The following is a 144,179-nucleotide window of genomic DNA, read 5'->3' as shown; positions in this document are numbered from 1 at the left end:
CATTCGAATTCATCATCTGAATAGCTTTTTAGCTTATAATTTCAAGATCTTAGATTTACTCGTATATATTACCGCCAGTAAAGAGCTGCCGTTATACCCTCGGTATATACGGGTAGTCACGGTCCTTGGAACTATAAGGTAAATACCATCATATCTAGGCCTCAAGCAAGTCAAGGATTCCATATAGTTGCAGTACTTCCATCTGAAGACCCAAATATCAATTTATGAATTTCAGTCTAAATAACAATTTATATGAATTTTATCACACAATTACAATCTTTTACTGCTTCTTCATAAATTTTTGACATTTTTGGCTTCTTGGTTGATCCACATTAGCCAAATTTGCTCTGATACCAGTTGTGAGATCCCTATCCCCACCGCGCAACGAATTCGGGGTGCTAGCAGTGGAAGTAGCACTTCTTACACGTGGGGCCGGGTCCCACACTCGGAGCCTCACCCATTGATATCCGGACAAAGGACTAATCCATCGGTTCATCCAAAACCGACAAACCCGAAAAAACTTCCCTTGCCTGGAAAGCACGGGTGGATCCTCCAGGATAACTTTTCTCTAATGTAGTCAAAAGCCTTATCTAACAGAACTGATCTGACCGAACCCGTAAGTCCCATAGTCAGATCAGGGAAAAGATTGCACTTGGATCATAGAGACCAATGCTTTTTTCCTCATTGAGAGGCACAGCCGTTGATTCTTTTCCATAGAACAAATTTTGTCCGGGATTTACTTCATCTATCGTACCATAACAGATCAGGGAAAATATTGCACTTAGATCATAGAGACCAACGCTTTCCTCATTAAGAGGCACAGCCGTTGATTCTTTTCCATAGAACAAATTTTGTCCGGGATTTACTTCATTTATCGTACCATAACAGAATTGAGTCTCAATTTAGGGATCCATTAGTCCAGCCTAACCCCATCCAGTCCCATGGATTAGCCAACCGCCCAACCACTGTAGTGATGGGATCCAATTAGGAATTTGGTTAGGTTTTGTCCCGAGTACCAGGGAAAAGAGTTCCCAGGCCCTCTAACCGGATATTCATGCAAACTTAAAACTAGTCACACCACTTACAAACCCAATATGAAATTGCCTTTTTAACAGAATCAGCTATCTTTAAAAATAATCATTTAATGAAACCATTGAGTCACTGATCCTAATCCTCAAAATCTCCGGTTAAATCCTTATTTCGAATCATTCCTTCATCAGTGTACCTATGGCATCATTGGCAACCAAAACGCTCACCACTTATCCACTCAGGGGCCTTTTCGATTGTTCCTAGCTCATAATAACCGGCAATATATTCACATATCAAAATGGAAACTCCGTTGAAGATCAGCAAGATCAACCAACGGATGCATATAAAAGAGCCATGGACTCATCCATTGAGGACTAGCAAGGTCAATCAACCAGATCCATGCTCGAATTCAGAAAACAACTCTTACTCCTTGCTCCAATATCTTCCACGACACACGTGTGGGTATGGTCGGCGACCCAGAGCCCGAGCACCGTATGGTCAGCACCCTTTAGGATCCTTCGCAGGTGATCTAGCGCTTCACTCATAGGCCTGCCGCTTCCTTGGTCCCTCATCCACCATACTGGAAGCTCACCATTTTAATCGAACTGAGGCTGGTCAAGACCTCAGTCGACCTTGCTACGCGAGACGTCCTCCATTGACTCTCCGTCAGTTATTGCAACTTTATCAGATTAGGTCTCCACCACGACCTCATTCACAAGATGGTCAAAATGCTTCTCCAACATTTTTGACATAAAACAGTCATTTAAAAAGAGTTTAGAAATACAGTTTCTATAACGAACTCTCGTCTTTCCACATTGCTCCACATCAACCCACATTATTTAATTCCACAACCATTTCACAAGTATTCCTATTCTCATCCAATCACATCATTTTCATCTCATCCAATCACATCATTTTCATCTCATCACATCTTTCCTCAATTTATCCTCATCACATCTCATCCACTCCCATCTACCTATATCCGCATTATTTAATTCCACAACCATTTCACAAGTATTCCTATTCTCATCCAATCACATCATTTTCATCTCATCCAATCACATCATTTTCATCTCATCACATCTTTCCTCAATTTATCCTCATCAGATCTCATCCAATCACATCATTTTCATCTCATCACATCTTTCCTCAATTTATCCTCATCACATCTCATCCACTCCCATCTACCTATATCCACATCTCATCACATCACATTCATTCACATCTCATCCATTCAAACCGCATCACATTCATTCACATCTCATCCATTCAAACCGCATCACATTCACTCACAACTCATCCATTCATTTTACGTCACATCTCATTCATTCACATCTATCCCCCATCACATCACATTCATTCATATCCATCACATTCATTCTTATCACCATTATATCACATCACTTCTATCCACATCATATCTCATTCATACACATCTCATCTCATTCATCCACATCCATCCAATCGTTCACATGTATGACTACTCCTATCTATCCATATATTCATATCTATCACTTCACATCCACATATATTCATGTCACATCACATCACATTCTTTCACATACACATCTATATCCGTTCTTTCACATACATCCACATCCATTCTTTCACATACATCCACATCCATTCTTTCATATACTCATTCACATCCATTCTTCACATACACATTCACATCCATTCTTCTCATACACATCCTTATCCATTCTTTCACATACTCATTCACATCCATTCCTCACATACACATTCACATCCATTCTTCTCATACACATCCTTATCCTATCTTTCACATACTCATTCACATCCATTCCTCACATACACATTCACATTCATTATCATCACATACATTCACTCACATCCCATATCATTTACATTCAGATTCACTCACATCCCATATCATTCATTTACATTCAGATTCACTCACATCCCATATCATTTACATTCAGATTCACATAACATCACATCTCATCCATTCACTCACATTTATCTGATTCACATCACATTCTCATCACTTCTATTCATATCACATCCATCCATCCATTCATTCCCATCTATCTGATTCACATCACATCTCATCACATCTATCCACATCACATTCTCATCACTTCTATTCATATCACATCCATCCATCCATTCATTCACATCTATCTGATTCTCATCACATCTCATCACATCTATTCTCATCACATTCATTTTAAACATAGAATTTAAGAGAATTCTAATTTTTGATATAAAGATTCTTTACGCATCTATTTGTGCATAAAATCAACTTCAGTGGTAGGAATAACACTTTTAACAAAATCCTTTTATGCATCTATTTATGCATAAATTCAATTTTAGGAAAAATAACACTTTTAAAATAAAAACAAATCCTTTATGCATCTTTCTATGCATAAAATCAATTTTAATGAAATTAACACTTTCGGAATAAAAATAAATTTCCTTATGCATCTTTCTATGCATAAAATCAAAATTAATGAGAATAACTCTTTTAAAATAAAAATAAATTCCCTTATGCATCTTTCTATGCATAAAATCAAAATTAACGAGAATAACTCTTTTGAAATAAAAATAAATTTCCTTATGCATCTTTCTATGCATAAAATCAAAATTAACGAGAATAACTCTTTTGAAATAAAAATAAATTCCTTTATGCATCTTTCTATGCATAAAATCAAATTTAATGAGAATAACTCTTTTGAAATAAAAATAAATTCCTTTATGCATCTTTCTATGCATAAAATCAAATTTAATGAGAATAACTCTTTTGAAATGGAAATAAATTCCCTTATGCATCTTTCTATGCATAAAATCAAAATTAATGAGAATAACTCTTTTGAAATAAAAATAAATTCCCTTATGCATCTTTCTATGCATAAAATCAAAATTAATGAGAATAACTCTTTTAAAATTAAAATAAATTCCTTTATGCATCTTTCTATGCATAAAATCAAAATTAATGAGAATAACTCTTTTGAAATTAAAATAAATTTCCTTATGCATCTTTCTATGCATAAAATCAAAATTAATGAGAATAACTCTTTTGAAATTAAAATAAATTCCTTTATGCATCTTTCTATGCATAAAATCAAAATTAATGAGGATTAGTCTTTTGAAATAAAAATAAATTCCTTTATGCATCTTTCTATGCATAAACTCAAAACTAATGAGAATAACTCTTTTGAAATAATAATAAATTCCTTTATGCATCTTTCTATGCATAAAATCAAAATTAATGAGAATAACTCTTTTGAAATTCCCTTATGCATCTTTCTATGCATAAATTCAATTTTAATGGGAATAACACTTTTAAAATAAAAATAAATTCCTTTATGCATCTTTCTATGCATAAAATCATCTGTTTTTTAATGTAATTAGAATCTCATGATACAGTTATTCAATATCATAAATATATTTCCTTTGACCTCATAAATAATATTAATCTCATGTAAGTGGTGGTGATAGTATAAGGTATACAATTCCATATGGTCCAAAGGAAGGCATTTTTATAGTCAACGTATAGATACAAAGAGAAACACCCAAGATTGTGAGGTTATGACAACTTTGAGAGCAAGAAAGTGGAGAAATGTTTGACTATTGTGGCATGATTCAAAACATCTTAAAGGTTTGATTCAGGGCATTCCAAATTTTTTTATTGGATGTAAAGTGGTTTAAGGATGTGGTGTGTGGAGGTACTCAAGCAACTGTGAAAAGGCATCCAAATGGATTTATGGTGATCGATTCCATAAAATTTTAGCAAACAGAGAGGAACACATTTGGGCCACCTCACTATTGTGAACAAGTAAATTCTAAATATAAGCTTTTACTATATGATCCTTATGCATGTATAATTTACACTCAATGTGTTTCTTCTTACAAGGTTATGTTTCACACAGATATAAATGACAAGAAATGGTGGTATGTCATACAAGTCGCTCCTTATTCAAAGAGTATTTCTCAAGATAGATATGTTAAAGACCTCATGGGGACGAAGTGGTAGTCAATATTGAACAAGCGGAGGGTCAAGTACAAGATGAAGAATGTAAGATACCACCAACTAATCAAGATGAAGGTGTCCCTATCCAAGATAATGAGGAAGGAATTGAATCCTAGCATAATGATGAATGATGTTGAGTCCTATCCCACTACTAGTGGGATAGATCTTTTTATTAATCTTACAATGGGACATATGGATCTTGAGATAGACCAATTAGCATGTATGGATTTGATGGAAGATGCGATAGATTTTGGGAAAAGCTCATCCTAATTTATTAACAATTTGCTAGTCTTGATTTAGTCATGATATTTGATTGTATTACAATCTTCTTCTTTTGTGATGTTGGGATCACATTTTGTGCTTCTTTTTTTGTGATATTGGGATCACATTTTGTGCTTCTTCTTTTGTGATATTGGGATATTTTGCGCTTCCTATAATGCTCTCTAGAATTTCTAGTTTTTTTTCCAATACATGGTTATACATGAGGTTATACATGCGGCTATAGCCGTGTAGTAGCTATGGTGGCTATAACCACATGCATAGCTGCATACTGAAATTATGTACACCCTACGCACCTACCTAGGTCCCCTCTCTCTACTCTCTCTTCTCTTCATGTGGCTATTCTCCCCATCTCTTATAGTGCTTCTTACTAAAAGATCCTTGTGGCTCTCAAAAAATATACTCCTTACTATCTGCACTACTTAGAGCACCAACAAAATCATGTGCTCAATTATTGAGAACAATATGGTTAAAACGAGTGAAAAAGATTAGGAGCAAAAGCTATCCCTAGCATTATGGGATTACTTCATTGCACACCCTTCCAAGCTTGCGTTGGGGCTTGACGCTTTAAACATTAATCAAACATTTGGTCCTAAGCCTCCAAATTGCAACAAGAGAAGACTTGAAAGGAATTATTCTTATAGAAATATTAATTACCTTGAAAAAACTAAACAAATAATTACTCTATGCGACTTATGGAATGACATTGGAAATATGCAAGTAGTGATTTAACAATCAACTTTAACAATAAAGGCATACATGTTGGAGACATGGTACTTATATACACTATCAAAAATAGAAAATGTAAACTCAAAGCATAGATGGATAGTGCGAATAATCCATCAATTTGAAAAAGAGGACCACAAACATAGAGCTTTGAACTGGGTCATTGTGCTTGAGCAGGGGGACTTGGGAATAGATGGATAGTGTGATTACTCCATCGATTTGAAAAAGAGGACCAAAAACATTGAGCTTTGAACTAGGTCGTTATTATTGTGCCCTTGATACATGAGAAAATCTCAAATTCCTTAAAATCCTTATTTGTAGCATCAAATGTGGATTCTAACTCCATTCAGGAAACCTCTAAACTTAAATAGACCTTAGCCCTCATTAAGTCGGCTGTCCCCCTACTAACTCTCAATCTTATCCTTGCCTCACCCCAACAAAGAAGAAGAAGAAGCTCATGATATCAACAAATCCAGTCTCACCAACTACAAGCTGAACACAAAAGTGGGTATGTAAAAGTGTTATTACAACCCAAGGAGAATATGATTTGTTCACTAAGGAGAAGTTACTAATAAAGCCATCATTATAAATCCAATATTAACAAAGTTAGAAGACTCATTTGTAATTTTTTCTAAGGCCTATTATGTAAAAGTAATAGGAACCTTGCTAGATATCCAAGGAGCTTCTAAAAGCGTAAGATTTTTAATGATGGTAATCCATGGATATGGATTCCTAAGAAAAAGAATTATGCACCACCTTGAAATGTGAAAATATCAAAGTTTATACTGATGCGTATTCTCCCACTTATAATGGCATTGGGAAAAGTAATCTCAATGCTAAACATGGGGGTACATCTTTTGAAAAACACCCCCAAAGTTTTAGGTTTTGTACATGTCAAAGCTGTGAACATGTATCTCTTTTTTCTTCACATCTTTAATATTTTTTCTCCTAAGATCTAGGAGATTTATGTTGTGTTATTCTCTTAGGTTTGTCTTTCTTTTGTGTTTTTGTTTTTGATACTGCAAGAAAATAAGCAAGCTATCAAACAAGGTAAGTAAATATCAAAGTATTTCTTAGAATATGAATTTTTATGTTGTTTTATTCAAATTAATGATTCTTTTGTGTATTTTTTTAATAGATAAAACACATATTTAAGCATGTCATTGAGTAAGGTAAGTAAATATTAAAGTTCCTCTCTCTCCTTTAGTTCTTTTATTTTTATTAAATTTTTATCTTTTCTTTTTCTAGATAAGAAAGGAAGATGATGATGTTTATGAAAACCTTATTTCTCATCTTCTTCTTTGTTAAACCGCTGCTAGAGATGTCCACAATGTCAATGCCAGCAACCTTACCATCTTCAACAATTTTGGCTGAAGTGATTAAAAATTCCATTGGGTCCTTATTGAGGAAAATTCCTATGGAAGATAGAAAATCTACCCCAAGCATCATAATGTGTGTTGTTGTAAAAAATCGAAACCCATGACTCTTCCATACCCCAATGATCATAATGTGTGTTGTTAAAAATCAAAACCCACGGAGACAAACCTAGGTTGAAGATGAAAACATAAAGCAAGAAGACCTTTTCCTTTCATTTCAATGTGCAAGGAGGGAGAGAATGAGATTTGCACATGGTTTTGTAATCAGGGGCATAATACAAAATGATTGGTGACTTGTTTATCCTCTCTAGCATTGAGTTCCTACGCATTCGTTTAGCTTGGGATGAGGGAGGTACTGGGTTCGAATCCCACCTCCCACACATCTATACACATGATGTCTAGACATGTGTCTGTACATATGTTCATAACATTTTGCATGGACCAATGTTTGGACATGGCATTGGGACTTAGAAAAATTTCTAAGTCCCAAAGCCAAATGACCGACTACTGGGGTCAATGGGGTGCCACGTATACTAGCACCCCGAAATCTACCTAGAGCCCCTATGCAAAAATGTAAATATAGGAATGAAAGCTCCCAATTACAAAGATGAGCATTTCTCCCATAAATGTGAATTGCTTCAAAGATATGATTGTTCATAAGTTTTAGGGTTTCAAAAATTGATCAATCCAACAACATGCTAAAACCAACTCATTTGAGGGCCCTATTTTAAGCCGTTAGTTAGAAAATCCCGGTAGAATAGAGCGGCTCTATTAAGAGCGAGTAAGAAGCGGGCAAGCCAATCTTGGGCTCGAAATTGGTGAAGTAAAAAGCAATCCACATGCAAGATTGAGTTTATCCGTATGGCTGCCTGCTGCTAGCTTAATTACAGAAGGATGGAGACTTCCGCGTACAACAATACTCAAAGTAGTAACTGCCAGAAGATGAAGTCGCTGTGGAAGGACCTGTGTGGGAGCCGCTACCTGCTGCGGCTGACGGGCGCGGCGGGGCTGGGCGGTCTGCTGTTCGGCTACGACACGGGTGTGATCTCGGGAGCCCTCTTGTACATCCGCCATGACTTCAAGTCTGTAAACGACAGCACAGTGCTACAGGAAACGATCGTGAGCATGGCTGTGGCAGGCGCAATCTTGGGGGCGGCGTCGGGAGGTTGGTCAAGCGACAGGTTCGGGCGGAAGCGGGCGATCATAGGAGCGGACGTGCTTTTTGTAGTGGGCGCCCTTGTCATGGCCGGGGCCTTCGCCCCGTGGATGCTCATCGTGGGCAGAGTTCTTGTGGGTCTGGGCGTCGGGGCGGCGTCGATAGCGTCCCCGCTTTATATAGCGGAGGCGTCGCCGGCGAAGTACAGGGGGGCGTTGGTGAGCACCAATGTTTTGTTCATCACTAGCGGCCAGTTTTTCTCTTACGCCATTAACGCAGGCCTCACCAAAGTGCCCGGGACTTGGCGCTGGATGCTTGGAGTGGCGGGCCTACCAGCAGTGCTGCAATTTTTTCTCATGGTAATCCTCCTGCCGGAGTCTCCCCGCTGGCTTTACCGCAAAAACAACACGGACGAGGCCTACTCCATCTTACAGCGCATCTACCCCGAAGATCAGCTCAAGAACGAGATGGATGAGCTTAAGCGCTCCGTCGAATCGGAGTCGAAGTTATCTGCCGCCGGCGACAGCACGTGTGTCCGCGCCGCTAAAGTCTGCGGGGACCTACTGAAGACCAAAGAGCTACGTCTCGCGCTGGTGGCGGGAGTGGGCCTCCAAGTGTGCCAGCAGTTCGCCGGAATCAACACCGTTATGTACTACAGCCCCTCCATCGTGCAGATGGCCGGCTTCTCCTCTGACAGCACGGCCGTTCTCCTGTCCATGGTGGTGGCGGCTATGAACGCGCTGGGCAGCTTGGCAGGCATGTACTTGATTGAGCGGCTGGGCAGGCGGCTGTTGGCCATATCCAGCCTGCTTGGGGTGATGGCGTCGCTTTGCTTACTGGCGTGCGCCTTCTTCTTCCACGTGGGCTGGGCGGCTGTGATGGGGCTGGGCCTCTATATCATCTGCTTCTCTCCTGGAATGGGACCCGTCCCTTGGGCGGTGAACTCGGAGATCTACCCGTTGAAATACAGGGGGCTGTGCGGAGGCATCGCAGCCACGGCCTGCTGGGTCTCCAACCTCGTCGTCTCTATGAGCTTCCTCTCCCTCACCAAAGCCCTCGGCCCTGCCTTCACCTTCCTCATGTTCATGGGCATCTCCGCCTTGGCCTTGCTTTTCGTCTGCTTCTTCGTCCCCGAGACCAAGGGCCTTTCCTTCGAGGACGTCGAGAACCTGTGGAAAAAGCGAGCTGGCAACAAGGAAGGCGGGCTCTCCAAAGCTACAGACCTGCCCATTTCCCTTTGAACGTCTCACACACACACGTCTTTTCCGTAATTAATTAATTACGGAGTTTAAATATACACACGCACACATCCTCTTTTACGTAATTAATTAATTACGGAGTTTAAATATACACACGCTGGCATTTAAAATATTTATTATTAAAAAAAACAGGCCAGGTTCTTAGCCAAAAAAAACTCCACCCTTACTTTGATACTCATGGTAGCTACACACACCCCCCTTCCATATTGTAATATTGTTTTGACATTCAATAGTAAGTGTTCTTCCATCTGTGACGTGTCACCTTAGTCTCCTTGTTGAACTCTCTTAATCAGCTTTATTCTTGCCCAAAAGGCTGAGAGCACTGTTCACAAAAAACCTTGAGATTTGATGTTAAGTGAATGGGAATGCTAGTTATAGAGAAGTTTACTTTATTGACCGATAAGAAAAAAAAAGGAAATATTTTTTTTCATTTGATGTTGGAAGGGTATAAAAGTTTTTTGAATTGTATGCATAATATTTGGTATTCTTTTATGTGAGGTCGAAGACAAAAAGTAAAGAGGTAGGAGAATCACTCCTATGTGCACCTATGAGCAATATATGCCCAACATCTAAAAACTTTATGGCCTAGCCACTTGGTAATAAGTGAAGAGTTGAACAAGTATCTCTACACTATTATTCTCACTATTCTTGCCCTTGCCACCACATCACCACCACTATAGGATGCTTATATTCCGACAATAATTTTTGACGCCTCCGCGTCGTCGAAATTCTCATCTTAATGAAAGTTAAAATAATTGTCTAAATAGACGTCTAAAAAAGGTCGAAAATCGGGTCTATAATATCGTCGGAATAAAGGTCGAAAATAGTGTCAAAAAATAAATTTTCCTAATTTTTTCTCGACTAGTCTTTTTTTATCCAAATCATATATATATATATTCTCACTTTTGGTATACATAAATACGTATAAGCATATATGAAACCAACAAAAAGAGGAAAGTTGGATATGTCATGAGAATATTTGTATACAAAATCATAGTTGATCATTATCAACTCTCTCATCTTCAAAAAGATCATTGGCCCCGAGAAGATCCATTTCATCTTCGAATCGTGTAGGACCAAAAGATGCATCTATGTCGGCCTCTAAATCTTCAAGCTCTTACCCTAGTTCCTCATTTGTTTCTGGTTCTTCGTCAATATCACCACCAACGGTGTTTGAGGCATCTCTTGTGTCTAATTGTTCGATCTCTATACCTTCGTCTAGCCCTTGCTCTTGCTGTACTTCGATATGCAAAGTAACATGCACTTGTGCAGGCCACTTCCATCTTCTACTATTTCCATGTCTTCATATATTTGCTTACTATGTGGTGACACTTGGATTACAAACCACCATCGATGATCCCTTAAAGCTCACTTTCTCACAATGCTCCGGTAGTACCGTAATGTGCCCTTTTGGTTTGTCCATATCTTTGTGGAGTCCACTTGAACTAATTCAGATTTGTCTCTTCGTAAGGTTGCATGTGCTCCTATTGTGGCTAGTTAACATCAAAGATAAACATATGAAACTTTCTAAAGCCAACCTTCATGATATCTTGCATGTGCTCCTATTGTGACTACCTTGAACCACTTATCATCACAAAGATAAATATATGAAACTTTCTAAATGTAAGATTCCTCCCTCCAGTTTTTGAGATGTGCAGATATAAGAACCTTCCCTTCTGATCTTATAATTATTCCCCTTTCTGAAATGAAAGAAAGATCCTGTTTTACCCTGTTTTGACCTAGAGAGAGAAAATATATAGAGGGAGGTAATTCAAAATTGAGATATTTTTGGATATAAAAGTCCTCCTAGTGTCTAAAATGGTTTCCCATGAAACAGAAATTCAAAAAGAACTTTCCAATGTGCAATTGGAATTAATTGAAAATAGGTATAAAGGACCTTAGCCTAAGGGTCCAGATTTTTAAAAATATTTAGATTATAGTCCAATTAAGGTTTCTATGGGCCAATAGGATCAATCCAAGTGTAGGGAGGAGATAAATTGAAGAATAAAAGAAAAACCCCCAAAAATGAGTAAATGCTCACATAAGATGAAGAGTGGGGACTAAGGACCAAAGAAAACAATTAAAAAATTAAATTTTGACACCTCAGTGTGGGGATCTCCCCTCATGAAGTAGACACCTTTTTCTTATCATTGCCCCCAATTTTTAATCAATAAAATGAGATATTTTCATCTCTCCTCTCTCCTATTTCAAAACTAGATCCAAAAAGTAAGCTCAACTGGCCCAAAAATGGTCAAAAATTGACCAAACTGATCTAGAAAATTCTAGAATCAATTTGCTTGGTTAGAGGCTCACTTTCTCCTATAAATAAAAGCCTCCCCCTTTGTAAAAGCTTAATGGTGTTTATGCACTGTCACTTTGCTCCTTTCCTGAGCCATCTACATTGAATTTTTTAATAATTCAATTGTTTTTGGTCTAATCCTCTCCAAAGTCAATTGGTGGCCACTCTTCCTTCAAACAAGAGTAGAACCCTCAATCCCTCAAGCCAAAGGAGAGCTTACAAGATCCATGTAAGCTAAATTTCTTACTTATTTTAATGAAGAATCTATGATTTTCTTAATTTTTATGTTTTGCAGATGTTGAATTAAATTCAAATGCTATGCCTTTGATAAAAAGGCCACCCCCTTCTCCTCATTACATTCCAACCCTTCTCGATCCTAGAAAGATTAACTAAAGGATTAATTAAACTCTTCTTATTGTTTACTCTCTTGAATTTAGAAATTATGTAGATTAGAGTTCTATAAATCTAATTTGGGTTAATTTAAGTTAAATAAAGAATGATAAAAATGAGAAATGGTCAGCCATACAAAGGAGGTTATGGTAAAATTTTTCAGAATTTTATGGAAAAGAAAGTTTGTTTTTATGTTATTCCAAAAAAGTAATTCCCACCATTTTTGCATCTAAAAGAAATATTCTAATTACTCCATGTACATATTCACCTATGAATATGCGTGGATATCACTGATATCAATTATTAAAATTGATTTCTATGCATAGAAAGATGCATAAAGGAATTTTTTTTATTACAAAGTGTTATTCTCATTAAAATTGATTTCTATGCATAGAAAGATGCATAAAGGAATTTTTTAATTACAAAAAGTGTTATTCTTATTAAAATTGATTCTATGCATAAAGGATTTTTTTAATTACAAAAGTGTTATTCTCATTAAAATTGATTTTTATGCATAGAAAGATGCATAAAAGATTTTTTTTATTAAAAAAGTAATATTCTCATTAAATTTGATTTTTATGCATAGAAAGTTGCATAAAGGAATTTTTTTATTACAAAAGTGCTATTCTCATTAAAATTGATTTTTATGCATAAAAAGATGCATAAAGGAAATTTTTTTATTACAAAAGTGTTATTCTCATTAAATTTGATTTTTATGCATAGAAAGATGCATAAAGGAATTTTTTTTAATTACAAAAGTGTTATTCTCATTAAAATTGATTTTTATGCATAGAAAGATGCATAAAGGAATTTGTTTTATTACAAAAGTATTATTCTCATTAAAATTGATTTTTATGCATAGAAAGATGCATAAAGAAATTTTTTTTATTACAAAAGTGTTATTCTTATTAAATTTGATTTTTATGCATAGAAAGATGCATAAAGGAATTTAATTATAAAAGCGTTATTTTTATAAAAATTAATTTTTATGCATAAATAGATGCATAAAGAAATTCTTTTTATTTTAAAAGTGTTATTCTTATGAAATTTGATTTTATGCATAAATAGATGCATAAAGAATTTTTATATCAAAATTAGAATTCTCTTAAATTCTATGTTGAAATTCTATGAGTATTTGATAAATGAATAATTAAATACTCTAAGAGAGAAATTTCTATCATTTTATATTCACACAGATTGTAAAAAGAGAATTTAGGAAATCTATCGAGATCGAAATATTAAGATAAATGATTAATCTATTCCTCATTGGAATTCGTAACTAATTTAGAAATCAGTTAAGTGAATATTCAAAGGAAAAAATTCAGTAAAATAGAACTGAATTATCAAACCTTTTCGAGAAAGATAAATCAGGAAAAATCTTATCCAACTCGAACCTTGAATCAGACCATGACCAAGACCAAACTCTTTCGTCAGTTTCGAGGAAAGAAGGTGTGACCAGTATAGAAAAATACACTCAAAACTCCCGCCAAATCTGAAACTACGTTTGAGACCCTTCGAATTGATATGTGGATCAAGGTTATAGAATTCGAGGAATTCTGGTATGAAATTCAGAATTTCGATCAAGAAGTTGTCATTTCGATTGGGCAAAGTCAACAAGGAGTCAAGATTGCCTCAATACCCCTAAGAAGAAAATAACGTGCATGACCGAGATACCCCACGAGCCATAGCAACTGGTTCCAAGGCTGGCACTCTATTATACATGATTTCAGACACTATTCGCCTACTTGAAAAGTCCCACTTAAATTTGCCTTCGGTGCTTTGTTTGCTTGCGCTTCCAAGGTTCCTCTGAAGTCGGTACTCAACTTTACCTTTGGGGGGTTTCCGGGCTCCGGGCCTTGTCCAAAGCCCATATCGATAATCGACTGTACGAAAAAAGACTATTTTAGCCATTCCAGTACTTTTGGCAGGATGACGCTGCGATGGTATTCGTGTCCCAGGTGGCCGACCAAAAGATATACCAAAGAGAATCTAAAGTATCTATTTATCAATAAGGGTACCAAAATGGGTATAGTGCTTTTGGTAAAATGTACACCCATATTTAGATTTCAAATAGTTCATTTGAGGATACTGATTCAAGAAATACTCCTTGTATTCAAAAGAAAATCAAACTGAAAACTTGCATAGAAATGAGATGTGATGTGAATAGATGTGATGAGATGCGATGTGAATCAGATAGATGTGAATGAATGAATGGATGTGGATGTGTATGTGTATGTGAAGAATGGATGTGAATGTGTATGTGAAGAATGGATGTGGATATGTATGTGAAAGAATCAATGTGGATGTGTATGTGAAAGAATGGATGTGGATGTGTATGTGAAAGAATGGATGTGGATATGTATGTAAAAAGAATGGATGTGGATGTATGTGAAAGAATGGATGTAGATGTGTATGTGAAAGAATGTGATGTGATCTAAAGAGATGTGATGTGACATGAATATATGTGGATGTGAAGTGATAGATATGAATGTATGAATAAATGTGGGTAGTCGTACATGTGAACGATTAGATAGATGTGGATGAATGAGATGAGATGTGTATGAATGAGATGTGTATGAATGAGATATGAATGAATGGATAGATGTGGGTAGTTGTACATGTGAACGATTAGATGGATGTGGATGAATGAGATGAGATGTGTATGAATGAGATATGATGTGGATAGATATGATGTGATGTTATGTGGATAGAATGTATGTGATGGGATAGTGATGAGAATGAATGTGATGGATATGAATGAATGTGATGTGATGTGAATGAATGTGATGTGATGTGAATCGGGATGTGAATAAATGGATGTGATGTAAATGAATATGATGGGCGTGAATAGATGTGATGTGATGTGAATCGAGATGTGAATGAATGAGATGTGATGTCATGTGAATCGGGATGTGAGTGAATGAGATGTGATGTCATGTGAATCGGGATGTGAGTGAATGAGATGGGATGTAAATTGGGATAGATGTGATATGTTATGTGAATGAATATGATGTGATGAGATGTGGATATGGGTAGATGCGAGTGGATGAGATCTGATGCGGATAAATGAGAAAAGATGTGATGAGAATGGGAATATATATGAAATAAATGAGGATTGATGTGGAACAATGTGGAAAGACGAGAGTTCGTTATAGAAACTGTATTTATGACCTGTTTTTAAATGATTGTTTTATGTCAAAAATGCTGGGGAAGCATTTTGACCATCTTGTGAATGAGGTCGTGGAGACCTATCTGATAAAGTTGCAACAGCTGACGGAGAGTCAACGGAGGACATTTCGCGTAGCAAGGTCGGTCGAGGTCTTGACTAAATGGTGAGCTTCTGCTAGTATGGTGGATGAGAGACTAAGGAAGTGGCCTATGAGTGAAGTGCTAGGTGACCTACGAAGGATCCTAGAGAGTGGAGACCATACGATACTCGGGCTTTGGGTTGCCAAAAGATATCCACACATGCATCGGGGAAGATATTTGGATCAAGGAATAAGAGTTGTTTTCGAATTCGGGCATGGATCTGGTTGATTGACCTTGCTAATCCTCAACGGATGAATCCATGGCTCTTTTATATGGATCTATTGGTTGATCTTGCTGATTTTCGACGGAGATTCCATTTTGATTTTTATAAGTGAATATACTGCCGGGTACTATGAGCTAGGAACTATCGAAAAGGCCCCTGAGTGGATAGGTGGTGAGCGTTTTGGTTGCCAATGATGCCATAGGTACACCGATGAAGGAAAATTTGGAAATTAGGATTCAACCAGATATTTTGGAGGATTCAACCGGATATTTTGGAGGATTATGATCAGTGATACTATAGTTTCATGAAATGATTGTTTTAAAGACAGCTGAATCTGTGAAAAAGGCAATTTCATATTGGGTGTGTAAGTGGTGTGACTAGTTTCATGAATATCCGGATAGGGGGCCTGGGAACTCTTTTCCCTGGTACCCAGGATAAAACCTAACCAAATTCTTAAATGGATCCTATCACTACAGTGGTTGGGCGATTAGCTAACCCACAGGACTAGGGATGGGGTTAGGCTGGACTGATGGATCCCTAAAATGAGACTCAATTCTGTTATGGTACAATAGATGAAGTAAATCTCGGATAAAAATTGTTCTAAGGAAAAGAATCAATGGCTGTGCTTCTCAATGAGGAAAAAAGTGTTGGTCTCTATGATCTAAGTGCAAGTCTTTTCCTTGATCTGACTATGATACTTATGGGTTTGGTCAGATCAGTTCAGTTAGTTAAGGCTCTTGACTATGTTAGAGTAAAAATATCTTGGAGGAATCTCACGTGCTTTCTAGGCAAGGGAAGTTTTCTGGGTACGACTTTGGAAGAACCGAGGGATTAGTCTCTTGTCCGGATATCTGTGGGCACGGCCTCGAGTGAGGGACCCTGCCCCGCACAAGAAGTGCTACTTTCGCTGCTAGCACCCCTGAATTCGTTGCGTGGAGGGGACATGGATCTTTCACTAAAGCCAACCTTAATGATATCTTGCATGGTTCCAAAGTAATCAACATCCGTATTTAGATCACTTGCACTAGCTCTGCTTTCTTGCATGAAATTTGCTTTAGCACCACAATTGAACGTTGTTCTCTTCTTATTAATCTGTTCCACTTGAAAATGGCATCCATGTGACCACAATGCTGTAGCTTTTTGGTACTAGAAAAAAATAACACATTGTCCATTAGTTTATGGAGAAGTTGTAAACAATATTTGGAGAACATGTGGACATATCAAGGCTTATAATGAATGACATCACATACATGGTAGTCACAACCATATGCAAGCTCCTCTTCCTCATCCGTACTGAACATCACGATGTTTTTCTTCTTGTAAGGTTTGTTAGAGCCATCTACTTAACAAAAATTCTGGAAGTATAGCAAGTGATGGAGGGTATGGTTGGTGAGTCGTAGTCCGACTCCTTTGAAAAGCTCCACGAGATTGATTCCTTTCATTCTTGGCCTCTCCATTTTTGCATACTCCCTGAGTTTAAGATGCAAAATTCATCGATCTTGTCTCGTAAGGCCACATCCATTGTTCTCTCAATCCCTTGTCTTGCGACTCTTCTCCAACTACCCTATCATCCTCCTCTGTTAGTCATAGTTTAGGCATTTTAGGGTCTAAGGTACTAAGAAACTCTGTGATGTACACTAGGGACTCCTACACAAGGCATCCCATTGCCATACTTCCCTTTGGGTGAGCTCTTTGACAAAAACACCCTGTTAAAGAGTGAAGGAATTCAAATTTTAGTGTAGAGGGGATAGTGCTACAGGGAGGTCATAGTATATGTTGAAAACATATCTCTCTTTCTCTCTATCATTGTTTAAAAATAGAACACTCCATCATTATATGTAAGGTGCATCTATTTAGGGATATAATAAGTGAGCACACCTCACCAAACATCTCCATCAATGGGAAAAAAAAACAATAGCCATTTCTATTTTTGGAAAAAAAAAACTCTTAACAAAAATTCTACATACATACACACACGTACCCCCACACACAAACAAATGCACACACTCTCGTGCGTGAGTGCACGCACACACACACACAGTCGCATGCACTCATGTACACTTACATACACATACACAAAAAGACACACATATATTCATACACTTCCATACACACATGCACACACACATGACTGCGCATGCACACAAAGTCACAAACACTCACGTGTGCACACATAGCCACACAAAACCAATCAACCACATGCACATGTGTGCACACATACCCACACATGTGCACATGATGCACATACACACACTTGCATGCTTGCACACACATAGACACGTAGATGCACACACTCGCATCGTGCGCATACACACACTCGTGTTCACTTACACACACTCGTGTTCACGTACACACACTCGTGCGCGTTTACACACACACATGCACACTCACATACACATACATGCATAGACACATGAAATCATACACACACATAGTCGTACACTTGCATATGCACATGCACACACACACATGACTATGCATGCACACAAAGTCACACACACTCACATGCATGCACATAGAATTGTACACACACACACACATGCATGCACATAGAATTGTACACTCACATGCATGCACATAGAATTGTACACACACACACACACACACACACACACACACTTGCACACACATGCATCACACACACACACACATACGTACACATATAAATACACGTGCATACACACATTCGAGTGTACATGTATACATACACATATAAATACACATAAATACACATATAAATAGACGTGCATATACACGTTTGAGTGTACATGCATCACACACACACACACACATACGTACACATATAAATACACGTGCATACACACATTCGAGTGTACATGTATACATACACATATAAATACACATAAATACACATATAAATACACGTGCATATACACGTTTGAGTGTACAGTTACCACTCTCACCTACAATTGGCCATGCACTCCAATGTTTTGTAAGTCATCCCTTACACCCTTGGTATCTCTTTTACAAATTAAATGGTCCCAAATATTTATTGCCACATTCTTAAAGATATGCATGGTATCTAAGAGATGATTGATCTTCAACTCACACCAATATGGAAGTCAAAAGAAGATTGTCTTGACATCTCATCGGGTGGTGGATTTGGGGTGCTTCTCCATGCCTCAAACCAATATCTACCTCTCATCACAAGTGGTGAGACATCATGTGGCACATACTTGGGATGTGGAGGGAGAAATTGATGATGTTTATCATACACTACCTTCTTTATTAGTGTAGAGGGTCTTTCCAAAACAGGTGATGGTCCACAAATCGGACATGCATCACTGTCTGGAGTTTGCTAGACCTATTTTAAAATTGAGATGATTGAGAGGTAAAGTAAAACAAGTTTAAAGTTTAAAGTTTAAAGTTATAAAGTTCAAGTATGTACCTAAGCACTCCAAGAACCTGGTATAGTCATGCATCATACAAAGCAAAACTCCTTTCACCTCCATATCACGCCTATTTATTGACCCTGTGACATCATGCACTTTGATAACTCGCTATAGTGTATCAAGGTCCTCAATCAAAGGCTCGAGATACACATCCATATTCACCACCTTATACTTGCTTGGGATAAGGAGGGTAAGCATGATATGACCTTTGTTGATTGCCACCCATGGAGGAAGGTTATAATTCACCAATACAATAGGCCAAGTAGACCATGATGTGGACTTGAAGCCAAATGGTTAACACCATCCATGCCCAAGCTAAGACGTATATGACGGGGCTCATCTTTAAACTCTGGCCATTGATGCTCCACATGTTGCCATGCCAATGGAATTAGCTTGTGATCCTCATGATGCCATCAGTTGTGATGATGAGTTGCGATGTCCTGAGTTCTGCAATCCCCTAACATTTAAACATGTGTTGGATGTGAGGAATGATAGCAAAGAGTCTCAACACCTTTCGGGGAATTTTGTCTCCTTTGCAAATCATCTCTATAGTGGATCTCTCCACATTGTAGAAATTGTGTTGCATCTTTATGAATCCCTCTAAATAGCATGCAGTCATTGGGACATGTGTGTATTTTTGTATAATCCATGCCTAGCATATAGAGAGAAATTTATGAGACCCATCTCGTGAGTCCGACAATAGATTTTGAGGGGGAAGAATATTCCTGAGAAGCCTACAACATAACATAAGAAACCATATGTCAAAATGTCTACAAGGAGAGTATATAAAATGAGAGACATTTTTTATTTAGGAGAATATGTTATGATACTTGCATCACTCCATCCATAAGTTGTTTTTAAGTTTAATAGCTATAAGTTTTCTAGTATTGTAGATTATGAATATCCCTCATACAAAGGGGTGCTTGAATCTCTCCGCAAGGTTTTCTCCTCTTGTGACATTGGAGCTTGCTCTCTATCATCTATGACATCCCATTCAAAGAAGTCATTCACCATGCCTTCCATGATGAGATCCTCTTCATCATCATGTGGCAATGGTGGAGTCTAAGACCAAGGGCCTCTAGCTCATGCAACGTCCTAGAAGAGAATAGGGCAGCTCTCCACCCAACTGTTGGATATAGACCCTAGCCGGCTAACAATAGCCCTGGCTATCCACACTAGTCCAGACTCCCCTGAACCGCCCAACTCCCCCTAGCCCTACCCTTGTCCTAAAATTACTCCCCCCTTTTGGAAAAGTTTTCATTCTCAACAAAAACAAAGGTAGGATAACGAGTCTTGATAGTACTAATGTCCTCCCAAGTTGAACCTTCTTCTGGTCTATCCTTCCACTTAACTAGACATTATTGTCTAATTCTATGACGATTTTGCTTCTCTTGAAAATCCAAGATGCACTGTGGCTCATGTGGAAAAACCAAAGGTTCACCCAATTTTTCATTGCGAAAACAACTGGGCAAAGATGCCAATGTGGTGGATACATGTGTTCTTTTGATAGAATGAATTTCCTAAATTTCTAGAATTTTAAGGAATTTTTTTCTAATTTTAAAAAAAAATTGAGCATTTTTATGGTTAAAAATGTATTTTTTATACATTTTACGGGTTTTTCCACGGGCATGCGCTCAAATTTTTGTCGATTTTCTGCTGAAATGCAGTAGGGGGCAGCATGTTGATGCATTGAATGCTCTCCCATGTGCGTAGGACCCTCTTCGCCTCTCAATTCTAATTTTTCCTTCTTTTTTCCTCTCCCGCCGAGTGAACTCCTCTTAAAATGGATTTTTTAATTAAACATTAAACATTAATCATAATTAATATTAATTATGATTAAGTAAAATTTTAATTAAAGCTTAATCCTCCTCTCTGTTAAAACAGAGAAGGAGAGGGTGGAAAATGAGAGAAGGAATGAAAAAGAAGGAGAGGAGAGAGGGGTGAGGAGAGAGGACTCTCCTCTCTCCAGCTTCAATCGCAAACGCGCAAGGGGGGGTTCGCTCTGTAGGCGGGCGGAAAAAAATGCCACCCCCCTAAAAAAATTCAATTTATAAGCTTAAAAAGCTTATTAAGATTTTTTGGTTTTTTTAAGGGTTTTTTTTTTAATTTAAAAAAAACTTTTCTAAGCTCTTCACAAAAAAGCTTGAAAAAAAAGAGAAAAAGAGATTGGATTATCTGAAAACAAATTCTCTGAAAATTTCTCTTGGAGCGTTTTGGCTTTTCATCTCCCGAGAAACCTTTTGGCTTTTCGAATTCCGGAAAATCTTTTAATCTTTCGGATTTCGAAAACTTTTCACCTTTCACATTCCGATTTTTAAAAAATCTATTAAAATTGTAAATTTTCATTGGATTTGAGAATTGTCGAGCGGAATTAGAAATTTCGTAAACGATGGGATTCTTAGAAGAAATTAGGAATATTCTAGAAATTATTTTTAGAAATCCTAAAAATTGGTATTTTTTTAATATCAATGGTATTTTGGCAAATCTATTTGCTAAAAATTTTCTGGAAAAATATAGGTTTGGAATGTCATAAGATAGGTTTGGTGGAATTAAAAATTATTGTATTTTGAGGGCTTATTAAATTAGGGAAAATTAGGAAAAAAATCATGATAATTCTTTTTCTCGAGAATTTAATATTTTTGAGAATTATTTAATGTTGAAGTACATTTTCTCGTGCTGACATTAGATAGATGCGAGTTATTTGCATATTATTAATACGATTATACCTCGTATTAGTAGATATTTCTGTTTAGATTAATTCTGAATGATATTTTCATGATTTTTTACCATTGTTTAGCCATTCTTTTTGGACATGTTCCTTACTTTCTTCAATGATGGTGGCTAGAATTTACATTCAAAGTGTGTTTTACCTCTGACACTTGTACATGATAATTTATTTTGCACTTGTTTATGTGTGGTCTATGCTTAATTTCTTAAGCCTAAGACAAATTCTATCATGGGGGTCAGTTGATCTGTTTGTTTTGGTGGATTTTATTAGATGTTTTCCAAGTTTTATTTGGACTCATCAGGTTCTCCTAGATCACGTGTCTAGGGGTTTTTTTAATTAAGTGCTACACGCATGTCTAGGGGTTTTTTTAATTAAGTGCTACACGCATGTATTTCACTTGCTTACTTTGGAGTTTTGTTTGAACGAGACTACGTTCATATACTCCGGATTGATGAGTTGGCCACCAATTTTAATGCTTCTTTTGGCATGATTAATGACCATTAAATGGCATGCATTGATTTTTATGATCAACTATGGTTTTCATGGATTTGAGGAGCTTCTATGCTTTTATCCATGGTTTTATAAGGATCTTTTGATCTTTTGGATAATATCATGTGCTTTGAAGGTAGCATTTGCCTTTGTTTTTTACACGTAATTTTGGACTATGTTCCTTTTACTTTTGTACATATTCCAACTCGGTTACCTAGTTGCTTATGTATCTAGGTGAGTTATTTTTTTACCCTAACTTTATTGTGTTTTGGGTAGTTATCATTAGAAAGGCGTCAATAATTCAAAATTTGTTTCTAATGATGTACTCGATAAGGGTTATTCCTTGATGTGGTCTCAAGAATATAGAGACAGGTTTTAGTATGTGAAAGTCTGGGATAAGGCCATCTTATTCATTTTATATAGGATTTTATTCATATTTCCTAGATGGCATACTAGGGAGTTTCAAATTGGTAAGGTATGTATGGGTGGTATCATGGTGGTATGGGACGCTAGAGATCCCTCACATATATTATCTTATGGGATAATTTGAGCTCAAGATTGTTGCTTTGCTTACATCACTTAGCATGTTGACCTCAACATTCAAAAATCTCATTTTATGAATTCATTTAAAGTTCTTGTGTGGGCATTCTCTAGATAAACTTCTTTTATCTAGAGCCTACATGTATTGATGAGTGTAATCTCGTTGGCATTTTCACTTGTTGAAATCTCTTTCTTTAGAGTTCAACGAGTTTATCTTGTTGTGTTCGGATTAAGTAAATTTGGATTCTTTCTTTTTATGGCATTTCTTTCTCTAGTTCCATACTTTAGGTGATTTATACAGTCCACCTAATGGTTTACGGATGTACATATGTGACTCATTGGAACGTTGATGACTCTCTATGTTGAATGGGTAATTCGGTACGTCGATAATACCATGTGCAGATGTGGGTACATCGGGCCGCCGATGGATACCTGGTTCCTGCTGTTATAATGCCATGTTTTTCTATTTTATTCCGAATGGTTCACAACAATGAGGAAGTATGAATTCCTCTTATCATCCACAATCTGATGGGCAAACAGAGCATATGAATCAGATTGTAGAGGATATGCTTCATGCATATGTCTCTGGAAAAGTATCAAATTGGGAAAAGTATCTTCCAATGATGGAATTTGCCTATAATAGTTTTAAACATACGGCTATTGGTTTTAGTCCTTTCATGCTTATATATGGGTATCAACCCAAGGCACCTATTGATGTTGGTCTTAAGGACATCGAGCTTAATGCATTGAGTGATTTCTTGCGTGATATGCAGGAAATGCTTATCGAAGCTCGGGATTCTATTAGGAGTGCTCAGGATAGGGCACGGTTCTATGCTGATAGAGGACGCTCAATTTGGTCTTTTGAACCAGGAGCGTTGGTTTATTTAAAAGTTTCTAAAGATTTTTAGACTTTGTCAAAAGGAAAATGCTCAACTTTATCTCCTAGATATTGTGATCCATTTCGATTTATACATCAGATTGGCACAGTTGTGTGTATGAACTTAAACTACCTCCACATGTTAGAGTTCATCCAGCCTTTCATATCAATAGATTGAAAGGGAAACTGGGAGGTGAGGATAACATAGTTACTCCTCAAGAACTCGTTGAAGTCGAAGAATTATCCTATGTTCCACATGAACCTGATAAGGTACTTGATAAGGTACCTGATAAGGTACTTGAATTCAGGTAAAGGAAACTTTGTAGACTAATCCCTGAGGTTAAAATTAGGTAGAAGGATAGGGAAATAGAGGATTCGACTTGGAAGTAGGTTGATATTGTTAAGTGCAGTTCTCCTTCTTTTCATTGCAAGAGTGCAATGTTTTGAGAAAGGGGAAGTATGTTATATGCACATTATGTGTGCATATACTAGGAGGCTAACCCACATTAGGCTTGTGAGCATGGGAGCATGGGAGCATGGGAACAAGCTCTAGTGGAGCATGGGAGCATGGGAGCATGGGAGCATACATGGGAACAAGCTCTAGTATGGGTTAGGACTAACCTTAAGGGTTAAGGTTAGGGTCACGCATCCAAGGGTCCCACATGGGAAATGGAGAGTCAAGAGTCACTTGAGGGCCCTCTTATATAATAGGGGCATGGGACACACTCAAGGGAGGCCAAGGCTATGTTATCTTGAGGCTTAGGCTATGGTCTCTTGATGTTAGCTTGAGGCTAGGTTATGTTATGCTCTCTTGTGTAGAGGATCATAACTACTCACCTACCATTTCACACTATAGCTACATGCTATTGGATTGGAGTTATACCTCTTGATGGTATGGTACATCAAGGTAAAGGTATGATGTATTTCATTATAATTCATGTGTGCATCCCTTGGGCTCGGTGGATGAGTTTATGCCTGACTTATGCATGTTTATGCATAACAATTATCTAGAGAGATCTTAGGGTTTTAGCACTCAGCCCCTCAGGGAGTACAAAACCCTCCAGAACCCTAGCCTAAAGACCAATCGGTTCCTATCTCCCCATCAAAATTGTCAAAAGTTACCAGCCTCAAAACAGAGATGGGGCGCACCCGCACCTTTGCCATGGCATCCCAGTTCAAGAGGAAGTTGATCTTAGCCTCCAAGAACTCCAAAGAGAAGAAGAAATGCGTCCTACTATAGTTGGCCTCCACTCAGGCCCGAAGAACCCTCCACCCATCCCAGTTTCCCCAACGCAATCTGTGGTAGCCTCCAACACCGCAAGATCCCAAAACCAACCGCTGCCCATCGGTGTCCCCACAGCCTACCAGTACGCTAAGTACCTCGCCCACCACTGGTTCCAAGGAGAAGACCCTTTTTTCACCCACCAAGCAGCTGCCTAGATGCTCTACCTACAAGACATCGTCAACCACCTCTAGCAAGAGAACAACGCCCTTCAAGATTGGATGGCCAATACAGAGCGGGAGCTCACTGTGGCCAAAGAGGCCAAAGCTTGAGCCACCTCCTAGTTTATGGGTTTTATCGAGTCCCTCAAAGCACAAACCCTCCACGAGAAAACCCGGATCACCTTCCTCAATGCCCAGCTCAAGTCCCACACCAACCCTTCCCTCGACACCATCTAGATCAACAACGGTGTTCTGGCTGACCTCTCTGCAATAAGAAGAGCTCAGCCATCTATGGGACCAGCTCATGGAAGAGCTCCGCCTCATCCTCATCGACCAGTGCAAGCAATCGACCATCTAGCCCGCCAAAAGACGATGCTCACTCTCGGATGATGAAGGCGATGCATAATCCGATGCACCAAGTTGAACGCCCACCCCTCCCCACTCTGTCACTCCCTGTGCGCCATGACCACTCCGACCCACCAACCCCACCCCCAAAAGCCTCCACCTCTAGTGCCCATGATGACCTCCTTATCAAGATGGATCAGCTGCACAAGGTTACTTGTTGATACAAAGCATAGAACGCCAAGATCTTAGGCGCAAGAAGCCGATCCAAGACCCGAGTCAAAGCCCGGAGGCACCAATCGACATGGAGAACCTATAACTGGCCATGGTACCCTACTCGGGGGGAACCACGTCTAAAGAAGATTCGACCATGGCTCTCCTGAAGGATCATGCAGTGGCCCTCCAAAAGAATTATGATGAGATGCATGATCGGATGACCGCCATGAAGATGTCCTACAAAGAACAGCAGCACCGACACAAGATCGATAAGGACGGCATGCTTGCCCAGATCAAAGAACTCCAAGCCAAAGTCAATGGAAAGAGGCCAGTCACTTGAAGGTGGAAGAACAAGCTCACCATCACCAACATCGAGGAAACCAAGAATGACACCCTCTACACCAAGAACTCCAAGCCAAAGTCAATGGAAAGAGGCCAGTCACTTGAAGGTGGAAGAACAAGCTCACCATCACCAACATCGAGGAAACCAAGAATGACACCCTCTGCACCAAACTCACCTTCGCTATAGAACTGAGATCACGAACCTACAAAATGTGAGATGATCCGAATCCAAGGCAACCTCACCCAAACCATCTGCCAGGGCTGTCATCACTACCTACAAATCCTTGCCGTTCGCCGATATCATCGCCACCAACCTACCCAAACCTCGCGCCTAGAGGAGGATGGATGCCTTTTTGAGGCAGCATCATGGCCTCAACCCCCAACCTGAACAACCCCAACAGTGACGATGATGAGCTCGGAGGAGGGGAAGACTAAATCTACCAAACCCAAAAGATCGATAAGTGATGGTGGGCACCTCGGCCAGCTCGATGCAATGGAAGTCATTGGCCTTGCCGTCGCCGATATCATCGCCACCAACCTACCCAAACCCCGCGCCTAGAGGAGGATGGATGCCTTTTTGAGGCAGCATCATGGCCTCAACCCCCAACCTGAACAACCCCAACAGTGACGATGATGAGCTCGGAGGAGGGGAAGGCTAAATCTACCAAACCCAAAAGATCGATAAGTGATGGTGGGCACCTCGGCCAGCTCGATGCAATGGAAGTCATTGGCCATGCTAGTGTTGGTGTTCCATAGCTTGAACTTAAGGAAGTCGTCCTTCATCTCGAGATCCGATCTTCCACATCACCCGGATGTGTCCACCAGTGGATGTAGAAGTTTGGCACTAACATTGCAGAGTGAGATCATCTTGCCCTTTATGATCAGAACTCCCCTAGGCAGAGAATAGATGCTAAGGAGCATCTAACATGGTACCCATCTCTAGGTAATGGACTTCAACAACATGCTAACCAGCATCTAACATGGTACCCATCTTTGGGTAATGGATTTTAACAATATACTAAGGAGCATCTAACATCACAAGCCTTAAAGATTCAGGTCTCGAGTCATCGGATTCAGAATCTAACCCACCGAGCGTGCCAAGTGTTGGTTGTTGGCCGCCGAACAACCGTAGCCAGAGTGTCGCCCAGCTGTCGAAATGTCACCCAACTGTTAATAAGTAGAAGCGGTGCTGCCAAATGTAAGAAACGGCTCCTATTATCATTAGCTAATAGGTCTTTACTAAATCCATCGTGCTTAGAACACGATGATATCTCTATACTACACTAGGACTGCGAAAGAGAAATATAAAAGGATATAAGCCAAACATTGTAAGGGTTGTTGTTGTTGTTATTGTTGATAAGGCTTTGGAAGATTATTATCTCTGTATATTTCCATCTCTTTGCCATAAATGGAGATCACTTTCTTTTGTATCATTCTCTGTGTATCTCCCGAGTCAATCCATTTGTTTGTTTTATCATCTTGTCTTTTATCATTATATCGACAATTCTATATGTTCAATCTTTCGGTATTTCTGTTACACAACGATCTGGATCATCCGCATGAGCTAAGTAGTCTTAGTAGTCGATTTCCTTTTGCACAGTCGTTTATAGCTAATCGACTATGATTATTTGTCTTGTGCCTGATCCGTATGGTGTATATTGTGTGCATAACCAAAGCCCCACTCAGCAGGTTCTCGAGATAGCGGTCAGAGTTCGTAAGAATAGTGGTCCAGAGAACTAGCTAGGAGGTGAGTTCCCTAGGGTCTCTATCTTTCTCCTCTATAAGAGACTTGGTTTGGATTAGAACTACTAGACTATAGCTACTTGACAGAGCTGGATGCTAGTTCCTGGTGAATGAAGAAGCTTTGAAAGGTGGTCATCGAGGTCTATCAATGAAGGACCCTCAAATATTATGTGTTTTCTTCTTTTTTCTTAAAACCCCAAGTCTTAGGGATGTTAAGACTGTTTGATTTTGTTTCAGTGAAGAATATAGTAAGTTGAGCTTGAGTCCTTTGTGATTTGATGAGCTTATGTGCTATGGTGCCTTACTTGTGTTGTTCTGATTGAGATGATGGAGGAGGAACCCCTGTGAAGACAAATCTATTGTCTTCTGTGTCAGAATTCTAAGTCAGTCAATGTCAATTGAGAGGCCAGAGTCAAACTAAGTCAGATGAGAATCAGATCTTGTCAGCTGTGTGTGTAAAGTGTGTGTAAAGGGTGAGTACTGGTCTATTGAGAGGAGCCTATTTGAAGTTTGGTATGATAGTTTGGGCTATCAACTATCAGCAGTCAAAAGGACTAGTGGGCTGAAAGTGTTTCTGTGGTAGCTATGAGTCAGCAGTTTGCTAAGTGTTTGTTGTACTGTATCTTGGTGAGTTCTGAGATGTTTGAGAATTTAGTAGGGATTGTGAAGTAGAATGGTTGAAGGCTTTTCCTTTGTTTCTTGAAGACCATGCATGTAGGTGGTATGAGGATTTGCACGATGATGTGAGAGAGACAATTGGGTATTGGTGGAAGCAGAGTTTCTCCAAAGGTTTGCAAAGAAATTGACTCCAAATGAATCCTAGAGGAAGCAGAGTTTCTCCAAAGGTTTGCAAAGAAATTGACTCCAAATGAATCCTAGAGGAAGGTAGTTGTGGGTATGCATGATGATGAATGTGTGGCTGATTTCTAGTAGAGGTTTGAAAGAGCGTGGCATTCAAGGGAGAGCAATTATGCATTCTAGAGAGATGTCTTTGCCTGAGTTGTATGGTGCTTATATGAGGTTGTTCAAGTTGTAAACTTTGATAAGTTTGTTAAGCCCAATCTTGAGGAAGAAGTTGGAGTATAAGGGACCTAAGAGCTTGAGAGGAGCTCTTGAGATCGTTTGTAGGAAGGAGAGGAACATGAAGTTTTATGCAGGTTTGAGTCGCTACCAGCTATACAGGGAATTGAGTTTGTAGATGCAGCTTATGATAGAATACTGGAAGACAAAAGGTTTGTAGGTATAGGAAGAAGAGGGAACGTCAGACTCGATGGTGGAGGATCATGTTGAGTTTCATGTTTCTGTGAGCGTGGATACAGAGTCAAGTGAACTAGAGTTTGATGATGATGAAGAGATTGCTGCTAGCACTATACTAGAGTGAGGAGACAAGAATGTTTGAAGTTGAAAACGATGAGAATGATGTGAATATGGTTGACAGATGTTGTCGGGATTTTTTCTCTTTGTGTGATGTTGATGGTTTGCTCAGTTTGGGAGATGATTTTTTTGAGACAGAGAAGATGGAATATGTTTTTTCTGAGCATGATCATGAATGTGGTGAAATAGTTGACTCATGCGGATCATATTTGGTGTGTAAGGATGATGCTAGAACTGTAGTGGTTTGTTCAAGCTTGCAGTTGTGCCCCATGTTGAGTTAACAGGTGTTGTTGCTACTACAGGGGAACATAAAGGATTGGTTTTTGTTTGATAATGGCAATGCTTACAATTGTGTTAGTGGTGTGGGTACCTACTATGAGGATTTAAAGGTACAAAAAGAGCTGGAGATTGGCCATGATGAAGAGGAAGGTTTGGGTTTTTTTTTTTTCACAGAGGTGTGCCTTAGTTTAGGAAGATGATCCCATCTAATCCTGGAGGATGGGCTACAACACAGTTTCTTTATGCTTGGTTGGCAATTGTCTTTATGGTGGCATTTTGGCATGTGGTCTTGGAAAAGTGGAGATGTATGTTGGCAAGAAGGAGAGTTGTAGCAAAAAAAGTATGAAAACATGAATGTTTTCATCCAGGGGGGTTGGGCTATATGTGAGGGGAATCCCAAGCCTGACCAAAGCACAATGTGTTAAGGTGAATATAATGTACGTAAGATGGTGTGATGTGAATCATAAGTAGCAAAAATGGCATGGCAGCCGAGAGAAAAGCATAGGTGCACAAATAAGAATAGAAATAGCATGGAAGATCTAAAGAATCAAGCGTGCTACATTCTGAAGGAAGTTGAGGTGGCGAGTGTTCAAGGATGAGAATTTTGTTTTGGAGTAGGGGACTCTCCAAGTTGTGGTGGCTAGAGATCACCCAAGAGAGAGGAGAGCACCGACTACAATTGAGTGGTCTCTTGTAGGTCTATTTTCATCGTGGAGTGCGCAGGCTAGAGTTCCTGCAGCTTTTTCCAGTTTGTAGTGAAGAATAGTGCAGTGTGAGCAATTTGATTCAGATCAGAGCTGAGGAAGAGTTGTGGTCCAGAGAACTAGATAGGAGGTGAGTTCCCTAGGGTCTCTATGTTTCTCCTCTATTGGAAACTTGGTCTTGATTAGAACTTCTGGACTGTAGTTACTTGACGGCTGGATGTTGGTTCCTGGTGAATGAAGCAGCTTTGCATAGTGTTGCATGTCATTGCATGCCTTTATTATCCAATTGCATGCCTTTATTATCCAATTGCATGTCAATGCATGTATGTGCCATTACAATACATTACAATTGCATGTCAATTTCATGTCAATGCATGTATGTGCCATTACAATACATTACGTTGCATGGCATGAATTGCATTTAGATGTTATTACATATGCATGTCATTGCATGGTACTCCATGCCATTGGCATAGTGTTGCATGTCATTGCATACCTTTGCATGTGATTTCATATCATTTGAAGCCTTTGCATGTGACGACGGCATATCACTGCATGTGAGTACAATTAATAAGGTGAATAATTTCAAGAATTATACATACAAGATAATTTCATTCTAGGCAAGATATCTACTATACCTTGCGTAAGAAGTAATGAAGAATGTAAATTTATTAAGGTCAATAATTTTTTAATTATGATTAAGATCATGGCCTAATTATTTGAGAGGAAGAGGGAGTGTGAGAGAGAGAGGGAGTGAGAGATATAAGAACATGATGACATTACATCCCTAGGATAAAAAATACCACTTTCAATTATAGATAAAACCAAGTTCATTCACATACACCTTCCAAATACAACTCTTCTATCATAATTGTTATTCAAAACATACAATAAACCAAGAATTTGACATAATTAATCAAAACAACAACAAATCTAAAATTTGCCAAGGCAATTAATACAAAAGACAAGGCGATCTATAATTGAGACCACTTTATTCCAAAAAAGGTTATTACATGGGCTACTACAATCTATCATTGTTTAAAATTGAAAACATACCATAACTACCTAAGGATCCTACACCCATACACTTTTTGGGCTACTCTATTCTTTAACTCCTCCCGTAGTAGAGGCTTCTCCGTCTCTTCGGTAATATATCCAAAACCTCGCCAAGTGCCGATAGCACTTCCAATCTTGATGCTCCACATAAACAAATCTCCAAAATCAATGGGCTTATCTGCTAGCATCTTCATCCAAAGATTGCAAGCCTCTCCGTAATTCTGAGATATTCTGTTGCATCTTTGCTTTGTTGCATAAATCTTTGCAAACCCTTTCTAGGGTTTCCAAAGTATAGCTAGGGCCAGTAGAAGAAGCCATTAGAGATGAACAAAGGTTAGTTGATGGTGGTGAGAATTGTAAGGAAGAGAACGATAGTGAGGGAGAGAAATTCAATGAGGGGGGACATTTTATTATTGCAACATAAAGGATCTTTTCAAAACTACAGTACAATGTCATCAACAGTACTAGATCCTTTTCACATTTTTCTCCTGCTCTGCTGTGCTGCTGACTGCTGCTGAACATTCTCATTAAGTCCTCCTTTTTTACAGTGGGTTGATGTATAGACATATTATGGCTCCATCTAACCCAAAGATACGAAAATATACAAAATAAAGGTGCTTGCATGTACTATATGGTCACCCAGCATCTACCCTGATTTGAAAATTGGGACATGTGCATGATGGATTCTTTTCCATAGTCACCCGGTATTTTTCATTGCGTACTAGTGATTCCTTAATCTCAATTACAAACACTTCCATCTACCGACCTTGATGACTAAATTCTCAAAGACCGTAGCTATACTGGAAATTGCTAAATCTATTCTCTTGGCTGCCATATCTGATATGCCACTTCTATACCTTGTTGACCGTTGGCCTATATAATTTGCTTCCTTCCACAATCAAATTGTACCTCCTCCCACTGCCAAACAACCAGGGGTCTAGGAGGTGATTGATAGATGGTGTTACATACTTTCCAAGTATGATCCACGATGTTGTTACAAAACCGCATCATGAACTAACGTCTTTGCCCCCTAGACCATTCTCTCATACCATAGAAAGAAGGAGCTGGAACACCTTGCCCTCAGTTCTTAATGCTCTTTTTGCACTTGCCATCTTGGCCACCTAACCATCCTTGGCAAGTTACCTTGATGTGTAGAGATGTTCGACGTATAGCCCACATTGAATCATGTATGTTACTCTCCACAATTTCATGCACCTCTGCATCAGTTGTCTCTAACTCTACATTATGTTGAGCTAAAGGAAAAGTGGGTGGAAAGCTTAATATCCTATCTTGTTTCTTGCATGGCTGGTTTTCTGTGACATACTCTAAACGATGTGATGAGTTATCTTCCTCAAGATTTATAACTGTGGGTTTTTAATGCCGGCTTACAGTAATGTTATCACCAAAAACGTTTGGTTGCATGTGCATTGGTGTGCCACTAACTACTTCCCCCACCAATCTTCTAGTGCTTTGATGGACTTGGAGCTTTTGATGTTTTGGCCTTCCCCATTAACTTTGTTATTGTAGAGCCTGCTCGATGATATTTACCTTTGCATGAAAGCATACTTCTTTGTGGATTGCAAGAGGACATTAGCGAGGTCTGAAATAGCTGTATCATATAAAGAGATGGCTCCCTTAAAACCCTCTCCTACTAACCAGCATGTTTCATTTCTACTAGATTAGTAGTCGACATGTGCAGCGCACAAGCATCGTCAACATCCTACAACTGGAGATTAAGTTAATTACAAGCTCCAATCGCATTCTATAACCCGATAGTTAAGTTGACAATTCATATTCAAAATATAAGCTATTCTTTTCAAAAACCAAGAAAATAATACTTACCCCTACAAGATGTTTCATCCAATGGGGATATCTAGTATGCCACCAACCAAGCCAACAATCCATGGCTGGTAAGTTTGCATCAGTGACTTTACCAATCATCCACCACGATCTAATGTGTTTGTATTTTAAAAGTTCCTCTTCCTCACTCAATGCACAACGCCACTAACGACATAGTCATTTGTGCTCTTCTTGAAAATTCCTAACTATATATTGTACTGTATGGATGTTCAAGCTTTGTTCCCAATGAAAAAGGCACGAACCACGAACGCTCATGACCTTCCAATATATTCTCTAATCCATTATTATAGAATGTCCTACCTACCCTCTAGTTGGCTCTAGCCTCTAAACTTCAAAAGCATATTGTCTCTTCAATTCTAGAATACTTGATTATGCTCCTTCCTTGCACCTGAACCGTTGATCATAGAAGCACGCACATCCTCCTGAATCTACAACAGAATTGGACAACTTAACAAACTATGTAAACATTTATTCACAAGAATTACCAAACAATTAAAATCAGTATGGAAAGAACATTACCTTTCATAGGGGATGCATGTGTTCCAATAGTAGTGACAACTCCATGTTACTAATATTCGATTCATTCTTTGTATGCTTCTTGTGACAACTGCATCCAATACGAGTTGTTTTCCACCTCTGAAATCGCCTCTTGCACAAGTTCTCTTGTCTTTTGCAATCCCTACCTTGATGTGGCCCTTTGCACCTCATGCAAATGTTCCCCTTGATGTATCATCAATCTTGACATATGAGGATCAGCAAGGCATACAATAGTACACCATAGCACCACACATTCTTCTCCATACAGGTTTGTTCTTGCAGTAGAAATAAACTAATGATCCATATCCATTCGTTTGTTAAGCCCACAAAGGGAAGTTTCTGTGTGAGCTTGCCTATTATGTGAAAAATTATAAAGTTTCAAATACTCTTATAAATTAAAGTTTACTGAAATTAAGCCAAGACAATAAGCTTACCAATCCATGATGTTGTATTTGGTGTGCCATTCATAGTTCTGCTTCCACACAAGGCATAAGTGCACTCAAATAAGCCTCCACAAGAACTCTTTCGTATAACTCCAAGAAACTTCACATGACTCTCTGCAAGTTTCACCCAAAAATGGCCATCATGTGCTTGCTCCGTTCCTTGCATTGGAGAGGCTGAAGGATCACGTACATTCGGCAACTCAAAAGCCACATTACCATTATGGATTTGAGGAATCTCTTCTACTTTCTTAATATGCGTGCTTGCTAATAACAATCTACAAAGAACACCATCATGAGATTCCTCAGACAATAAGTATTTGACCACAATCTTATGAAGTGGTGTACCTATGGGAGAATCTCCTATTGTAAGGTGGGGTACTTGCTGTAGTGTTGCTTGACTCTCATATTATTGGAATAACAAGGTATTCTATTGTTATATCTTTATCAAAGATATAACATGGTTCCTCTCCAGTAGGTCTAGCTGACTAGATAGGTATAAGATGATCTACACCATTATCTTGTGGTTTGATTGCAAAAAATTTCAATCCAAAGTGAGGACTTAATATTCTATCAAAATCATCAGCTTTATTAATATAAAAATGACTCTATACAGTTCTAACAATAGGATCGCTCTCCAAACCCCCCACAAAAATGTGACAAGAAGTGCTCTCCATGGCAAGAAAAGCTCTCAGAAAACCAGCTCATAAACACACAATCTCTCAGAAAACCATCTCACAAACACACAACAAACTAATGACAATGAATTCAAAATCTAAACACGAATTCTATACTTATTCAAAAAATATATATACTCATTTTTTAAAAATGATCATTACAAATAATGTCATTAATACACAAAATCTAAAATTCATTCTCAATAATTATAGGATATAATAACTATTCGTTAACTAACTCTCATTTAATGATTATTCCATAACTTTATATCTCTGTTGTGATCCCAATATAAGCTATAATCTTTCTGCCATCTCTTTTTATGATTTCATCCTTTTTTATTTCAAGTAAAGAGTACATCCTTGTATTGTATAGTTCTTAAGCAGCTGATTTTAACCCCAAGTAAAGAGTACATCCTTGTATTGTATAGTTCTTAAGCAACTGATTTTAACCCCAAGTAAAGAGTACATCCTTGTATTGTATAGTTCTTAAGCAACTGATTTTAACCCCAAGTAAAGAGTACATCCTTGTATTGTATAGTTCTTAAGCAACTGATTTTAACCGCAAGTAAAGAGTACATCCTTGTATTGTATAGTTCTTAAGCAACTGATTTTAACCGCAAGTAAAGATGTGCTTGAAAAGAGTGGGTAGTTTTAGGCATTGCTTGGTAAGAGTGGGTGGTTTTAGGCACAACTTCCTAGCATAAGAGAATGCATATACAATGTGATATAAGAACAATGTCCTTCCATCCCCCCATAGAGTCAATGTTGGACAATAGCATCATACGTGTGATTGATAAATTAATTAATCGTGAGAGAGAGAGAAGTATTAGTTGGTGGGAGGGTCGCCCCCTTAGTGGGTCATGGTTCACAGTGAGGGGTCGCCCTTAGTTGGTGGGGAGGCACGTCACCCTTAGTTGGCTAACCCCCCCACTCACTAAGGTTCGGTCGCCCTTAGTTGGCTAACCCCCCCACTCACTAAGGTTCGGTCGCCCTTAGTTGGTTGGGGGGGGATGGAGGGAGGGATGGATCGCCCTTAGTTCGTTGGGGGGGGATGGAGGGATGGATCGCCCTTAGTTGGTGACCCCCCCACCCACTTAAGGGTGATGGTGGTCGCCCTTAAGTGTCTGGGGCCCCCCCTAAACCCACTTAAAGGTGACCCTCGTGCCCTTAGCTGGGTGGCGGGCGGGGTCACCCACAAAGGGTGACCACTCCCTAAACCCACTTAACAGCGAACGTCGCCCTTAAGTGGGGGGGTCTCCCACTAAGGGCAACTCCCCCCTAAACCCACTTAAGGGCAAACGTCGCCCTTAAGTGGGTAGGGGGGGCCACTTAAGGGCGATCACCCTGTCCCCCACCCACTTAAGGGTGATGGTCGCCCTTAAGTGGATGGTCGCCCTTAAGTGGATGGGAGGGGGGGGTCGCCAACTAAGGGTGATCCCCCCTGCACCCACTTAAGGGTGAAGTGTGTGTGCATTGCAAGCACTGAAATCCACTCCTTTGCCAACTATTCCCTTGTGCTGACTTGTGCCTAACCCCTCTATACAAAGAGTGCATTTTAGGTACAAGAAGCTGGCAAGAAAATTTTATACAAATGATTATGTCGCAGATAGATGCAGGTTCATTTGCTCCATATCCTCATCCCATAATCCTGTTAGAGAAGTGACTCAAGATGATGTTATTGCATGGAATGACATCTAGCGAGACAATTGAAAAACGAGGAGTTCAAGAATATGATCAAAGGCATAGAGTAGGAATTCATGAGTAACAAGATGTTATATGTGTGGGATGGCAATCATCGAGTTGTGGCATGGATGGAGGAGATTAATAAATGCGTGTCTACTTAAATTGCCTACTTTTTTGAATGCGGTCTTTTATTTTATAAAATAGTTTTGGGACTTAGATTTGCACTATCTAACTGTAGCATTCAAGAATGTCACATCAAGAAATCCTTGTGTTGACACTGTCCTTATTGAATTCAATGAGGATAGCAAGGGGGAGGTTCTCACAGTGATAGCTTGCTTAAATAGGTAAGAGAATATATGTTTTAAGACTCTTTGAATTAGGAATATTTGACGTACTATGTTTCAATCTTTCATCATAACCTTAAATTTTTTTGCCATAGGATGAATGAAGTGGGCTATGTTTCTTCTTCCCTTGTGGACAAAGTGTGCCTCATTAGGGTGCTTGGGCTGGCAAAAAAAGAAACAATTATGAAGCACGCTAGAGAGATGAATAAGGCATGAATAGACAAGCATGTCTCGACACAGAAAAAAAAGGGCCGCCTATCTTGGTATAACTCCGAGCTTTCAAAACTTTCCCAAATAGTATTCCAGGTAAACCTTCAATCTTTAGACACTTACAATATATGATTAACATTTTCATATCATCCACTAATGTTGTAATTCGTGAATAATAGGATGAGTACCTCGCAGCCACCCGAGATATTGACCCCCTACTAGTAGATAGTTTGCCTACACAAGAGTTTGAAGAGAAATGGAGAACGGCATTTTATAAAGATGAAAGAAAGTGGAGGCATGTTACAAGGCGGCTAGCAGTGATTTGCAAACCCTGCACAAGGGGAAGGTTTCTTTGAGAACGGCATTTTATAAAGATGAAAGAAATGGAGAACGGCATTTTATAAAGATGAAAGAAATGGAGAACGGCATTTTATAAAGATGAAAGAAAGTGGAGGCATGTTACAAGGCGGCTAGCAGTGATTGCAAACCCTGCACAAGGGGAAGGTTTCTTTGAGTAAGAAATCCTGCACTATTTCCTCTATCTATTTCGTAGGCAACAACATTTTATGGTTTTAATGTTGTGGTTTAATTTTGGTGTTGTGTTGCAAACGACTAGTGCAAGTTAATTGGGACAAGAAACTAAATTGTTTGATAGAGGATAGGCTATATAGCTTGGTAGCTAGCTCATTGTTTGATAGGGGATAGGCTATACAGCTTGGCAGCTAGCTCATTGCCAAATGACCACAAAGCATAGATTTTGGATATTTTGATTGATGGCGATTTGCAGAGGCTGAAGGATTCACAAATCCCTAAAAGTATGTAATAATTACTTTCCCTATCTTCTTGATATTTACAAAGTACTCTATTTTGTTTAAATAAAAATTTCAATGGCAACGCACCAAATGCAAGTTTATTCAGGGATTGGCTATGAAGAGAAGTCATATGGTATGAGATTGGGGCGCAAGGTGTAGCCGTCCTTGTAGAATATCAAAAAAAGGTATAAGGTAAATTTTTCAAATACATTCCTGAATGACCCCACCAATCTTAAGAGACTGTATTTTGGGAAGCTGTTCAAGGAAATGGTGGAATCCCTAAAGAAACAAGGTGTGCTAGCTTGAAACCCTGCTGTCATCAAGGCTACCAAGCGTGCTATGTTCAGGTGCATAACATTCTACAAAGCATACTTACTACTTGTTTGTACTCTTATATTTGTAAACTAAACGGATATAATAATGTGTAGATAGATTTGTGAGTTCCATGTAGAAAGATCTATTGTTGCAGATGTGCATGTAATCTTAAAAGAATAGCACAATCCAAAACATGAGAGCACTATGTATACATAGCAGCAACTTTGAGACCTTTGGGATGCATGGATATACAAGAGATGCCCATTGTTCCTTGACTTTCCAACAAGTAGAAAATTTCCCAAGAGCGAGAAGGAGATGTATACTCAGGTTTGTAAAGCAAAGTAATCAACCATGGTATTAACTATACAATTATATATTTCACTTTATTTTAAATATTATTTCTTATATCTTTTCGAATCGTGAATTCTATTGTGAAGCCTAAAAGTCTACATGACAAATCACATGTTCAAGGTAAGGGAAAAGGTCTTTGAAAGATGAAGGGGATGATGAAGATGAAGAGGATGATGATGATGAAGAGGATGATGATGATGATGATGAAGGAAAAAAAGTGTCAAAAAAGGATGCAACAAAGGGAAAGGGAAAAGGAAAGTCACTACAGGAAGAGGACGACTCTAATACCTCTCCATGAGAATATAATGAAAGCGATTCTGATGATAGCACTCGCAAGATCGAGGCAACCCCAAAAGTTGAAGAAGTTAGTCATACAGCAACACATGCAAGGCACTCTTTTACTTGTGTTCATTGGTATTATTGTTACAGTGCTTGGATACTAACATAGATTAAGTTATGGATTCAGATAAGCTTGGCAAGAGGTGAAGCGCCAAATGCACCATTGTGACTAATTAATCCATCTAGCTTGGGTGACCTGACTCCAATCCCAATAAATTTGCCACGTATGATTTTACTCATTGTTGATAATGATAATGTAAAGTATTTGTGTGGTGCATACACTTACAAAATATACGCTTTATAGGAGTGTCATCGTACCACGACAGTAGTCCTCGGCGCTCCCATCAAATATCAAAGTGCTAGTTCCTCTACCGTTATAGAAGCCTCCACATTAACAGGTGTAATAATCAATTGTGATCACATGTGAAAAGATTGTAAAGATGTGTCTTTTATATCTTGTAATAACAATTAATATATAACTCTACTTAACATGGTGTGGGCAGGACATCATTCTACAAAGATGATGGCATGTGTTGGGGATCCTTTGAAGATAGGCCGTGCACTTCTAAATAGCAGTGTCCACTAGAGCTAGAACATGTCTTTGATATGTTGCTGAAGGCCAACGTGGGAGACAAGACCTTTACTGTTAAAGGTGTTAATACAAGCACATCGTGTGATTGTATTGTAGTGAGGTTTCTCACAGGAGATTCTGTTTATGGCTACCCCGATGACATTGTCCCACCATGGAATCTCTGTACATGTGAGTGATGAGATGATTTTTACCTTCATTAAGGCCTTATGTGTTGTTGTGCATGTATATCATGCTTACGTTTTTTGTGTATGTCATTCTGATGTTATGTAGATGGAGAGGAGCATGCATTGCTTTAGATTTGTGAGACCATCCTAGACGACAATGGCTCTATTATTGGCATCGGTACTATGTATCAAGTGGCAACCATTATAGCTCATAAGACGAGCGCTCTGGCTTCTCCTTAGACACCCTAGTGAATGTGCGATGTACAATGCAGACTGGAAGGGCCTTTGGACAAGAGGTAAGCAACACTAACGATAGAGTTTACCATTTGAGCAATCATTTTTTGCTACAAAAAATCATCTCATACTCTTGTGCAGATACCCTCGTCGACGCTGTTACCTTCATAAGCATAGTTGGACAAAACCATACACAACCTTTGTCACCTGATTATATCATTAATCCTTGCAATATGATGCACTGGGACAGGTGGGACAAACACCCAGATGTGACAACATGACGAGGTATGGAGTTAACTCTTCATGTGCTCCAAAATAAGGGCCTTACATTGTTTGGTGGAATTAAGAGAGATTTTCTTTGCAGGTGGATTTCAGCGTGGATATGAATTTTGGGATAGCTTGTTGAGGCGTCATGTAAAGCAAGGGTAAGTGTTAGTAGAGCTTTGTACTAGATGTGGAGATTGTGCTATGGTAGCACATAAATTAGGCATGAACATTGTTTGTATTGATCCCGAAGAGGATGTAGTGAAGGGTGTCTTGATGAAGATTTCATTGTAGTATAGTAAACATATTTATTTGTGAATATTCAAATGATGGGTCATGATCTTATTCGTAGCAATTGTTTATGATTATGTCATGATCTTATTTTTCATATTAGAAAAGAAAGAAAGACGGCAAGAGCAACGCATGTTGGGGTTTTGCAATAAGACATCATTCCCCTCTGGAACGATGTTTATATACATGTCATACAAACTAATAAAGAATCAACATTTTTGGTATTGTGTGGATGAATAAGGTAGTGAAGCATTTGTAGACTCAAGAATCTGTACGCAAAACATGAGTTAAGTAAGCTTTGTTGAGAAATGAGAAAGAAATATAGAGAGAGTGAGCAAAGAGAAGGGCAGAAAGAGTGTGAGAGAGAAAGAGAGAGAGGGAGCGAGAGCAAAGAGAAGGGAAGAGAGAGAGGGAGGATAAAGAGAGTGAGCAAAGAAAGGGACTGAAAGAGTGAGAGAGAAGAGTAGAGAGAGAGAGAGAGAGAGAGAGAGAGAGAGAGAGAGAGAAGATAGAGAGAGTGAGCAAAAAAAAGAGAGAGAGAGAGAGAGAGAGAGAGAGAGAGAGAGAAGGGAGGCGAGAGTGAGCAAAGAGAAGGATTGAAGAGTTAGCAAAGAGAAGGGTAGAGAGAGAGAGGGAGGCGAGAGTGAGCAAAGAGAAGGATTGAAGAGTTAGCAAAGAGAAGGATTGAAGAGTTAGCAAAGAGAAGGATAGAGAGAGAGAGGGGTAGAGAGAGAGAAGGAGAGCCAAGAGAAGAATAGAGTGAGAGTTAGCAAAGAGAATGAGAGAGAGAGAGAGAGAGAGAGAGAGAGAGAGAGAGAGAGAGAGCCAAAATAAGGATAGAGAGAGAGGGGTAGAGAGAGAGAAGGAGAGCCAAGAGAAGAATAGAGTGAGAGTTAGCAAAGAGAATGAGAGAGAGAGAGAGAGAGAGAGAGAGAGAGCCAAAATAAGGATAGAGAGAGAGGGGAGGATAGAGAGAGAGAGTAAAGAGAAGGATAGAGAGAGTGAGCAACGAGATGGATAGAGAGAGAGATGAGGATATAGAGAGTGAGAGAGGGAAGGAGGATAGGAGGTAAGAGAAGGATAGAGAGGGAGAGAGAGAGCTACAAAAGAGAGAAGGATAGAGAGAGTTAACAAAGAGAACGATAGAGAGAGAGAGAAACAAAAGAAGGATAGAGAGAGAGGGGGAGGATATATATATATAGAGAGAGAGAGAGAGAGAGAGAGTAAAGAGAAGGATAGAGAGAGTGAGCAAAGAGATAGATAGAGAGAGAGAGAGAGAGAGAGAGAGAGAGAGGGGGGGGGGGGGGGAAGGGGCATAAGAGGTAAGAGAAGGATAGAGAGGGAGAGGAGGATATAGAGAGCGAGAGAGGGAAGTAGGATAGGAGGATCGGAGGTAAGAGAAGGATAGAAAGGGAGGGTGGGAGAGTGAAAGGGAGGGAGGGAGAGTGAAAGGGAGGGTGAAAGGGAGAGTGAAAGGGAGGGAGGGAGAGAAATGGACGGTGGTAATCGAAGAGAGAGAGTGTGTTAACAAAGAGAGACAAGGATAGAGAGAGTGAGAGAGGGAGGTGGGAGAGGGAAAGGGAAAGGGAAGAGGGAGGTGGGAGAGGGAAAGGGAAAGGGAAAGGGAGGGAAGAGAGAGAGGGGGAGGGAAGAGGGTGGGAGAAGGAGAGAGAGGGTGGTGTGGGCTGTTGGGCGGTGGTGGGACAAGGAGAGAGAGAGAGAGAGAGAGAGAGAGAGAGAAGAGGGTGGAGAGGAGAGAGAGGGAGCGTGGGAGGGAGAGAGAGAGAGAGAGAGAGAGAGAGAGAGAGAGGGTGGGTGGGAGAAGGGGAGAGAGAGAGAGAGAGAGAGAGAGAGGGTGGGTGGGAGAAGGAGAGAGGAGGATATAGAGATGGATATAGCCCACACCACACTCTCTCTCCTAGAGAGATTGAGAGAAAGGGAGGGTGGGAGAGAGAGAGGGTGGGTGGGAGAAGGAGAGAGGAGGATATAGAGATGGATATAGCCCACACCACACTCTCCCTCCTAGAGAGATTGAGAGAGGGAGGGTGGGAGAGGGAAAGGGAGAGAAGAGAGAGGGGGAGAGAAGAGGGTGGTGCGGGCTGGGTTGGGCTGGGTGGTGGCTGGAGATGGTGGTGGTAATAGTTAGAGAGAGATTGTTCAAGTAGAGAGAGAGGGTAGCCTCCAAAGCTCCCTCCACCAAGCTCCCTCGTTGACCATCCCCCCCAAGTCTCAGGATGTTGAGAATGTCTGGTTTTGTTTCAGTGAAGACTATAATGTGTTGAGCTTGAGTTCTTTGTGATTTGATGAGTTTCTATGATGGAGGAGGAACCCCTGTGAGGACAAATCTATTGTCTTCTGTGTCATAATTCTGAGTTAGTCAGTGTCAGTTTAGAGGCCAGAGTCAAATTGAGTCAGATAAGCTTCAGATCTTGTCAGCTGTGTGTGTAGAGGGTGAGTACTGGTCTATCTGGGTTAAGAGAAGCCTATTTGAAGTTTGGTCTGACAGTTTGGCCTATCAACTGTCAACAGTCGAAAGGACTAGTGGGTTGAAAGTGTTTCTGTGGTGGTAACTGTGTGAGTCAGCAGTTAGCTGAGTGTTTGTTGTATTATATCTTGGTGAGTTGTGAGGTTTTTGAGGGTTTAGAGGTGTCAGAGGACATTGGGATGAAGGGTGCTAAGTCGGATGCAAGCTAGGTCAGATTTGAGTCAGAGAAGTGTCAGCAGAGGGCTAGTCCTAAGAGGTTATGAGGGTCAGAACTTAAGGTCAGATGATGTAGGAGGAAGGTTGGAGAGCCTAGAGGATAATTACTTGACTGGGGATCAAGGTTAGCATTCTGAGACAGAATTTAAATGTGGGTCGGTTGGGTTGTATCAAGGTCAGAAGGTCAACAAGGAGTTAGTAGAGGGAAGAACTAACGTGCTCAGTGGAGCTCTGGAGTAAGGCTTTGAAGTTTGTTGACAATGAAGGACAATCTGTGAGTCAGGCGGATAGATTTCTGAGTGGGGAGAGTAGTCTACTTCCGAATCATGTTACAAAGCAGAATTAGCCAGTTATGAGTCAGCTGGAGGGGATTTTGGTAAGCTAGATGTCAGTTGAGGTGAAGAGAGGTTCTCAAGAGGAAGATCAGAGTTGCTGGAGGTGAGAGCTAACCTGAGAGGAAAGCGGGACGAGGCAGCTAGGCTAGAAAGAGAGGTTGAGAGGGTGTTGAAGTGTCCCCTTGAGTCAGTCGAAGGGCTGAGGATAGTTGCCAGGTTTATTGGAGCCCTTGAAGCTAGTATTTGAGTGTCCCCTAGTTCTGATCCCACTATGTCTTCTTCTTGTGTGCTTGCTGGTGGTGTATAGAGGTCATCACCCAACTACCAAACAATGTGTAGGAACGTTTATTCATTCTACGATACTGCAAGCAGGTCCATGATTTTTATATCTATATTCTATAATATTATCTATTAGGCACGTGGCAAGATAGGGGGAGTGTGCAACCACGTGTAAACCAAGGAGGAGTGTGCAGCCACGTGTAAACCAAGGAGTGATTGTTTTGTTTTTGTACTATAGTAGCTCACAGATTGAGGACTCATATATTTATTAAAGGGTGCGGTACCATGTATCACATGTGTGTATAAAATATGATGATAGATGAAACGGGAAAGATCTTGGCTTATTGCTTGATCTTTTCCAAACTTTTTCCTCAATCCGTAAGAAGCAATCGTTTTGCAATTCTTTGATGCGATTGGCTTACATTTGCCCATATAATCGCGATTAATTTGTGCATAAGGGTTTCTATCATATCACTATGTAAGTATGTAAGTATCTTCTCTCTTTGAGTCTTACGTGTGCTCCGATCTTAGCATCGCTGGGGTACATAGGATTACGTGGAGAGAATCAAGTTGCTTTGGCATGTGCATCTTCAGGAATAGTTGCATTGTTACTTTCAAATGGACGCACTGCACACTCATGTTTCAAAATCCCATTGGTTCTGAATGCTTTTAGCACATGTAGTATTAAAGCTAACAGCCCATTGGTTGAGATGTTGAAGCTTGCAACATTGATCATTTGGGATGAGGCTCTAATGATACATAGGTATGCATATGAAGCATTGGAAAGAATATTAAAAGTTATCATGCAAAGTGATATAGTGTTTGGTGGCAAAATTATGCTCTTTAGTGGTGACTTTAGGCAAATATTACTTTTTGTTGAAAAGGGACCACATGAGGATATTGTTGATGTAACGTTGTGTCGGTCATATATTTGGAGATATGTGAATGTTTTAAAGCTCACCCAAAACATGCGGGTCATTCAGAGTGGTTATGATGTGTTAGATATCCGTAACGCCGCTACGGGCGTTACCACGAGAGGGGACGGCCTGGACTTTACCCATAGTATTCAATTTAGCATTAAGATATTTAAACAGTCCACTAGAGAGCTCCGTCTCTGTCAGGACATCAGCAGGGTCCAGTAGGTCATAGTCATCGTCGTCATAATCCAAGAGGTCCTCCTCGGTCCCCTCGGCGACGTCAGTGTTCACGGCCTCTGGCTCACCACCCAGCCATAGAGGAAGAATGAGGATTGCCCCTCATCCCCCAGGCTATATAGTGTGTGGCCTGCCGTCCACACTAGCCTGGCCGCCCATGACTCCGCATGGGTGTCCTCTCCCGCTGAACCCCGGATATGGCCATCCGGTCTGCCGTCGGTCACACAGGCATTACAGCCTACGTGACATTACCCCCCCCTTAAGAAGAGTTTTCGTCCTCGAAAACAAACTGGGAAAACCTTTTGGAAATTGCACTACGGCGTTCCCAGGTAGCTACCTCCTCATCCCTATCTGTCCATTTAACAAGTACCTCCTGGTACACTTTATGTCGGGTTTGTCTATCACGATACTGTAGAATCTTTTCAGGTTCATGTGGTATCTTTGGTGGTTCTATCAAGTCCACCAAAATCTCTGGAGAAACTGCGTTCTCTAACCCGCGAACTGATTTCTTCAGTTTACTAACATGGAAGATAGGATGGACTTGAGAACTCTCCGGTAACTCAAGTTTATATGCTACGTCCCCAATCTTCTTAAGGATTTTAAAAGGACCACAATATCTCGGAGAAAGTTTATCACACTTTCCCGTTTTCATGGTTTCTGACTGCGCAGGAACCTTGAGGAATACAAAGTCACCTTCTGCAAAGGTCACCTTTCTTCGTCCTTTATCCGCATAAGTTTTAGCGCGATCCTGAGCGCTACGAATGCTCTCACGTGCGGCTCTGAGCATATCATTCATATCTTCAAGGAAATCCTTGACAGATTGAATCTTCTCCTTTTCTAGGCCTACAGCCATTGGAGATCTCGGCTGGAATCCATACATTAACATGAATGGTGTAAATCCAGTTGCTGAGTGTTTGGAGCTGTTTATAGGCAAACTCCAGTAAGGGTAAGTACTCTTCCCAATTAGATTGCTTCTTACTAACATAAGAACGCAACATATCCTCTAGAATTTGGTTAACTCTTTCAGTTTGACCATCAGACTCCGGATGATCTGCCGTACTCATACTCAGAGTAGTATCCAGCTTTTTGAAGACTTCCCTCCAAAAATGACTGTTGAACTTTCTATCTCTATCCGACACTATATCTGTGGGCAGGCCATATAGCTTGTAGAGATATTCAATAAAGAGTTTTGCCAACTCTGGCGTTTTAACAGTTTTCTTCGTAGCAATAAACTTTGCCATTTTAGTTAACCTTTCCACTACCACCCACACCGAGTCATTCCCTCGACTCGTCTTGGGTAAACCAGTAATGAAATCCATGGAAATGCTTTCCCATTTCCCTTGAGGAATCTCCAGCGGATGGAGTAGTCCTCCAACCTTAAGACGTTCATGTTTATTGACCTGGCACTTATTGCATTTCAGCACATAAGTCTGGACGTCCTTAAACAAACTAGGCCAATAAAACTGTCTTTTTACTAGTGCATAGGTCTTCTGAATCCCAGGATGACCCGCACTTGGTCTATCATGACTTTCTTTAAGAATTTGGGCCCGAAAGTCACCAATAGTTGGTACACATATTCTACCCTTGTAGAGTAAGTACCCGTCTCGTCAATGGAGTAATTAGCATATTTCTACCCTTGTAGAGTAAGTACCCGACGTCAATGGAGTAATTAGCATATTTCTCCCCCCGACGAAGTTTATCACTCCCCTTTGAAGCCGTGGCAGTCAAAGGTGATGAAGGGCCTACTTCAAAACTCTCCGGTTCCAAACTATACCCAGAAGACACGGCTAGTCTCTCCGGACTAACTCTCGCTTCCCTTCCCGTTGCACCTTTGGCCAGTCTCTCCGGACTAGCAATACGTGCCAACGAGAGAGGTGGTCGCGTCTGTGAAGAAGTGCGTACGCGTACAGTGCGCCAGACCTCTGTAAAAGATGGATCGTGCTCACATAAACCACGTAGGGACTCCAAGAAATCATTCTTGAAGTGTGAAACTAAGTTCATTAATTTGTGGCATGCGACTAAGTGCATCTGCCACCACGTTATACTTACCTTTCTGGTAACGTATCTGAAGGTCAAACTCCTGTAGAATCTCCGCCCACCGAGCTTTTCTACCCTTCAGTTCATTTTGACTTGAAAGCCATTTCAGACTTTCATGGTCCGTCCGGACCTCAAAAGTGGCACCATATAAATAGTGTCTCCACTTTTTCAGTGCATGAACTATCGCTAGTAACTCTCGCTCGTAAGCCGAGTAGTTACGCTGCGCACGATCTAACTTTTTACTTTCAAATGCAATTGGGCGTCCCCTTTGCATAAGTACGGCCCCAATGGCCTCATTACTAGCGTCTGTTTCCAAAACAAACGGCTCATTTGGATCGACAATTGTCAAAACAGGTGCAGCTGCTACGGTCACCTTGATCTTATCAAAGCTTTTCTGTTGGGCGTCCCCCCAACTAATGTTCTTTGTTTTTTGACCGTAACTGGTCCGTCAACGGGACTGCGATCTTCGCGTAGTCCTTCACATATTGTCGGTAGAACCCCGACATGCCAAGAAAAATCTGCAGTTCCTCGAGATTCTTCGGCGCTGGCCATTTAAGAATAGCCTCTACTTTTTCTGGCTCCATCCGCGTACCATCGGCGGATATAATATGGCCAAGGTAGTGAATTTCTGTTTCAAAAAATTCACATTTGCTTTTCTTTGCAAATAATTTGTGCTCTTGCAACAACTTGAACACTAGACGCAAATGCTCTATGTGTTCTTTCTGTGTCTTACTGTACACAAGAATATCATCTAGGGAAACTACTACGAATTTTCCCAGATATGGACGTAAAATACTGTCCATCAGTGTCATAAACGTTGCTGGAGCATTGGTTAGCCCAAATGGCATAACCAAAAACTCAAAATGCCCGAAACGGGTCCTAAATGCTGTCTTCGCAACATCTTGTTTAATTCTAACCTGATGATACCCAGATCTCAGGTCTATTTTTGTGAAGTATCTCGATCCATAGAGTTGATCAAACAACTCATCCATGCGTGGCATCGGATACTTGTTCTTAATCGTTATCTGATTAAGAGCCCTATAGTCTATGCACATCCGCATAGATCCGTCTTTCTTCTTTACCAGAAGAATAGGCAATGCCCACGGACTTGAACTAGGCCGAATAAAGCCTTTGTTCAAATATTCCGTTAATTGTTTTTCCACCTCCTGTGCCTCGGAGTGGCTTAATCTATAAGCAGGTTTGCTTATAGGTTTTGATCCTGGCATAACTTCGATGCCATGGTCTACTTCCCTAGATGGTGGTAAACCATTTGGTAAATCATCAGGAAAAACATCCTGAAATTCCTCTAATAAATTCGTTAAAGTATCTACGTACTTTTTTTTTAAGTGTCTCATTCACCTTGGATTTTTTCTTGTTTGAATCACATGCATGCCAAACAGGGTTTTCAAACAGTGTGTCTCGTCCAAGGTTATTTTGTTTTTCTTGTTTGTCTACGCAAACATCATTTATCGTTTCATCTACGGAAACAGAATTCAAAAGAGGGTAACAAGCATATACCTCTGCTATCTGGTCTCTGCGGACCGCTGTACACAACTCCATGGAGGAAATAAGTGGTGTGGCAGGGACAGTACGGTCGCCCTGCAGGGTGATGACTCTACCTCCATGCTCGAAACATAGCGTATTATGTAAGTAATTCCGAGCTAGTCCCAATTTCTTGACTAACGAGTAGTTCAAGAAGTTGTGACTAGCTCCATCATCAATAAAAACTGTGACTCTACGGCCACCTATGGTGCCATACATGCGCACCATGTCATGCGGACCTACAGTAGGCTGCCACATCGCTGGTGTCACTGAACAAGCGTGATGCTCATCACAATGACACACTGTCACCTCTCTGAACTCTGCGGAACTGAGAGGGAGTCTCTGCACTGTATGCAACTGCCTAGAAGATTTACCATCTTTTTTGGGCTCGTTGCCACTCGTGCTTGCTTTAGGATTTGGACACTCAGCCTTCGTGTGTCCTACTTCATTGCAATTAAAGCAGCGATTTTCCTTTCGCGCTTTAATATATTGCTCTTTCTTTTGGTTTTCGGGGTCTCTTTTTTTTCTGGATGGTCGCGGTTTTTTAGACCAATGACCACCCTGTCCTTCTTGGTCCGTCCTATCCCCTTGTTTGTCACTGCGGAACCCTTTTCTTTTGAGGCTTGACCTCCTCTTTTCACTACCCTCGGCCCTGCTAGAACCACCCCGCGCACTACGGCGCTTGATGTCATCGAATATCTGTGCATATTGAATTGCCTCTGCTAAGTCCTTAGGCTGTAGGGGTTCTACGTACTCAAGGTAATCATCTTTGAGGCCTCTTTTAAAGCCTCGCAATGTCTAGAATGCATCGATTCCTTTTAACTTGAGTACTATCTCCCTGTAGTTTGAGATGTACTGAGTTAGGGATTTGTTCTCCATCGAGCACTTGTCCCATAACTCCCAGCTTCTCTCTGCCTCATTAACAGGCAAAAATTCTTTTCGAAACATTGTTTCAAATTCCGTCCAAGTGGCAGGGCGAGTTGTCAGACTCATCCACCACTTGTACGCTTTGTCGGTTAAAGAGAGGCTAGCCTCTACGGGCTGTATATACGGCTAGGCTGCTGTCGCAGCGCGTGCAAATCTGACCACTTCGCTAGAAACATATTGACTGAGTCCTTGTTTCTCTCCTTTTCCTCGCCACCAAAACTAGGCGGCTTTAAGTCTTTTAACAACGAAGAAGCTGTCGCTACGGACGGCCCCGCAGCAGGCGCATCGGCCTGTACTCCTACAACCACTGGCGAGGCTACGCTCACCCGTGCCGCAGGAGCTCGGCTACCACGAGGAGTCGGAGTATTAGCCGAGGCGGCTGTCAGTGCATCTAACCGTGTGGAGATGCCCTGTAGCATCGTGACTAAATCAGCCTGGACTTTACCCATAGTATTCAATTTAGCATTAAGATATTTAAACAGTCCACTAGAGAGCTCCGTCTCTGTCAGGACATCAGCAGGGTCCAGTAGGTCATAGTCATCGTCGTCATAATCCAAGAGGTCCTCCTCGGTCCCCTCGGCGACGTCAGTGTTCATGTCCTCTGGCTCATCGGCCAGAAAGGGGTCATCAGCCAATGTGGCCGTTGCGGGCTCGCTGGGTCCTAAGGCAGGGTCAATAGACGAGGAGGGCGCTGGCGGATCACAAGTGATCGATAAGCGCGCTCCGGACCGAACAACGGTCGGGCGTGTACGGCCTGACAATTCGGTCGGGGTCAAACCCGCGGCGACCGAGGACAAGAGACTGGAAAAACCTAGAGAAGTAGAAGGCGGTGGGGAGACACACTACGCCTAGCAAACATTTTTAATTCTTGCAAAAAATAATGCGAGAACTCGGAAATTACTAAAAAAAAACGCTAATAAAAATGAGCAATGGTGGAGAGAGAATAATAGTCACCCCCCTTTACGGTCGCTTGTCGATTTGTTGCGTTGCGAGCCTCTACAAGGACGCTTCCGGGATGCTCCGATCCACGAGAAAATGCCTGCAACTCATAACAAAAATTAACTCCGGAAACACTTATCCCTTGCCGGGATTATTTCTTGCGGGAATGATTCTCCTCCCCAGCCGAGAGAGAGGGTTCCTTGAATTTTTCATTTTTAATTTTTTCAAATTGAATAATGAAAAAAAATATATATATATCAAAAAAGAAATGGTTTTTTCTTTTTTTTTTCTTTTCCTTTTTTTTTGGGGGGTTGTCTCTGGCCGCTGGTGGGCGTCTGGCGTGTGCTGGGGCATTGTGGCTCTGGCCGCCCCCGCCGTTGGGCCGCCCGCCGCCGCCGCTGGCCGCCCATGTCTGGCCCGGCTGGCTGGCCGCCTGGCTGGCTGGCTTGGCTGGCTGACCGCCGCCGCCGCCGGCCGCCGGCCGCCGTCGCCGGCCCCACCGGCTCCCTTTTGACGCGTTTCTTCGCTCACTCAACGCGGTGTATAGCAGGCGCGCGCTACTATGGTTTTGATTCTCCACGCAGCACAACGGTGTGTGTAGGGGCTACTGTTCGCTTCCCCCCGCACACCGCATTCACGCATCTCGTGGGGCTGGCCGAGCTGGTCTTTGCCGCCCCACCCCCACACACACAGGCCACACACTGAGTTTCAGCTACCTGTTGTTTGCAGCCTAAGCTACTCTGTTTCGCCGCCTCACACACGGAGTTGCAGCTTCGGCTGGATATGTGTTTCGCCGCCCCATCACACACAGGGCTGGTCGTGGGGGTGGTCTGCGCCCCCCCACTTCAACACAGAGTTAACTATCTCATTCTATTTTGTGGGGTTGGTCTGCGCCCCCCCCCACCCACCTCCACACAGGCTTTTTGTTTTGAAAATCTTCAACGCAGAATATTGCGAAGCGATTCAACGCAGAAAAACACAAGAAAAATGAAAACAAAACAAATTTTGCTTACCTCGATGCTGTGTGTGACGGTCGAGGAGAGAGAATGAGAGAGAGAGAAAGAGTTCTTCCCTTCAAAAGTCTTGGCCCTCCTTCCTCCACACATTCCCTTGTGGAGATAAGGGTGAGGAGATTGTGGATGAAAACCACCGAGTGGGCTCCGGTCCCCCAATTCGCGCGCGCGGACTCTCACGATCCCTTCGAACTATGCTCTGATACCAGTGTTAGATATCCGTAACGCCGCTACGGGCATTACCACGAGAGGGGACGGCCTCTGGCTCACCACCCAGCCATAGAGGAAGAATGAGGATTGCCCCTCATCCCCCAGGCTATATAGTGTGTGGCCTGCCGTCCACACTAGCCTGGCCGCCCATGACTCCGCATGGGCGTCCTCTCCCGGATATGGCCATCCGGTTTGCCGTCGGTCACAGGCATTACAGCCTACGTGACATGATGTCAATTGGACTTTACAAATCAGGATGGCTCGATAGACCATCCAAACAATCAAGGAGGTAGAGTGGCAATTCCACCACCACAAATGTTGATCCATGGGAACTCCTTGTTGTGTTTGGTAGAATGGGTATACATACTCTTCAAAGTGTAGAGGTGGATGAGCTTAATGAACTAGCCTTCACTGCATTACCTGGTCTTGAAAGAGAATACCTCAGTGCAAATTCGGTTTCTTCTGAGAGTGACAGAATATTGTATGCAGTTGAGTACTTGAATAGTTTGAACCTCGATGGTGGTTACCCTCCTCACCGCTTGCTTTTAAAGATGAATGCTCCTATCATGCTCCTTTGCAATTTGGATCCCCAGCTGGGAATTTATAATGGTCTAGACTGATATGTAAGCAATTTCACTCAAAGGCGATAGAAGTAGAAATTATTACAGATACAAACATTGAAGACAGGGTCTTCATTCTTCAGAGGATAATATTCATTCCATCAATGCTTTAATTGCCTTTTGACATGAGAGGGAGACAATTTTCTACTTTTGGTATGCCAATAAATAAGTCCCAAAAGAACAAACATTGAGTGTGTTGGGACTTTATTTAGCCACACAAGTATTCACACATGGACAATTGTATGTTGCTATGTCATGTGTTAGATCATCAGATGTAGTGAAAGTGTATGTAAAAGATACGGTGGACCATGAAAGTAGCAATGAAAGTACAAATAAAGTCTACACAACTAATGTTGTCTACAAAGAGGTATTGCAAATGCCATCTAGAAGAATGTAAATGTAATTTATGCCCATAAGGTTAAGGTATAGAATGAGCTATTGATACAGGAACTTACAAATGCTAGAGACTACACTCATAGATATCTTTGTATCAATCAAGCAAGCATTTGGAAGGAGAATGTTCGCAAAGATGTGACATGTGTAATCTATGTTGTCTTTTAGTAAGTGTGCATGCTTTCAAGTTGATTAATGTTTCTTTTAGAATAAGATTTTTTTTGGTGATGCAAAGACATGCAGTTAAATAGGAGTTGGATGGCAAAATTCATTCAATTTATCTCCCTCCCATTGCCGTCGTTAATATTAAATTGATATATTTAAATATACTGACATTGTGTAGAATAAATGGTTGACATTGAGGTAAAGCCACCATGTAGATTCACAAGTATGGAGTGCCCCATCGATTGCTCAAGGAGTGGTTCAATTTTTTTGAGATGGTATAGGGGCATGGTGAGTTCTTCTTTGTTTTTATAACATTTGGATAAGCAAATGTTTTGCTTTTGACTTGCTTTCCTTTACAGTGGCATTATTAATTTTTCTTGCTTAGTTCGAAATACTTAACGTCCATAGAGAGAGAGAGAGAGAGAGAGAGAGAGAGAGAGAGAGAGAGCTCATAATTTTGCGTAAAAGATTAGTGAAGTGTAGTATTGTATTTGATATCACTGGTAATATTGCATAGGATGGATGTGGCAAGGAGATCATTTTCATTTATTTATGGCGATGGACAAGATATTTATTGAAGGTGTTAGTCTCGGCGTTTGCTATAATATAGTCATTATTGTTTACCATAATCTATTTAATTTTCACGGCTCAATTGTAGACCCTCTGTCTTGGGAAGGACAAGTAACATCATCTCTAATGATCGAACTATTAGAGCATACAGGTGTACTACGGTATAAAAACTTGGTTTTTTTTTGTAGCTTTTTGCGTTTAATTGTTAATATAAATTGTTATTGATACAATTTTTTAAAACAGGGAATATCTTATCGCTAGGTTTGTATGGTCTAGATGCTTATAACGAAAGCTTTGGGCTCCTTGGAATTTACAATCTAAGATTGCGAAAGATTACGGATTAGCTTCATTTACATGCAATGTTTGTAGACTATGAAAAGCTTAATAAGGTAGATTTTCGGTGCATAGGCGTTGGACATTACATAATTTTCCAATTTGTTGTTTACAAGCCTGTTCAAACGCCATTCGTCTCAAATGTTGATCCACCGAATGAGTTTTGTGAGGTTCTATCTTTCAGCTTGTTATTCTTTAAAATTATATCTTGCAAAAAGCTAATTTTATTGTCTTATATATATATTTTGGACAGATGGCGGGGAGTATAGGTTTCCAAGGAGAAATAATCCAGTCGCTTGCTCACATGTGTTTGGTTGTCACCACTACACTAGGCTAGAATGCTTATACCAAGTATGGTGCTGCTTAAAAGCAAGTATGTTCATATATATGTAGGTTGTCAAGTTGCTTAAAAGCAAGTATGTTCATATATATGTAGGTTGTCAAGTTGAGGACCATGAGACTCAAAGTCCACTTCAAAAATATAAGGCCTTTTTCTCCTCTTCCAATAAAGTATGAGAATACGCTTCACTAAGAGAGAGGGGGCACGTGGCAAGATAAGAGGAGAGTGCAGCCACGTGTAAACCAAGGAGCGATCGTTTTGTTTTTGTACTCAGTAACTCGCAGGTTGAGGTTCACGTGTATATAAAATGTGATGATAAATGAAACGGGAAAGAGCTTGGCTTCTTGCTTGATCTTTTCCAAAACCCTTGAGAAGCAATCGTTTTGCAATTCTTTAATGCGATTGGCTTACATTTGCCCATATAATCGCGACTAGTCTTCGCAGAAGGGTTTCTGTCATATCAGTATGCCACTCTCTTCTCTCTCTGAGTCTTACGTGTGCTCCGATCTCAGCATCGCTGGGATACATAGGTTGAAAGATGGATCGCAGATATGGTTAAGTTCAGGGTTAGGGTCTCCTAGCAAGAAGCTTGGCTTGCAGACGTGGCGAGTGTTAGGGCTAGGGCTAGGATTGGGGGTAGCGTTTCCAGATAGAAGAGCCCCTCGCCTGCAGCCTTTGGCTGCCCTGAATGCAGCAGAGTTCAGAAAGCTGCAAGCAGCAGAAAGAAAAGACAAGAAGGACGAGGAAGATGAAGATCTTTGCCCTGTTGAGTGTGTCAAGGAGTTCAGAACCAATGCCGAGCTTGCCGGCATCCTCGAGACCGCCAAGGAGAGCAATGCACTTGTTGTGGTAGACTTCTACAGAACGGCCTGCGGTAGCTGTAAATACATAGAGCAGGGCTTCATCAAGCTGTGCAAAGGAGCTGGTGATGATGATGCTGGGGTGGTTTTCCTTAAGCATAATGTGAGTCTCCATCATGTTCCTCAAAATGATAAGCAATTATAGCAGGTTTACATCTGTGTGGTGATGTATTAAGATGACAATGTCAATTGTGTTTTCCTGTGCCTGTATCTGCATGAAGATGGTATTGTTTGGGGTGTTGTCAATCTCATGCGCAAATTTTGCTTGTACATGTCATCTGCACTGGTTCTGATAAGTTTAGGATTGTTTTGGATAAGGGCCGAGTCCTCTACAAAACTCTACTTCTAACCAGAATCCTAGCATGACACATGCCTCTTAAGTGTTGATGCTGATGCTTGTGACATCCCTTTTTGATAATCTTGAATCAATGGGGAGAAAAGCATCCTGGAAGCACGGCCTGGATCTGGATCAGTTGGGATCAATGCTATTGTAACAGGTGGAGGATTCGGATCTGGGTTGGGTTCTACAATTCTTCTGCTTTTTTTTAATTCAAAATTTTTTCCTCTCGTTGCTCCCAAACAAAAGTGAAACTGATCAAAGATAACACAAGAAGACTTGGCAAAGAGTTGTCTGAAATGAACTAACACGAGAAGATGCGCTGAGGGAAGGCTTTGAAGCTTGGTTCTTTGCTTACCACAAACTTTTTGCTGTGCATGGGGATGAAGGTCTATGCTACCTGCATAGGTGTCCCTGGCCAATGTTTGACAATCTGAAAACAATGTTATGTCTTCCTGTGTGCCCACAACTGCTGGAAGGTCCTCCTCAATATCACACAGGTGTCAAGTCTTCTGTAGATATACTTATTGCACTGAAGGTTGTCCTTTCAACACTTGATCTGGAACCTCAGATACTGTTAGCATGACTGGGCTGATAGCCAGCTCATCTACTAGTGTGGTCTGTCAGAGTCTAAGGTCTGCTGGATCTTTGTTGCAGGTCAGGCTATGAATGTTTGCTGATGATGTGGGGAAATTGTGGGCCGCTTGGACAGGTGGACATGCTATGTGGGCAAGATGAGTTGGACCAGCCCACGACCAACATGAAGCTGCCGACCAGCATCTGACCTACATACGTGAAGGGTCGTAAATCGCATACTCCAGTTTGCCAGCAGTGATTACTCCATGGCGCTCGGAGCAGTCTCCAAGCATCCAACCAATTCAGTAGGTGGCTTCTATGCCGCAATCAATGGCATTGTGAAGCAGTTTCCACATGTGGTAATGCCACACAGCCCTTTGATGCCTTTGCTCGGAGGACTCTTTGCCACCCCTGGTCCTCGCATTAGAGACCAAGAGACAGTGCTGTGCATTGATGGCCAGTAGTGGTGTGTGCCTTGCGTCATTATTTCCAAGAGTATTTATTTGGCTCAGAATCCCATGATGAGTGGATTCAGAATGTAGCTCCTATGTCTGACAGGTAGTGCTTCCATATGCCCAAGACTCTCAAGCCTCCTACCTTCTTTGGCAAACTTGATGGCGATGCCTTCTTTGGCGAACACTATCATGGAGATAGTGAGTGGCTAAGACGAGTACAGACCATAGTAATGTTTTGTTGTTTCAAAACCTACGAAACATTTCTAAAAAACCTCGAAATCTCTTAGCTAGAGAAGTTTTGGGGAAAAAAAACTTTTTACGTATTTTTTCAACTTTTTTGTTTTGTTTTTTTTCCTTGAGTTGATCCTTTTGTAGTAGCAACTTGAGTGCCCATGGGCTCTGTCCTTCTCCTCTTCTTCCTTTCCTTCCTTCCCCTCTTCTTCTCCTTCCTACCTTCTTCCACTTCCTCTTCTTCTTTTTCTTAGTCTTGTCTTCCTCCTCTTCTTCTTTTCTTTTCGCCTCTCTTTTGCCATCTCTTTTTCTTCCTAATCCCAATTCCTATCTTCTTCGTCTCCTTAATCCCATAATTACAATCCCACATTCTACAATGCCTATCCGTAACACTTGGAATGTGTGGGATGACACCATATTCTAGTGGTTTCTAAGATATATATATGTGTGTGTGTGTGTTTGTTTGTGTGTTTTTTTACATATGGTGTTTTTAGTGAGGGTCGAAACCTTCTGAAAAAAAAACATTCGAAACTTTGAAACTCTTGTTAGCACATTCATCCCCAGTTTCTGCCCATGTTTGGTGTCCCTTTTGGTCTCTTTTTCATGGCCCTTGATTGTGGGTCGGCCACCCCCTTTTTATATATTTTTCTGGGATTTTTCCTAGCCTAGATGCATTTTCCCCAGTCGGCCAGCTATATCATGTCCAGTCGGCCAGTATTAGCATGTCCAGTCGGCCAGCCCTTCTTACCTATAAATAGGTGGACTAGCCTCTCACTTTTCCATCTTGCCTAGTCTTTCCTTTGCTCCCTCACTTATGAGACACTTTTTGTCTCTTGCTTGGGACTGTATCACTTCAGTATATTCAGCATAGTTGCTCCATATCTCTCTCTCTCTTGCACTCTCTACTCAGCACACTCTAGTGTTTATTTGCTTCCGCTCTGTGTACTCATTCATGGTATCATCGCTCCCGGTTCAGCGATTCCCTCTGCTGCCCCAGATTTTCCCTATCTACAGTCCCTTCACCTCTGCGTTTTTCTCAGATTTGCAGCCCTCTGGATGCTGCATTTTTTGGACAGTTGCTGCTGATTGCTTATTGAAGCCGTGCCATTGGCTACTCAAGAGTGGATGTAGCCTTCAAAAGAGGCTACCATGTTCTCTCCCACCATTTTTGAGAGAGGAATCATGCAATGGGAGTTGAAAATTGTCCTTGGTGGATAGATTATCCCATTGACATGATCCCCAAACAAGAGCATGAGTTGAATGACATTGAGTACTTATAATGTTTTGGGTTTTTTGGACTATAGCCTTTATGTGTTCTTAATGCTTTCAATTAGTATTTATGAATGACATGATATGTGGAACTAGGGTTTCTTACCCTTGGGTTCACTTTGGCTTCATCGCTTACAGCCTGAAGGTAATTTATCATCAACGTTTTTTTCCCTCTTGGAGTTTGGAGCTAGGCGGCCTGTTTTTTTTAGGACAACAGCCCCTCTTTGGCTGCGTTTTCCTCTCCAGTGGAAATTCCCTTTTGCAGAGGGGGTATTGTGGTGGTTCTGGCTTTGGTGGCAACCTTGGGTACTTGTGGTGGACACTCCTTTCGAGATTGTGCATATTTCTGAGATTGAGCTCAAGCTTTTGTGATGGCTGCCCCGACTACACTTCACATGTTCTCTGAGTCTGCAAAGTTGGATGGTTCCAACTACACTTTGTGGAAGGTGAAGGTGAAATCAGCCTTGCGTGGCGTGGATATCTGGGATTGGCTTGTTACACCTGCCAATGCCACCCCTCCCACCCTTGGTGTGACTCAGGCACATTGATATTTGGCAGGCGAATGATCATCGTATTTTCTCCTTTTTGATGTTGAACTGTCAGGATTCTGTTCTCTCTCATTTGCGTACAGCAGATGCTGCACATGAAGTTTGGAAGGCATTTGCAGATCTCTATGAGATTAAGTCTCCGGGTCGGATTTTGGCGTTGGGAAAGCAGCTTATGAACTTATTAGTTTCTGCCTTTCCATCTTTATCTGCTTTCATCTCGAAGATGAAAGACCTCCGGGACGAGCTTGCTGTTTGTGGCAAGGATATCTCTACAGAGGATATGGCTATTCGACTTCTCTCCAAGCTTCTAGAGAGGATTGATGCTTATTTTCAATCTCTAGCGGACTGGCACCTCTAGAGTTTCTGATGGAGCTTTGGCTACACGAGATAAAGGGAAGAATCAACAGAAGAAAGGGAAAGGGGGTTCTGACAAGAACTCCAAGGATAACGACAAGGATAAAGACAAGCAAATCTTCTAAAAACAAGGACATTGAGTGTCATTGTGGCAAGAAGGGTCATAAATCACCCCAATGTCACAAGAAGAAGCGGGATGAAGAAGCAAAGAACTCTTCCTCTAGAGAGGTGTCTCAGACCAAGAAGGATGATGGTATTCTTCTATTAGCAAGTACTCGTCGTATACTTGCTCTTGTGACTTCTCAGTCGCGGTCGTGGATTGTGGATAGCGGTCCTATGCTCACATGACACCCCATCAAGATTGGTTCGAGGACTTCACTGCCAGGTCAGGCGAGATCGCTTTGGTTGATTCGTCTTCCGTGCCAGTGCATGGACATGGCACCATCCCTATCTTCCGTTCTTTCGAGGACAAGAGGTACTTCTATGACGTTCTGTACATTCCAGATTTGGCATTTAACCTTTTGTTAGTGAGTGCTCTTACAGCTCACGGTGCGGAGGTGATCTTCTCTCGTTATGAGATTACCATTCGTGATAAGGAGACTGGTAGCATCTTGGGTCAGGGAGTCCAAGATAGTGGTCTGTACAAGTTGATCGCTTTGCTTTCTTCTGGTTCTTCTGCTCTTTGGCATGCTCGGTTTGGCCATTTGAGCTATCAGCTTCTATAGTGAGCTTCGAAGGATGGGTTGGTTGAGGGTTTACCGATCATCAAGGCTCCATCTTCTGGTTGTTTCTCTTGTTTTCAAGGGAAGCAACACCGAGCCGCCTTTCCGAAGGAGGCGACACACAGATCTTCGACATCACTTGCTCTTGTTCATGCAGACTTATGTGGTCCAATGAGTACCGTGTCTTTGAGTAAGGCATTGTACATGCTCGTGATGGTGGATGACTTCTCCAGATATACTTGAGTCTTCTTTCTGAAGTCCAAGGATGAGGCTTTTCTGTAATGTGCGGAAGCTTCGGAGAAGGATCGGTACTTCAAAACTCAGAAAACGCACTCTTTTCGCGACGGAATTAACGCACAAAACTGAAAGACGATGTGCAGAAAATAGAGAGAGAAGGGAGAGATGGAGAAGGACACAGTATTGGGTCCCAATTACCCTCTGTAGGGCCCCCACCACGGATGGTGTATTTGCTTTATTAGAATGATGTAAATCTGAAACAAATACAAAGTACTTGACCTTTTCTTGGCTGGAAAACCTGCCCTTGACCTTCAGTCCTTCACCCCTTTGCTTTAGCAATGTTCTTGGCTGTCCTGGCCCTTGGTTGCTTGGAGCTCTTGGTGAATTATGAGATGGATTCAATGAGATCTTGGCTGGGCCTTTTATACCCCTCCCTTCATGCAGTCGGCTGGCTTCAGGACAGCCTCACGACTAGGTATTATTAATAAAGTGTTTTCACACTTGTTTAATTGCTGTCCAGCCTGCGCACATATTCTGGGCAGCACCCTGGCTACTGGGCATGCTGCGCAGAGGTGTGGGACAGCTCCCTACACCTGGCCGACTAGGTGGGTAGGGTACTAGACCTGGTCGGCTACCTGTCCAGCAATAGTACAGCTGGCCGACAGCCCCTCCAGCCCATGCCTTGGCTGGTGGGCAAATCTTGGGCCCTCCTGGCCCCTTGGGGGTGGTTCTACACCTCCCCCATGCCCAGACTAAGAATGCAAAATGCAAATCCTTGCACTGGGGTAGCCCTATGGGCTGGCCCCATCTCTACATGCAAACCTACATGCCTACAGCAGAGTCACATGGGGACGGGGGACGGGGACGGGGACGGGGACGGGGAAGTGCCGTCCCGGGGACGGGGTCGGGAACGGCAAAAAAAAACCTCTTTTTTAAAAGCAATTTAGGAGTTGTATGCATGACATACATATAGAGACACACTTTGAACAAAATTTTACACCGAATAGACAAAAAAACAAGAGTCATTTTGAGCAAAATGCGCTAATAAAACATCGATGGCACACTGATTATGTGATTGATAGTCTGATAGATACAAAGAGATAAGTACATGCCTCATGGGCAGTGAGGGTTACAAAAAAGAGTGGGTACAAAATAGGGATACTAGATAGATCACAATAGATCATGGCCATTGCCAGTGGGCACAAAAAAGGTGAGATGGCTCAAGGCTCAAGAGTCAAGCCTCAAGCTCCTGAAGTGCTAGCCTGACGGGAGGCTTGGAAGTCGAAGTCGTCGATGCCATTTGACGCCTCCTCCTCCCCCTCAGGCTGTGGCTCCTCCTCTACCTCCTCAAGATGCTCCTGAGCTGCAGGATCCTGCTGTGCCATCTCCCATTCGGTGAAGGGATCCGCCTTCCCTGTTGCTGTCGCACATAGCATGCGCAAGTTAGCGCTCACAAAAACCAAATCACTTGCCCTTTGCACTTCAAGGCGGTTCCTCTTCTTAGAGGCAATGTGACTGTAAACGCTCCAAAGTTGCTCCAAGCAACTAGAGCTCACAGCCTGGCTAAGGATGCGAATAGCCAAGCGCTGCAACTCCGGCCCATCTGATCCGTAATCCTCCCACCAAAGAGGAGACCCAATCTTGAGGCGGTCAAGCTGTGCATCTAAACATCCAAAAGATCCCTGCCGCGTCCTGTACTGAGATAGCTGGTCTCTGATCTTCCGCCTGATGGTAGGGTCGGGCTCTAAGCGCTCCAAAATGATCCGCCATCCCCTGCTTACTTCCTTGTCGGCCTCTTGCTTTCTGCCCTGGAACTCTGGATCAACCACAAAGGCAGCCGCATGAAGAGGGGAGTAGTAGGAGTTCCACCTGGACTCACATAATGAGTGGATCTCCTCAAACTCGGCCCTGTCTGGCACAAGCTGCTGGAGTGACTCGATCATGCGATCCATGGCCTCATAGACCTTGCCGATACATGGTTCACGGCCGTCAATGACTCGTAGAAGGTGAACAATAGGCTTGACCAAGGCATCAAGTGTCTTCACCTTCTCCCACCAAGCGGCATCATCGGCGCGATCTCGGCATGTTCTCCCTGTTGCCGATTTTGACTGCGGCATGGCTGAAAATTCATCACTAAGGAAAAGCCCTCTTAGGGCTCCGCCACATGTAGACAAGCGGCCTAGCATGAGGAAGTTGTATGCAAACCTTGTCTCAGAATACTTGAGGAGGGAAAGAGTGCTCCTTTTAGAGAACTCATGTCGCAGCCTTTGGTGGTTGAGGACAAAGGATACAAGCTGGTTAGCCTCCTCAATGGTGGGTGCAATCCATGGCAAGGCACCTATGTCTTTGAGGAGGTTGTTGAGACAATGGGCCATGCAAAAAGAAACTGTGATGGATGGATACATTGACTCAATAATGCTCCCGGCTGCCCTATTTGACGCCTCTCCATCCGCCACCATGCCGACCACAAGCTCCGGCCCAATGACCTCGATCGTGGACGCCCATTCCGCGGCAAGCACATCCACGGCCTTCCCAGTGCCACTCGCATCATGTGACTCGATGAAGTACACTTTGCCCCTTGAGTAGGCCACCACTCCATGGATGGAGCGCTTGCGCGTGTCACTCCATCCGTCTACAATGAGAGAGACTCCGTTAGTCTCCCATGTTGCCTTTGTATCCGCCGCCGCCTGCTCAACGGCCAACTTCTCCCTATCAAGCAAAGTGGTGCGAATCTTTTCCGATGAAGGTGGCACATAAGAGGGGCCATATTCCCCGATCTTTGTGGCCATCTCACGGAAGTAAGGAGACCTATTTCAAGTAAGGAAAACCATGTAAATGCTTTGAAGCATGAGACATTAAAAAAAAAAAGAGTGAAGAGAATTGAGTCTCGACTCTCACCGTGCCGCTTGAAACGCAATGTGGTCGTGGTAGAAGAACCTAGCCACCGACCTATCCACCTCATCCTTCAATTTTGGGTTCCAATTCTCGTTAAGAGTGGATTGACGGCGGATGGGAATGGAGGCACCCGATGTGGATGGAGTGGACTTGAATGGTTGAGAGCTTGAAGCAAGATTTGGGTTCCTCTCCACCTCCATTCGCGTCGGTTGCTCTCGTGCTCTCACCACATCATGAGGATCAACGGCAACATGTCGCCCTCTCTTTGCCGCCTCGGCCACCTCATAAACCTTGAGCTTCTCAAGAAGCTCCGCTCGCTTCTCAGGAGTAACACGTGCGCAAAATTGCACTTGATGACCGGCCTCGTGCAAAAAGTGAGCTCGCACTTTGTTGGCGCCGCCACTTCTCTTGTAGGAACAAAGCTTGCAATTCCATGCCCTTGAACCACCGCCCACTCCACGACTAGCGTAGTGGACCTCATCCCACCATGACCATGTGTGCACCGCCGGCCTCCTTCGTGAAGAGCCCGCAACGGAAGATGTGGCGGTGGCGCCTTCACCTTGAGATGCCATGAATGATGAATAGTGTGAGAGAGAGGGAAGAAGGGTGCAAGAGAGAGAGAGAGAGAGAGAGAGAGAGATGGCTTGGAAGTTGGAGAGAGAGAGAGATGGCTTGGAGAGAGAGAGAGAGAGAGAGAGATGGCTTGGAAGTTGGAACTTGGCACAACTTGGCACAACTTGGAGAGAGATGGATTTGGAAGCTTGAGCAATGAGGCTTGAGAAACGAGTGTGGGTGCAATAGAGACTGTGCCTTTTTTTATAGCTGGAATTCTGCCCGTTTCCGCCCGTTTCCGCCCGTTTCTGGCCGTTTTTCTGCCCGTTTCTGGCCGTTGGAGACGTCCCCTCACCGCGTCCCCTTCCCATCCCGCGTTTCGGGAACGCGTCCCCGGGACGCCTGCAGGCGTCCCCGTGTTGCACGGCGTCCCCCGCACGTCCCACGCGTCCCCGGCCGTCCCCGTCTCCGCGTCCCCGCGTCCCGCGTCCCTACGGCCCGTCCCCGCGTCCCCGTGTGACTCTGGCCTACAGATGTCTGGCATCCAGTTGCAAACCAGATACACAGCACATCTGACATCATTCTAGAGGGAGACTCACAGCGCGGACTGGCACTGCTTCTTGTGCAGGACTTTGCACACCTGACCTCGGACGACTGAGATGGATCCCTGGCTGACTCGTCCCGGACTGGGCTCACATGGGACCAGTTCACCATCCCAGGTCCTGCACCTACTGTACAGAAATGTCTACGTGGCATCCAAGTGCGGGATGCACATGACATCCCCTTCTGCTTAACTTGACGGAAGCTGCATAGCCTCCAAATAATCTGTCAATAAAGCCGGATAGTCTTCGAAAAATTCTTTGTCGAGCCATACCGCTTCATGATTTCCTCGGTCCTGAAACTTCGTGAGGAACTGTCGTAGTCTTCGGCCTGAGCCATGCTTGAAACGGTGCAGAAGGATCTGTTCTGGAACCATTACTTCTGCTTCGTCAATGATGTCTGGTTCCGCTTCGTCTTTGGCCTCTGAAGGGGGTGGACCTGCATATGGCTTTAACCAACTGACATGAAATACATCGTGCATAGTCCAACTCGGAGGTAGCTTTAATTGCATAGACACCTCATTAATCTTTTTCCGGATGGGGAATGGTCCGAAGCTCCTGAAAGACAACTTTGGGCATGCTTGCCCACCTGCTTTAATCTTTGCTTCATAATCCGAAGATATACCCAATCTCCTTCCGAAAACTTCATGTCCCTTCGGTCTTTATTGGCCTGTCGAGTGTAGGCCTCTTGCGCTTTAGCCAATCTGTCTTTGACGGACTCTAGTATCTCCTGGTAAGACTCCGTCACTCTGTTCGCCTTCGGTATTGAAGACGAAGTCCTGGTTAACAACGACTGGAAAGGCCTTCCAAACGCTGCCTCATATGGAGTCCTGCCAATAGCTGAAGAAAAGAGTCATTCAAAACAGCTTGAACTAAAGGCAAAAACGATTCCCACTTACCTTGCTGATCGTGGACATAACACTTCAGCACATCAAAGGCCAACTGGTTGTATATCTCTGTCTGGCCATCTGTCTGTGGGTGGAATGCACTGGAAAAATTCAACTTAGTACCAAAATTATCAAACAATGCCCTCCAAAAATGACTGGTAAACTTGGCATCTCGGTCTGACACTATGGTTCTAGGAATCCCACCAATCGGGTACCAATGCCGAATGAATAGCTGGGCAACATCCTCGGCGGTCACATTGGCCCTGCAAGGAATAAGCATCACAAATTTGCTGAACCTGTCAACAATAGTCAAACACTGTGTATTACGCTTACTCGGACTGGGAGGCAGATTTGTGACAAAGTCCATCGAAATGTCTTGGAAAGGACCCTCAGGAATTGGCAAAGGCTGTAACAACCCTATCTTCTTTCCACGAGGAGCTTTCACCTTTTGACAAATGTCACAGCGTTGTACATATGTAAACACATCACGCCTCATCTTTGGCCAATAGTATTGCCGTTCTAATTTCTCCAGAGTCGAATTCATGCCCCTATGACCACCTGTAAATGGCGTCATGGGCATCATGGAGAAGAGCTGCCTGGAATGATTTCATGACACACAGTCGGCCTTTGTAGTAAAGCCAACCATCGCGTATCAGAAAATGGCATGGTCCTGTGGCATCCAATGCCTGTTCCCACTGCGTACCAAATTCCTCGGAATCCGCGTACGTGTGCTTCATGTCTTCTAGTCCAGTACCAACCAGGTCAAGTCTAGTGGTCTGAATCGTAGATACTTGTCCTTTCCTGCTCAAAGCATCGGCCACTGGATTGGCCTTTCCTGGAAGGTACTCAATCATACCACCGAACTGCTGGAATATCTGACTCCAGCGGTGTTGTCGATCACTCCACTGTGCACTTGGCATCGTCTGAATCCAGCGCAATGCCTGATGGTCAGTGCGAACCTCGAAGTCACGGCCATACAGGAAATGTTTCCAATGTTTCAAGGCTTGTATAACTGCTAGGAGTTCACGATCATAGACTGAGTAGTTCTTTTCGGCGGGCAGTAACTTACGAGACATGTAAGCTACTGGATGACCATTCTGTTGCAATACACCTCCAATTGCGATATTACTCGCATCGGTGATCACTTGAAACGGTTCGTCCCACGAGGCAAGGGCTAGACAAGGTGCTGCTGACAAAGCCACCTTGAGGTTCTGGAATGCCTCCAACGCTTGTGGAGTCATTCGAATCTTTTGCCTCCTTGTTTTCACTCCCTTTAGCAGATCGGTGAGGTCTGCCGAGAGATCAGAAAACTTGTCAATGTGGGTGGAATATGCCTGGCATATACCCACAAATGATCTAATGTCATAAGCAGTCTGAGGTACTTCCCAGTTAACAATCTCGGCCACTTTAGCCGGATCAAGTCGAATGCCTTCGGCACTGATTATATATCCCAAGTAATGTACCTGGAACAGATAAAATTCTGACTTCTTTTCATTGATATAGAGCTCGTTGCTTTCCAGCAACTTAAGGACTTTCTCCACATCAATGTCATGCTGCTCAACTGTAGCTGAAAATATGAGTATGTCGTCCAGAAATATGAACACACACACTCCAATCAACTCCCGGAAAATACGCATCATCATGCGGTTAAATGTAGCTGGGGCGTTCGTCAAACCAAATGGCATGACCACAAATTCATAGTGGGCCCGTTCTGTACGGAAAGCTGTCTTGGGGATGTCCCCCTCAACAATCCGAACCTGGTGGTACCCACTCTTTAAATCCAATTTAGAGAACACCTTAGCTCCATTCAGCCTCTCGAGAATATAGTCAATTCGAGGCATCGAGAATTGGCTCTTGATAGTCAGCTTGTTGAGTGCACGATAATCGACACACAACCGAGAAGACCCATCTTTCTTCTTGACAAATAAGATCGGTGCTGCAAATGGCGACACGCTAGGGCGGATGAAGCCAGCTTGCAACAATTCTTGGAGTTGGCGGTCCAACTCCGATTCCATTGCCTTAGAAAGGCGATACGGAAACTTGCTCGGGGGTTTCGAGCCTGGGAGGAGGTCAATCTTGTGATCCTCCGGTCTGGACGGGGGAAGCTGGGGAGGGAGACTGTCCCGAAGAAAAATCTTCTGGAACTTTTCATGGAGAACCGAGTACTTCTCGGAAGCACTGGCCACCGTCTGGGCTGTCTGGACGTAAATCATCGCACACTGTGCGCCTTTCCTGACTGCTCGCTTAGCCTGCAAGTGGCTTATGAGCGGAAAGTTTGGAATACCTGGCTCACACTTAATGGTCACAGGGGTGTTTGACACATTCCGATCGATCTGGAACGTGTGCTTGTCCCACTTGACATCAGGAAGAAACTTGTGAAACCACTGGATACCCAAAATTATGTCTGCTCCTACAAGAGGGGCAACCATAAAGTCACGCACAAACTCTATGCCCTGAATGACTAACTTAGCACCTAGAGCTTCATACTTGACGCTCGTTGTCATACCTGTGCTAAAACCCTCAACTTGTTTGTCCACCGGAGTTAGCTCGAAACGGGCACGCCTAGCGGCCTCTTCCGTGATCACATCCTCCGTGCTGCCGTTGTCAAACAAGACAACGACTCTCTGGCCACCTATGTAGCCAAAGGACTTGAGCAATTCGTTGCGCTCATACTCCTGGTCATGGGCGCCCTTCTGCTTATCTTCGAGCTCCCGGCTAATAATTGCTCCAACTGAAGCACCGGGGGTGGAAAAACTAGGGGTAGCCGCTGGGGTCTGTGTGGGAGCTGTGCTCACCACGGAAGCTGTGGAGGCGGCGGCGGCCTTTGGAGGTTTCTTCGGACAATCCTGAGAAGTATGTCCTTTTGTGTGACAAAAGTAACATCTACCCTCCTTCCTGTATTGAGCAAGCTCCTCAGTACTCAACTTGCCACCTGTCTTGCCTGCCTCCGCTTTCTGGTCTGGAGTAAGCTTAGACGCATTGTTCGAGTTCTTGGAGCCAGAGGCTCCCGGGCTCCGTCCTCGGGAAGACCCCGTCTGGTTCTGGCTTTTGCCCCCCGAGGCGTTAGCCTTGGGAGAAGCCGGCTGGGAAGTCTTGGGCTTGCCACCATTGTGTTTCATTTCTGCACTCTGCGCAAGCGAGAGTGCGTCCTCAAAGGTGGCTGGCCTAAACATACGCACCTCCCATTGGATTTGCGTGTCCAGGCCATACAGAAACTACCCTTTCTTGTCCGCATCAGATAAGCCTAATTGTAGACACAAGGTCGAAATTCTATTGGCAAACTGAAGGACTGGTTGCGCATTCTGACGCGCACCCCTGAACTCGTCTTCGAGTCGCTCAAGGTAGTGGGGCGGTAAAAACCGCTGCTTAAGGTCATGGACGAACTCGTCCCACCCATAAGCTGCCATACCTGATCTGGTGTGGGCATGAGCCCACTGAGTCCACCAAGGAATGGCCTCACCTTCCAAATACCAACTGGCTAAGATCACTTTGTCAATATCTGATTTCCTAACTGCGGCAAAGTAAGCTTCAAATTGATGTAACCATGAATACAGAGTAGTGGGATCGAGTTTACCATTATACTTACTGAAATTCATTTTCTCGGGAAAATGATTCGAGGGCGCCGCCGGTGTCAATCTGGCGTCCAAGGCTCTGAGGTAACGCTCGTGTTCCACTCGTCGCATGGCGTCGTCTTCGCGTTGTCGAATCTCCAATGCGCGCAACTGCATCTCAAGCAAGGAGCTTGGCTGCGGCTGTGACCCCTCGAGAGGGTCCCTGTGACGAGGATCTGGTATCTGGGGTACGGAAGGAGAGGGAGGAGGAGATGGAAAACGCGACGCTGGAGAGCGAGAACGCTCCTCCAGAGCCAAAATCCGCGCCTTCTGCTCATCCAACTTGGTTGTCTGGTCTGCGATTGCTCGCATCATCTGCTGGAACATGTCTTGTACACTCAAGCCGGGTGCCCCTAGCTGGGTGCCTGGTGCACTCTGGTCCCATGGTTCTGGTTCTCTCTCGTCGCCGAAGTTCGCCATAGCGGGAAAATGCAGTTCCTTTCCGGAACGCAATCTGACCATCCACTATCTGTGTGGGAGACTTCCAGAGGCTTCCGGAGGCTAAAAACCAACCGTCCTTCGAGGGACAGGAGTCACTCCGAAAGGGGTGGTCCACCGGCGTCTAAAAACCAACCACACGAGCGAAAAAATTTTCTGGTTTTCTTTGCTGAATCTTTGTCCTTGAAGTGAGCTCTGATACCACTGTAATGTGTGGAAGCTTCGGAGAAGGATCGGTACTTCAAAACTCAGAAAACAGCACTCTTTTCGCGACGGAATTAACGCACAAAACTGAAAGACGATGTGCAGAAAATAGAGAGAGAAGGGAGAGATGGAGAAGGACACAGTGTTGGGTCCCAATTACCCTCTGTAGGGCCCCCACCACGGATGGTGTATTTGCTTTATTAGAATGATGTAAATCTGAAACAAATACAAAGTACTTGACCTTTTCTTGGCTGGAAAACCTGCCCTTGACCTTCAGTCCTTCACCCCTTTGCTTTAGCAATGTTCTTGGCTGTCCTGGCCCTTGGTTGCTTGGAGCTCTTGGTGAATTATGAGATGGATTCAATGAGATCTTGGCTGGGCCTTTTATACCCCTCCCTTCATGCAGTCGGCTGGCTTCAGGACAGCATCACGACTAGGTATTATTAATAAAGTGTTTTCACACTTGTTTAATTGCTGTCCAGCCTGCGCACATATTCTGGGCAGCACCCTGGCTGCTGGGCATGCTGCGCAGAGGTGTGGGACAGCTCCCTACACCTGGCCGACTAGGTGGGTAGGGTACTAGACCTGGTCGGCTACCTGTCTAGCAGTAGTACAGCTGGCCGACAGCCCCTCCAGCCCATGCCTTGGCTGGTGGGCAAATCTTGGGCCCTCCTGGCCCCTTGGGGGTGGTTCTACACCTCCCCCATGCCCAGACTAAGAATGCAAAATGCAAATCCTTGCATTGGGGTAGCCCTATGGGCTGGCCCCATCTCTACATGCAAACCTACATGCCTACAGATGTCTGGCATCCAGTTGCAAACCAGATACACAGCACATCTGACATCATTCCAGAGGGAGACTCACAGCGCGGACTGGCACTGCTTCTTGTGCAGGACTTTGCACACCTGACCTCGGACGACTGAGATGGATCCCTGGCTGACTCGTCCCGGACTGGGCTCACATGGGACCAGTTCACCATCCCAGGTCCTGCACCTACTGTACAGAAATGTCTACGTGGCATCCAAGTGCGGGATGCACGTGACATTTTCAGCACTTCTGTGATTGGAGAGTTGAGGTGGAAAAAGAGACCGGTTCCTTGGTCAAGGCTCGCAAGACCGACAGAGGGGGTGAGTTTATATCCCAGGAGTTTCAGCAATATTGTAGGACCCATGGCATTCGGAGACAGCTTACTACAACATATACTCCATAGAGTGGAGTTGCAGAGAGGAAGAATAGGATCATTATGGAGATGGCCTGTGCTATGCTTGAGCATTCTTCATTACCTCGACGTTTCTGGGCTGAGGTGGCATCTACTGTTGTCTACATTTAGAACAGGTCTCCTACTGCTGCTCTTCCAGATTAAACTCTATATGAGGCTTTCCATGGTGAGAAGCCCTCTGTTGTTCATTTCCGGATATTTGGTAATCTGTGCCTAGATGGTACTATTAGACAGTTCGTGATTCTGGGTTACGTGAGCTTCCTTCTCCTCCTCCGCCTGGTTCTCTCAGGCGATCTTCCAGAGTTTCAGGGAAATAAATTCATGAGGGCAGCATGTTTGTTAACTATGCTCTTATGTCCTCTATCATTCATGGTCCTTCTGATCCCACTTCTGTGGACGAGTCTCTTTCATACGAGCCTTGGCGTCGTGCTATGCAGGCAGAGGTAGATGCTATTGAATGGAATGGCACTTGGATTTTGGTGCCTAGGCCACTGCAACATAAGGTGATTGGTGTGCGTTGGATCTTCAAATCGAAGTTCCGAGCTGATGGCAGCTTGGACAAGCACAAGGCGAGGTTGGTTGCCAAGGGTTATGCTCAGCGCCCTGGATTCGACTTTGATGAGACCTTCGCTCTGATGGCCTTCGATGAGACCTTCAGTACACATATATCATAGAAGTCCCATAAACAGATGTACTGTCAGCCATCAGTACCTTCGGGTGAGACAAAAGCTGCACCAAGCGACCTCTAGATGTCATCTGAGCCTGTCTGTATCAAGGGAGTGGAGGTGGTACCCCCCTCTTGAGCATCAGGCAATGCTCCAAACCCATGCTCTGCTGAACCTAAATGAGCCGTAACAAGAGTCGGCTCCAACTCAAAGGCATCGAGATAAAGCTGCAAAACCTGAGGTGAATCTGTTAAGTCACCTTCCTCCATCCACTTCGCATCCATCGGTGAATAGTTCTTGAACTTCACAAGATAGCGACGGGAAACTTTACCTCGTACCTTTCTTTCCTTATGTGCCAGTATCTGCTCTGGAATAAGAACCTCATCAAGTTCCTCAACTTCCGGTTGAGCCTCATCCAATACATCCTCAGGCACATCCCCAAGGAAAGGTCTAAGTAGACTCACATGAAATGCATTGTGAATCCTCCAGTGATCTGGTAGCTTCAAGCGATAGGCCACCTCACCAATCTTTTCCAATACCTGAAAAGGTCCATAATAGCGCATGCTCAACTTAGGGAATAAGCGCTCTTTATCCTTCATCTTCTTGAGCCTAGCTTTTTCAAATCGCAAAAGAACCCAATCACCCAATGCAAACTCTAATGCACGTCTGTGACGGTCTGCTGCTTTCTTTTGCTTTTGCTGAGTTTTCTGGAGTGCCAACTTAACTCTCCGATAAGCTTCATCCATATTCTCTACATACTGAGTAGCCTCAAAGATCTTATCCTTTGTATGCAAAATAGGTGGTACCTTCTTCCCTCCTTCCATAATCTCAAAAGGCGCCTTGCTCGTCGAGGTATGAACAATGTTGTTATATGCAAACTCCACCAAAGGTAGATACTTTTTCCATTGTTGCTTGTGCTCTGACACATAACACTTAAGAAGATCTAACACTGTAGAATTAGCCTCTTCCGATTGACCATTTGTTTGTGGATGAAATGAAGATGAAAACTTGTGAGTTGTACCCATGTTGTCAAACAACTCTCTCCAGAATAAACTCGTCATCCGTGGATCACGATCACTAATGATAGACGAAGGCAAGCCATGATACTTGAAGATATTCGCCATGAACAACTTCACCATATGATCAACTTTGATCGTCTTACGCACGGGAATGAAATGAGCTTGCTTACTGAACCTGCATATGATAGTCCAAATGCCATCATTCCCCGTTTGTGTCCGTGGAAGATCAAATATAAAATCCATGGCAATGCTCTCCCATGGTCTATCTGGAATAGATAAAGGCTGAAGTAACCCTGGTGTCTTTTGACGGTCAAACTTCACCTTCTGACTTATGATGCATTGCCTAATAAAAACATCAACATCTCTTCTCAAGGTTGGCCAATAAAAGAAAGTCTTAACTGCTTTTACCGTGGCTTCAATACCTCTATGACCTGCATACGGTGGAGCATGACTTTCAATTATAACCTTGAGTCGTAATTGCCTGGTAACACACAATCTACCATGCATCAACAAAAACCCATCTCTGAGAGTAGAATGATCATGCCGCTGACCCTCAGACATCTGATCATACAACCTTCCAAAGTCCTCGTCATGGGCATACTGCTCTTTCATCTCATCAAGCTCATGATGATAAGCAAGTGAAACTAGACAAAAAGTTGGCCCATCGCATATGCTTCTTAGAAAGCTTAGTTTGTGTGAGGAAATAACGCAAGGTCTGATGATCTGTCTGCACAGTGAAATCAGCCCCAAGCAAATAGTATTTCCATGTAGAAAGAGCATGAATTACAGCCAACATCTCTTTCTCATAAACCTGTAAATGCTTCTCAGCATTCCGCAATATTCGACTCTCATAGGCTATCACATGTCCTTCCTGCATGAGAACTGTCCTAATGCTGTTTCCACATGCATCACACTGGACAACAAAAGCCTTTCGGAGGTCCGGTAATACCAATACTGGATCCGAAGTAAGCTTTTTAAAGGCTGTAATTGCCTGATCAGCCCATCTAAACGGAGTTGCCTTTGTTGTTAACGCATGAAGGGCGAAGCAATTTCAGCAAAATACCATATGTACCGCCTGTAATAGGAACACAATCCCAAAAAGCTGCGTACGTCATGCACGGTTCTCAAATTTGGCCAATTAAGAATTGCTTCCACCTTCGATGGATCCATACGGACTCCATGCTTAGACACAATATGTCCCAAGAAGTCTATCTCTTGCAAGAAGAACTCACTCTTCTTGCCATTAATGACCAGCCTATGCTTCCGGAGTTCGTCAAACACAATGGCCAAATGCCTTCTATGCTCCTCCTCAGTGTGTGAATGCACAATCATATGATACATTATCAAAGAATGTGCCCACAAAGGCTCTATGAGGCTGGAAAATCCTGTCCATCATTCTGTTAAATGTGGCAGGTGCATTTGTCAAACCAAAGGGCATAACCAAGAACTCATATAACCCAAAAGTGGTTCGAAATGCTGTCTTATGCACATTCTCGGGTCTAATACGTATCTGATGATACTCGCTTTTCAAGTCAATCCGACTAAAGACTGTGGAGCCTTGTAAGCGGTCCAAAATGTCATCGATCCTCGGAATAGGGAATCGATTCTTGATGGTATTTGTTCAGCGCCCTGTAATCAATACACGCGCGCCAAGAACCATCTTTCTTTTGCACTAAGAGTACAGGTGAGCAAAAGGCTGATGAGCTAGGCTGTATCAGCCCTTTATTCAACAGCTCCTGTACCTGACTTATAATTTCTTCTTGTTGGGTTGTACTAACACGGTACGGCGGTCTATTTGGTGAAGTACTACCCGGAATTAGATCAATGGCATGATCTTCTGGCCTTTCCGGAGGAAGTTCTCCTGGCAATGACTCGGAAAAACAATCTTGGAACTCACATAAGAAATCAGTCATGTCCTTATCTAACGTAGACAAATTAGATTTAGACTCATCATCTTTTGCATCCTTTACAAAAATCAAGTACGCGGAAAGATGCTTTTTCATTATTACTTATGAAATTGCCAAAGCTGATACAATAGGAATAGATTCCCCTTTAAGCTTTACATCCAAAACATGTTCTTTCCCTCTATGAGTCAAAGTAATCTTCCTATTGTATGTATCCACCACCGCATGTACTCTATGGCACCATGGCATTCCCAACAAAACATCACATCTATCAAGAGGCATGATGAAAAACTCCTCGCTGTCCACATAACTCTGCACATGAAGCTTGAGCTTCCCAATATTAGGAGTGACGGGTTTTGCATACCCAGGACAAGCCATGTTAGCCTCATACAAAGGCCCCATCTCCTCTGCACGGATCCCCAATCGGCCAGCCAAATCCGGTGAAATAAAGTTGGCTCTAGCACCTGTGTCAAAGAAAATCAAGGCATTTTGATCTCTCACTTTGCCCCATGCCCTGCACAACTCAGTCTCTTCACCACCTGGCTGTTCCCCAACAAGATCAGGAACTAACCTTGCAGAAGGTTTTGGTTTCTTTGACTTGGGCTCCCCTTTAGTGTCAGAGTCCTTTTGGGACTTACGCTTGGGACAATTAAAAGACATATGTCCCTCCTCTGTACAGTAAAAACATTTCCGAGCATCCATCAAAGCCTGTCTCTCTCTCCTTAGGAGTTCTCTTGGGCATTGGTAACTTCTTATACCGCTTCTTTGTAGACCCTTTTGCATCACGCGAAGCATGCCCTGACTTTTCAGATTTCTTGCTTGAGCTTTTACTTCCTTTAAATCCAGATGAGACCCCAGTGAGTAACGCATTTGCTGTCATAGCATTCTCTATCATCTGTGACATATTTGTTACTCGAGTCTTTATGCAATAGTCACGCACTTCCTTGGGCAGCCCACAACAATACTTCTCCACCTGCTCAGACAAAGGCACTGCACGATAAGAAGTAACTGGGAGTAAAGCTTCCCAAAACTTCTTATTATAATCTTCAAGATTTTCACACTTTGATGCATCCAACTTGTGCCATGTTGTCATTACATCCACCTCGAAAGTAGATGTGAGCCATACGGAAGAGAACACCTGTTTAAACTGTACCCAAGTAGATGGTGCTATGCCTTGTAAAAGAAGAGTGGACCACCATTGCAATGCATTGCCGTTGAGAAAAGTCGCAGCTTTTCTCACCTTAGAGGATTCTGTGTAATTACCACCAGAAAAAGCAGCATCAAACTGTTGTAAAAAGGTAGCAGCTCCCCCTTCCTTATAATCCTTCGCCTTACCCATAGGTGTTAGATTATCGTAAGGAAGTGGCTTCACAAGATTGCTACCCCCAGCATTCATGCCCATCATAGGGTCAACATTACCAATTCCCACACTTGGCATGCCATACATTCCAGCCGTGTTTCCAAACATACCATTATGCATACCGGGCTGCATGTCCCCATACATATTTCCTTGCATTCCAGGTTGCATACCCCCAAACATGTTTCCTTGCATTCCGGACTGCATACCACCATACATATTCCCTTGCATACCAGGCTGAAAACTAGCTCCAAAATTCCATGGAATATCCATGCCTCCCTGAGGATAGCCCCCAGTCATGGATTGGAACACAGAGCCACCACCAAAATAGCCTAGATGCATAGACTGTTGTGGAATAGATGGCTGTCCGAAAAAGAAACTCTGTGAGTTGGCACCAAAAGCATGTTGCATGTTCGGAAACTGTCCAAAAGATGGATCCTGTGGGAAGGCACCACTATTGCCCTGAGGTGCACTTTCTTCTTCTTTTCAGGCTCAGAACGGGATCTCATAAATTCAACAAACTTCTCACTTTGAGTGAGCTGCATAAACACATCCATTACACTTGCCAAACGATTTTTAAATTGAGCATCATCTTCCTCTTTACTAGGCATATCTTCTGGCTGTGTTACATCCTCATATTGTGCATCATCTGCAGCCTGTTCTCCTGCAAGAATATCCTCAGATTCGTTTCTCTCAAGAGAGGTCTCTTGCTCTTCCTCTTCATCATAAAAATATTCATTTTCTGTGTCTGACATGTTGCTGAATTTTTTTCAGCAATGACTTTCCTCGAGTCAACCACGAGCTCACCCCCTTAAGAAAGTTGATGATGGGTCCTGGCAACGGAACCTTGAAACCGGCCTCTGGTAGAAACCAAAGTGCGGTAGACTAGCAAAATTATCAGGAGCTAAAATGCTCCAGAACTGAAAGGAAATCGACACCTGTTGGCCCCAAAGCTTGGCCGCCCCTTTCGGTATTTCTTTATTCAAATTCAATGAAATGTATAACTGAGTACAACAAAGCCAGTCCAGGAAAGTAAACCTGCATGTCCAATATGGCAGCCCTCAAGACCTCTTAGCACAGAGGATTCACACACAGATCTGTGTCCCACAAGAGCAACACATTGTGCTTCCCTCTAATCAACCAAGACAATTAAATAGGGCAGCCTTGAGCACACATTTGGCTATTCCATGAACATGGTTTCAACTCAGTTTAAATACACATCCAATTTCCAATCTCTTTTTCCACCCTTCAAACTGCCATACCCCTCCTCTCACAAGGGGCCAGGTGACAACTCTCTGCAGCAGACATAAGCCAGTGGAAAGAAAGAAAAATTGACAAGTTCAGAGCTTACCAATTCAATGCGTGGTTCTGCACCAAAGGGACTGACTGTACCAGTCTGTACTTGCAACAGGCTGTCTGTGCAGTTCTCCCCGTAGCCGCCTGACTGATGCACCACCTGGACTCTGATAAAACGTCGCCTGCAACTGTTCAGGACTGAACAGTACTGTAGCAGCCTTTACTAGTCCGTACAGGTTTGTAATACCCGGTTGTACCAGTCCGTACAGGACTGTACTTGCAGTCACCTGAACCTGCATCCGAGGGCTGTCTGTACCTTGGTCGCCTGCATCGCCTGAACCAGTCTGTGTGCAGCAGCCTGTACCTGCTGTCGTATAGCAGCCACCGCCTGCACTTGCTGTACGAAACTGCAGTCACCTGCTCTGTCTGTACTGTTTCCGCCGCTTGTACGTGCTGGACAGGGTGGTCCTTGTCAGCTTGCTCTGTACGGCCAGCAACCACTAACTTTGTACGGCCAGTTCTGTACGGCCTGTTCTGTACGCAGCAAAACCAGCAGCCACCACCTCTATGCAGCCAATCGACAGAGTTTCTCTTCTCCTCCACGCATGTAGCTTGCACGATTTCCCAAAAGCAAGAGAGAGAGAGATGAGAGAGGCGTGTAACTCCCAAAAGTGGAGTTGCCCCCCTTCCAATAATATCTTAGGCCTCTTTTTTTAATGTTCATTAAAGTTCCTAAGGGCCACTTATGCCTAGGGGCCACCCAAGGTTAAAACATAAAAAATATTAATGTCCTTGGTCCCCCTTCACATTTGAAGATGTCCACCATATTTTTATTTGTCCAGGAACCCAAATGTGAATCATTAAATATTTATTTTGCTCACCAACCACCATGCCCATGTTAGAAGTCATCTCCTGTCTAGATTTATACACCAGGGCCTTTGTTGTGGGTGTGCCCGCCCTTATCAGGTGTTTTATCATTTTTCCTCACTCCCCGTATTTTTCCCCTATGTTCCCCATTTTTTCCAGTGGTGGGGAGGGTTGCCAGAGGATGCCAGGAGCACTCCAGTGCTGGCCGACTGCATACACACGAGTCGTGGGCTACCGGATTGCTGGCCGACTGTAGTTTCTCAATCGTGGGCACTTTTCTGCTGGCCGACTGCATTTATGCAGTCGTGGACATTTTTCAGCAGTCGTGGGCACTTCCTATGCTGGCCGACTGCTCTCCCAGGGGCATATATATAGGCCCCCAGCCCCATACCACTATTTGTATCATATTCGGGATCTTCTTGTGTATATCAGAGCAGAGTTACACTCCTACATCTCTCTCTCTCTTGTGCTGTTTTTCTGCATGGGTTTTTTTGCTCTTTGTGTTCCCAGATCTGGTCATTATCTCCGTTGCGTATTCTGACATGGTATCAGAGCCCTAGGCTCTAGATAGTTCTTGGGATTTGTGTGAGCAAGAGGGGGACTGTTTTGTGGCTGATTGGTGGACTGTTTTGGGCTGATCGGGAAGAGAAGGTGCAAGAGGAAGGCGGGCTGATTTGCTGGACAGCCACTTGCAGGTTTTAGTTCTTCTTTGTTCCCACCCACCTACCCACCCTTTTCAGAGTACATCCCCGCTATGGCAGATCTGTTTGAGATGGCCGAGAGACGTGTGAAGATCCCGACACTCCCCACGTTCCCGGTGGACCGTCAGTTGGACGGGAGCAACTACCGCATATGGAAGAGGTATATGGCAGCATTTGGCCTCACTTTACAACAGGGTATCGCCCATGAAGAGGATTTCCTTGGAAGTACAGATACGGATTATGAGCCCTGCAAAGTCGTCGACGATGCGGGAGCATATTAACAAGCTGCAGGCTCTTCAGCAGGAAGTTCTTCAGACTGGGAAGGAGATATTGTCAGAGGACATGGCCATCACGTTGCTGTCACATTTGCCCTCTTCGTACTCAGCATTTTACTCGTCTTTGATTACCAGTGGCAGGCTCAGCACCATCACGTGGGAGGAGCTTGTGCCCATGGTCCTGGACCAGGAGGAACGATTCACGAACCCTCCTCAGGGTGGAGGTTCGGAGGCCTTTACTGGCCAACGGTCGAAAGGCCGTAACTCGGGCAAAGGGAAGGCTTCATCGGAGAAGTCTTATGAGAAGAAGTCCGACGTTGACCGCGAGAAACTGAAGGCAGAGAGGACCTGTAATGATTGTGGCGAGAAAGGCCACTACTGGAGGCAGTGTCCCAAGCGGAAGACCGAGAAGGGTGAAGACTCCTCAGCAGCAATCATGAAGACTCCGGCTTTTGTGCACCTGGAGGTGATGGACACCGATGCTTCATTTTCTTCAGGCAGGGAGGAGATTGGAGGACTCTCCGCAACGGATACTCGGGAGTGGATTCTCGATAGTGGTGCTTCCAGGCACATGACTCCTTCCCGTTCCGGTTTACAGGATCTCTGCAGGTGTTCTGGTCATATTCTTACTGGGGATACGTCCACTATCCCAGTTCACAGTGAGGGCAGGATGGAGATAGTTCCCGATGGCAGAGGGGGGAAGCATTCCTCCCAGGTGTTGTATGTTCCGGCACTTGGTTTTCATCTGTTGTCAATGCATCAGGTTTGCAAGACTGGCGTACGGGTGGAGTTTGATGAGCATTTTGTTGCTCTCCGAGACAAAGCAATGGTTTGGGAAGGTGGAGTGGAGAATGGAGTTTACAGGCTTTCAGCACTCTCTCTCCCAGGTCCTCAGGTTTGTGATGAGTGGCGGTCTGGTAATGGCCACTCAAGTGTGGATACGCTGTAGGTGCAGGCTTTCCGGGACCAAATGGTGGATAGCTTGCCAGTAGAAGGGAGCAGTTGGCAGGAACTTTCCAATACTGAAGTTGGTAGTTCTTGTGTTCGTGAGTCAGAGGAAACTGAACAGGTCACTTATGCTCTGATGTCTCGTCGTATTCGGGACAAAGAACCTCCAGTAGATGAGGATGTTCTCTCCACGGGGACCTTTTGGAAAGCCAGGCAGGTGGCAGGTGCTTACTTGCAGAAGGAGGTGGTTTCTCCAGGCTTTGTGGTTTCGTATTCAGAGGGGGTGGTTGACAGGTTTCATCAGGTTTCCAGGACTTGTTTGTGCACCGTAACAGGTGTTGATCCTTGTGAGTAGTGTGATGTCTCTGTGACTCAGAAGCTGTATGGTTCATTGGTCTGGTTGATGGACACCAGATTGGACGGGAGCTTCCTGATGAGGCGGTTGAGCTCATGGTTGCGGATGTCTCTTTGGGAGGCAGGATTGCGTTTCCTGTGGTTTCTGCGACATGCGAAGGATCAGAGACTCTTTTACATAGGAGGGGGATTGTTGGATGGAGTCCGACTCCACGGTTGGAGTGACTCGGTTTGGGGAGGAGATCCGGACACGAGGAGATCTACTTATGGCCCAGGAGCAGTTTTACGGAGCAGCAGGAGGTTACATTGCAGGTTTGGGCTTCCACTGGAGGAACCCATGGTCATCCAGAGGCACTTTGTTCGTGAACAGATCGTTGCTGATGACATCCTGCTAGAGTTCTGTTCGACGGAGGACAGTACGGTGGACCTCTTCATGAAGTCGCTCTCTCAGGATTTGCTCAGGCGGCACCCCAGCTCCCAGTGGTTGGTTTCACAGCCAGGAGCTGAGAGGGGGTGTTAGAAGTCATCTCCTGTCTAGATTTATACACCAGGGCCTTTGTTGTGGGTGTGCCCGCCCTTATCAGGTGTTTTATCATTTTTCCTCACTCCCCGTATTTTCCCCTATTTTTCCCATTTTTTCCAGTGGTGGGGAGGGTTGCCAGAGGATGCCAGGAGCACTCAAGTGCTGGCCGACTGCATACACATGAGTCATGGGCTACTGGACTGCTGGCCGACTGCAGTTTCTCAGTCGTGGGCACTTTTCTGCTGGCCGACTGCATTTATGCAGTCGTGGACATTTTTCAGCAGTCGTGGGCACTTCCTATGCTGGCCGACTGCTCTCCGAGGCATATATATAGGCCCCCAGCCCCTACCACTATTTGTATCATATTCGGGATCTTCTTGTGTATATCAGAGTAGAGTTACACGCCTACATCTCTCTCTCTCTTGTGCTGTTTTTCTGCATGCGTTTTTTTGCTCTTTGTGTTCCTAGATCTGGTCATCATCTCTGCTGCGTATTCTGATAGCCCGCACTTGTGTTGTTCCACTTTCACAGGGTCATGACACCTGCATGGTCAAATAAGTATGTATCTTCTCATACCAAACTTGAGGAGCTTGTTTGAGACCATAAAGTGCTTTTTGAAGCGTGCATACTTTGTTTTCATAACCATGCATCACAAAACCACTGGGCTGATTTACATACACTTCTTCCTGTAAATCCGGATTGAAAAAAGCTGATAACATGTCCAACTGATGCACTTTCCATCCATGATGGGAAGCCAATGTAACAACACGTCTAACTGTGGCCATACGAGAAGTAGGTGCAGAAGTCTCATCATAATCAATGCCTTTTTGCTAGGCATATCCTTTGGCCACTAGCCTGGCCTTGTACCTGTCAATGGTACCATCAGACTTTCTTTTTAACTTGTAAATCCACTTTGTGCCAATGGGCTTTTTGCCAACATGCAAGTCTACCAAATCCCAAGTGCTGTTTTTATGGATAGAATCCATCTCATTTTGCATGGCTTTCATCCAATGCTTATCCTCATGAGCCTCTTCAAATGAATCTGGCTTATCTGCATCACAAAGTGTACTCATGCAAGCAACATGTACGTGTTCTCTTGCATTACGTGAACCAGCCCTAGTCTTGCTACCAAGTGGAGCTGAAAGTTTGCTCTCTCGTAAAGTATGGAGCAGCCAACGAGGTACAACTCTAGCCTTTTTCGTTGCTGTTCGTTCTTGCTCTACTGCTTCCTCCACATTTGAGGTGTAATGAGCTCATTCATGGGCTGATTTTGAGTACCCAAATGCTGTCCATTAGGCAAAGTTGATGGCTGATCTGTTGAGCCATCAATTCCCAACGGGAGAAGTCCCTCAAACATGTTAAGTGGGCCCAAAGGTGGCTGTCCAAAAAATTCAGCCAATGGCTGGTCTGAATTTTCAGCAAATACAACATCTCTGCTGTCCAAAATCCTTTGTGTGGAAAGATTAAAGAGACGGTAGTCTTTACTGCCACTGCTATAACCCTCAAATATGCACGTAGGTGCTTTGTCATCAAGCTTACCTCTCAACTGCTGAGGTACATGTGCATATGCTATACATCCAAAAACTCTAAAGTGATCAACTTTAGGTTTCCTTTCATGCTAGGCCTCATATGGGGTTATGGTTTTCAATGCTTTGGTAGGGCATCTATTCAACACATGATTGCCTCCATCCAGAATTTGTGAGGCAAGCCTTTGCCTTTAACCATGCATCTAGCCATTTCCATCAAAGACCTGTTCTTTCTCTCAGCAACACCGTTTTGCTGAGGAGAATATGTTATCGTGCATTGATGCTTTATGCCTTTTTCTGGCATAAATGCTTTGAAAGCAATGGACATGTATGGATTTCCGATTTTTCTCCTCCTGTAGTAACAAATCAACCAACTCTTCAAACAAGATTGGTTCCGGGTTTCCCCGCATAGATATAGTGAGTGATGTGTCGAAGTTCAAGTAGGTTTCTGGCAAAGATGATAGTGTCTTGGAAACCAACTCCTTTTCGGAAATGACCTCATCAATATTGAGGAGCTGCTCAAGAAGATCCTGGATCTTCGTAAGATGGTCAACCATACTATCACCTTCATTCATATCCAAGTTCTCTAGCACTTTCTTAAGAAATGCAACCCTGGTCTCATTCTTTGCCTGATACATGGTTTCAAGTACATCCCAAGCTTGCCGTGAGGTCCTGCAAGACCGAATGTGCGGTATGATTGATCACTTTTACTGACAAAGCAATCAAAGCCATCGCTTGGGCATCACGAGTACCCCATATCTTCTGCTTTTGTGAGGGAGGAGTGGGTACTGCTGCTTGTTGAGCACCACGGCCAGGCGTGTTAGATGCTATGTCAACAGGGCATACATCGTCACCTGACACATAACCCCATAATCCTTGGCCACAAGTAGATTTCACCACAAGTAGATTTCGGACCATGAAACTCCATAGGGAGTAATTACTGCCATCCAAATTGTCATCTTGGGACAAAACCTCGAATATATCGGTGGTATTTCTAGCCATGTGCTGAAATCTTTTGCAAGAGAGATGCAAACACGTGCAACCAAATATGCTGTAAAAAACACCTGTAGGCAAAATCCCAAACGCACTGGAGTGCAATGCCAGGTAACCACAAAGTCCTATGCAAATGTTTAGCCCCAAATACAAGGCTTTAGATAAGCAATGCTGAAAATCCACAAAGTTCTGAGCACCAATGGGCTGATTTATGTGTCAATTGCACATAATTGACAAAAGCCCCAAAAATCTGTGTACCAATAAGCTTTAATTGTGCAATTAAGCACTAAATTTAGAAAAGCCCCAAATTTCTTTGTCCTGTAACTGTAATTGTGCAATTAAGCACAAATTTTAAAAAATCCCCAAATTTTCTTTGTGTCCTGCAACTTAATGTTGTTCTGCACTGTTGCTTGCACTTGATTTCTGCAATAAAGCAGGCTTGACACAAAAGCCCCTTGAACTGAACCAAAAAAAAATCAGTACCTAGTGAAACCTTGATTTTTGCAGAGATGCCTGTTGAAGACTGTGCAAAGACTCTAGCTCACAGTGCTTCTGCGTCCTTTTGAATGTTATAGTCAGCTAGAGTGCGGCCGTCTTCAAGCTGCTTACCGGCAAATATGAGCCTCTAGCCCATAGTGCTAGAGACTCTGCAGACGGCTCCTGCTACGGCAGGCGGGAGTTGCTGTTGGTGTGAGCTGTGGGAGACAATCATGTGGACGACTGTGGAGATGGCGGCGGCGTCTTAGGCGGGTTGCAGAAGACTCGGGTGGCGACGACGACGACGACGGCATACGGGGATGGCTGGACGGCGACGACAGGCTTAGTGTTGATAGCGCCGGAGTGCTTGAAGACGGAGTCAGCGACGAGAAGGCGGTTGGGCGCCTGACGGAGTCGTACGGCGCTGAGAATGCCGGATGGAGTTGACACGACGATGGAAGGAAGCCCAAGATTCCTGCAAAATGTGGTATGTGCCACGTAAGCCACAAGTGTGGCGGAGCTCAGCCGAGCGCCGCCCATTGTGGTGTGAGCTCAGCCCGTGGGCTGGGCGGTGGTGGAGTCCTCCCCACTAGCTCCGCCTCTTTTGGAGGCTGAAACGGGCGGCGGAACGGCTGAGCGCCAGAATGGGTGGCTGCACAGTAAGGAAGAGCACTGCAGACACAATCTTAGGCAGGGTCGATGGAGTTGCTCTTGGCGGATAGAACTCTAGACAGAGACAGACTAGCGCGTGCAGGAGAAGGGGAACCTCGCTCTGATACCACTGTTAGGTTAGGGTTGCACAAAAAATTGAGCACACAAAGATGTACGCAGCAAGCACTCTCAAGAGAGAGAGAGAGTGATTAATGCTCAAAGAAGATGATACTATGTGCGGAGCAACTTGCAAGAGAGTTGACTCCACAATATCAAAATACATAATAAGTGTGGTGTCCACCTAATATCCAAGGGGAAAAACCCAAAGGGAGAAAAGTGCCCCTGGTTAGCCCATGTTCACATGTGGCACTACTCATATCATATGTGGCATAACTCATAGCATATATGCCAATAAGATGGTGCAGACTTATGTCTTCGAGATATACTGTATGTGCCTGGGATTAAGAACTTGTTGTTGTCCCTCTCCTCTTTTGTTAAAAGAGGATATGCAGTGAACTTTGAGGACGAAAGGTGCACTGTCAATGACTGTGAAGGTGGCTATGCTGTAGTCACTTCTGGCACATTGTATCATGGGTTATATCAGCTTGACAAGTTTGACAGGAGAGAGCATGATGCTCATATGGTTACCACTCTTACACCTGCCATGTTAGAGGCAAAATTGTGGCATGCTAGGTTTGGGCATGTAAATTATGGCAGTTTGATGCTATTGCAAAGGCATCAAATGGTGCAGGACGTGCCTCATGTAGAACTGCCACCAAAACATGTATGTGAAGGGTGTTCCTCCAAGGAAGGAGTATATTTGATAACATCTTTTCTTTCTGGGAAGCTGTCGAGTGGGCAAAATCTAGTCAGCAGCCTCTTGCCATTCTTTTGCTTGATTTTGAAAAAGCTTATGACAAAGTGGATTGGGATTTTTTGGAGGGCACTATGGCACACATGGGGTTTTCCCAAAACTGGATCAGAGGGGTGTCCTGCCTATACAGGGAGGCTCATAGCACTGTTTTAGCTTGTGGGGGGCGCGGCGAGTGTTTTCAGATTTCCCATTCAGTGAGGCAGGGCTGTCCCCTCGCCCGTTTACTGTATATCATTGTAGCTGAGGCTATGGGCAGGTTTCTTCGGGCTGCCCCTGGTGTTGTGGGTCTCAGGCTGCCTTTATGCACGGAGGAAGAGTTTTTGGACTCTGAGTTAGCAGATGATACGACGTTGTTCCTTGAGGCTTCACATGCCTGTTTATGTGCTTTCCGGACAGCCTTGGAGGCCTTTTGTTTGGCAGCAAGAGCTACTATCAATTGGCATAAGTCAGTTGGTTTTTGGATCAGTGATTCTCCTCTTGCAGATTGGGGTACAGATGTTGGTTTTACTTGGATTGAGAGAGGATGCTCTTCCAGATACCTTGGTTGTCAGGTGGGTGTTGACATCTCCCCTGCACAACAGTTTTCTCCAGTGCTCTTAAGCATTAAAAGCAAACTTCATCATTGGAGTAGGAGGAAGGTCGACTTGGCCTCTAGAGCTTTGGTGGTTAACCAAACTTTGCTAGCCACGGCTTAGTTTATCGCTTCATGGTGGATTTTTCATAAGGGCTGCATTGGCCAGCTTTGTCGCCTTATTTGAAACTTTCTTGGTTAGGGCTTGATGGAAATGCACACACCAGGGCCAGAGTTGCTTGGGAAACCATTATCAGGCCTAAGTAGGAAGGGGGATTGCATATCATTGACCTTGAGGTGCAATGTAAGGCTTTGCTTTGTAAGCTTGTTGTTAGGGGCTTTCTTCCAGGCACTGAGCCGTGGAAGGACTTTCTCATGCAACAAATCTTTTGCGGAGGTGACTGGGCTCTGAGCTCACGCTTTATTTTTTCGGATGCAGTTCACCGCTCCCCTTCACCCCCCTGGTTAGGTCCCTCCTGCGGGCCTGGGACTGCCTGAGGAGTATTTTGGTACACATCCCCCCGCGTTCAGTGGAGGAAGCTAACCGACAGCCCATTCTGTGAAATGATTTGATCTTAGATGTGCATGGTAGACCTCTTGGGGCAGCTATGCATATTCTTTGGGCTGGCTGGGAGACCCTATGTCCCACAGTGTTGGCTTGGAAGAGGTTTTAGAGCCTCACCGAGGTGCAAAGATTGGATTTCACGCAGCATTTGAGAGGCTCTAGCCGGAGGATTGCACAGATTGATGCAGCTCCCAACCATTGGATTATTTGATCTTTCTTTCATCATTCTTGGTTTGGGGTTTTTTTTGGGAGAGGTGTTCCTCTTCAGGTTATGGGTATCCCCTTGCCTAGGGAGGATGATGTACCGTTCTTTTTTTCTGTACAGGATGGATGGCAGCTGGAGAGATGTGACGTGGAGGACCTTATTGAGGGCCCCTAGATTTGTCCAGTCAGAGTTGTTGGCAGGTTAGGGAAGCACGTCTTTGTTGACCCCCCCCCCCCCAGGGATGATCACAGAGAGTGTTAGCCTTTGGTCATATGGTGGCTGCCCTATTAGACATTTGCATTGGGACCCGGTTAGTGGGAGTGGAAGGATGCTTGTAACCCTTTGAAAAGCATGCCTTTTTTCAGTTATACGGTGCGGAATGCCAGACATCTTATCTTGGGACACAATCAGAGTGTTCCTAGTCTTAGACCCCATTGGGAATCTTACAGCATTTCGACTGACATTCAGAGGGTATTTTGGCAGAGATTGTGGCATTCTTATAGGATGGCTTTGTAAACCGGCCTGACGGGCGGTGAAACAAACACTCGCACATAAAACACTTCAAGGCCATTGAGGACCTAGAAAAGGAAAACAAATAGGGGGAGCTAGAGTGCTCCTGCAAACAGTACACAGACACCGATTGGCCCCAAAACGCAGTGGCGCCCCTTGCGGTATTTCTTTAATTGATTATAAGAGCTTTGATTACAATAAGGCTGGGAACTCAGCCGACAGTAGAACCCCTAAAGCCTGCAAAGAACCTGCATCATGGCTTCTTGTCCACTCGGCATCCACAAACAAGTCCAGCCATTGTTCACATCGAAAGACTCTCTCACATTGAGTCTGCATACAGAAGCTTTCTCCCACTATGAACAGCATCAGGGCTGCCACAACCATCCATAGCCTCTCACACTATGAACAGCATCACACCCTGACACATCCAGTGCTTCTGCATCACAACACAGACTCCCAAACTGTCTCTCAAAAGAGAACTCGCATCACAGCATAGCATACCATACAGTCGACACACCTGTACCAACCTTCTCTACCTTCCAGGGGTACTATCCATCTCTGTCATGGATTCCCTGTCCCCTATCCAATCAATAGCAAGGCTGTACCATACATGTGTCCATTCCTGTACCTTATGCCTGCATGTGACCTATCTCTTGGAGAAACCCAAAAAAAACATGTTTCCTATAGAAACCTACGACCTGTTTCCACATGAAACCCTTAGGCATGTTTCCCTTTGAAACTTTTGTCGTGTTTCCATACAGAACCATTCATGGCTTCATTCAACAATAGTGTCAACAACAGCATACATCTAGTTACCTGTTCCCTCATGAAACATCTGGCAACATAGAGATGCCCATAACTGTAGGTCCCACTGTTCCTTTCTAGCAGGAAGAAAACAATCTGCTCCATGAGCACGTAGCCATGCGAGCTTGCATCACTCCCATGCCAAGAAACATAACCAAGTGACCTGTACTTGCAGCCAGAAACCCAAGTACATTGCTGAATTTGCCATCAAACAAAAACAACCCATAAACAGTCCTCAGACTGATCTCAAAACAATCCCGAACCCAAAGCAAAGAGAAGCTGAAAGTTCCATCAGTTGAACACCATCGACATGATGTCTATGTTCATGAAAAACCAGCCCCTCCTTTCTGTAAAAACACGGCGTCCTCCAAAAAGCACACACCTGGCTGCCTGTGAGATGCACTGCCGCCTATACGATGCGCTGCCCGCACAGTAATCAACCTGCAGCCACCTGTATCAGCTGTCGTACAGCAGCCGCTGCCTGTATCAGCTGTACGGGACTGCACCGTACTTGACTGTACCTGCTGTCCGTACAGGCCTACAGTTACTGCCTGTACCAGTTGGCCAGCCAACCTGCACAGAAGGCGTCTGAACCTGCAGCACCCATACCCTAGTCGCCAGCTCCGCCTGTACTTCCAGCCGCCTGTTCCCTACAGTACCCAGCCGCCTATTCTATACGACCAGCAGTTCTATAGGGGTACTCTCCACGCAAGTGTGGTTCTCTTCTCCTCCACGCAGCCAACATGCACGCCTCCTCCCCAAAAGCAAGAGAGAGAGAGAGAAAAGAAGAGAGTCGTGGGCCTCCAAAAGTGGAGTAGCCTCTATAAATTGCTTAGGGGCCTCCCAAGGTTTTATAACCTTTAAAGGTTAATTTTTTGCCCACCAAAGGTTATAAAACCTTTTTAAATTAAAGTATCTTTGCCCCCTTCACACTTGGGGTTGTCCACACATGGGCTTCCTTTTTTAACTCAAATCTGATGCCATTCACACTGTCCACCATGTCCCCGTGCACACTTGCATACTGTCCAGAGAAAAACACAGGGTCGTGACATACCCCCCTCTTGAAAAATGGCAAGCGTCCTCGATTGCACTCAATGGCACAGTAAAGCATCTTATGAGCAAAGACACCCCATATGGCAAAAACAATGGCCCTCCAATGCATCTGGATGATAAAACAATCATCCTGCACAATAAGCCATACTGTCACACCAAAGTGACAAACACCTCTTGCTTGTTCCTTCAAAACCGACAGCAAAAGTCTAAAATCAAATGGAAACACGTTAACTGTGTTAGCCAAAAACAAAACCATGCATCATTCTACATATGACACACACATATGTATGACACATGCATTCGCAAACAAAATGCTCATCAAAATGCTCTACCTACTCTAAAGTAACAGTCTAAGGGTTGCTCGCAAGCCCTTATGCCCATGGGCATCCCACAGGACCCACGACTGATGGTACAGCATGAGCATATGAAAGCACTCAATCATCCAAACACTACATCCACTAAGTACTTCCCACATATGTCTCATGGCCATCCCGCAGGAGTCACACCCAGTGGTGCATCCATGAACATAATAAAGCTCTTGATGTATCATACCAATATACATGCAGCACACGACACAATCCAGAGTATTACCCAATGTATTCTCAATGGTACCAGGATCCAATGGCACCAGAATACAATAATACCTCATGCATACATGCACAAATAGAGTTCAATCCATATATGAACCAAACCAACTCTAGGACTGCTCGCAAGACTTATGCCCTCCATAGAGTTATCCATAGTTGCAGTTATAGTTCAAGGGACGGCCGACTGTGAACCATACCCAACTTTACCATCTCATGTGACTAGTACACAATATCATAGAAGTCCCATAAGCAGATGTACTGTCAGCCTCAGTACCTTCGGGTGAATACAAAGATGTCACCAAGCGACTCCTAGATGACAACTGAGCCTGTCTGTAACAAGGGAGCGGAGGTGCTACCCCCCTCTTGAGCATTAGGCAATGCTCCAGACCTATGCTCTGCTGAACCTGAATGAGCCGTAACAAGAGTCGACTCCAACTCAAAGGCATCAAGATAAAGCTGCAAATCCTGAGGTGAATCTGCTAAGTCACCCTCCTCCATCCACTTCGCATCCATCAGTGAACCTCCTCCATCCACTTCACATCCATCAGTGAACATCTCTTGAACTTCACAGGATAGCGACGGGAAACTTTACCGTGTACCTTTCTTTCCTTATGTGCCAGTATCTGCTCGGGAATAAGAACCTCGTCAAGCTCCTCCGCTTCCGTCTGAGCCTCATCTGATACATCCTCAGGCACCCAAAACCTGCTTGCACTCCACCCAAGTGGTAAGCACAAGTCCTCGATGAAGCATAGTAGATCACCACTGCTAAACATAGAAAGAAACTGTCTTCCGAACCCATGAAGCCTCTATGAAGATACAACCGGTGACAAACTGTCGAGTGTTTTGCACCATAACACTTCAACTGCTTCTTGTTCGTGGCCGACTACTTCTTGTCCTTGGTGTCTTTTCTCCTGAGCTTCATCTTCAGCTCTTGCTCTTCACCTCATATAGGCAAAGACACACAATCCTGCACTGTGTCCTGCACTTCCTTTTCACTTTCCTCATGTTGAAGCTTTTGATGCGACAACCACGGGCTCGCCTCCTTGAGAAAGTCGACGATGTGTCCCGGCAACGGAACCTTGTAAACCGGCCTGACGGGCTGTGAAACAAACACTCGCACATAAAACACTTCAAGGCCATTGAAGACCTAGAAAAGGAAAACAAATAGGGGGAGTTAAGAGCTTTGATTACAATAAGGCTGGGAACTTAGCCGTCACAGTAGAACCCTTGAAGCCTGCAAAGAACCTGCATCATGGCTTCTTGTCCACTCGGCATCCACAAACAAGTCCAGCCATTGTTCACATCGAAAGACTCTCTCACATTGAGTATGCATACAGAAGCTTTCTCCCATGATCAGGGCTGCCACAACCATCCATAGCCTCTCACACTATGAATAGCATCACACCCTGACACATCCAGTGCTTCTGCATCACAACACAGACTCCCAAATTGTCTCTCAAAAGAGAACTCGCATCACAGCGTAGCATACCATACAATCGACACACCTGTACCAACCTTCTCTACCTTCCAGGGGTACTATCCATCTCTGTCATGGATTCCCTGTCCCCTATCCAATCAATAGCAAGGCTGTACCATACATGTGTTCATTCCTGTACCTTATACCTGCATGTGACCTATCTCCTGGAGAAACCCAAAAAAAACATGTTTCCTCGAGAAACCTACGACCTGTTTCCACATGAAACCCTTAGGCCTGTTTCCCTTTGAAACTTCTGTCCTGTTTCCATACAGAACCATTCATGGCACCATTCAACAACAGTGCCAACAACAGCATACATCTAGTTACCTGTTCCCTCATGAAACATCTGGCAAGATAGAGATGCCCATAACTGTAGGTCCCTCTGTTCCTTTCTAGCAGGAAGAAAATAATCGTGGGCCTCCAAAAGTGGAGTAGCCTCTATAAATTGCTTAGGGGCCTCCCAAGATTTTAAAACCTTTAAAACTTTAATTTTTTGCCCACCAAAGGTTATAAAACCTTTTTAAATTAAAGTATCTTTGCCCCCTTCACACTTGGGGTTGTCCACACATGGGCTTCCTTTTTTAACTCAAATCTGATGCCATTCACACTGTCCACCATGTCCCCGTGCACACCTGCATACTGTCCAGAGAAAAACACAGGGTCGTGACAAGCCACATATTTCCTCCTTTATCTGGGTTTCTCTTCATGGTGGTCTGGCCACCAATCAGTGGAGGTGTGTTATCGGTGCTTGCCCAGCATGCCCTAGATGTGCAGGAGTTTCAGAGTCAGTTTACCATTGTTTATGGGAATGCAGGGAAGCAGAGAGGGTTTGGTCTGTGATTGCACACCTCTTTGGTAGGATTAAGAGGGATACTATCATTTCTTTTGGTTCTATCATTTGGTTGGCACACTCTGGGCCTTAGCTAAGGTTCGAGGGGACTGACAGGAGCTTGGCCATTATGGTTAGGCAAGGAGTTGCTCGGCAGTGTTGTCTTCAGGGTTTGCCACTTTCACACTTTGTCCCTCCGGCACATAGGTTAGACAGCTCTTGGGAGATTATTGCTAGCATCTCAGCGTGGACTTCCTGGAAGGCTAGATGCACTGAGGCCATTGAGGGTACTCCTGTTCTTGTTTCTCAGTGTCTTTGCAGGATTTGGAGTGATATTATTCACACCATTATGGCTACCTGGGCCAGAATCCAGGGATCTTCGAGGGTTGCGGAAAGGAAGCGCGGCCAGTTTATGAGAGAGTGGAACATTGGTATCTTTTTCACATCCTCTCATTCGGAACCCTATTGGCAGCACAAGGCTCCTGATTGGTTGAGATCTCCACCTTGCTTGGTGTGAAATCTCCATTTTGTAAATTTTTTCATACTTAATAGAAGTCTCCTTTTTGGAAAAAAAAAAAAGATACACTAGCCCAAGTACACACATGAAAAAACTAGAGAAACAAGAAAATGAGAAAATTGAGAAACAAGCTTGAGATGACGCGAAAGTCCATGATGCCAAGCTCAAATAGCAATTTCAAAACACAATATTGCATGTAAACATGACTACACTCACATCATTGGAAGATAAGGACTGACACATTGAACCAACTAGACTGAAGATTGGTATATATATCTTTGGTAACCATACTTCTAGCATCGCTTTATGCCATACGGGATAAGTGCTCTCATATGAAACATGAGCCACTTTGGATAAACCAAACCTTGAACCCACAAGTGCTAAAGACCGAAGTGGTAATTAGTGACACACTCCACAGTCATCAAACCTCACCATGAATACCTGCTACCCCAACTACTAACACCGCTAACTGTCATCAGGTACTGTCTTACACCTCTTCCACCCGACCCACCAATACTCAGTGGTGGGGTACCCAAGAACATCCTCATCACCCAAGGTTATTATGAAGGTACTACCACCCTATGGATCCCACAAATATCCCATCTTTTCCCCCAAACCTTGGCAACCCTAAACGTTCCACTAGAACCTCACGTCGACCTCCACCAAGGGTATAGGTTTCCACAGCAAAGGGGTATTTCTGGCTGTTTTCAAGGCTGATTTGTGAGCTCTTTGGGGGCTGATTTGAGGCCCAGTTTTGGGGCTGATTTGGCACGGAGTTCAAGGCAGCTTTTGGCTCCATACCGGGCTGATTTATGGATGGTTTATGAGCTGATTTTTGAGGACTGTTTTGGGACAGTTTTGGACAGCTCCTTGAGATGTTTGTATCTTGGCACTGGATAGAAATCTAGGCAAGAACTGTGTTGATGCTTTGTGAAAAATCCGGTGCTGTATGCACCCGCACCTTGGTATCTTGTAAAAGCTTCTTTGTGAATAAAGAAGTTCCTACGGGGGGCCGGCCGTTCCGGATCAGTGCAGTGTTATTGTATTATTTAAGGTTCTTCCGCTGTGTTGTGATGCTTGTCTTTCGTATTTGAAGTGTTGGTCTATTCAATTGTTCCGGGTCCCCTATCGGTTTCACTCCTCAGCAAAATGGCGTTGCTGAGAGAAAGAACAGGTCATCGATGGAAATGGCAAGATGCATGGTTAAAGGCAAAGGCTTGCCTCACAAAATCTTGATGGAGGCAATCATGTGTGCTACACATGTGTTGAATAGATGTCCTACCAAAGCATTGAAAACCATAATACTAGCCATTGGCTGAATTTTTTGGATGGCCACCTTCAGGCCCACTTAACATGTTTGAAGGACTTCTTCCCTTGGGAATTGATGGCCATCATAACAAATAAGCCATCAACTTTGCCTAATGGACAGCATTTGGGTACTCAAAATCAGCCCATAAATGAGCTCATTACTTCTCAAAATGTAGAGGAAGCAGTGGAGCAAGAGCTAACAGAAACGGAAGAGGCTAGAGTTGTGCCTCGTTGGCTGCTCCGTATCTTACAGGAGAGCAAGCTTTTAGCTCCACTTTGTAGCAGGACACGGGTTGGTTCATGTAATCCAAGAGAACATGCAGATGTTGCTTGCATGAGTACACTTTGTGATGTAGATGAGCCAGAGTCATTTGAAAAGGCTCATGAGGATGGGTATTGGGTAAAATCCGTGCAAAATGAGATGGATTCTATCCACAAAAACAACACATGGGATTTGGTAGACTTGCCTGATGGCAAGAAGCCAATTGGCACAAAGTGGGTATACAAGTTGAAAAGAAAGTCTGATGGTACCATTGACAGGTACAAGGCCAAGCTTGTGGCCAAAGGGTATGCCCAGAAAAAGGGCATTGATTATGATGAAACTTTCGCACATACTTCTCGTATGGCCACAGTTAGATGTGTTGTTGCATTGGCTTCCCATCATGGATGGAAAGTGCGTTAGTTGGACACTGAGGACGATGTCCTGGTTAAAAAAGACTAGAACTGTTTTTCAAATGCTTCCTCGTATGGATTCGTGCCAATAGCTGAAGAAAAAGAGTCATTCAACACAACTTGAACTAAAGGCAAAAATTGTTTCCACTGACCTTGTTGGTTGTGAACACAACACTTCAGCGCGTTGACGGTCGAACGCCAATTGATTGTAAATCTCCGTCTGGTCGTCCATTTGTGGATGAAATGCATTGGAAAAATTCAACTTAGTTCCAAAGTTATCAAATAATGCCATCCAGAAATGACTCGTAAACTTGGTATCTCGATCTGACACAATGGTCCTAGGTATGTCACCTATGGGATACCAATGTTGGATAAACAACCTAGCAACATCTTCAATAGTAATGTTAGCTCTACAAGGAATAAGCATAATAAATTTGCTAAAATGATCAACAATCGTCAAACACTGCATATTACGCTTACCTGGACTGGGAGGTAGGTTCATCACAAAATCCATCGAGATATCCTTCGAGAATAGGTGAAGTCAGTAACAACCTAAAATGAAGCAACCATAAGCTAAGATTTGGAACAAATCATCATGTGAATTAGCATGCAATTAGCAAGAAATACACATAATGCCTAAATGATTTAGTCTTTCACCAAAGGATGGAAATAACCTTCCATAGGCCAATGTATGGTAGCTCAAGGCTCCAATGTATGTTCAAAAGTTATATGATCAAAAGATTCCAAAAGTTACAAATGAGGGTCCTTGAGTCTCTTTTATACTTGAGCCCTATGGCCATAAACCTAAGCTATATGACCATAAACCTAAGCTAACTATCAAAGTTGCTACTCCATTACAAACCATCCCTTCCCCAAAGATTTTGTCCTCAAAATCTATCATGTGTATAATTGCCATGTCTTCCATATACATCTTTGAGAAGAGAAGGTTCCATCATATGTACAAGACAATGGTAGGGTCTCCAAAAGTAGCCATGTCGAAGTAGTATGAAGCCTAAATAGATTCCATGAATCCATAGCATGAGCAATATAGAACTAGACCCTCCAACCATGAAAGGAGTGCTCTTGAAGCAATTCTTTAGCCATAGCAAGTCAGTCAGTCAGTCAAGTCCCTTAACCCACTTGAAGAGATTCATTCATGCATGTAGAGTCAGTAGAAAACCTTAGGGATTGTATTAGAAAGCACTCTGCATATTGCATATCATTCATCCATTGCATATAGATCATTATAGAAGCCTTGAAATAGCATCTGGTAGCCTTAGGATATTTATTAGTATTTATCTGGCATTTTTTCCATAATTTCCAGCATTTAACACCATTTATCCACCATATGTAGTCGTGTAGCATTTAATATCCAGTCGGCCAGCATTTAGTGCCAACCGACCAGCCCTCAGAGTAGTATAAATAGGCTTGCTTTGTTCATTCATATCATATCATCTCAGCAATCAGCATCAAGCGCTTCAGCGTTTCAGTATTCAGCCCATAGTTCACCTCAGCATTCAGCGTTTTGGAGAAGTGTTTCATCCTACAGCCATAGGAGCATCAATTCATGAGCATCCAGCCCTCCATCAGCAAAACGCAGCAGTCTACAGCATTCAACCATAAGTATACCTTGCGTTTTCTGCATACAACCAGTTTTCAGCATTCATCTCTTCATCGTTTTGCTATAGCCAATTGGTGAATATAAAACTCAGCATTCATATTCATTTTCAGCATTCATACATAGCCTAGAACAGTCCCAAACAGCCCCTATCTTAGCCTCAAATTTGCAGCCTTCCCTCATTCCATTGGGAAGAGTGCATAGGCTCGAGATTGGACATCATTGGTGCTTCTACAGCTGTGTACAATTCAGCCCGACTCTTGGTCTTTCGAGATCTTGTGTTTGGCTTATCGTCAGTCTCTTCAAAGAAATAAAGCAAATACTATTCCGGTAACGGGATAGGGGGCCCTTCAGTGGGTAAATTCGGAACCCCATACGGTGTACAGTTTCCATCTCTCTCTCTCTCTCAATCTCTTAAAGTTTAAAGTCTTAAAGTGGATTGCTAAACTCGCAAAACTCTGGTTACAAAAGACGGTGTGAGCATTTGTGTGACAGGATCCTCAATTACGAATACTTCCGCTGCATGCTACATTGGTAGCAGATTCAGCTTGTCCACACACACCGTATCCTAGCGTGAGGGCATCCTTGGATGTTCAGATTGCATTCCGGCACGACCACCGTACGGAGGAGAGTACCCATCAGCTGTAAGAAGTCTCCCTCGAAGGAGACCTTGCCCTTCCGACTACAGCAGACACCATAGCTCTACTCAGAGCTCAGAACTAGCCTCTCATGGAGCGCCTCCAACTCTTGGAGGCAATAGCAACACGTCCTTCTCCGCCTCCAGCAACCCCTGACTACATCTCCCTCTTCTTTCAGATGGAACAACAAAGAAGAGAAGACGAGGCTAGGTGGAGAGAAGAAAAAGCAGAAGCTGAAGCTAGAAAACAATAAGAAAAAGCAGATAGACGGGACTATGAGGAAGCCCAATGCAGGATCGAAGAAGACCAACGTCAGGTTGAACTCGCCACAAAGGAGCACCAACGAGAGCTCGATCGAGAACGTATGTTTCTCGAGCACCAAAGGGAAAAGGAGGCCATGCATCTTAGATACCAGCACCTCTCTTCAGCTTCCCTAGCCTCAGGTGCCACTAGCCAGCAGTCCGCAGCATCGACTACCGTCATTTGAAGTCAACCAAATTTTAGTAAGTATGATATTAAGTGTGATCATTTAGCAGTCAATCAAATTTTTCATCAATTTACTGCTCATTTTCCATTAGCTAGGATCACAGATCCTCAGAATAGAGTCCACGTAGCGGCTCCCCACCTTACAGGTGAGGCAGTCACTTGGTGGCAGCATTGGTCTAGTCTTCATACAGACCAAACCACAGGTGACACAACTTTTAGCTAGGATACGTTTGTTCATGACCTAAAGACCAGATTTCTCCCACCCAAGTATATGACCAGTCTGGCAGATGAGTTCTGTGGACTTAGACAGAACGGGTCTCTAGTGCTCCAGTTTTTAGTATAGCAGTTAGGGCTATCTGAGCAGGCCAAGATGGATCAATTCATTGGTGGATTAGATCCTCCTATGCCATCCGTGGTATTTGATGCTAAACAGGAGGGTGAGAACGATGCTAAACAGGAGGGTGAGAACGATGCTGCACAGAAAAGCCTCATCCGAGCTTATGGCTCTGCCAAGGGCTGGTAGTTTGTAGTCCTATTTGACATGGGCAGTTCTAAGGACGCTATCTCTTCCCAGTTGGCTAACAAGATGAGCTGCACATTAGTGCCATATCATTTCGATGTGGACGGGTTCACACCTGGTCTCCACACTCACATTTCTCAAAAGGCACATCAGTTTGGCTTTGAAGTTCAGAAGGCCTCATTCCAACGAGATTTCATTGTCTCGCCTCTTTTGGGGTGTGACATGATCTTAGGAATCCAGTGGTTTCGCCAATATGAGCCTGTTCCCGATTGGGGACAGGACACTTTTACTATCTGTAAAAGGTATCCGCAAGGGAGCGGGAGGAGGGTTGACAAGATCACAAGGACTTGTCAAAACGCTTTTAGGAAGGAATGTCAACCCGAAACATAAAAAGAAGCCAGAAAGCCTACAACACCAATGTTCACCAATTTTCCAACCTTGTAGCACCTCTCACTGACTTGCTCAAGGGGGTGAAGACTCCTAAACAAAAAGTCTCAGTCTCACAGGCAAGGCGCTTGATGCATTCCGTACACTCCAGAAAGCTGCCTTCAAAAGCGCTTGTTTTGACTTGGGATGAACCTTTTGAGGTCATTACCGATGCAAGCAATGTAGCCATAGGTGCAGTTCTCCAGCAGGACAATAGACCTGTGGCCTACTATAGTAGAAAGTTGGATGTCGCCGAAAAGAATTATTCGGTTTATGACAAAGAGCTTTTGGGTGTGATCACAACACTCAAACAGTGGAAGCCTTTCCTTTATGGACAAGTCTTCACAGTCAAAACAGACCACCAAGCACTTAAGTGGCTTCAAACCATGCCAAGTGTCCAGTGGAGTGATCGGCAAGCCAGGAGGAGTCAACTCTTCCAACAATTTGGAGAAATGATTGAGTACATCCTTGGTAAGCATAACCTAGTTGCAGATACTCTTAGTTGAAAGGCCAGCATCCAGGCAGTATAGGAGTCTACCATTCTGAAATCACGGGGAAGGACTTAGATATAGCATGAAAGACTAGTATGTCAACTCCCCTGAGTTTGGTACTCAGTATAATTTGGCCTTCACTTCTGAGTCTAGCGCAGAATGGTTGGTTGTTCTCCAAGAACCGTCTGTGTCATTCGAGAAAAGCGATCAGCTCTTCTCCATGAGGACATAGAGGTATCAACAGTACCCTTGAGAAATTAGAACGGTCCTTTTATTGGCCAAAAATGAGGCGTGATGTATATTCACATGTTCAAGTCTGTAAGATTTATCAAAAAGTTAAGGTTCCACATACAAAGAAGGCAGGGTTATTTCAACCTTTGCCTATTCCCTACGGACCTTTCATCGACATAGCTATGGACTTTGTAGGGCCTCTACTAGCATCCACCGGATCCCGTAACGCTCAGTGTTTTACCATTGTGGATCGCTCCAGTAAGTTCTGAATGCTCATCCCATGCAAGCATACGGCCACAGCTGAGGACGTAGCCCGTCTTTTTCTCAAACATTGGTAACCAATTTGTGGTTTGCCTAGCACCATCACCTCAGATAGAGATTCCAAGTTTACCTCGCATTTCTGGAGGGCATTATTCGAAAACTTTAGAACTAAGTTACAGTTGTCTAGTCCTTTTCATCCACAAACAGATGGCCAGACAGAAATTTATAACTAGTTGGCCTTTGATGTTCTCAAGTCATATTGTCATGACCAGCAGTCCAAATGGGAACATTATCTTCCATTGGTCCAAGCCATCTTGAACGATGCTCGTTCCTCCATTGTCGGACGGACTCCATATGAAGCAGTCTTTGGTCGTCGTTTCTCTTCTCTTTTGACGAGATTGGTGTCTCCATCTCTAGAGGCTAATAAAACGACGGAAGCATTTTCCGAAATCATTGACCAAAGCACAAGAAGCTTATAGCAGACAGGCGAATAAGTCTAGACGAGATATCCACTTCAAGGAAGGGGATTGGGTCTATCTACGCATCATGAAACAAAGATTGAAACAAGTGGGCAAACGTTGTCCCAAGCTTTCATTCCGTAGTTTTGGACCTTTCCCAATAGTTAAAAAGATAACTAATGTCTCCATGAAATTAAAGTTGCCTAACAGTTGGACGATGCATGATGTTTTCCATGTTTCTCGGCTAAAACCATATGTTGGATCAAAAGTTTTTGATGTTTCAGATGAACAACAGCCAGACGTGGTAGATGAAGCCGAAGTCATCGAGCCTGAGCAGAACCTTCTTCATCGTTGGAAGCATGGTTCCGGTCGACGAATACGTCGGTTCTATATACGAAGTTCCGAGATCGAGGTACCCACGAAGCCGTTTGGCTAGACAAGGAGTTCTTTCAAGAGTACCCCCAGTTGTTGGCATACTACTAGGAAGCCATGAACCTGCCGCCAAGCTAAGCAGGAGGGAATGTCACATGCACTCTGCACTATAGGCATGGTGACAAGTTGGCTCATCATCATTAGTGCAACATTGTATAGTATTAGCACCTTTTAGGATGATATTTGTCGTACGCTGTGACCCCATTGTAATCCTCAGTCCAAGATAAGTCAGGCACGAGCTTCGTAGGTCATTCCTCAGTCATAGCAAGTCAGTTAGTCAGTCAAGTCCCTTAACCCACTTGAAGAGATTCATTCATGCATGTAGAGTCAGTAGAAACCTTAGGGTTTGCATTAGAAAGCACTCTGCATATTGCATATCATTCATCCATTGCATATAGATCATTGCAGAAGCCTTGAAATAGCATCTAGTAGCCTTAGGATATTTATTAGTATTTATCTCGCATTTTTCCATAATTTTCAGCATTTAACACCATTTATCCACCATATGCAGTCGTGTAGCATTTAATATCCAGTCGGCCAGCATTTAGTGCCAACCGACCAGCCCTCAGAGTAGTATAAATAGGCTTGCTTTGTTCATTCATATCATATCATCTCAGCAATCAGCGCTTTAGCATTTCAGTATTCAGCCCATAGTTCACCTCAGCATTCAGCGTTTTGGAGAAGAATTTCATCCTACAGCCATAGGAGCATCAACGCATGAGCATCCAGCCCTCCATCAGCAAAACGCAGCAGTCTACAGCAGTGTGGGCTGCCGTCTGTGTTCAAAGCTCTACCTCCAGTACTTGCAATTCATGTAACGCATGGGAATGCTATGTTAACTCCTCAAGGGAGATAGCCGAAGTAGGGGTTAGGGAAGGGATCTTGGTGACGGCGACTGGTGGAGGAAGGGGGACGGGGGGAATGGGTGTCGAGGATTCTTGAAGAGGTATCCTTTTCTCCAAGGCTGTTATGGAAGCCATACATGCTTGCATTTGTTCCCCTTGTGCTATGATGCACATAAATTCTCAGAACATGGTGTTTGTGTCGTCACTGATGATGTGGCTTCCGGAAGTAGTCGTCATTGAAGAAACAGTTTTTGCTGGGATCTAGTGTTCTCTCATCGTCAGAATTCGCCATAGTGGGAGTGGTCAAGTTTTTTCCTGACCACAACAATACCATCCACAGTGTGTGTGGGAGATGTTTCCGGTCGCTTCTGGAGGCTATAAACGAACCGTCCTTCGAGGGATAGGAGTCACACCGGAATGGGAGTGCAACCGGTGTCTGAAAACCAACCACACAAGCGAATTTTTTTTCTTCTTCTTTTTTTCTTGCTTGAATCTCTTTAACACAAGGCAAGCTCTGATACCACTGCAACATTCGTAAGCTTACAGACAGGACTATACTTTAGATAACGAATATTCAGCACCTTGGTTCTTAACAATTGCACAATTTAGTGGAGAGAGAGAGAGAGAGAGAGAGAGAGAGAGAGAGAGAGAGAGAGAGAGCACAATAAAGACACAATACACCCGATTGGGTCCCAAATACCCTTTGCAGGGCCCCTACCAAGGACTGGTGTATTTGCTTCATTGAATGGTGAGTAAAAGACTGAAATCTGTAGGCACAACCTGGCTGTAAATCTGCAGCCTGAGATGCCTGACTCTTGACCTTCAAGTTCACCTTTGCTTGGGGAATTCCCTTGGCTGTCGTGGCCCTTGTGAATATGAGATGATTATGACTTTTGGCTAACCCATGCTTTTATACTTTCAGGTATGCTGGTCAGTGGACTCATAAACAGCTGTCGGCGTGTTTTAATATGCTCGATGACTTGTTTATCATGTAATAAACTAGGCGCCTTTTATATTATATTGGCCACCTTGCTGCTGGTGCTGTGGTCGCCTTGCTGCTGGCCCTGCATGGCCTGGCTGCCTGGTTGTGCAGCTTTAAGGGCTGGCCGACTGGCTGCCTGGCTGCCTAGGGGCTGGCCGACTGACTGTGCAGCATCTTCCAAGGGCTAGTTGATTGGGCCACAGCCCCTTGGCTGGCTGCTATGCTGCCCAGGCCTCCTAGGGCTGGCTAACCAGGCCTATGCCCTATAAGGGCTGGCCACTATGTGCTATGGGGCTTCATGGGCCAGAGCTATGGCCCATGGGCTGCCCCACATGGCCCAAGGTGTAGGGTACCACCGTACACTCCATGCAACCTACATGCAGCTACATGCTTCCTAAGTGCTTGGCATCGGCTACAAGCCTAATACCTGGAACACCTGTCATCTTTCCTAAGGGTGACTCATAGTATGGAGTGGCATTGCTTCATGTGCGGGACTTGCACACCTGACCAAGACCATGTACGGGACTTCTACACCTGACCTTGGACTCGTAGAGTGGAACCTTGGTTGACTCGTCCCGGACTGGGGTTTACAAGGGACGAGTTTCCACTCCAGGTCTTGCACCTGCTGTATAGATATGTCCCCATGGCATCCAAGTGCGGGATGCATGTGACACTCTTCAGGGGAGATCGGCTTAGTATATGTGCCTACACATGATAACCTGGCAGATTTGTTCATGAAGGCACTTCCTCATGAAAAGTTCGAAGCTTTCCAAAAAGCATTGGGCTTACTGCCTTTTGGGGATTGATCTGCCATCTCCATGTACATGCTTACATCATCACTCGAGGGGGTTTTGACATCTGTGTCATGGCAGTGAGGGTTGAATGCCAAGAGGACCAGCCGGGGCACTTTCTACCCTCCATAAGAGGGGGTTTTCCCCCCGTGCACTCTAGTAGGTGTGAACCCACCCTTATTTTATTATAGGGTTCATCTTACATGGTACTTTTGGCACTTGTTATGTAATCTACAGCATTGCTTTGTGTGCCTCTCCTTGTACTCTGATGACTGTTCTTCTTTGTGTGTGTGTGGATTCCTGTGCGTGGCTGCAGCATCTCTGCAATACCATCCCTGAGCCTAGGGGCTAAGCCTTGAGTCCTCATAGATCCATGTTAGTCAACCCTGTCATCCAATACCACGAGGGCTTACCTGCGAGGGCCTTCAGCAAGTTATTTGCATCATGCTATGGACTAGCAGGAGTAGTTCTAACTCATGGCCCTGGTACTGACCACAATACACAACACTCCTCAACCACCGGCCCCACTTATATGAGCCATAACTTCTGGGGTTATAATTTATGATTGTGAACCTCTGGAATCAGCATGCATCCCTAATCCCAGGCCCCCCTAACCCCTAGATTAAGTCCACTAACCTAAGGTTAGCATCTGGTCCGTAGAATACAAAGTTAGCATGAAAATCCTAACGGTCTTCAAACTTCAGCTTTGTCTTCGGCTCTCTTTAATAAGAGCATGATGTTAGATCCACAACACAGTCTTGTGGCACAACTGAAGTCAGTTATGTAACGTAGTGTCTGTCACTTTGAGATAACATCTTGGCAGCTGGATTGCTGGTACAGGCACCTTGCTGTTATACATCTTTATAAGTTACTTGCCTAAGCAACTGGGTCCATTGAGCCCTCCAGCTCATTGGGGATTGGCCAGTTGAGGCCACAGCCAATCAATGGTTGCTGCATACCACGGGGTGGAATTCTTGCCATTCTCGTTAAAGAATGCACATTCTCTCCTCTCTCCACAGCCTGCACTAAATTGTTTTCATGCCGCCCTTGCTTGCTGTGTAAGGGGAGTCTGTTAGGTGGTGGTCGGCTTTTTTATGCTACTCCCTACAGGCCCACTGATGGGGTAGATGGGGTCATCATTTCTGAGCTCTGATTTGGATTATGCAGGTGATGGATGAATATGAGGAGCAGTCAGAGGTAGCAGAGCAATTGAAAATCAAGGTCAGTTCCCCAAGCCAAAATGGCTATCTCTAGTGTTGGCAGTTTCTCTGAAGCCGTGTTATTTAACTTCCATGTTTCTTTTTTCCGGAAACTGTAGGTCGTGCCTCTGTTTCACTTTTACAAAGATGGCCAATTGTTGGAGTCTTTCCCCACGAGGGAAAAAACTAAGATCCTAGAAACAATACAGAAGTATTTATCTTTGATTCCGAAAGACTCGAAGGCCAATAGTAGTACATAATCTAATGGAGTGCCCAATGCAATGAGACCAGGGAAGGAACTGTAAGTGTCAGCTATCATGGTTGATCAAGGTGCCCATCCATGGTAATAAATGCCAATGTATCATATCAAGCTCTACCAAAGGAGTCAATTAGTCATTACTTCTGCACTAAGCAAGACCACATATCACCTCTGTATTCTTTGAAGTTTGTAAATCGTCATTGAGACAGCTTTATTGAATAAAATAGGGATTTGTACTGAACTCATTTGCATGCTGTGTGAACCTTGGTAAAAGGGCGTCCCTTCTAACCTATTAGCATAGAAGATCAGGGGATTATAAAGTGCGCAAGTATGTGCGTTCTCTCTCTCTCTCTCTCTCTCTCTCTCTCTCTCTCTGAGCGTGCGTGCGTTCTGGCATAGCGGTTTAAGCATCGGGTTAGATACCATCTCTATTAACATAATGTAGAGCTTGTGTGACACAAGATTTGAGGTATTCGAACGAGGTGACTTTAGCAAGGCCTATAATTGCTAGATAGTATCCTTTGAATCGAGCTTCTTCTTTTAATTGCTGTAGTGAAGTCTTCCCTGTAACGCTTGCGAGTATGTGTTCATAATTATGAACATCCTGGTTCTAAATGTTTTAAAAGAGTAAATTTGTTGTGTGTGTGTGTGAGAGAGAGAGAGAGAGAGAGAGAGAGAGAGAGAACGAACAAGAACGTGTGCTATTCTTCAACACCTGCAACACAAACACACACATAGGGAAAGAATGAAATAAAGAAAGTTAAATTAATGCCTATGGAAGAGACCCCAAGCGTCTTTGAGACCAGAAGTAATACAATGGTACCATGGATCTATTGTGCCATGGAAGAAATGAAAAACACCAATGTGTGTATGCATCCAGATGTAGATGATTATGGTATCATCCCTTCTCAGCCAATACCAATCTCAAGGCAGAAAGAGGGTCATACCTCTGTGATGGGAGCATGTCGAGAGAGAGAGAGAGGTCTAGAACCTAGAGCAATGGTGACCTAAGAACTAATCCAACTCTTTCTCAATCAAGAATCCACATGTAGAAGCATTTTGGTCTCCATTTAAACAAGCGTTTTGATCTCATTGAGATGATGAAGGTTGATCCGCTTTATGCTGTACCATCCTTCATTTGGTTACCAATCACTATTTAATGTCCATTGGGGGTTTGGGACCTAAAAAGAACCCAACTATGAAAGAAAAGCATGTTACTCATTAATCGGACTTTACACAGTGTACGCTCAAGAGGAGTCTACATGCTAGCTCTCATATGGAATAGAACACCATAGCCAAGAAAGCTTGAAAGCTTGATTTGATTAGTAAAATGATTGTCTCCTTGGTTAGTGCCCGTAGTTGGTCTTTATATCTCCTATATTTACACACTACCACTTATTTACTTGGGGCAATCCCCCACCTTGGCTACATTATTATAGATGGCTTATAAGCACTTTTTTACAAGCCATCCCCACCCCAAGGTTTTGTCCTCGAAACCTTGTATCAATTAGATAATCCACATGGGAAGGATCTCCAATTATAAGTGCTTGGGTACCAATCATCCATAAGTGAATGAATGAATGGCATATCCAATCCAAATGTGAGAGCATCATTATACTTCGCAAGCATGGTTGTAAATGGTCTCCAATAGTTGTATACTTTATCATTAAAAAACCCAAGACTTGTTCTCGAAGATAATATATCAAGTCCACCATCTTCCCAGTGCAAGTATCTTCATTCTTAAGTGGTATGAAGCTCGCTAACAGTGATTTACAAGAAATTTCAGCAAGCTAAATCGTTGTTGTTCCCTTTTGTTTGACTCACCAGATGTATCCAAAATATCCTCATAACCTTCCAAAACAATGGTAGGTTGTCATAAGGCTTCTTAATTAGGTAAAAACTTTCATTTGATGAGGTATTCCACTAAAGAACGGTTGTGTAGCACCCTTTCTCTAGTACCCAACACATTCTACCATGCCTTCCTCGTTCATGGGAGGCAACTCATGTTGAATTTTCAGTATTGGCCCAACGTATGCTTTCAATTGAGAGACATGGAACACATCATATATACGTATAATTTTCGGTAGCATCAACTTGTAAGCCACTTGTCCCACTCTTCTCTCCACTTTGTAATGGACCATATTATATCTATTAGCCAATTTGGTGTTGGTATTGCCCTTGAGAGATGCATATCTTGATCTCAGAATGTGCAAAGGCACCCCATCCTCTTCTTTGAACTCCACCGATCTCCTATTGGCATTGGCATATTGCTTCACACTCCTTTGAGCAAGCTTTAAATTATCCTTTCTTTGTTGTATAAGAGTTTGCACCCTTTCAACCTCATCCTTTGCATTTTGATTTGCAACCTCTTCTCTATTGATCACCATTAGCACATTCACCTTATATCCATAGATGGTCTCAAAAGGCAACATTCCAATGCTCACATGATTTGTACTATTGTAAGAAAATTCGTCACCAAAGGCAACCAACATGTTGAGCGTCATGACAATAGTGTCTCAAATCTGTCTCCACTCACTTATTGACTCTCTCTATTTGCTCATCTGTTTCTGGGCGAGAAGTAGTGCTTGGAGTCAATTTGGTTCCCATGAACTCAAATAGTGTCCTCCGAAAAGAATCCATAAATTTGACATCTCTATCACTTACAATTTGTTCATGTATTTTGAACACATACTCCACAAATTGTTATGCCATATATGTGACCTTAGAAGGAATGAAATGTGTCATTTTCATCAACCAAGCTATCACTATATACATGCTATCCCAACCCTTCCTTGTACGAGGAAGCCTCGTAATAAAATATATGGATATGTGTCCATTGTTTTTTGGGAATAGCCAAGGGCTCAAGCAAACCTCCCGGTTTATGTGTTGGATCCTTATTTAGTTGACATGGTAAACATCTTGTCACATATGTATGCACATCTGTCCACATACCTTTCTAGAAGAAACTCTTCCTTATGTTGTTGAAGGTTTTGTAGAGACTCAAAAGCCCTGCCATAGGGGTTGCAGGAATGTTTTCCATCACCTTGGCCTTGTATGATGAAGTAGGTACGAGATAAACCTTGCCCCTATAGTATAAGAGACATTTTTGAGCTCATAGTGTGGAAAATCTTCATGGGTACCTGGCTATAATTTATGTAGCTTTTGAGACACTTCCTCATCCAAGAGACACTCCTCTTGAATGTCCATGATCCAATCCTTATGTAATTGTGAAATTGCATACAATGAACAAGCTCACATCTGTGAAAGAGCATCGGCCACTACATTATCTTTCCCTTTTGTATAAGCGATTTCAAAATCATAGTTTTGTAATGTATTCACAAACCTTGTTTGTTTTGGAGATAGATTGGGCTGAGATAAGAAGTATTTGCTAAGAATCTTAACTTTATGATCCCAAAGGATAAAATTGCTTATATTTAAAAGAATTAAAATATGGCCAACCTAGTTGTGGTTTTGCATGACGATTCACTTTGAAAGGAGTGAAGTCGTTTGCATGGACATGTCTCCCCTCATTTCCTCCTTGGATGTCACCCGATTCTTCATTTTGGCAGTGATTCGGTGCCATAGTAGTATCTTTATTTGGGGTGAATAGAAAGAGAGTGAGGTGGGTGTGAAATGCTAGGGAGGATTACTTAGCAGAGAGAGAGAGAGAGAGAGAGAGAGAGAGAGAGAGAGAGAGAGAGAGAGAGAGAGAGAGAGAGAGAGAGGTTTCTAGCGGATCAAATGGATTTGGAAAGGGAGTTCGTTTGGGCTGCCAAAAGCTTGCTCGAAATCCTAAAGCTTTACTGGCAAAAGAACAAACCCTATGATCACCTTTAAGTCTCTTCATATGGGAGGGGGGCATTGGGAGGGGTGACCTTAGCTAGAGGACTCTCAAGGAGAGGGGAGGGAAGTGGGGCTTGGGTACAAATAGCTTTGGCTAGGGGAGGCTAAGAGGGTGTCTTTAAGTCTATTTGCACGAGAGAGAGAGAGAGAGAGAGAGAGAGAGAGAGAGAGAGAGAGAGAGAGAGAGAGAGAGAGAGAGAGAGAGAGAGAGAAGTTGTAGAACATGTCCTACAGCCTGGCCTACGACGACAGGCTTCTTTGTGAGGGGTACCTCTAAGAGAGGGGGGTTTATATAGGTGCGGGGAGGGGGTGCTTGCACAAGGAGAAAGTTCTAGTAGGGTGCTAAGTGCACCCCAGTGGGGCCCTACTTGGAGAAGGTTCATGGGCGATAGGTGCCTCGGCGGGGAGATAATACGACCTATCCCAGGAGGGGACTCGAAGGGGGTACGTGGGGGGGGGGGGGGGTAGAGGGGAGGTGGTACGTGCACCACATCTAAGGAGGAGTCTAGAAGGGGTGTATTTGTGGGGGTGGGGGAGGGGAAGTGGCAGGGGGTGTGTGCACGTGGTTAGGGAGGGAATGGCGGGCATTGTCCAAGGTGTTGGGTGGGGTACGAAGGTGCTCGTGAATGCGTGCATGCATATTTTGGCGAGAAATGAGCTCTTGGGTGTTTGGGAGAGATGTTCGTAGGCATTGTCTTTGTCATCACTGGGGTGGATGTTGTTGTGGGGTCCACCGCACTGTTGAGAGATGTAATCGTGGTGATGTGTGTATGTGGGAAAGCACCCTAGAGGTGCAACATATTGTGGCAAGATAAGAATGCCACATGTAATATTGAATGGTGTGTGAGTGTTGACCAAAAGTGTGGAAAAGGAGTTGCCACATGGATGATGATGTGTAAAGTGGGATAAGGCTAGAAAGCCTATATCAAAGTATGGTTCATTTGTGGAATACAATAGAATTGAGTGTTGAGTGTGCATTCTCTCTCTCTCTCTCTCTCTCTCTCTCTCTCTCTCTCTCTCTCTCTCTCTCGTTATGGAGTTCTTAGTGTGGTTTAATCCACCTTAACCTTATGCTTAATCTTTGGTCTATCACCATAATAAATCCCATTTGTTAACACGCACGCACAAGGATATTTAGGTTTTTTTAGTGAAACTTTTCGGGGCTACCTTACGACCCAATGGATGCCTTTTGTCCATCATTTAGACATCCAAAATGTTACTAATTTTGGTACAAAACTGCCAGATTTTAAAACTTCATAGCTTGATTTAGGCCACTTCAATTACTCGTTTCAATTCCAGAAAAAGCCCTATCGGGAATAAAGCCATGCTTAAGATTTTAATTTTGAATTCAATTTTCTCATTTCCTAAGTGAAAGGTGCTTAATTTATGATCGCCTTAAAATAGCAATTTCCTAGGGATAAAAATAACAACTAAATTTAGCCATAATGAATTGCATGAACTATATTTGCAATGGATATGCTAGACTGTGCTTAATACACTATCTTCACAATGAGTATGTTACATCCTTCCCTCCTTAAAAATTACAACTAAATGCATCAATAATGAACTGCCTGAACTATATTTGCAATGGATATGCCACACTGTGCTTAATGTGCTTACAGTGGTATGTTACATCCTTTCCTCCTTTAAAAAATTCGAGACGTTCTCGTCTCGACATAAACTCTGGGTAATCTTTTTTGAGGGTAGATTCATCTTCCCAAGTTGCATTCTCTTCGGGGTAATCTTTCCATTGTTTCAAGTGTTCTCTAAAGATTTTATTTTGAAACGTTCTTTCCTAAACCTAAACCGCACTCTTATACATGTGTAGGATCCCCACCCTAGCTAGGCCAAGGGATCTTTTTAATAGGTGGCTAAGTCCCGTGGTCTCTCATTGACAACAACTCAATCTCTCTGAATACGAGGATACGAGTAAATGGAGGGACCTAACTCTATCTCACAAGGGAAATGTAGTTATTCCAAAAGGAATCTATTCCTCAGATCGAACGGTACTCAATGTGTATGATCGAGGATTGACAAGTCCCACACTTGGTTCATAGAAGCCAATACTTTTTTTTTCCCTTTTTACAAGGTGTCTCCGCCCCCTAAAATGGAACTTGTTCGGGGCCCTACTTTTAGTATGGATCATAATGAATAAATCTATTGGAAACTTACTCGACTCATCGAGTCCACCCATCCATATGATGGCGCCATTGGGGCATCCATCCACCCACTTTCCACTCACTCACCTATTATCTAATTAGCTCTTGCCACACTGTGAAATATATAAAAAAAGGTTCCTTAAAATTAAAGAAGTTTCACAATGTTCCTTAAAGTATTCTTTAGTGCACAAAATTGAAAGCAACAATATTTATATTAAAACAATACTTACAACAAATTATTCACAAAAGAGACCCTAAAACCCAGTCAACACAGATCTAGGCTTCCATATCCATGTCCATAGACATTTTCAAACCAAAACCAAACCCTCGGGGGGTCCACTATATGGAAGCCCCTCCTACGACGTGCGTTCAAGTGGTATTTAAAAATCCCCTTATCTGTGAATTTTGAGCTAATAAAACTACCCCTTTTTCTTTATAAACTTACGGTTTTTTTTCCAAAGTACAATTAAAATACCCCACTTGTAAATGTATTTCTGTAAATTTACCCAATATTTTGGATTAAAAAAACCCCACCTAATGATCGCACGTGGTAGACTTACATATTTTGAGGTGCACCCCCCGAGACCAAACCACTTATGATCCATAATTTTGTATTTCAGCCTAAACTGGTTGGGAGTACTGCACAAATCATACTTCCTCGTCTTCGGTCAGCACTATAGTCAAAGGGGGCCAAGCCAGCCTCTTGCCCCCTCATGCACTGCCTCTTGTACCAAACCCTCCCAATCCCATAGGGGATGTATCTCATGAGGTGGGCTAATTCATTGCACTAGCCTGGGCCCGCGAAACTAGCAGCATCCATAATCACAAGTCCATCCCTCACGGGGAAGAAATCTAATATCCAGTGGCATAGGGGAAATTACCCTAGGCTGACTCACAGCCTTGCTACTGCATCTGCCTGGTTACACAAGCAAGAGCAGAGTTAGCTAAGGGAGGAGAATATGTACTTGGAGATTAGCAAATAAAACCAATAAACATATCCATTGAAACCAAGAAAACATTATCTTCTAAGTATTCTTTTTCTAACAATTCATTGAGTGATAATATAGAAAGCAACATCAAACAACAATGATCTTCTTAGCTAACAATTCTAGGAGCAAGATTACTCGCTCACAATTTCGCTTACTAGCACATTTACGAGGAGAAAAGTAGCGATTCCCCATGTTGGGATGTTAATCTTTTAGATTGCTTAATTTAGAAGTGAGGTGTGATACTTCTACAATGCTAGTCGTAATTGCTGTATGTTTATCTAATAAGAAGGTAACCTTTCTAAGCCTAATTGGGTGCTAAGAATCTTAACTTTATGATCCCAAAGGACATAATTGCTTATATTTAAAGGAATTAAAAATATGGCCAACTTGGTTATCGTTTGTGTGACGGTTTGCTTCAGAAAGAGCGAATTCATTTACATGGACTTGTGCCTCCTCATTTCCGCCTTGGGATGTTGCGCAATTCTTCAATTGGTAGTGTTTTGGCGCCATAGTAATACCTCTATTTGCAGTGAATAGAAAGAGAGTGAGGTGTGTAATAAATACTAGGGAATTATTAAGAGAGAGATAAGATTCTAGGGAGTCAAACAGATTTTGAAACAGAGTTTGTTTGGGCCGCTGAAAGCTCTGTCGAAATCCTAAAGCTTCAGTGGTGCAAGAACAAACCCTATGCTCACCTTTAAGTCTCTTCATATGGGAGTGGGCTTTGGGAGGGGGGTGTCCTTAACTAGAGGGATCTCAAGGAGAGGGGAGGGGAGTGGGGCTGGGGTATAGATAGCCTTGGCTAGGGGAGGCTAAGAGGGTGGCTTTAAGTCTATTCACACAGGGGGAGAAAAGTTGTAGAGGACATGTTCTATAGCCTAGCCCTACACGACATGCTTATTCATGAGGGGTACCTATACAGGAGTGGGGCTTTTTTTATAGATGTAGGGAGGGGGTGCTTGCACAAGGAGAGAGTGCAAGTAGGGGGGCTAAGTGCATCTGGGTGGGGGAACCACTTGGATAAGGTGCATGGGCAGTAGGTGCGTCAAGGGGGAGAGAGCACCACCTGTCCACAAGGAGGGGTCTCGAAGGGTTATACATGGGGGGGAGGTGGCAGAGGGGGGGTACGTGTTGAGATATCGAGCTCATCTAGTAAGGTGGTGGACACTGATGACCCGCCATGGGGATAGGCCCCATACTTACACCACTGGCTAGTGGGATGACAGGCTGTGTGATAGCCATTCTAGAGTATGGCATAGTTATAGCGCCAGCTCATTTAGTTGGGTTCACACTATAGAGAACCCTAGTATGTATTTGGTTGAGTACCTTTTCATATTGTGTGTACTCTTATCTTTGTATATGGTGTGTTGAGTGTTGTGTGAAGAAGAAGAAAATTTTCAGCCTCTCACCTTGCGTGTTCTCTTTTAGGGTTTTGTGAGTGTGTGTGTGTGTGCTTGCAAGAGCTCAAGCTCTCTTCTCCCCTGCATCTTTTCATGGTATCAGAGCCTGGTTTATGCTAAGAGCTGAGCTACAAGCAAGAGAAGCACAGGAAGCAGTATGAGGGTAAGAGCTTCATCTACTCTTCCCTATTTGTGTTGGCGACTACACCCTTGTCAGGAGCTCTACGGGAGGCACCGGCAAACGATCTCTGATTGAGGAGCTTTCTTTGCGGGAGTAAAGCTATAGGGCAACTATAGAGTCCTATCGGACAACATTTTTTGGGCCGAAAATGCGTATCGGGCGTGTTAGGACCTCCGTTTTTTGAAAAGCAAGAGATTTCGAGCACTGTAGGAGGTAAGTCATCGATTCTATGCAGAACTCTGTTTTAAGAACTGCAGGAAGACAGATGGGTTGTGTAGACATTGTGTGTGCTGCAAGGAGGTCAAACAGTTGCCATTAGGTTGTATGCACATTGAGGCCACTGGTTGTGACATTTGAGTGTAGCCTCAGTACCGCTGTGCAGAAAATACAACAGTTTGTGCAGGACAAACCAGAGTGCTGTTTCTAGTAAATTTGTGTGTCTGGCAAGATGTCAAATGATGGCATAAACTAGATTGTTGCTGAGAAGCTTGACAAGAACAACTTCCATGCTTGGAGGTTTAGGTTGACAAATTTCCTGATGGGAAAGGGTTACTGGGACTATATAGAAGATGAGCATGAAGAGGCACCAGAGATACCGAAGATCAATCTGACTGCTCTGCAGATGTGAAAGAGTTCAAGGATTGGAACCAAGGAGCCATAAAAGTTATGTATTGGCTCTCTATCAGTATACAGGACACCATGATTGGGCACATACAGGATGCCAAGTCCCCCAAGGAGGCGTGGGACACGTTGGTAAAACTCTATGAAACGAATACCAAGGCACGAAAGATACAGTTGAAGAATGAACATACTGTGGAGAAAAAGAGCATGTCTGTGAATGACTATGCATTGAAGATCAAGGGTATTGTGGAATCCCTTGCTTTTATTGGCGTTTCAGTAGATGATAATGATAAGGTGGAAGTCCGTCTACGTGGTCTCGGGCCACAATACAAGGTGTTCAAGACGTCTATTCAGACTCGGGAAAACATTCCCAATTTCACAGATTTGATGTCTATGTTGATTATAGAAGAGAAGAGCTTGGGTGAAGACCAACAGTCTTCACAAAACAAAAATAGTTCAGAGCAACATGCCTTCTACACAAGTTCAGGAAGAGGACGAGGTAGAGGAGGCCGTGGACGCGACCGAGCAATTAGAATTATGGCCCAGCAAAACAGCAACAACAACAGTCCCAGAATTCACAACAACAACACATAGGAGGAAGAGGCCAATTTAGAGGCAGGGGGAGGCAAAGAGGTCGTGGAAATTGGCAAAAGGCAGTATAATGATACACGTGGATGCTTTTATTGTGGGGTAAGCCTGGACATGTGCAGGCAGCTTTGTGCAAGCAGATTGTTATAAGCAGCAGGCTGACATGCAAAATGGAAAATTGCAGCAAAACAACTATGCATCCTTGAGCAGAAACAATGAGGATAATGAAAGGTTGTTTGTTATGCAGCATGTCGTTAATGCCATGTCTGAAACTGTTGAAGCAGCACATAAAGATGATTATGGTACATTGACTCAGGTGCTTTGAACCATATGACAAGTCATGGGGAGTGGTTCAAGGAGATGAAAAACCTTGAAAGACCAGGTTTTGTGGAAACAGGGGATGACACTGCTCATCCAATTGCCCATGTTGGAGATGTGCCATTGTCTATGCAGGATGGCAAAGTGAAGTACCTTGGAGATGTACTTCATGTTTCGAACATAACAAAGAATCAATTGGCCAGATGATTGAGCAGGGTTTGCAGGTTCGATTTAACCCTGATGGTTGTTATGTTAAAGACTTCAAAGACAAGTGCAGGTTGGTTGCAAAAGGCAACATAGTGGGTAGAATGTTTACATTGAATGTAAACATGCCTGAAGTGAGTACTGCGATGTTTGCAAATGGTTCAGGAATTGTTGCAGACACAGACATTTGGCGTAAAAGAATTGGACATGTGAATGTGCAAAGAATGAAGTCTATGCAGACTAAAGGAATTGTGACAAGTCTGCCAAAGTTTAAAGTTGAAGGTATGCAAAAAATATGTGAAGCATGCCAATTTGGAAAGCAAACAAAGCATGTATTTCCACGTGACAGAAATGTGAGCAAAAATGTACTAGATGTTGTGCATTCAGATGTATGGGGTCCTACGAAGACCATGTCTATGGGAGGCTGCAGGTATTATGTGACATTTATTGATGACCACACGAGGAAAGTGTGGGTATACTTCATGAAAGAGAAGAGTGAGGTGTTCACTCATTTTCAGAATTTCAAAGTTATGGTTGAAAAGCAAACAGGGAAACATGTAAAGTGCCTAAGGTCAGATGGAGGGGGGGAGTACTCCAATGAGTTCTCTGAATTTTTACAAAAGAATGGTATTCAGAGACAGTTTACATGCAGATACACTCCGCAGCAAAATGGAGTTGCTGAGCGGAAAAACAGGCACATTGCTGAGATTGCGCGAGCATTGATGGGAGAGAAGAATATGCCGCATAGCTATTGGGCTGAGGCTGTTTCTGCAGCAGTTTACATCATGAACAGGACTCCAACTGCATCCATACATGATGTAACTCCAGAGGAGAGGTTTACTAGCAGAAAACCTGATTTGTCTCATCTGAAAGTCTTTGGATGCATTGCATATGTGCATGTGTCAGATGAGCTAAGAACTAAGCTGGATCCAAAAGCTGAAAAATGTGTGTTTATTGGGTTATCCCTTGAGCAAAAGGGATACAGGTGTTATAACCCTGCTACACGTGAGTTGAGGGTAAGTAGGGATGTTGTTTTTGATGAGATGATCAACTGGTATGCTGCTGAAAAAGAAGCTGTTGGGGCTGATGTGAGTGGAAATGTGGTTGCACAGAATGCAGGTTAGTAATCACAGCCTTTGAGTGGACCAGGAGAGTCCTCATCTAGTGGTTCAGTTGTTGATAAACCATAGAGTGGTAGGCTGCATCATAATACCAGTCCTGCTAATGTGATTAGTACATCACATAAAGGCAAAGAGAAATTGGTTGAGCCCCTTAGTATGCTTGACATTTCTATAGGGCATTCTCATGTTGATGGAGAGTCTAGTGGCTCAGAGATGAGCCTTGATGAGGATCTTGGGATACTAGCTATGAGAACACCTGGTGTAAAGAAGGCTATGGAAACCATGAATGCAAAGCTGTGAAGATCTGGGAGAGTGAAGAATCCTGTGCAGAGGTTTACCTATGATGGTTATGTGGCACATCACTATGCATACATGGCAAAAGTTGTACAGGTTGTAGAGCCCACATGCATTGATGAGGCTCTTGGAAATGTGTGTTGGGAGAAAGCTATGGATGAGGAGATGGATGCACTATATGGAAATGAGACTTGGGATTTAGTGCAATTGCCTGAAGGCAAGAAAGCCATTGGATGCAAGTGGGTGTACAAAGTAAAACATAACAGTGATGGAAGCATAAGCAGGTACAAGGCTAGATTGGTAGCCAAAGGATATGCGCAGACATATGGCATTGATTATGAGGAAACTTTCAGCCCAGTTGCCAAGATGGCAACAGTGAGAGTTGTGATAACAATGGCTGCGTCAAAGCAATGGTCTTTACATCCAATGGATGTAAAGAATGCATTCTTGCATGGGGATATGCAAGAATGCATTCTTGCATGGGGATATGCAGGAAGAGGTGTATATGTTGCAGCCACCTGGTTATGAGGATGTGAGTCACCCCGAGCATGTTTGCAGGTTGAAAAAAAGCCTTGTATGGCTTAAAACAAGCACCAAGAGCATGGTCTGACAAGATTTCTGAATATCTTGTCACTATTGGCTTTCATGTGTATGTGAGATACAGTGATAGAGGAGTTGTGCTTGTTGTCATCTATGTAGATGACCTGATCATTACGGGGGACCATGATGTAGAAATCTTTGATGTAAAGATCTTGCTTAGACAGAAGTTTGAGATGAAGGATCTGAGGGAGCTCAGATATTTCTTGGGCATTGAGGTGATTAGGTCACCACATGGTATTGGATTACTGCAGAGACAGTATGGCTTAGACATGTTGTCCAAGTATGGTATGACAGGCTGTAAGCCTATCTCAGTGCCATTGGATCAAAATGGCACGTTGTCAGGAGAGATTTTGGAGGATCCTACTATGTATAGGCGCATAGTAGAAAGCTTGATCTACATGATGATCACCAGGCCAGATTTGAGCTATGCTATTGGGTTGATGAGTCAGTTTATGCAGGTTCCTCGCGTAAGCCGCATTTGGATGCATTGAGATGCATACTGAGGTATGTAAGGTCTACTTTGCATTGTGGACTATTTTATGAAACTGGGACAGAGATATGTGTACATGGGTACACAGATGCTGATTGGGCTATTAGTATCTTAGATATAGAAGATCTACTAGTGGCTTCATGTTTTTTTTGGGGAGTGCTGCTGTGACTTGGAGCAGCAAGAAGCAGCCTACAGTTGCTCTATCCAGTACAGAGACTGAGTAGTATAGAGTTGCTGCTATGGCAGTACAGAGATATGTGTACATGGGTACACAGATGCTAATTAGGCTGTTAGTATCTCAGATATAGAAGATCTACTAGTGGCTTCATGTTTTTTTTGGGGAGTGGTGCTGTGACTTGGAGCAGCAAGAAGCAGCCTATAGTTGCTCTATCCAGTACAGAGACTTAGTACAAAGGTGCTACTATGGCAGCATGTGAGGTAGCTTGGTTGAGAAAGCTACTTGTAGATTTGGGTCTATCAGCGAATAGACAAGTTGTTATTTTCTGTGATAACATTAGCAGTATATAGTTGGCCAGGAACCCAGTTTTTCATGCTCGCACGAATCATATAGAGGTCCACTACCATTTTGTCAGAGAGAAGGTTTTGGCAGGAGACGTTGACCTTGTTTATGTCAGCACACAGGATCAGGTCGCTGACATCTTCACCAAAGCATTGGGTACAGAGAAGCTCCGCAGATTCAGGGCTTTGCTTGGTGTACATGAGATGGAGTTGAGCTCGAGGGGGAGTGTTGAGATATCAAGCTCATCTAGTGAGGCGGTGGACACTGATGACCCGCCTGGTGGATAGGCCCCACACTTACACCATTGGCATGGTTGGTGAGATCATGGGTGATATGCAGCCAATGGGATGACAGGCTGTGCGACAGCCATTCTAGACTGGCATAGTTATAGCGCCAGCTCATTTAGTTGGGTTCACACTATAGAGAGCCCTAGTATGTATTTGGTTGAGTACCTTTTCATATTGTGTACTCTTATCTTTGTATATGGTGTGTTGAGTGTTGTGTGAAGACGAAGAAGATTTTTAGCCTCTCACCTTGTGTGTTCTCTTTTAGGGTTTTGTGAGTGTGTGTGTGCTTGCAAGAGCTCAAGCTCTCTTCTCACCTGCATCTTTTTAGTACGGGCACCACCTATCCAGGAAGGGTCTAAAAGGGGTGTTCTTGTAGGGGGAGGGGAGGTGGTAGGGGGTAGGTGTAGGGCGGTGTGCCCGAGGCACGTGACAGGTTTTTATATGGGGTGTTAGGTGGAGTTCGATGAAGGCGCCACCCGTGAATACGTGCGTGTATATTTTGGTGAGAAATGAGCTTCTGAGTATTTGTGGGAGGCTTTGTTAGGCATCATATGTTACTCGGGCAGGGTCATTATGGGGCTCATCGTGCGCCCAGGTGGTGCGTCTGTCTCGGCGGGCTACCGAGATTGTTTCAGTGAAATCGTTTAGGGATGTTAACCACACTAGTTAACATTATTTCTAAGCATGGTTACATTTCATGTAACTCATTTTTTATGTAATCGTGCTAAGCGCTAGTTGTACATAGAGCTAGGAAATTAATTTTGGGCCCCCAATTGTTAAATGGGTGACCAACCATTATAAAAAGAGAGCTCATGTATATAAGTGACTTATGAAATATGAAAAGGAACAATCCCATTATCACAATTGAGTTTTCCTTCTCCCTCTCTCTCACTCTCTTGTGGCTATGGTGGTAGGCTTGTGTATGTTTATGCTTGCTTACTTGATTGTTGGTATGTGAATTTAGGTGATGGCTTCTTGACTTGCTTCTTCTTCTCCCTCTTCTTGTATTCTCCCTCATATCACTCTTACACACATGAAGGCATGGAGTAGAGGTTGAGCTCTTCATAGCTCTCTTTGTCTTTGCTCACTACCTAGCTTGTGGAAGCTACACTTGAGAGACACAAGTGGTGGTGGAGTAAGTAACCCTCATTAAGGTTGGCTAAGTGCTAGTTCTCGAATTGACCCTTGCATGGTATTCTTTGTCTTCTCCTCTCTCTCTCTCTCTCTCTTTGTGCAAGGTAGCATGTTCGATTTGGTAAACATCTTTGGTGCCGTTTGTTGGGGAATGCATTTAGCTTAGGGTCCTCCACATCCTATCACTTGTTGCTAGAGTCTTAATTTGCCCAGTTGGAATGCAAATCCACAAGTAGGAGTAGGCTTTGCCATGCATGTTTGTGTGATTTGATCTTGTTTTCCTTCAACAAATGGATTTCAATGGAGCATGAGAAGCTTGGGAGTCTTTATCAAAAGCGGGAGCTACAAGTAAGTGCCTACTCTTGCTCTTGAAGTTTATTAATTTCTTGTTTCCTTTAAAATTAGCTAAAAACTATATAAGTAGCTTAATCTTAGGACAATAGGTTTAGTCAAGCATTCTAGGCATCATTAGACAGCGTGGGGTTAGCTCAAGCCATCCACAAAAAGAAATCCATAAAAAACATCAAGAAAAACTCAATATCACATAGATCTCAGAAGGAAGGATGGGCGCATTTTTCTCTCTGCCAGTCTCTCTCTGAGAAGTGAACGGTCCCACACTTCTTAGCCATGGCCGTTCACTTCTCAGAGCCATGGCCACATACTTCTTAGCCACAGTCGTTCACTTCTCAGAGCCACGGCCCGCACACTTCTTAGCCCCCACTATGGTTCACTTATCCTCGCCAAATCTTTCCAAAGTTGCCTCATGAATGACAGCAGCGAGCATTAAAAGGGAATAAAGTCCTTTAAAATGAGAATAAAGAGAATTGAAGAGGGGTACAAACAGGGTACAGTTGTACAGTCACGAGAATATTAGAGGGTGGCTATCAGGAGCCATCATCCCTGCACATTTAGGAGCTTTAAAAGGGAATAAAGTCCTTTAAAATGAGAATAAAGAGAATTGAAGTGGGGTACAAACAGGGTACAGTTGTTGAAAGAAAGTAACAGGGGTGGGTTAGTCCCTCACCAAGGGAGTGGCTCATGAAGGAGTCACCACTTTTAGCATCTCATGGGAGAAGCTCACCATTGATTCTTGGAACAGATAACATTATCATGAATGAGCCATAATCCCATTTACATTGGTATTTATACTCCACCCAAGAGTTCACACCTACTTACTAGTTGTCCATGGCCTTGGGCCCATAATGCTTTCTTACAAACCATCCCTTCCCCAATGGTTTCGTCCTCGAAACCTCAAATGAATACCCCAAATTCGGAGAAGAATGTTCCATGTGGCTGAATTTACACCAACCCATATTGCTCTATCAATGCTTCATATCCCTCCAATGCTGAAATAGGTTGCCATGAAGCTTCTTCCTTAGGTAAACCTTTCCATTGAACAAGATACTCCACCAAGGTACGAGTGCGAAGTACCTTTTTCCTTGTACCCAAGATAGCTTCTGGAATGTATTCAATCATTCCCTCTTCATTCATTGGAGGTAACTCATCAACCATTTGATCGATCATACCCACATATCCTTTCAAGTGAGAGACATGAAACACATCATGAATCTTTGTTGTAGATGGAAGTAAGAGTTGATATGCAACCTCCCCAACTCTTCGTATCACTTGATAAGGACCATAATAGCGATGAGCTAGCTTGGTGTTGGTGCTTCCCTTCAAAGACGCATATCTTGACTTTGGTATTCTCAAAAGAACCCAATCTCCCACTTTGAATTCCAATGGTCTTCGATGAACATTGGCATATTGTCTCATTTTCTCTTGTGCAACCTTCAAATTACTTTTGCATTGTTGCAACAAAGCTTGCATCCTTTCAGCTTCCTCCTTGGCATTATGGTTAGAAGTCTCATATGTACCCACCAACATAGGCAAATTGACCTTGTAACCATATAAAGCCTCAAAGGGTGACATGCCAATGCTCACATGATATGTTGAGTTGTAAGCAAACTCAGCCAAAGGTAACCAATCATCCCATGTGCTTTGAGTATCATGACAATAGTGGCGTAGATATGTTTCCACCCATTTGTTTACTCTTTCTGTTTGACCATCGGTTTCGGGATGATAGAAGGCGGTGCTTGGAGTAAGCTTGGTTCCCATATATTCAAACAATGTTCTCCAAAAAGTGCTCATGAATTTGACATCGCGATCACTCACAATTTGTGACGGCATACCATGCAACTTGAAAACCCCATCAACAAATTGCTTGGCAACATTTTGGGCTGAATATGTGACCTTGGAAGGAATGAAATGGGCCACTTTGGTCAATCTATCCACCACAACATACAAGCTGTCCCACCCTTTCTTTGTGCGCGGAAGGTTAGTAATGAAATCCATTGATATATGACTCCATTTGCCTTCGGGAATGGGCAATGGCTGAAGCAAACCTCCCGGTTTATGTGTAGGATCCTTGTTCAATTGACATGACCGGCACCCACTTACATAAGCATGAATGCTCTTCCACATCCCCTTCCAAAAGAAACTTTTCCTTATTGCATCAAAGGTTTGTAGACACCCAAATGACCAGCCATAGGAGTACAATGCATCTCTTCCATGATCTTCTTGATAAATGATGAAGTAGGAACCAAGTAGACTTTTCCTTTGTAGTAGAGGAGACCATTTTTCAGCTCATAATGGGGTAACTCTTCACATACACCTTGCTGTAATTTCTGCACTATTTGTGAGGTTTCTTCATCAAACAAGTACTCTTCTTGTATCTCCATGATCCAATCTTTATGCACCTCAGAAATAGCATACAATGAGCAGGCCCACATACGAGACAAGGAATCGGCAACCACATTTTCTTTGCCCTTTGTGTATGTGATTTCAAAATCATAGTTTTGTAGTGTTGCTACCCACCTTCTTTGCTTAGGAGACAAATTGGGTTGTGTGAGGAAATACTTCAGCACCCTATGATCACTTCTCACATAAAAATGACTCCCATATAAGTAATGGTGCCATTTCTTGATAGCATGGAGTATAGCAATCATCTCTTGCTCATACACATGGAGTTCTCTTTCTTTGTCATTCAGCTTTCTACTTTCATAAGCAATGACTCCATGGTCTTGGTAAAGTACCGCACCAATCCCTCTTCCACTTGCATCCGCCCTTATTGTGAAAGGTTTGGTGAAGTCTGGACATACCAAAATAGGTGCTGATGTGAGCATCTTCTTCATATCTTCAAAGCTTTTGTTGGCAATGGCATCCCAAAAGAAGGTTTCCTTCTTCAATTTATCCGTCATTGGGGCTGCAATTTCTACATAGTGGGCAATAAAGCGCCTATAGAATGAAGATAACCCCAAAAATCCCCTCAATTGAGTAGTGTTTGAAGGAACCGGCCAATTCCTAATACATTCCACTTTCTTTGGATCCACACAAATGCCATCCTTGCTCACAATGTGACCCAAATATTCCACCTCATGTGCCATGAAGGTACATTTTGTCTCCTTAACATACAACTTGTTTTGCCTCAAGACCTCCAAAACCTCTTTCACGTGCTTCAAATGCACTTCCTCATCTTTGCTATAGATAAGTATGTCGTCGAAAAAGACCAATACAAACTTGTAGAGGAAAGGTTGAAGCACTTTGTTCATCAATGCTTGAAAAGTTGCCGGTGCATTGCATAATCCAAATGACATAACCATGAATTGGTAAAGACCCCTTTCTGTACGAAATGCTGTTTTGAACTCATCACCACTTTTCATCCTTATTTGATGGTATCCGGAACGCAAATCAATCTTTGAAAAGCATGTGGCACCCTTCAACTCATCCAAAAGATCATCCACCCTTGGTATTGGAAATCGATTTTTGATGGTGATCTTATTCAAATCACGGTAATCAATGCACATGCGGAAAGTACCATCCTTTTTCTTCACAAGTAGCACCGGAGAAGCAAAAGGAGATTGACTTGGTTCAACCCATCCCATGTCAATGAGTTCTTTGACTTGCTTTGCCACCTCTTCCTTTTCAACCTTTGACAAACGATAGGGAGGCTTGTTGATTGGTTTGGCATTTGGTTCCAAATCAATAGCATGATCAACACTCCTCTTTGGCGGCATTGATTTTGGCATGGTAAACACATCTTCATAATCCTTGAGTAGCTTAACCATGTCCACATTTTCGATGCAATCCTTTTTGCTATTATCTTCCTCTTTGCAAAGCTGTAGTACATAAACATAGCCCTCTTTCTTGAACTCTTTCTTCATTTGAGTAGCATTGATCATGAAGAGCTTGGACCCTTGCATTCCATTCAATGTAATAACCCCTCCATGATGCACAAAACTCATGAAACTTTTCTCTAAGTTCATGGTAAAAGAGTTCAAAGTGGACAGCCAATCACATCCAAGTACTATGTCAATTGGTCCCAACTCAATCACCAAAAGATCAACTTTGCAAGAGTAGTTCTTGGACAACTCCAATTCTGTACTTTGACACTTCATATTGCAACCCATTGAATCACCATTGGCCACTTGCTTGTTTGGTAAAGAAGTTGGTTGCATTCTGAGAGTGTTCAAAGACCTTTTATTGACAAAACTATGCGTGCTTCCAGTATCAATGAGTGCATATGCTGTTCTCCCATTCACCTTGATCTTCAATCTCAATGTGTTGGCACCCTTACTTCCCGCATAAGCATCATGAGAGATTGTACACAAGGTAGTATGTGCACTATTGTTTTCATTCCACACGCATAGAGGCATCCCATCATCCATTTGGTCATGAGCAAACTTTAGTTTCCCACCCGGATCAAAAGGAAACTTGGGATTTTCTTCATCAAAACCATCATCATGAGAACCTCCACCCTCATGAGGATCTCCCCATCCTAAGGCATCATTGCATTCAAGGAATTCCTCCTCCTCATGATTAGCATTGTCCTCAGTGATAATGTAGCTTATGGAAATATCCTTGGATTTGCATACTTTGAAGTGATCCTTGTTCCATTTTTCTCCACATTTGAAACATAGACCTTTGAGCCTCATTTCATGCAAACGGTCCTTCTTGATAACCTTGCTTTTTGAACCCCCATTTGCTGGCTTGGACTCATTGTATGTAGCTTTGCTGGACATAAATGGTGGTTTAAATGGAAGTCTATTAGACCCTCTACCATACACGGTAGGAAATCTTGGAAGATTAGGTCTTGTGTTTGCATGAGAACCCATGTCAGTCCTTGTGATCACTTCCCCTTTGATATTCCCTTTGCTAGCCCACTTTGTCAAGTACTTCTCTTCATGAATTTCTGCAAGCATCATTGCCTTCTTCAAAGTGGCGGGTTCATGAGACTTGACATCACCACCAATAGGAGCTTTCAAGCCCCTTATATACTTGACAACAAGATAATGCTCATCAAAGTCGTCCAAGTATAATAGAAGCTTTAGAAACTTATGAGAATATTCCTTCACGGTAGTGATTTGCTCTAGCTTGTCCCATTCCACAATGTGATTGTCCCTTTGCATGCGAGAAGTAAACTCTTCTGCCATGTCATTCTTGAATTCTTCCCAAGTAGTGATGACATAACCATGAGTTTGCTTCCTCCTCCACCAAGTGTGAGCAAAACTTATAATAATAAAAATGTTCCAATATACATCTTTCTATGTATAGAATTATAATCTAATGAAAATCACTCTTTTATAATAAAAAATAATAATCAATATGCATCTTTATATGCATAGAATTTAAATCTAATGAAAATCCTTTTATAATAAAAAAAATAATCAATATGCATCTTTCTATGCATAGAATTTAAATCTAATGAAAATCACTCTTTTATAATTAAAAAAATAATCAATATGCATCTTTCTATGCATAGAATTTAAATCTAATGAAAATCACTCTTTATAATAAAAAAAACAATCAATATGAGTCTTTCTATGCATAGAATAAAAAACTAATGAAAATCACTCTTTTATAATTAAAAATAATAATCAATATACATCTTTCTATGCATAGAATTTAAATCTAATGAAAATCACTCTTTTATAATAATAAAAAAATAATCAATATGCATCTTTCTATGCATAAAATTTAAATCTAATGAAAATCACTCTTTTATAATAATAAATAATAATTAATATACATCTTTCTATGCATGGAATTTAAATCTCATGAAAATCTCTCTTTTATGATAAAAAATAATCAATATAACTCTTTCTATGCATAGAATTTAAATCTAATGAAAATCACTCTTTTATAATTTAAAAAAAATCAATATGTATATTTCTATTCATAGAATTTAATTTTAATAAAAATAACACTTTTATAATAATATTTCTACTATGCATTTTTCTATGCCTAGAATGAAAATAACACTTTTAGAATACACAAACGATGGGGATTACTCTTTTTGAATAATAAAAGATAAAACTTATTTCAAAAAATTTAAGAAAATTTTACCATAACCTCCTTTGTATGGCTGACCATTTTTTAATTTTTTCTAAAATTAAATTACTTAAAAATTATCCCTAAATGGTTTAAAGCATTCTAAACTAATCAAATTCCACTTTTAAAAGAGAAACAATATGAAAAGTTTAATTCTAACAATTTGATTACTTAGCTAGAATAAAGAAAGGCTGAATTTAAGAATGAAGAGAGGGGGAAAGCCTTTCCAACAAGTCATAGCATCAATTTATCATTTTAAAGATAATAAAAATAAGAAAACCATTAAAAGAATAAAGAAAAAGTAGGATTTCTAACTTACATGAATTTTTGGGAGCTTTCCTTTGGCTTGATGGTTTGAGGGATCTACTCTTGTTTGCAACAAGAGTGGCCACCAATTCTTTAGAAGAGGGAATGGTCAAAAACTAATGAATTATTAATAAATTCATAATTTTTGGCTCTGGGGAGTAGAGTAACAGTGCATAAAACACTATTAAGCTTCAACAAAGGGGGAGGCTTCTATTTATAGGAAAAAGTGAGCTTCTAACCAAGCAAACTGATTCTAGAATTTTCCAGATCAGTTTGGTCAATTTTTGACCATTTTTAGGTCAGTTTAGCTTACTTTTTGGAACTAGACTTGAATTAGGAGAGAGGAGAGATGAAGTATCTCAATTTTTGCGAATTCAAAACTCCACCACACATGTGAAATAGGCGCCTCCTTCATGAGGAGGAATCCCCACTCTGAGGTGTCAAAAATTCAAATTTTTAGTATTTCCTTTGGTCCTTAGTCCACTCTTCATCTTATGTGAGTATTTACTCATTTTTGGGGGGATTTTCTTTATTTCTTCTATTTATCTCCTCCACACATTGGATGAATCTGATTGGCCCCTCAAAACCTTACTTTAAAATTTTTAAAAAATCTGGACCCCTAGTATAAGGCCTTTTGAACATATTATAATTGATTTCTAATGCACCTTTTGATAATCTTTTTGAACTTATGTATCTTGTCCAAATTGAGTCAAACTGAAGCTGGAAAATTATGGAACCCAGTTGGACTTAGTTAGTGGCCTCCCTCACCTATAAATAGACCCTCATTCTTTTGTATTCTCATCTGTGAGATATACCATGCCAGTATTACATTAAAATAATCATATTTTCTATTATCCCTTAATTTTCCTCTACTTTTGGGGAGCTTGGAGCTTCTCTCTCTCTTCAACAACTCTTGGACTTCTCTTCTCCTCTTGCTAACCAATTGATTGGTTGGAGGCTTCACTTCTAGAGAAAGAAACAAGCTAATCCTTGAGGTAAGAATGGATTTTTATAGTTTTTTGTTAATTTCCTCAAATGACTTCTCTTCTCAACCCCTCTCAAGCTTGAGAAGTTTTCTAAATAGTTGTTTTAATTCAAATCAAGCTTTCCCTAAGAATCATAATGTTCAATTAAGAGAAAATTAATCATTATGCTTATTTTGAATGCTTTCTTATGTATATCTCTCTCTCAAAAAGAAAAGTAATCTCTATGACTAATTCTTTAGCAAAAGAATGCTTCTCATTGATAATTACTTATTTCAAAACCAAACTCTAGGCTTGATAAGCTAGAGATTAAGAAAATGGTATTTTCATGATTTTGTGTTAACAAAATAATGGTTAATTCTTTTAGATTATTTATAAGTAGTTAAAAATTACTTTAATTAATTTTAAATGAGAGAGAGATAATCCTATCAAATTGGAAAAAGAGGAATAATGGAATTAGCTTAATCTAGTGGGATAATAATAATTAAGTTTATGATTATGGTTAAAATTATGATTAAAATTCATAGTTTAGATTTAAGCTTAAAACTTGATCTTCTATCATATTTTCATTACAATGTTTTATTCTTTTAGAAAAATTTTAAATTTTCAATAATAGTAGCGAAAGCTATGGTAAATTTTTTTTGAAAAAGATATATATCTTATTTTTATGTATAATACTAAAAGAGGAACTCCTACCATATTGTAGATTTAGAAATTTAAAACAAAAAGAATAATTTTGACCATCTTTAGGAAAGAAAACTTTTTTTAAAAAATTACGTATAAATATTTAATTAAGAAAAAGAGAAGTTTTTGATAAATTTATTTTATGCATAAGACTTTTTAAATGATAAAAGAGGAATTCCCATGATATTTAGAATTCAATCATTTAAATGCTAAAAGAGGAATTTTTGGCATATTCAAAATAATGGATATATTTATTTAATTTAAAAAGAGAAATTTTTGATAAATTTCATTTATGTATAATAATTTTTAAGTGATAAAAGAGGATTTTCCATGACATTCAAAATTCAATCATTTAAATGCAAAAAGAGGAATTTTAAGCATATTAAAAAAATAGATATTTGTATTTAATTAAAAGAGAAATTTTATGGTATTTTAAGTAGAGAAAGGTTTTAATTAATTTGGATGACAAAAGAGAAATTTCACCAGAATTCCACCTAGAAAATTAGGGTTGATAACTAAATTGGTGGAAAGAATATTCTTAGATATTTTATGTGGATAAATTAACAAATTGATATTTACCCAAAATTAGATTAATGGAAGAAGAGTATTTTTATAAAAACCCGATATTCTCATATAGAACCATTTCTTAATTTATTATGGTTAGAAGGAATGAAATTCATAAAGTTAGAATTTTCCTTATTACGGTTAGAAGTTCAATAGATGTTTATCTGAAGAAAATCCTTAGGAATCAAAGTTAGAAGTAAACCGAATAATTTTGGTTAGACCACGACTCTGAGAATAGCGGGTGATTTCTCTGACTCAAAGCCATATGGTACTCCAACCTGAAGAAATCCTTGACGTTTGGGAGAAGGTTCTCATCAGGGGCAGAGTCCTCAGAGAGTTTTTAGTCAAGTGAAAGTTCTTCCCTCTAGAAGACGCCACCTGGGAGAAAGAAGAAGAGTTGGTAAAAGATTACCCCCACTTTGCGAGATGAGGACGATGAGGACATCTCGCGTTTTTCAAGCGGGAGAGGATATAAGATTCCTCCTCGGCTTGAATAATGAATAATCTTTTACCTCAATCCCCTGTAATCATTCCCTATTTCAGAATGCAAGAAAATATTATTTTTCCTTGTTTTTTCCTAGAGAGAAGAAAACTTCTAGAGAGAGATAATTCAATATTGAGATATTTTCAGATATAAAAATTCTCTTAATATTTGAAATATATTTTCCTGAAACAGAAGCTCAAAATAAATTCTCCAAGGTGCATTAGGAATCAATTAGAAATGATATAAGGGACCTTAGTCTAAGGGTCTAGATTTTCAGAAATTTCTGGATTATGGTCCAATTAAGCTTCCAATGGACCAATAGGATTAATCCAAGTGTGGGGATGAGATAAATCTAAAGAAAAAAAGAAAATACCCAAAAATGAGTAAATGCTCACATAAGATGAAGAGTTGACTGAGTACAAGGTTTATTAGTTAAAAAATAAGAGATATTACTAAAAAAATGAGATATTTTGAAGAAATGATGAATTTTTGACACCTTGGTAAGGAGAGGGGGACCTTCAAGGTATGGGCCTCTTTTACATGTGTGGAAGGGTTTTTTAATTCAAAAAAATTGTGATATTTTTATCTCTCCTTTCTCCTGGATTAAACTGGACCAAAAAGGGAGCCAAACTGGTACAAATCTTGTCCAAATTGAGTCAAACTAAAGCTGGAAATTCTAGAACTCAGTTAGGCTTAGTTAGTGGCCTCCCTCACCTATAAATAGACCCTCATTCTTTTGTATTCTTATCTGTGAGCTATACCATGCCAGTATTACATTAAAATAATCATATTTTCTATTATCCCCCCCTTAATTTTCCTCTACTTTTGGGGAGCTTGGAGCTTCTCTCTCTTCAACAGCTCTTGGACTTCTCTTCTCCTCTTGCTAACCAATTGATTGGTTGGAGGCTTCACTTCTAGAGAAAGAAACAAGCTAATCCTTGAGGTAAGAATGGATTTTTATGGTTTTTTGTTAATTTCCTCAAATGACTTCTCTTCTCAACCCCTCTCAAGCTTGAGAAGTTTTATTAATGGTTGTTTTAATTCAAATCAAGCTTTCCCTAAGAATCATAATGTTTAATTAAGAGAAAATTAATCATTATGCTTATTTTGAATTCTTTCTTATGTATATCTCTCTCTCAAAAAGAAAAGTCATCTCTATGACTAATTCTTTAGCAAAAGAATGCTTCTCATTGATAATTTCTTATTTCAAAACCAAACTCTAGGCTTGATAAGCTAGAGATTAAGAAAATGGCATTTTCATGATTTTGTGTTAACAAAATAATGGTTAATTCTTTTAGATTATTTATAAGTAGTTAAAAACCACTTTAATTGATTCTAAATGAGAAAGAGACTATCCTATCAAATTGGTTAACAAAATAATGGTTAATTCTTTTAGATTATTTATAAGTAGTTAAAAACCACTTTAATTGATTCTAAATGAGAAAGAGACTATCCTATCAAATTGGTTAATATTCATAGTTTAGATTTAAACTTAAAAATAGATATTCTATCATATTTTCATTACAGTGTTTTATTCTTTTAGAAAAATTAAAAATTATTGGTAATAGCAACGAAGTGATAATTTTTTCTAAAAAAGATACATATCTTATTTTTATGCATAATACTAAAAGAGGAACTCCTACCATATTGTAGGTTTAGAAATTTTAAGCAAAAAGAATGATTTTGACCATCTTTAGGAAAAAATACTTTTTTGTAACTATGTATAATTATTTAATTAAGAAAAAGAGAAATTTTTGATAAATTTATTTTATGCATAAGAATTTTTAAATGATAAAAGGGGAATTCCCATGACATTTGGAATTCAATCATTTAAATGCAAAAAGAGAAATTTTTGGCATATTCAAAATAATGGATATATTTATTTAATTTAAAAAGAGAAATTTTTGATAAATTTCATTTATGTATAAGAATTTTTAAGTAATAAAAGAGGAATTACCATGACATTCGGAATTCAATCATTTAAATGCAAAAAGAGGAATTTTAAGCATATTCATAAAAATGGATATTTGTATTTAATTAAAAGAGAAATTTTTATGGTATTTTAAGTAGAGAAAGGTTTTCATTAATTTTGATCACAAAAGAGGAATTTTTACCATAATTCCACCTAGAAAATTAGGGTTGATAATTAAATTGGTGGAAAGAATATTCTTAGATATTTTATGTGGATAAATCACCAAATTGATATTTACTCAAAATTGGATTAATGTGTAAGAAGAGTATTTTTATAAAAACCTAATATTCTCGTATAGAACCATTTCTTAATTTTCTATGGTTAGGAAGGAATGAAATTCATAAAGTTAGAATTTTCCTTACGGTTAGAAGTTTAGTAGATGTTTATTTGAAGAAAATCCTTAGGAATCAAAGTTAGAAGTAAACCGAATAATTTTGGTTAGACCACGACTGTGAGAATAGCAGCCAGTAAACTACTTGTTGCCCATCTCTCGAATATGAATCAAGCAAAAACCTTATAACCAATTCCAATTCTTGACACAAAGAATAGACTACCGTTGAATTAGCATAGTTTTCCCTTAACCAAAATCACCAAGAATGTAGTTGGAAATTCAATCAAATGATGGGTAGATTACCCTGATGAGAGATCAATGATTGTCATTAAGAAAATCTGGATTAAGGAAAAAGGGTTTTGTGCAACCAATCTCGAACTGGGAATTCTATCCTCTGTTTTCTTTTAAAGGACTGTTTTACGCCAGAATGCTGGAGGAAGCATTTGGTATGTGTTTAACTAAGGAGAAACTTGTTGTTGCAACAGCTGGCGGGGAGTCGTCGAACAGCCTTGGTATGGTTAAAATGGTGTGCTTCCGGTACGGTGGGCGAGGACCAACGAAACGGTTCTTGTGTGAAGTGCTAGGACACCCTAGAGGGTTTTGCATGGGCTCGCGGTTGCTAGGACACCCATGCGTACATCGAGGAAGATACAGATGAATTGAAAAGAATTACTTTTGTGAACTGAATTTTGATATAGGATCTTGTTGGTTGACCAGCTGGTCTTCAAACAGAGAGTCCAGATAATATATTTTGTAAAACAATGGACTCAATATTTTGGAGGATTATGATTAGTAATACTATGATTTCATTGAAAGATTGTTTTAAAGACACCCGAATATGTTATAATGACAATTTCATATTGGGTGTGTAAGTGGTATGCCTACCTTAAATTTTGCTTGAAGCGTCGGCTAGGGGGCCTGGGAACTATGTTGGTTGACCAGCTGGTCTTCAAATGGAGAGTCCAGGTAATATATTTTGTAAAACAATGGACTCAATATTTTGGAGTATTATGATTAGTAATACTATGATTTCATTGAAAGACTGTTTTAAGGACACCCGAATCTGTTATATAATGACAATTTCATATTGGGTGTGTAAGTGGTATGCCTACCTTAAATTTTGCTTGAAGTGCCGGCTACTAGGGGACCTGGGAACTATTTTCTTCGGTACTCGGGCAAAACATTATCAAATTTTTATAAAGGCATCCTACCAATACAGTGGTTGGGCGGTTGGCTAACGCATGGGCCCCGATGGTTGGGGGGTTAGGCTGGATCAGGGGATTCCTGTGATACAAATAGTTTTGATTAAGTTACGTTAGTTAGATTAAGTCCTAGGAAGACCCTTGTTCTATGGGAGGGAATCAGCGGGCTGTGTCTTTCTAAAGGAGAAAAAAAGCGGTGATTCTATTTTCCAAGTGCAAGTCTCTTCCTTGATCTAACCATGTGACTTTCGAGTTTGGTCGGATCAGTTTGGTTAGTTAAGACTTTGACTCATTAGATCTGTAAGATTCCTCCTCAGCCTAAATATCAAATAAGCCTCTACTTCAATCCCTTGTAATCATTCTATGCTTCTAAATACAAGAATATCATTTTTCCTTGTTTTGCCTAGTGAGATAAAAAAAATTATAGAGAGTGGTAAATCAAAATTGGGTTATTATTGGATAATAAAATTCTTCAAATATCAAAAAAATGTTTCCTTGAAACAGAAAATCAAAATAGATTTTCCAAGGTGCAATTGGAATTAATTAAAATTGATTCAGAAGACCTTAGCCTAAGGGTCCAGATTTTCAAATTTTTTTTGTTTTTGGCCCAATTAAGGTTCCTATAGACCAATAAGATTAATCCAAGTGTTGGGACAAGATAAACCCAAAGAATAAAAGAAAATACCCAAAAATGAGTAAATGCCCAAATAAGATGAAGAGTTGACTAAGTACTAAGTTTATTAGTTAAAAATTATGAAGTATTAATAAAAAATGAGATATTTTGGAGTAATCATTCAATTTTGACACATGTGTAAGGAAAAGGGAGACCTTCAAGGGGGCGCCTATTTCACATGCTTGGATGAGTTTAAAACTAAAAAATAGTAGGATATTTTTATCTCTCCTCTCTCCTAGATCAAACCAAATCAAAAAGGGAGCCAAATTGGTCCAAATCTTGTCCAAATTCAGCCAAACTGAAGTTGGAAAATTCTCGAACTCAGTTGGACTCAGTTAGTGGCCTCCCTCTCCTATAAATAGACCCTCATTCCTTTGTATTATTATCTGTGAATTAAACTATGCTGGTATTACTCTAAACTAAGCTTAATTTCTATTATCCTCTAAAAACCTCTACAAAATTGAAGAGATTGGAGCTTCTCTCTCTCTTCAATCTTCCTTGGTGACTCCTACAACATACCAAACCAATTGATTGGTTGGGGGCCTCTACAGTGACTAAAGAATCAAGCATTTTAGGAGGTAAAAAGTGGATTATTATCTTTTTCTTATTAAAACTCCAAATGCTTCTCTTCTCAACTTCTCTCAAGCTTGAGAAGCTTTAATTTGAATGGTTTTTGATTACTATTGAAGTTCTTTTATGAATTGTAATAAAGAAACACATAAATTTCTATTTATACTTAATTTTAATGGTTTTTAAGCATTTCTCTCTCTCCCCCCAAAGAAAGGTCATTCCTATGACCTATTCTCAATCCAAATGAAGCTTCTCATGAAGCATTTCTCTAATCCAAAAGTAATTTCTATGCTTGTCTAAATGGAGGCCAAAATAATGACTTTTTAATACTTTTATGATATTTATTTCATAGAGAAATTATGAATCAATCCATAATTGAATAATGATCCAATTAGTGGTCATTCTAATCATATCAATAATATCAAACTTCATTCTTTCAATTAAATTGAGAATTATCAGTAATAACAGCGGAGCTATGGTAAAATTTTTGTAAAATAAACATATAAAACATTTTCATTCATAATATGAAAAGAGGACTTCCTACCATATTCTAGGAATTATCATCCTAGATTAAGTGGATGATTCTCATTGTAATCATGGAGAAATTGATTTTTATGTTTATGAATAATTAGTAAATTAGAAAAAAGAGAAATTTCTAGTAATTTATTTTTATGTTAAAAGACTAATCCCCATGACATTGGAAATCCATGTATTCCAATGATTTAGAAAGAAAAAAATGGAATGCTAAAATAATGTATATTTTATGAAAGATTTTAGTTAAATTTATCTTTTTGTATAGATAAATTTTTATGATGAAAGAGAAATTCCCACCATATTGGAATTCAATTAATTAAATGAAGAAAGAGAAATTCCTAGTGTAAAGGAATTAATGGAGATTTTTATTTAATTTTTAAGAGAAAATATAATTAAATTTATCTTTTTGTATAGATAATTTTTTATGATGAAAGAGGAATTCCCACCATATTGGAATCCAATTAATTAAATGAAGAAAGTGAAATTCCTAGTGCAAAGGAATTAATGGAGATTTTTATTTAAATTTTAAGAGAAAATTTTAGTTAAATTTATCTTTTTGCATAGATAAGTTTAAATGATAAAAGAGGAATTCCCACTATATTGGAATTCAAATGTTTAGATGAGAAAAGTGGAGTTTTTAGCTTAAAGGAATTAATGGTTATTTTTATGTAATTTTAAGAAGAATTTTAATAGATTTAATTTATGGAAAAGAGGAATCCCCATGATAATTGGATTGCACTCATTGAAATGAGAAAAACAAGGATTTCAAATTTATTCAAAAAAATAGGTATTGATATTTTAGTTAAGTGAAGCCTTATCCTAAAACCACTCCACCACAAACATACACAACATCACAACATCACAACCACTCCACCACAAACATACACAACATCACAACCAATTTCTCATAATTGTTTTATACCACACACATCTTATATCCATTCATTTTCCACACAATGCACTACCAAAATGCAAGGGCAATAATGAATCCTATGTAATGGGAGCTAAAACTCCAAGAGGATGGAAGAAACAAAGGTGTTTCCCCCAGTAGTAGGCGGCGCCAAAAATGCTATGGAATACCACACCTCCAAGAAGGAACTCTACACATTCACCTAAAGGATGAGAAATAGATCACAACTGTCATAGGGTAATTACCAATGCTTCGAACTTGAGTCCCTTGAGGCCTCCAAGCTCACTTGTTAAGCTCCAACCTCCAAGCTCCACCTCCACCTCCAAGCTGTCACCGTAGAGTCGCTCACACCGTCGCATAAGGCAATCACTCTCTCTCTCACTCTCTCACACAAGCATGATTCACCGTCGCATAAGGCAATCACTCTCTCTCTCACTCTCTCACACAAGCATGATTCACACGCTGTCACACAGATCCATCCTTTGGAAATGATGCTCAATGCATTTTACCAAGAATACACCCCTCACATACATGTCTAGCAGGAATGCTCTCACTCCTTCAATCTCTCTCAAGACACAAGGGAGAGCTCTCTATAGCACAAAGGGGATTGTGTCTTTTCATTATGAGAAAATGCCTTATATATATTTGGCCCTTATTCACGCTTATTATGAGAAAATGTCATATATATATTTGGCCCTTATTCACGCTTGGGCACCCAAAACTCACTTATCAGGCCTTGGGTGGCCAATATCTCATAATGTACAACTTTTATAGTGCCGTTTCATGACACTTATTAATGTCCTCAATTGAGGATCATGTTTGTTAATCTAAAATGGGATTAACACTTCCCTAATCAATGCACATCCGTTCCTTAGCATACGTCCACTCCTTAAGCTGCGTACGCCTGTACCTTCTGCTAAGCCACACCCATACCTAATCCACCATATGGACGTACCTTCAAAAAAAATAAAAAATAAAAACAAAAACAAAAATTGTTCATAGGAAGAACTAACACTATCACTCTCCACCACATTCATGCACCCGTGTTCATGGAAATTGGTGCGAAATAGCCCTTTGTTCGATGATGCTGAACCTTCTAACACTCAATCGCTCATGAGATCAGAACCTTTGGTCAACATAGCATGGAGTCAAATGGTGTTAGCCCTTGACATCACTAGTGAGAGCGAGGAACATCCTAGCATGGGACACACTACCCTTGACCTAAAGGCAGGAGGGTGGGCAACCCAATGCATGGACAACCCACCTACCCTTGAGCAAGACCTTGAATCCCCTATGCATTCGCAAAAGAAGTCTTACGGCGGCAAGAGTCAAAAACTTTGTCTTGGGAAACACACAATCAGACGATCCACATTTGAGGGGCAGATGGAATGCCAGCCAGAGTGAGAGGCCACACCACCACTAGCCAGGGGTATGGAATGCCAGCCAGAGTGAGAGGCCACACCACCACTAGACCATAGACTTGAGATAGGACAGAGTGAGAGTAACCTTGTCCAGCCTAATCCATTAGCCTGGGCGCCATGCCAACCACCAAAATGGCTGAGTTATACCAAGACTAGAGGTTTATGCCAAACCTAGGACATGAATCGACTCATCAGGTGGTCCAGAAATCTCCTATCAAAGAGAGAGAGGCCACGTTGAACAATCCTATCAACACGCAGCACCTAGGTACCAGAAATATTGGCCTCGCTGAACGTATCTTGGCTACCATATGGGACCTTTATGAAGCACAAACCGGTCCACCATTGAGGCAAGGATCGCGAATGGTATACTATCTACCTAGTCCAGCTCCCTCTTCTGTCATGCTTCAACCCACACCAGCCCCGACCATGGCAAGATTGACTCCGGATAGCCATGGAAATAGGGAGGGAGGGGAATAACACCACTAGCACCGGTTCAGCTCTCGCGTAGGGGCCTAGATAAGAGAGAAATAAACTTGTCCACATTTCTAAACTGACCAAGTTTGATGAAACTACACATCCCATACCCCATCTGGAAATGTTCAATCAGATTTGTGAGGCATTTGCCCATGTAGATGACCAAGTTAAGGTGAGTACCTTTGGCCTCACCCTTGGAAAAGTGGGACAGTGTTTTTGATCTCACTGAAGGTAGAAGAAAAAGCCACCTTTGAAGCCTTGAAAGGGGATTTCAAAGTGGGATACTCATGACAAGGAACCCAATGGAGCCCAATTGAACAATTACACAATGTAAGGCAAAGGGATGGAGAATCCATCCCGGACTATTAACTGGGTGAGATACCTCAATTCTTGCTATAAATGACAGAGATAAACCCTCTGAGAAAGAAAGGCTGAAGGATGCTTAGGAGCTGTCAAGCTCAATTAGAGGAGGAACCTCAAATAACGCACCTTGAAGAACGTCTTCCTATCCCCGACATGAGAACAACTAAGGAAACCCAAGAATATAACAGAGGTCCCAACCAAATGGGAGAACCTATAGCTATGGATACCCCGCACACCAGGGAAACTTGGTTTGTTGTGGAGTATCTCAAAACTTGAGAAAAGATCACCTAAAAAGAATGGATACAGAAGTCTAGATTCTGATACCCTACACCCGCAAAAGCCTAAACACAAGCAAGGATGATCTAGCTCAAGAAACTGCATCCGTTCCTAGTGACATTGCAGGTCTCTCCTCCTTCCTTTCTTCTCAAATCCAAATCCCCATTGGCACCTTACCCCAAGGCAGCTTGAGTCTATGGAAATATTTGAAGGATTGGATGGAAGGACGCCTCGGAGTGGGAATGCACGAGCCCACGGAAGTAGGAAGCTCTGATGAGACTAATGAGGATAGATTCATAGAACCACAAGGAATCATGGGGGTCTCCACTATCCGAGCCAACAAACTAGGGAAATACTTTGAAGGAGACGAACTTAATGCAGTACTACCCCTAACCTTCGATGGCCTTCAAGTCACCGCCATCCTGGATGGAGGAGTGGGAGTGAGCATTGTTACCAAACAATGTTGGGAGAAATGGGGAGCACCTGCCATGGACAACATGGCCTTACTTGTCAAACTTGCTGATGGAGCCACCGCAAGGCCCATAGGCCTTCTACAAGATTTGAAGATAAAGATCCTAGAAACCAACTCCCAACACACCTTCTGGTGATGAACTTTGGCCAACAACTTGTTTCCTATAATTGCATTCTAGGACGTCCCTTCATGAGAGAAACCAAAAATGATCCATGAATGGGACACATATCATATCTACATCCAAAAGAAAGATCAAACGATAGAGGTAAACCTGCACACTTGGAAAGTCTATTCTATGAGTGGTCGACCTTTTGCAGAGGATTTGGTAACATTGACCTGATCCACTTCAACCACTTGTGCCAAACATGCCATAAGACAATCGATGAGGAGCGGGATAGCAAAGAATTTGCACCCCTTCTAGAGCCAGAAGACTCTAAGAATTGGATGCATATCCTTGCTACCTTGGACATACTTTCAAGATGCACAAGTATCAAATTTGCTACAGCCAAATAGTAGGCAAGAAATCCTTTCTCTCTACATGCTAAGCACCACTTGCATGCCCGATGTCATAAACCATGAGCCTAGGAGTGGCAGCATGGAAGAACCATTACAGGGAAAACATATGCACAAAACTCGTAAACCTAGTAGATTTCCCAAAAAAGAAGCATACATATTCCCGATTAAGTCGGAAGAACATTGGCTAAAATATGTCGGGGCTTTTGACACGCATGCTTACTTCTGCCAAGTTTGTCAAAAGGAGCTCGCCGACGTCCCCATTCTGGCCAATATGGTAACCTCAAAGGTGAGGGAACCCATTGTGATTGATTCCCAACTCAAATCTTCAAATCTTTGCCGCTCTTTGCATGATGCAGAGCACAAAACAAAACGTTAGCATCACGGAAAAAGAAGCCAAAAAATGATGGAAGAAGAAAGAGCTAAATTTGAGGAGACTAAGCAAGTCCCAAAAAACTTTAGGGCCTTCAAGGTCACTGATCGTTGTGTACAATGTCACACATCCCAAAGAACACATGATGGAGAGCCAAGAACATCTTATGATGGTCCGCCGACCAAAGTTAGAGAAATTTACCTGGCTTTGGTCCGCCGACCAAAGTTAGAGAAATTTACCTGGCAGACTCAGTGAAGATCCACGACCCATCTACATAGAAGAAGACCTCTTTGCAAAAGAAGAAAAAGACTTGGTCGCTCTTCTCAAGAAATTCCAGCATTGCTTTGCATGGAAGTATATAGACATGAAGGATGTGCCTCCCAAAGTGGTCAAACATACCATCCCTATGGTAGAGGGAGTGAGACCAGTGAAGGAAAGAGCTTACTCTATGAACCCCAAATATTCCAAGATGGTTCCAGAGGAAATTGAACGACTTATAGATGCTGGATTCATCTATGAGATAGAGAGCACACATAATGGGTTTCACCCATAGTTATAGTGCGGCCCAAAAAGTATGGTAAAGTGTGTGTGTACATGTACCTCAAAAAGGTCAATGTTGCCACAATATGAGGGATCACTATCCACTCTCTTTCACAGAGCATTTGCTTGAGAGAGTGGCTAGAAAGGAAGCTTACAGCTTCCTTGATGGATTTTTTGGGTACAATCAAGTGTTGATCGATCCAAAGGATCAACATAAAATAGCTTTTGCTATACTGAATGGGGCACGTATGCGTACTGAGTCACACCATTTGGGCTGACCAATGCCTAATGTGCATGGCCTTGTTAACCACACTGGTTAACATCATTTTAAAGCCTAGTTACGCTTCTTGCAACTCATTATTATGTAACCACACCGCTAAGCGCTTCATGTAAAAGATATATGGGATGACCGAGCTTACGACTTATGTAATGTCGGCCACACAAGAATAAGCCTAGGAGTACATAGAGCTAGGAAATTAGTTTTGGGCACCCAATTGTTAAATGGGCGGCTGACCATTATAAAAAGTGAGCTCATATGAGTATGTAAGTGACTTATGAAATATGAAAAGGGGAAATCCCATTATCACAATTGAGTTTTTCCTTCTCTCTCTCTCTCTCTCTCTCACTCTCTTGTGAATAATCGTGGTAGGCTTGTGTTTGTTGATGCTTACTTGCTTGATTGTGGTTGTGTGCATGTAGGTGGTGGTTCTTGTCTTATGGTTGCTTGATTGTGGTTGTGTGAATGTAGGTTTGGTTATTGTCTTGCTTCCTCTTCTCCCTCTTGTCTTCTTCTTGAGATCACTCTTGCTGCACACACAAAGGCATGGAGTAGTGGTTGAGCTTTTCATAGCTCCCTTCCTCTTTGATCTCTACCTAGCTTGTGGAATCTCCATTTGATGACATAAGTGGAGGTGGAGTGAGCCCCTAGGGCCTCACATAGGGGAGTTAACCCTCATTAGGGTTGGCTATTTACTAGTTCCTGAACCGACCTTTGCATGGTATTTCTTCTCTTCTTCTCTCCTTATCTTTTTGTGCAAGGTAGCATATTGATTTGGTTAACATCTTTGGTGCTACTGGGGATAGGCATTTAGCTTAGGGTTCTCCACACTCTTATGTTTTGCTAGAGTCATTGCATAGCTCGATTGGAATACAAATCCACTGGTAGTTGTGTGTTTTGGTATGTTTGATCTTGTTTTTCTCGACAATGGAGTTCAATGGAGCATGAAAAGCTTGGGAGTCTTCATCGAAAGCGGGAGACACAAGTAAAAGTGCCTAATCTTACTCTTGAGTGAAGTCCATGAATTTTTGTTTCCTTCAACATTTGTTAAAACTTGCATAAGTAGCTTCATCCCTTAATTAGTCTTATGTAAATAGGTTTTGTTAAGAATTCTAGGTACTTTTGGATAGCTTGGGGTTATTAGCTCGAGCCACCCACAAAAAGAAAACATAAAAAAATCATCAAGGAAAACCCAAAATCTCAGAGATCTCAGTTGGGTGCATTTTTGTCTCTCCCTGTTGTCTGGGAAGCATACGCCCATTCACTTCTTAGAGCCATGGCCATTCCTTTCTTAGCTACTGGCGTTCCTTCTTCCTGGGCATATCTTTTCAAATTTGCTTCATAAATATGAGTAGTGTGCATTCAAAGAGAATAAAGTGCATTTATGAGGGCATAAAGAGCATTGAAGAGGGGTACAAAAAGGGTAGAATTGTACAATTAGGGGAATATTAGGGGGTGGGTGTCAGAAGACACGTTGTCAATGTGCATTTAGGAGATCTACTTGACCCTACGTACGCCCATTCCTTCACCACAGCAAGTGTACACCCGTTCCTTCACCAGCAAAGCATACATCCATTCCTTCACAAGAGAATGCCCATACCATCTACCTAGCCACGCATGTGCCTTCCTTAAGTGTGTGTTCGTTCCTTCCTGTTAATCCTAACATACTACCTTGCGCACAAGAGGGAGAGAGAGAGAGAGAAGAAGAGAGAACATGGAAGGGTTGAGTATGGAGAGTTGCACTTAAGCAACCCTAATGAGGGTTAACTCCTTGATATGAAGCTGCTAGGGGCTCACTCCACCTCTACTTGTGTCACCCAAGTAGAGATCCAATGGCTAGGTGGAGAGAAAGAAGGAGGGAGCTATGGAAATCTCGACCTTCACTTCATGCCACATGCATGCAAGAGGGACTTAGTAGAGAGTAATGAGAGGGGACATAAGGAGAGAAGCAAGAGCATCACCATCCCTACATGCACACACCGACAATCAAGCATGCAAGCAAGAAACACAAGCAAGCATACATCCACAAGCTCATGAGAGAGAGAGAGAGAGAGAGAGAGAGAGAGAAGAGGCAAAGCTTAAATGAGACTAATGGGATTGTCCCTTTTCATATTTCATAAATATCTTATATAAAAGAGCTCATAGTTTACAATGGCCGGTTGCCCATTTACACTTGGGAGCCCCAAAACTAATGGTCCTATATCTATGTACAACTTCTTTCTATGATCGGCATTACATAAGCCATAAGCTCGGTCATCCCATATCTCTTTTACATTAAGCGCTTAGTGTGGTTAGAAAAGATGACACATTTAGTGTAGCCACGCTTACAAAAGTAATGTTAACTAGAGTGGTTAACATACACCCCCTCCCTAATTTAGGAGCTGGCTGGATCTATCTGTAGTAGATTGAATATGTTTGGATGAAGTTGTGGCGGCGTGACGTAGGAGTAGAGTGGTTAGTGTGGTTACAAAAGATGACACATTAAGCGCTTAGTGTGGTTACAAAAGATGACACATTAAGTGTAGCCACGCTTACAAAAGTAATGTTAACTAGAGTGGTTAACATACACCCCCTCCCTAATTTAGGAGCTGGCCGGATCTATCTGTAGTAGATTGAATATGTTTGGATGAAGTTGTGGCGGCATGACGTAGGAGTAGGGAGGTGCTCGATGGAAGAATCTGTAGCTAGTCCAAAATGTCATCTCCATCATATCTTTGAAAGTCTGTAGGCACCAGGCGGGCATCCACATTCTATGCTCATAGTATCCAAAAATCTTCTTTAGCATTGGATGTCAAAGGCCAAGCCCTGCGCGCCTTCATGGTAATGGTCCCAATCTGGAAAGGACTTCAGCAACGTGATGATGATCAAGTTAAAAAATATTATCATCTCTATCTCACGATTGGGTCTGGGATTTGATCATAGCGATGGATGAACTCGTTGAAGCATTTGGTCATTGTGTCTTCAGTGCATGGATGTTGCACCCGTTCGGAGGAGAATACCACGAGAAATTAAATTGAAGCTTCGTGTTCTTCTTCTACTCCTTGTGGAAGATATTCCGCACCCACCGTCTTCTTATGGGTAGGTAGTCTGAGCTGATACACAGAGTGGTCATGGTGCCTTACAGTACATCTCTTTGATGAAGGGTTTGAGGAGAAAAGGGTGCCTGCAAGCTAGCTACTCACCCATGCGTTTGAACGTAATGGGGCGATCCGCCATGCTCTCTAGTAGGTGGATGCTGTCTCACTGCCATTTGTTGATGTTCGGCCTTGAGGTAATGACACAGGACGTTGATGTCCATGCGGTCTGTGATGCGAGTGATGGGCATGGCCTGGAGTTGTCGAACGAGCATTATATTGATTACCTGCTCGAACTCCTTGTGGGTCGAGGGGGTCTTGCCAGTTGAGAGGATTAAGTGGAGGGTCGACCTCCTCGTGCTCTAGTGGTGGCGGGTGGCAGAATCTTGCCCTCTTCGAGGGTTGGGGAGAAGGGATCATGAGAGGGTGATGAGGGTGGAGGGTTTGTCGAGGTAGAAGCTTTGGTGGCGTGGTTGGCATCAAAGAGTGGTGGGGGCTCGGTTGAGGTGGACAGGATATTGCCGAATGTAGTGTGCATTCCCAAATGCAATGACAAGGAGGGTGGTGAGGGTAGTGGGGTAGTAAAATGAATGGGGGGAGAAGAGGTTTGGGGAGGGAAGAGGGGTAGGGTGGATGAACCAAATGGGGGTGGGGGTGGTGGGTCATTGAGTGCTAGTGCTTGGGTGAGAGGAGCTGGGGGGTGGAGGGGGATGTGGGGGAGATGAGGGGGAGATGAGGATGGTGGGGGTGGAGGTGGATGGTGGGGGTGGAGGTGGTAGGCCATCTTGGCTATCGTCTCACCTCCATCATGCCCGCCATGGTCGTGGGCTCCATTTGCTAAGTCAGGTGGTCCATGTGATCCAAAAAAGTCTTCAGCCTATGCTGCTTCCTTGGGTGTGAAGTCCATGGTGGGGAATACCATGTGTGAGTCATCAAATTGGCAGATTCTTGTGGCTTCCATTTGTAGATGACAGCGATGGTAGAGGATTAGGAGGCCGACCCCACAGAATATGGAGGGAGCTCATCACTGTGAAGGGAGCGGTATGCAGCATTTACCATGTGCCATCCCTTACATGTTGCAATGCATTGGGGCCATCCTCTGGGGAGGAGTAGGGGGGTATGGACATAGGCCTTTGGGGACAGATAGGTTGATCGAATGAGCTGGGTCTACTGGTTGGCTGAATCTGAGATGGCACCAGCAGGCTGATTAACGTGGCTTAGAGTGGGTGGGGTGGTAAATCGTAGAAGTCATGGGAGTGGGTGAAAGATATGAGGCCTTGGAAGTAAAAGTGGGGGATGAGGGCGATGTTGGGCGAGAGGGAGTTTAGTGAGGATATATGTGTAGGTTCGATGAGAGAGTGGCTCATCCAAAAAGACATTGTGCTAGAGTAAGTTGAGTCGGACACTCCGAAAATAGAGGTCGAGGAGGTTGAAGGGATTCTAGGGTAAGAAGTGGCAACTCTGTGGCTGTATCCATAAGGGTTTCCACCTTGTGATTGGTGATGCTAGAGGAAGCAGCATAGGGAGTGGGTGGTAGTTGTGCAGATCTGTGGCTTCGGCTTTGGCTAGGTGTTCCTCGATCTCGCGAATGGTGTCCTCTGAGACCTCCCTATATCTTTGGAAATCCAGCTTTGTCTATGCAAGGGCCTCCTCTGCAGCTTGTGCTCTATCCTGGGAGTCTCATGAAATGGTCTCTGCTCTACTACAGAGAGTTTGTGGTGGGATCTCTGAGCAGATTCGTGGGCATGCTGGAGCTATTTGCTACAGTTCTATAATCCTTGTGATGGCTTGACCAAGCTGCTTCTCCTTCTCATCAAGTAGAGTCTCCAGAGCTCAAGGTTGTTCAGGTTGGCCGTGTAGAGATCTTTGGAAACCTGCTGCTCCTGGGTCTTTTCCAGTAATATTTCTCTTTGTGAAACAACAGCCACCACCTGTTAGCAATAGATACAATCCGTCATTTGGGTTATTAGCTCTCGCCAGTGCAAAATTGGGCACTGCACCATGGGGCTGCATGCACACTCTCTGCGTATGCCTGGCCTAATCTGAAACTGCCTGATCGTGCCCATAGCAGAGAGTCTCTAGTGTGTTGGCATGAGATGCATGAGGGAAGGAGGGTCCTCTGGGGGCACTGTTTCATAAAGGTTTTGTTGGAAAAAGTCATGTTTCCTCTCCTCCTCCTTGTCAAAGAGTGGACTGTGTGGTCGCACACCTACTTCATGAGTGCTTCCCCCAAGTGTGATAGCTGTGTGGGGTGGCGGGAGTATTCCTCAAAGCATCCCACCATCAAACACTTCCTCCTGAGGGTAGTGTGGTGGAGGACCTCCCTGGAGGAGTCTAACGTGTTAGATATGGTGATGAGAAGGTGTGAGCACTAGAAAGTTTGAGAGAAAAAATGGCAAGAGTTTAGCTACACAGAGAGCTAAAAATGAGGAAATGAGGGGGTGGGGCCCATATTCAAACATTTCCAAAACGACACGGCCATGGCATTTTGATGGTACAGATGTGGCAGTTCCAGCAAACGGGCATGGCATCTTGAGTGAACGGGCGTGGCAAACCTTGTTGGGTTTTGGTACGACCGTTGACAGATCTAGCGAACGGGCATACCAAACTTTGGCTGAGAAGGAAACAGGC

At 42.4% G+C, this 144,179-nt stretch overlaps 3 protein-coding genes and 1 pseudogene across 3 annotated transcripts; 2 read left to right on the top strand and 2 right to left on the bottom strand.

Moving 5' to 3' along the window:
• Positions 1-8,298: 8,298 nt before the first annotated feature.
• Positions 8,299-9,801, top strand: LOC147623519 (inositol transporter 1 pseudogene; annotated as a pseudogene).
• Positions 9,802-54,556: 44,755 nt separating this feature from the next.
• Positions 54,557-103,657, top strand: LOC147623517 (thioredoxin-like 4, chloroplastic). Its single transcript, XM_086821700.1, has 3 exons — positions 54,557-55,220; positions 103,126-103,179; positions 103,277-103,657. The coding sequence occupies exons 1-3, from the start codon at positions 54,723-54,725 to the stop codon at positions 103,415-103,417; spliced, it is 693 nt and encodes a 230-aa protein (XP_086677826.1). The 5' UTR covers positions 54,557-54,722; the 3' UTR covers positions 103,418-103,657.
• Positions 60,689-63,328, bottom strand: LOC147623518 (uncharacterized). Its single transcript, XM_086821699.1, has 2 exons — positions 62,745-63,328; positions 60,689-62,654 (listed from the first exon to the last, which is right to left on the bottom strand). The coding sequence occupies exons 1-2, from the start codon at positions 63,311-63,313 to the stop codon at positions 61,088-61,090; spliced, it is 2,136 nt and encodes a 711-aa protein (XP_086677825.1). The 5' UTR covers positions 63,314-63,328; the 3' UTR covers positions 60,689-61,087.
• A 1,711-nt stretch (positions 103,658-105,368) lies between the features above and the next one.
• LOC147623516 (uncharacterized) lies at positions 105,369-105,920 on the bottom strand. Its single transcript, XM_086821783.1, has one exon. The coding sequence runs from the start codon at positions 105,918-105,920 to the stop codon at positions 105,369-105,371; it is 552 nt and encodes a 183-aa protein (XP_086677909.1).
• Positions 105,921-144,179: the final 38,259 nt, after the last annotated feature.

Source organism: Cibotium barometz, chromosome 27 (assembly GCF_041138505.1).
Source record: "Cibotium barometz isolate CiBa-2024 chromosome 27, ASM4113850v1, whole genome shotgun sequence".
Taxonomy (NCBI): Eukaryota; Viridiplantae; Streptophyta; class Polypodiopsida; order Cyatheales; family Cibotiaceae; genus Cibotium; species Cibotium barometz.
The sequence above is the reverse complement of the archived record's forward strand: the minus strand, read 5'-3'. Positions and strand labels throughout refer to the sequence as shown.

Bases quoted from the DNA above. Each gene is read 5' to 3' on its own strand.
- LOC147623518 (XM_086821699.1), bottom strand. From the start codon at position 63,313: ATGGCATCTCAAGGTGAAGGCGCCACCGCCACATCTTCCGTTGCGGGC. The intron at 62,655-62,744 runs GTGAGAGTCGAG...TACTTGAAATAG, and splicing joins ATTGCGTTTCAAGCGGCACG to GTCTCCTTACTTCCGTGAGA.
- LOC147623517 (XM_086821700.1), top strand. From the start codon at position 54,723: ATGCCACTCTCTTCTCTCTCTGAGTCTTACGTGTGCTCCGATCTCAGC. The intron at 55,221-103,125 runs GTGAGTCTCCAT...TGGATTATGCAG, and splicing joins TGGTTTTCCTTAAGCATAAT to GTGATGGATGAATATGAGGA. The intron at 103,180-103,276 runs GTCAGTTCCCCA...CGGAAACTGTAG, and splicing joins CAGAGCAATTGAAAATCAAG to GTCGTGCCTCTGTTTCACTT.
- LOC147623516 (XM_086821783.1), bottom strand. From the start codon at position 105,920: ATGACGCTCAACATGTTGGTTGCCTTTGGTGACGAATTTTCTTACAAT.